General features: G+C 34.0%; 5 protein-coding genes, 2 long non-coding RNA genes and 2 other non-coding genes across 11 annotated transcripts; 8 read left to right on the forward strand and 1 right to left on the reverse strand.

Annotated features, from left to right (window-relative positions):
* The first annotated feature begins 12,315 nt into the window (after positions 1-12,315).
* LOC112727782 (auxin response factor 9) lies at positions 12,316-18,262 on the forward strand. The gene is made up of 14 exons (XM_025777682.3): positions 12,316-13,170; positions 13,261-13,373; positions 13,858-13,953; positions 14,087-14,143; positions 14,243-14,398; positions 14,686-14,770; positions 14,865-14,955; positions 15,052-15,216; positions 15,302-15,421; positions 15,499-15,571; positions 15,656-15,809; positions 16,108-16,706; positions 16,847-17,034; positions 17,237-18,262. Exons 1-14 carry the CDS (start codon positions 13,134-13,136, stop codon positions 17,370-17,372), a joined length of 2,070 nt encoding a protein of 689 aa, XP_025633467.1. The 5' UTR covers positions 12,316-13,133; the 3' UTR covers positions 17,373-18,262.
* A 2,881-nt stretch (positions 18,263-21,143) lies between these two features.
* LOC140177341 (uncharacterized) lies at positions 21,144-22,304 on the forward strand. Its single transcript, XR_011869178.1, has 2 exons — positions 21,144-21,269; positions 21,356-22,304. It is a non-coding gene; the product is annotated as an uncharacterized lncRNA (long non-coding RNA).
* Positions 22,305-28,080: 5,776 nt separating this feature from the next.
* Positions 28,081-32,325, forward strand: LOC112727783 (hsp70 nucleotide exchange factor FES1). Its single transcript, XM_025777683.3, has 6 exons — positions 28,081-28,447; positions 29,711-29,853; positions 29,988-30,038; positions 30,542-30,763; positions 30,856-30,958; positions 31,437-32,325. Exons 1-6 carry the CDS (start codon positions 28,362-28,364, stop codon positions 31,978-31,980), a joined length of 1,149 nt encoding a protein of 382 aa, XP_025633468.1. The 5' UTR covers positions 28,081-28,361; the 3' UTR covers positions 31,981-32,325.
* A 9,932-nt stretch (positions 32,326-42,257) lies between these two features.
* On the forward strand, positions 42,258-69,448 carry LOC112727785 (serine carboxypeptidase-like 2). Of its 2 annotated transcripts, XM_025777687.2 has the most exons (14): positions 42,258-42,621; positions 43,609-43,757; positions 44,131-44,207; positions 44,632-44,751; positions 46,193-46,295; positions 46,735-46,772; positions 47,548-47,646; positions 47,783-47,869; positions 48,084-48,236; positions 48,999-49,070; positions 66,350-66,462; positions 66,584-66,697; positions 69,036-69,081; positions 69,201-69,448. In XM_025777687.2, exons 1-14 carry the CDS (start codon positions 42,467-42,469, stop codon positions 69,282-69,284), a joined length of 1,410 nt encoding a protein of 469 aa, XP_025633472.1. In that variant the 5' UTR covers positions 42,258-42,466; the 3' UTR covers positions 69,285-69,448. The 2 variants fall into 2 exon arrangements, with proteins under 2 accessions (XP_025633472.1, XP_072065629.1); XM_072209528.1 differs by lacking the exons at positions 46,193-46,295; positions 46,735-46,772 and having other exon boundaries at positions 42,267-42,621.
* On the reverse strand, positions 50,430-54,588 carry LOC140177078 (uncharacterized). The gene is made up of 3 exons (XR_011868761.1): positions 54,342-54,588; positions 54,096-54,251; positions 50,430-53,868 (listed from the first exon to the last, which is right to left on the reverse strand). It is a non-coding gene; the product is annotated as an uncharacterized lncRNA (long non-coding RNA).
* A 3,020-nt stretch (positions 69,449-72,468) lies between the features above and the next one.
* On the forward strand, positions 72,469-72,918 carry LOC140176804 (protein MAIN-LIKE 2-like). Its single transcript, XM_072208354.1, has one exon. It carries the CDS (start codon positions 72,469-72,471, stop codon positions 72,916-72,918), a length of 450 nt encoding a protein of 149 aa, XP_072064455.1.
* Positions 72,919-74,672: 1,754 nt separating this feature from the next.
* LOC112730997 (small nucleolar RNA R71) lies at positions 74,673-74,780 on the forward strand. The gene has a single exon (XR_003166793.1). It is a non-coding gene; the product is annotated as a small nucleolar RNA R71 (small nucleolar RNA).
* A 12,680-nt stretch (positions 74,781-87,460) lies between these two features.
* On the forward strand, positions 87,461-99,815 carry LOC112727784 (serine carboxypeptidase-like 2). 2 transcript variants are annotated; one of them, XM_025777685.3, is made up of 14 exons: positions 87,462-87,740; positions 88,934-89,082; positions 94,357-94,433; positions 94,861-94,980; positions 95,480-95,582; positions 96,847-96,884; positions 97,060-97,158; positions 97,340-97,426; positions 97,615-97,767; positions 97,853-97,924; positions 98,707-98,819; positions 98,928-99,041; positions 99,402-99,447; positions 99,567-99,815. In XM_025777685.3, the coding sequence occupies exons 1-14, from the start codon at positions 87,586-87,588 to the stop codon at positions 99,648-99,650; spliced, it is 1,410 nt and encodes a 469-aa protein (XP_025633470.1). In that variant the 5' UTR covers positions 87,462-87,585; the 3' UTR covers positions 99,651-99,815. The 2 variants fall into 2 exon arrangements, with proteins under 2 accessions (XP_072065630.1, XP_025633470.1); XM_072209529.1 differs by lacking the exons at positions 94,357-94,433; positions 94,861-94,980; positions 95,480-95,582; ... (7 more) ...; positions 99,402-99,447; positions 99,567-99,815 and adding an exon at positions 92,004-93,919 and having other exon boundaries at positions 87,461-87,740.
* Positions 99,816-117,072: 17,257 nt separating this feature from the next.
* LOC112731773 (small nucleolar RNA snoR53Y) lies at positions 117,073-117,155 on the forward strand. The gene has a single exon (XR_003167535.1). It is a non-coding gene; the product is annotated as a small nucleolar RNA snoR53Y (small nucleolar RNA).
* The last annotated feature ends 27,024 nt before the right edge of the window (positions 117,156-144,179 follow it).

Below are 144,179 nucleotides of genomic sequence, written 5' to 3' on the forward strand. Positions count from 1 at the left end.
TTGGATCGAGCTTGGTGACTTCGTTTTGGTGTTTGGTGCATTTTAGAAATCAGCCAAGGTATGGTTTCAGTTTTCTTTATGTAATATGTAATATTTCTGGATACTTAGTCTAGTTGACCCTAAGATAGGATTGAATGAGGGTTATGTATGATTAATTATATGTGAATTTATATTTGATGATGAGAAGTATGATATGGAGTATTGGAATGTGTGATATATGAGTTATGATGATAATATGATGAGTATTGATGTTATTTATGTTCATGGTGTTGATTATGGAGATTGAGATTGAATAATGATAATTATGAGGATTTATGATTGGAGGTGATGAATGATGTTTATGATGAGTGAATTGTACAAATTGTTGATGATTGAGATCTTAAGTTGGGAATTATGGATTTGTTTTGATTTATGGTGGAAAGGTTGAGTGAATTATGTGTGGAAGTGATGGAAGTACAATAGAATGGTAAGGTGTAGTGTGTGGTAGTGTTTTATGATGTTTGGGTATGTTTTGGTTTGTTTTGTTTATGGAATTTGGAAATTTGAGAATTTTGACAGATCATAACTTGAGCCTCAATTTTTGAAATTAGTTGAAATTTGACTAAAATTAAAGTTCATTCAAAGATCTTTAAATTGATATAAAGTTTGATGAAAATGGATTTTTGTAGAGGAAGTTATGAATGTTTAAAGGTTGGGGTTTAAAACTGATTTCTGCAACTTTACAAAATTTTCTAAGTCTGGGAGTGCATGCGTACACATACCCCCCATACGCATATATGCCATTCTGTTTGGCACCTATGCGTACGCATACATGTGTATGCGTACGTGAAATGGGCCAAAATGTATGTATGCGTACGCATACATAATGCATGCGTACGCATATACCTTGTTTTGCTGAAAAATGATTTTCTTCATTTTTTAAGGGGTTCTCTAACTTTTCAAACTTCCTCCGAATGCTGTTTAAGAGTACTATCTAGTTATTAGGTTCTAATATTACTAAAGATGAGTTAGTGACTTATTTTAGTAATTTTTTTGTATGATTTTAGAAGACGGAGACTTAGGTTTCTGAAGTTGTGGGTGAACTAGTGAAGTGCTTTATTGGCAATAGCGTTGAGAACTTGTGAGTGGATGATAACTTGTGTTAAGAATTGATGATAGTTATGATGAGCTTGAGGGATATTGAAGGAGAGTGTGCCAGGCACTATATCATTGGAATGTTGAGAATTGATAATTGAAAGTGGATTGAGATGAGAAATGGTGATGACTGGTGGTGATTTGAGGTTGATGGACTTGTTGGATGTGGAAGTGTGCCAGGCACTATATCCTTGGAACGATTTATGATGTACCATATGTTGTTGTTGTTTTCCTTCTCTGCCCAAGAGTGTGCCAGACACTATATCCTTGGAGCATGCAAGTGTGCCATGCACTATATCCTCGGAACGATATAAAAACGTGCCAGGCGCTATATCCTCGGACGTGGCAAAAAGGCGACATCCAAAAGGGTGTGTTGGGTGGCATTTATGGACTGACAAGTGATATCACGAGCCAATAGGACATGCATTCATCTTGTGCATCTTCTATGTGTTTTGTTTGCTTTGCCTAATTGCATCTCTTGCTTAAATGAATAATATGCTTATTTGCTAGTTGTTTTACTTGCTGTACATGTATATTACTTGTGTTTTACTTGCTTGTATTATTTGTGATTGTCTGGTATTGAGGAGGTTAGGTAGGCGGCGGTGATGGGATCGCGTGGAGGGTAGGTTGGTGATGGCTGTTGTATACAGCGGTGTGATTTGATATTAGTTAGAAATCTCGTAGGTTTAGATAACCCTATTTATGGTTTATGATTTAAGTTATTTATTTTTGTTAAGCTTGAAAATCAGCATTGATGTGAAGTTCTAGGATTGCCTTTGGCGTCCCAGAACCTTACATCTTACATATTGGGCACTATTACCATATTGAGAACCTCTGGTTCTCATACCATATGCCGTTGTTATTTTTCAGATGTAGGTCGTAATTCACCTTGGTAAAATTGCGGACATGGTGACAGAGCGGAGTATGGTTTCTTCCTGATTTATTTCTGTTTTATTCTGTTGTAGTGTTTTCTCTCACCTTTTCTGTTTTAGACTTTGTGGACTTAGATGCTTGATTTGAGAAATATGTTGTATAAGCTGTTTTAAACTTCAAAAACTCTTTGTATTTCAAAAACTCTTGTGTATCTTGGAGCTATCTACAAGGTTTATATGTATTATGTCTTGTCCTGTTCGTGCTTACGCATTTAGCTATCGTGTGTGAACGTTTCGCATTTTGCATTTCCATTTTACGCAATTTTGAGCTTTATTCCTTCATCGGGCTTCTAGTTATATATATTTTTGGACATATATTATATATTATAAGCTTTATAATCTGTCGTGGCACTTTGTTATTCTTTGCCTTACGGCTAGAGTTAAGGCTTAGGATAACGGGGTGTTACAGGGTAAGCTTTTAATTTTTTATTTTTTTATTCAGTTTTGTTTTTTAATTTCTTTCAAAATCCTAATTTTAGGTTAATATGTTAGTTTAGATTAGATTAATTTTGTTAGATCATGTTAAGTTTAGGGTTTAGGATATTAATATATTAATTTGTTACATTTGGTTGATTAGGGTTTAATTAGGGTTAAATAGGGTTTATTATTGAAATAATTTAGAGTGATTAACATAATGTTTAGTTAGGGTTTATTTAGGGTTTAGAGTAATTTAGATTAGTTAGAGTACTTAGGCTGCGTTTGTTTTTGTGGACATGACAGAATATTGACACTGAGATAGAGACAATAGAACAGAGACACTAAAAATTATCCTTTATGTATTGTGTTTGGATATAATATACAAGGCACTAATATAATGTCCTGTATTATGTTTTAATAGACATGGATAAGAATAAAATATTATGCGAAATGACTAAAATAGCCATGTGATTCTAAATTTTTTGCATCAAGTATAAACTAATTTAATAGAAAATGAGAGTTCGTGGGAGTATAGGGGATTACAAGAAGAATTGGTATATTAACCAATAAGGTAAAAATGGTACTGCAGTAACAAAATTAAGAATAAACAAAGTAACGTAAGTAGAAGAGTGAATTAAGCTTCCATTGAGTAAACTTGCAGCATGCCATAGAAAAGAGAATGAACAATAAGAAGGAAGAAATTATCAAGCCAACGAAAAAATTCTACAAGAAGAAGAGAGTACCTAGAAAAAGAGAGGAAGAAGAAGAACGCAGAGATAGAGAATTGAAAGGGTAGGAAAAAGAGAGTACCTTTCTGAGAACGACGATGCATAGAAGAAGCTCAAATTAGGGAAGATAAGAAGGGGGTAATAGTGGAATAATAAACAATGTCTATGGACAAAAAAAGAAAAAATTTCATAAAAAAAACTGTGTCCATCTTCTCAAATTCCATGTCCATCATTGTCCTTCATAAAAGAGTGGACACAAAAATAAAAAAAATTGTTCTGGAGACAATGTATCCAGTGTCTATGTCTCTGCTTCCAAATATTTTTTAAACATTCACTGTTCATATTTATGTGTCCTATCTCCAAAAACAAACGCAACCTTATTGTTTAGTTTAATTTGTGCATTAGGTAAATATAGTAGTTTAATATAGGTTAATTAAACTAGTATAGAGTAATTAGAGTTTATTTTTTTTTATCAAGGTCAGATATAGGATATTAATATCAGAATTTTGTTAGTTTTGGTTAAATTTTGATTGGGTTTAAGGTTTAAATTAGTTTAGAGTAATTAGTTTTGGTTAAAAAATTATAATTAAATTTGTTTATTAATTTTTAATTTTTACTAACTTCATTTTTATTTTAGGATTTCTTTAGCTTCATCGTGGGTTGTTCATGCTGCTTATATGCGTGGGTTGTTCGTGCAGTACTGGTATTGGTTCTTTATTTTCTAGGCATGTTAAATTATTTAAGTTTTATATCTGACTTATTTTTTTAGGATAGAGTTTTAGGACAAAAGTAAGAGAAGGTTGTCTAGTGGTGCCTTCTCCAAACCCTTATTTACTGAAAAATTATGGAATAATAAGTGGATGCACACTAGAACGACTAAAATTTCATGTTTGCTTGAATGTTTTTTTAATATATGGTTGCAATTGTTTAAACTTTGAAAACTGAAAATTAGAATTGGTAGGAATGATAATAGGGGAGAATTCTCGTCAAGTGGACCAAAATACATGATCTTTGTTTAGGAAAAAAATGCGCTGGGTGCGATAAGTGAACAATGGTTAGATCAGAAAGAAGTAGAGACCGCACATTTGCATGTATTGGTTAACTATGATCAGATTTCACCATATATGATATAAATTTACTAACTTATTAAAATAAATTGTTATATATTTCAAATATTAGAGTAACTCATTTAGAGAATTAATCAATGTGTGATGCTATTTTAACTTAGGTTATTTTAAGAAATGAATCCCGATTCTTCACTCGATAAGTTTTCACATTGGTTCAAGGAATACGTTCGATCGAATCTGTATGAAACAACGAATGCCAAATTTGTTGTACTTGGTTGGGGCCAAATGAATAAAGGAATGAGCTATCCAATTTATAATGTTAACAATTGTCAATTTCATTCTTTTCAATGGTCAGTGGGTAAAAAATAGATAACATTGGGATTTGGATTTTCAGAGACACAAGTAGCGGTCATTCGGATTAATTCAGTGTATTGCACAGCATAATTTAACTACAATATTTTGTTTAAATGTGAGTGGTTTGATCCAAGTCCGCGACACAGAATACAAAAGCATAAAGATTCTAATATTACTGAAGTGAATATGTCTAAGAAATATAGACATTATGACCTTTTCATTTTATCCCAAAATGCACGATAAGTATATTACTTGCTTTACCCAGAAAAGTGTAAGTCTAGTTGGATGGTTGTAGCCAAGACTAAACTAAGAAGTCGCATCGAGTTTGATGGGATGGAGGACTAACAACCTTATCAAGTTGATGAGGCAACTCCTTTTAAGTTAGCATTGACACTAGCAATCCTATCACCTTTAGGCCACCTCTTATGGATAATGAAATCATTGACCTTAGGGTTGATGATGACATTCATCCACCAGAAGAAGAAGGAAGGGTTGATGGGGACGAAGAAGAGAAATTTAATGATCAGGAAATAACATCTGAAGAGAATGATGAACAAGGAGTTGATGGGAACAAAGAAAAAGAGAAATCCAGATGAGGGTAAAGTTCTGTTGAATTATGTTATGTATATTGTATTTGGATTATGATGATTTCAATTTTTAACTATTTTATTTTATTTGTTTTAGGTAGACATGTCCAGCAAAACTAGTGTTGGGAGTCGTAGTAGGACCAGTAGTGATGTCATCAGGAAGAAGACGACGATGACGATTATGAAGACTCGTAGCGTTTAGTGTTTTCTTTTAATGAAATTACTTTATTAGACTTTTAGCGCATGATCTTTTCAGATTATGCTGTAGTTTTTTTTATTTTAATGTCATATTTAGTTTTTATTCATTTTTATTTAATTTTAATCAGGTTATAATTATGATAATCATAGCTAAAAGTATTAAATAAAATTATTTTTTTATTTTAAAATAAAAATATTACCATAAGATTTTGCATCGGATAATTCTTACAGTTTTTTATTTTTTAAAATTAAATTTTATTAAATAATATTACCATTAGAATTATTGAAAAAAATTTTTGATGGTAATAAAAGTGCGAAAAAAATAAAAAAAGCACTAACGATACCGTCGATTTTTTTTCGACAGTAATAACACACTAAAATGGCCATTTTGCAATGTGTATTGTCAAAATTTTTCTATGGTAATTAATGTCTAAATTTATGAATCCGCCAATAATAATTTACCGGGGATATTTCTATCATTAAATTTATCTGACAATAAATTCGCCGATAATAATATTATTGTCGAATTTTTCTAAAGAATCTGACAATAATTTCGATGATTTTAAACGGTTTTTTAGTGAAATTGAGTCATTTAAGAAGATGATTACGACAACAATAATGATGAAAATAAAGATGAACATACTGATTTTTAAAGAGTAAAGACCCAATCCGACCCTTATCTATTTTTACTGAAGGACAAGGCACCCCTTGTCTAAAAAAAAAAAAAACGGAGACTTCGACCCTCAACCTTTTCATTTGAGGACAATACGATCATTCTATTAAAAAATTTGTTAAATAATAACAAAAATTAGTTTTGTGGGGTGTTTTATTTATAATTTGTGGAGGTTTTAAACTCCCACAAATTACTAATAAGTTTATTTTTGAAAAATTCTTTTACTCGTGGTAGTTAAGTAGAAAAAGACTATTACTAAAAATGATGTTGTAGAAAAAAATGTAATTGCAGTACTAAAAACTTTTAAAGGAAAAAAAATAACACCGAACAAGAAATGAAATAAGATAATATTAAGGTTAATGATATTTGTATTGGTGATGATGATAGTAGAGGAGATAACGATGGTGATAAAGTATGGTTACACAATAGAGAATAGTAAAAGTAGAAGTGATAACGATAAAGATAAAGATGAGAAAAAAAATGATGGAATAGTAGTGATCATAGTTAGTTATATTGTTAAAAAGAATTTTATAAAAAATTTTAAACTCCACAAATTATAAATAAAATTCCCACAAAATAATTTTTATTATTATTTAACAGATTTTTTTAACAGAAAAATTATATTATCTTGAAATAAAAAAATAAAGACTAAAATCTCTTTTTTTTTAAATAAAAAATATCTTGTCTTTTATAAAGATGGACAATTACCGAATTGAACTTAAAATAAGCCTAATCAAACCTTTCTTTGCAAATAGTTCTTTCTCATTGGGCAAAGTAGAAACGCCTTTGAAGGTTGATAATTTATTAATTCCTGTTGTGATAAGAACGAACAACGTGGATGTCCATTCCCATGCAAAACTTACTTTTTTAAAGAAGGAATGACATTAAATGCATGTTGAAATTAAGCTCCCAATATATGTATAAATAGAGGCCTTTGCCTCCGAGAGAAACACAAGCAAATAATAAAATCACTTCTCTCTTTATGTTACAATCAAATACTCTTCTCTTTATATTTCTACTACAGTTCTTTCTCTTCTTTTATTTTATAAGTATTTTAAATTCTATTTTCTATTACTCTTTACATATAATATTATTATATATATATATAAATTATTATTGAGCTAATTATTTTAATACTAGAGTCTTCTATTTATACATCTCTATTATATATATCTTTTATTTCACAACACGTTATCAGCACGAGACTCTGATCAAATTTTGAGGAAGACTCAGGTAACAAATTTTCATTATGTCGAAGCTCTCTCATCTTGAATTCAATGCTCTTGATATATCTGGAAACAATTATTTATCATGGATACTAGATGTTGAAATCCATCTTGATTCAATGGATCTTGGAGATACCATTAAGGCTGAAAATAATGCATCCCAGAAGGATAAAGCTAAAGCCATGATTTTTCTCCGTCATCATCTTGACGAAGGATTGAAAAATGAATATCTTACATTAAAAGATCCTGCAGATCTTTGGAAAGACCTTGAAGAAAGGTATAATCATCAGAAAACGGTGATACTTCCTCAAGCCCGATATGAATGGACGCATTTGCGTTTACAAGATTTTAAATCTATAAATGAATATAATTCTGCAATGTTTCGAATCACCTCATGAATGAAATTGTGTGGGGAAAAAATAACTGATCATGATATGTTGGAGAAAACTTTCTCAACCTTCCATGCCTCGAATGTGCTCCTGCAGCAGCAGTATCGAGAGAAAGGGTTTAAGAAATATTCTGAGTTAATTTCTTGCCTTCTTGTTGCCGAACGCAACAATGAGTTGTTATTGAAAAATCATGAGTGCTTATTATCTTCTCGCAACCTGGCGTTTGCGAGATTACTGGCTCAAATTATTCGATTAAAAGCACAATTTCCAGAAAATCCAATTAAAGCAATTCGTCTTGATAATGCTGGTGAATTTACTTCCCAAGCTTTTGATGCTTATTGTATGGCTAATGGAATAAGTGTTGAACATCCAGTAGCTTATGTTCACACACAAAATGGGTTAGCAGAATCACTTATTAAGCGCCTCCAATTAATTGCTAGACCCTTGCTTATGAGAACAAATCTCCCAACCTCGGTTTGGGGGCATGCTATTTTACATACCGCAGCACTTATTCGTTTGAGGCCAATGAGTTATCATCAATTCTCTCCTATACAATTAGCTTTTGGCCAGCAGCCAAATGTTTCCCATTTAAGAATATTTGGGTGTGCGATATATGTTCCCATTACACCACCTAATCGCACCAAAATGGGACCCAAAAGAAAATTGGGGATATATGTTGGATATGATTCTCCCTCTATAGTGAGGTATCTTGAGATACAAACTGGTGATGTGTTTAAAGCCCGGTTTGCGGATTGTCATTTTGATGAATCAAAATTTCCAACATTAGGGGGAGAGAATAAGCTTCCTGAAAAGGAACTTAATTGGAATGCATCATCGTTGATGCATTTAGATCCTCGATCAGGGCAATGTGAACTAGAAGTTCAAAAGATTATACATTTGCAAAGAATAGCAAATGAATTGCCTGATGCATTTTCCGATACAAAGAGGATAACCAAATCTTACATACCAGCGGAAAATGCCTCAATTCGAATTGACGTCCCAGTAGGACAAGTAGCCACTGAAGCAAATTCACACCAGAAGCGTGACAGGGCGGAAAATGCCCCAATTCGAATTGATGTCCCAGTAGGGCAAATAGCCACGGAATCAAATACACGCCAGAAGCGTAGCAGGCCTGTCGGTTCCAAAGATAAAAATCCTCGAAAGAGAAAAGAGGTAAATACGATTCCTGTTGAAAAAGACATAGTAAAGACACCGGCAGTTGTCCAAAATTCTGATATAACGCTAGAAGACGTTCAGGTACCTGAAAATTGTGAAAATGACGAGATCTCGATAAATTATGTCTTTACAGGAGAGAAATGGGACCGAAATAAGACAATTGTCAATGAAATATTTGCATATAATGTGGCATTAGATATCATGCATGAAAGTAAGGATCTTGAGCCAAGATCAGTTGAAGAATGTCGACAAAGAAATGATTGGCCAAAATGGGAAGCAGCCATGAAGGCTGAATTAGACTCACTTGCAAAACGTGAAGTCTTTGGACCTGTAGTCCGTACACCAGAAGATGTAAAACCTGTTGGATACAAATGGGTATTTGTGAGAAAACGAAATGAGAAAAATGAAGTTGTGCGCTACAAAGCCCAACTTGTGGCACAAGGTTTTTCACAAAGGCCCGGTATAGATTATGAAGAAACGTATTCTCCCGTAGTAGATGCGATAACATTGCGTTATTTGGTCAGTTTATCTGCATATCATAAACTCCATATGCATTTAATGGATGTGGTAACAGCCTATTTATACGGCTCATTAGATCGTGATATCTATATGAAAGTCCCTGAAGGACTAAAGATATCCAAACCATCCAATGAATATTCGCAAGGGTTATACTCAGTCAAATTGTAAAGATCTTTATATGGTCTAAAGCAATCTAGACGAATGTGGTATAATCGTCTTACTGAGTATCTGGCCAAAAACGGATTCAAGAATGATGATATCTGTCCGTGTGTTTTTATAAAGAAATCTGCATCTGGATTCGTTATAATTGCTGTGTACGTTGATGATTTAAATATCATTGGGACTCCTGAAGAGATTCCAACAATTATAAAAATTCTAAAAGAAGAGTTTGAGATGAAAGATCTTGGAAGAACTAAATTTTGTCTCGGCCTGCAGATTGAGCATATAAAAAGTGGGATCTTTATTCATCAAACAACTTACATAGAAAAGATCTTGAAAAGATTTTATATGGATAAGTCACATCCATTAAGTACCCCAATGATCGTAAGATCTTTGGATGTGAAAAAAGATCAATTCCGTCCTAAAGAAGAAAATGAAGATATCCTTGGTCCTGAAGTACCATATCTTAGTGCCATTGGAGCGCTAATGTATCTTGCTAATAATACGCGACCCGATATATCATTTGCTGTGAATTTACTAGCAAGATATAGTTCCTCTCCAACCAGAAGACATTGGAGTGGAATCAAACAAATCTTTCGATATCTTCATGGGACGGTTGATATGGGATTGTTTTATCCCTATGGATCCAAGTCACAACTAGTTGGCTATGCAGATGCCGGATACCTGTCTGATCCACATAAAGGGAGGTCTCAAACAGGATACCTATTCACATATGGTGGTACAGCTATATCATGGAGGTCCACGAAACAGACGATAGCAGCAACCTCCTCTAATCATGCTGAAATACTGGCGATTCATGAAGCTAGTCGCGAGTGTTTTTGGCTGAGGAGTCTGATTCAATATATTCTGTCATCATGTGGACTAATTGATCATAAGATTGCTCCAACTGTCGTGTTTGAAGATAATACAGCATGCATTGCTCAACTTAAGGGTGGATACATCAAAGGTGATAGAACAAAGCATATTTCTCCCAAATTCTTCTTCACTCATGACCTTCAAAATCAAGGGACAATTGATGTCCAACAGATCCGTTCAAGTGACAATCTGGCAGATTTATTCACGAAGTCACTCCCAAAATCCTCCTTTGAAAGATTGGTACATGAGATTGGGATGCGCCGATTTCGAGACATCAACTGATGTCGACAAGAGGGGGAGACTGTACTCTTTTTCCCTTGGTCAGATTTTTTTTTCATTGGGTTTTTCTTGACAAGGTTTTTAATGAGGCAGTCCCCATCACAAAGGATATTGTACTCTTTTTCCTTCACTAAGGTTTTTCCCACAGGGTTTTCCTTTAGTAAGGTTTTAATGAGGCAATAATCCTAAATGGGCATCCAAGGGGGAGTGTTGTGATAAGAACGAACAACGTGGATGCCCATTCCCATGCAAAACTCACTTTTTCAAAGAAGGAATGACATTAAATGCATGTTGAAATTAAGCTCCCAATATGTGTATAAATAGAGGCCTTTGCCTCCGAGAGAAACACAAGCAAATAATAAAATCACTTCTCTCTTTATGTTACAATCAAATACTCTTCTCTTTATATTTCTACTACAATTCTTTCTCTTCTTTTATTTTATAAGTATTTTAAATTCTATTTTCTATTACTCTTTACATATAATATTATTATATATATATAAATTATTATTGAGCTAATTATTTTAATACTAGAGTCTTCTATTTATACATCTCTATTATATATATCTTTTATTTCACAACAATTCCTATGTTTTTTTTTTTCATGTTCCTTTATTTAATTTATGCACTCTTTCTAAATTAAATGTTTATCGTAATATTTTTGGTTTATTGATGATTTTTTATAGTCTTTTTTATCCTCTTTTACAGTATATGAAAATACTTTTTCTTAAAAAAAATTTGGTCCTAAAAATTTATGGTAATTATCTATGTGAATCTAATTTTCGTATATTATCAGTAAAAAGAATTGTACATAAACAACTAATGGTATATTATTAATAAAAGTAATTAATTTTTAAATTTAATATTTAAAAAATTATCTAAATATATAAATCTAATTAAATAACATTATTAAATTAATATATCAAAATTAAATTATATTATTTTAATGTACTTTTGTTCTGTTTATGTCAATTTAATATTATTCCAAAGTTTAATTTATTTATTATTAAATTAATTATTAATATAAAATATATATTAAAATATAAAATATATATTAAAAATAAATTAACTAACATATAATAGATATATAATAATTAATTTGATGACTTATTTTGTAGGTACACATAATAGTTTTGGCTTACCTTTTAAGTTTTAACTTTGGACACATAATAACAAAGGATATCTTAATAATTAATAGAGAGTTACTGGATAATTTTTTTACATATGATTATTTTAATATTAAACATGAGAATATTTGACTTTTCAATAATTTATATTATTACGATAATAATATAAAATATCATTGATATTTTGTAAAAAATATTTTTTAATTATAAAATAAGAAAATATTATTGATATTTTGACAAATAAAAATATTATTTATATATCAAAATCAATCACTAATATATTTTTATACAAATATATATTATTTAATTATTTTTAATTTATATTTATATTTTAACACATATTTCATAACACCTGGCATAATTATTTGATAAAATATCATTGATATTTTATAAAAATCTACAATAGCATATAACACATCATTTGAGTTACTTTTAGAAACTCACTACTAATAACTCAATATAACAAAATTTTCTAGAGTTGCTTTCATGACTCATGAGACGAAAAAATATTACGACAACATAAATACTTTAAATCTTTTTAGTTTTTACTCTTTGTAAAATGTAAAATATATACCTTAAATATTAAATTGCTACTCAGAGTACCAGTAGTACTACTACCTCCTCCTAAAAAAAGTAACAATTGCATTAAAAAAAATTATGGCGTTCGGAAGAAAAAAAATGAAAGACAACTACAACTAAAACAATAACAAGGAGAAATAGAGGTGTATAAATAAACAAAAGAGGTGTGTGATGTGTGGATCCGAGAGGAAGGTGAAGACCGAGGAGAGAGAGAAGAGAGAAGAGAGAGAAAGAGTGTGGTGTGCTTTTGTGTGTGTTGTTGGTCATAATATTCCAACACACGGAGTAACGCCGTTTCCCTTTGGCCGTAAGAAAAAGATTCCAGACACAGACACAAACACACAGACAGCGCGTCGTTGAAGAAGCAACCATAACAACCTCCCAAACCGCTTTTTCCCCCTCTGTAACCGCCGTTCCTTCCTTCTTATTCATACTCTTACGATTGCACACTTTCTGGTCTTTTCAGCTCCAAAAAGTCGTTTCGTTTGCGTGTGGCTCGTGGGAACGGGATCTAACACATTAAAAACTCGTGCTCAACCATTTTATCATTTTGTTCTATATTCTTTTCTTTCCCTCCGTGGAAGGAAGAGAAGGATTCATACTGGTCACAATCTGAAGGAATAAAGAGGCAAAAACAAAAATTCTTCTACCGTTGTGTTTAGCTTTTGGGGAGCTTCTGAGCCTTCTTGTTGACTTGGTGTTGTTGAATTGAAATGATGTTGAATCGCGGGTCAAATGTTTCGGCCGAAGGTGAAGAATCGAATTTTTCTCAAACCTCTCTCTCTCTCTTTCTTTTTTTTTTTTTGTAATTTTTTTTGTAATTTGTTTTGGGGGGAGCAGGGGGTGGAGATGAGCTGTATTCGCAGCTATGGAAGGCATGTGCGGGACCACTGGTGGACGTTCCTCGTGTTGGAGAGAGGGTCTTCTACTTCCCTCAGGGGCACATGGAACAAGTGAGTCACTCGTTATTATTATTATTACTTCTACTTTCAATTATCATTATTATTGTTCTTCTTCTTCTTCTTCTTCTTCTTCTTCTTGTTTTTGTTCCCCCTTGCTTCCTTTCTTACCCTTTACTTTGCAAAATTCCCCCCTTTTTTTTGTAATTATTGTTAGTATTTATTTTTTGTGTGTTCTAGATCCCTTTTGCTTTTCTTAGCTGGAAATTAATACTGTCGGAAAATTAAATTTTTAGGTATGCCTTAGTTTGTTATGGCTTGTTATAATTATTGTTCCTGTTGTTTATTATTATTATTATTTTTTTTTATTTTTCATTTTTTTTAAATTTGTTTCTTGGATTTTGGTTGTGTAGCTAGAGACGAGAACGGAAAACTGTTACCTGGAAATGGAAAATAATCTTTCTTTTGTGCTTGATAATTATTAATATTATTATTATTATTATTTTGTGTTTAATCGTTTCTGTTGTTCTTGGTGTAGTTAGAGGCATCAACGAATCAGGAATTGAATCAGAGGATTCCGTTGTTCAAACTTCCCTCGAAGATCCTTTGTCGCGTCGTGAACATTCATTTACTGGTAATTTTGTCTCTAACACTCACTTTTTTTCTCCTTAATTTGTTGGACTTCATTCGAGTTTAGATATATACATGAAAGATTGAATCTAATGTAAAGGAAATAAACACTTTGGATTTTGACATGTTTTCATCAGGCTGAACAAGAAACTGATGAGGTTTATGCACAGATTACTTTGGTGCCGGAATCTAATGTAAGGATGTTGCTACTACTTTTGGAATTTCAACACTTTTCATGGTCAACCTTAGATTCTTTTTGTGCTTGTTTAGATTCTAACAGAACAAATTTTCAGCAAGCTGATGAGCCTACGAGCCCCGATCCGTCCCCTGCTGAACCAACAAGGCCCACAGTTCACTCGTTCTCCAAAGTTTTAACTGCTTCAGATACCAGCACCCATGGCGGCTTTTCTGTTCTCAGGAAACATGCCACAGAGTGCCTTCCTGCTTTGGTAAGACTACTACTTTCAACTATTGAACTTCTGTTTCAACTTATTTTGCCCGGAAATCACTTTTTTTAAGTTTTTTTTGCTGCTAACAAAGTTTTAGTTTAGTTTTTTTGGTAGGAGCAAAAATAGTAGCTTTTCAGAAAAATCAATTTTCAGTTTTTTCAATCGAATAATAGATGTTAGCTGTAGAACCACTTTTTACAGAAGTTGAAACAAACACATCTACAGTATTAGTGATTTTTGGAATAAATTTTCAGGAATTATATATTTATTTGTTTATTTATAATTAGGACATGTCCCAACCAACACCGACTCAGGAATTGGTTGCGAAGGATCTTCATGGTTATGAATGGCGCTTCAAGCATATATTTCGAGGTAAATGATGTGAGAGGTTTTCATTTTAGTCTTTGTGATTCAACCATGTAATTGCCTAGTGATTTTCCCTTGAACTGTTTTTCGGTTTGATCAGGTCAACCACGCAGACACTTGCTCACAACAGGGTGGAGTACTTTTGTGACTTCCAAAAGATTGGTTGCTGGAGACACCTTTGTATTCTTGAGGTTACAATACTTAAGTTTTTTGTGTATGGTTCAGCAACCTTCTACTGTATCTGTTATTATATAGAGGCCTTAATGAAAATAAGTTGTCTTGGACAGAGGGCAGAATGGGGAATTGCGCGTAGGAGTGCGCCGTCTTGCTCGTCAGCAGAGTAACATGCCATCATCTGTAATTTCCAGTCAGAGCATGCACCTCGGTGTGCTTGCTACTGCCTCTCATGCTGTTGCTACTCAGACACTTTTCGTAGTTTATTATAAGCCACGGTAAAAAATTTTACCATTTCAAGAACTATATAGTTTATAAATATTTAGTAGATGATTGTTGACATGGAATTTTCGGTTTCTTTAGCACGAGCCAGTTCATCATCAGCCTCAACAAGTATTTGGATGCTGTCAACAACAAATTTAGTGTTGGGATGAGGTTTAAGATGAGGTTCGAAGGGGATGATTCTACAGACACTGATAAAAGGTAGCAAAACTGATTTCTGTATCTTGTGTAAGTTTAAACTTTTCTTAGCATAGCTATTCTAATACATGGTTGATCAGATTTTCGGGTACCATTGTTGGATTGGAAGATATATCTCCTCATTGGGAAAATTCTAAATGGCGATCACTCAAGGTATTCTCATTTTTCGGTTGCAGTTGTTCATTTTATTTATGGTGGTTGTGTTTTTTTTTTTGTTCTCATTTTGTCAATCCACAGGTTCAATGGGATGAACCTGCAGCTGTTCCAAGACCTGATAGGGTTTCCCCATGGGAGATGGAACCCTACGTGGCTCCTGCTCTTACATCCTCAGTTCAACCTGCTGTTGTAAAGGCCAAAAGGCCTCGACCACCAAGTGAACATCCCGATCTCGGTGAGGAATTATTTCTAATGAGTGAAATATGAAAATTTATGCAAAATCATGTTGCTGGCGTTGGCAAAATCACCCATTGAAGAACAAAATTTCAAACCATAAACATAAAATATTTGGGTGAATTTTGTCTAGCAAATCAAGCCTTATGGGATATACTAGGAAAATTTTGTTCTTCCATGTATAATTTTGTTAGTGACATGACCTTTTGTGTGGGTATCTTGTGTACTTCACTCTTCTAAGAACTCTGTTTTTATTATTGAGTTGTATTTTGACCCTTTATATTTTGCTTTCAAACCAGACACCCAATCGGCTGCCTCAGTTTTCTGGGATTCAGGTCTTACACAGGCTGATATGACACAGCATAGTGTGATGGCCGAAAGTAAAAGGAGTGATACTACCAGCGTGTGGCATCATAAGCAGATCGATATGAATAGTAAAAGCAACAGCAATCTGATGTCAAGGAATCAGACAGAAGGAAGTTGGCTATCTTCCCCCCATTCTTCTTGTCCTTCGCAATTATTTCAGGACACAATGGATGACAGCAAGAGCGTCTCAGCTTGGCCTGCTCCAAATCCACACTCGTCTAGATTGAACAATGATCATGTGCATGATCAGGTTGACAAGGAAAACAAAGCTGAGACTGCTACGAGTTGTCGACTTTTTGGCATTGACCTTATTGATCATTCCCGGAACTCGTCTGCTGTAGAGAAGGCGGCTGCACAGGCGGTAAACGTTCACAGTTTCACCTCTGAAGGCTGTGTGAGCACAGTTTCCAAAACTGAGGCAGGTCAAAAGTCTGATGCCTCGAAGACTGGTAAGGAGAAGAAACAAGAGCAGCAGCAAGTATCGCCAAAAGAGAGTCAGAGCAAGCAGATATGTAGCAGAAGTCGCACCAAGGTATCGAACTTGAACATTGATTTGTTTGTTCGTTTTGTGTAATAAATTAAGATTTGAGTAAGCTTATTTTGTTTTTGGGTATATCGAACTCGAACTTTTTCTGAAGTAAGCTTTTCTTTGGTTTCCAAAACCTGTGGAAGGTTCAAATGCAGGGTGTCGCAGTAGGTCGTGCCGTGGATCTGACTATGTTGGATGGCTATGAGCATCTTATTGTTGAATTGGAGGAGTTGTTCGACATAAAAGGGCAGCTTCAAGACAGGAATAAGTGGGAAATTGTCTTCACTGATGATGAGGGAGATATGATGCTGGTGGGAGACGATCCATGGCCGTGAGTATTTTCTTAAATAACTAAAGTAGGGAGTGATGCAAGCACGAGAGAATAAGTTATAGGGACAATATTACCGGGAAAAAAATTTAAGGATTTGGAAGTGGGAGAAGAAAAATGCTAAAGTGCATATAGTATCAATAGTGTAACTATTTCTGAAAATTAGCACTTAACCATTTTGATTGTCACCATTATTTTCTTGCAGTGAATTCTGCCACATGGTTAGGAGAATTTTTATCTGTTCCAGTCAAGATGTGAAGAAGATGAGCACAGGAAGCAAACTACCAATCTCTTCAATTGAAGAAGGCACTGTAATAAGTTCAGAAACTGCTGAAACATGAGAAAGGAAAACAAAAAAAACTGACTTTCCTTTTCCTGTCTTCTTTTCCAATATGTGGATCCTTTGTTGCAATTATTGGTTCTTTGTGGGGGCTGGGTGGCAAAGAAGTTGGCCTATTTTGGGCTAGGCCAAAGTTTCATGTTATTATTTAGATATGAAACACTAGGTAATTGTAACTCCACTTTGTAGAGACTGCAGGTTATTTAATTGTGCTAGAGAAGAGACCCCAGAAAAAAGTAGATTTATTACCATAATAAAATTAGTGGGGGAGATGGAAAAAATTTATTAGGTGTGGTAGCATATGTGAATATGAAGTTTAAGTGGGAAAACAAATGTTGGGGAGGGTTGATGTTTAATAAAAACAATTGCCTTCTTTTGTTAAAAGGGGCTAATATTATTTGTGCTGAATTCTGCATTATAATGCATAGTGTGGTAGATTCCCTATTCTGAACTTCTAAATTCTGATCTTGGTGAGTCAAATGGTGTCATCACTGAACTTGAATTATTGCATTGAATTGCTGGAAGTTTTTTATTGCCATTGTTCATGTTCAGAGGGTACTGTGGTCCAATGGTGGCTTTTTATGGTGCCATCACTGCACCACTGAGGCACTGATTTTGCCCCCTGACAAATTGGGTTGTTTCTGGCAGGTGGTGGCACCACACAGGCCCATGATTTATTTTGAGGTCCTATGTCCAGAATATTTGCAGTTAATTTTCAATTGTAAAAAGTAGTGGTAGTAAATCCATATGGTAGAATGCTTTTGGTTACATTACTAATCAAATTGTACCCTATTATTTAATCCCAATGTTTTGTGAATTGAATTGCTTCTCAGTGCCTTGTGCATTGGACTCATTTGAAAAGTAAATCAAGAACTGTGTTATGCGTGCTTATGTTAAATCTTAAATGAGATATTATGTTTATTTAAAGTCTATTTATCTCTAGATGAGAATGTCATTGTATTTCATATTTAATATGAATAATATTTTTTCATTTAAATGCGAGTCTTTGGTGGATAGAAGTATTAAATGAAATTCTTATGTATTACAGAGTTGGTTAAACTCTAAATATATAATAACTATGCTCAATAATTGTTATCAACTCTGGTGTCTAAAGAGTTAAGACAGAGACTCACCTTCAGTTGTGTTTGATGTGACAATGTAAATAGGAGTAAAAGTTTCATCAATTAAATGTGGTACTTGTTTCTATTGATGGATGGTATCAAATGTTCTTTAAAAAGTTGCATACAACTATGCATAGTTAATTTTATATAATTTGATTAATGGATTTTTTTCCCCTCCCATGATATCTTTTGGAACCAAAACCCAAGAATTGTTTGGCCTGTGTCAGAAAAATGAAAGTTCATAATTAGGTTAGGCAGTGCCAAGGGTCAACTTGAATTGAATGCCAAGTATACTGTACCAACTTTAATCTCCAAATAGAACATCACACATGGTATAGCAGACTAGGTTGTTGGGTGAAATATGTATCCAAATTCAACATTTGAAAAGGTTTGATGTGGTCCAATTATTTTTTCTCTTCATAGAAAACTTAAGCCATATGACAGACATGCCATTATAGTAGTTGAATAGGTAGCTCATATGATTTAAATTTAGTCTTTAATGGACTAAATTTTATGATGTAGATGACTCAATTTAGAGTTATTTAGAGACCAAATTGAGTTACATATTTTAAGAACAATTGTTAACTGGTCATTAGGCTGCCACAATGATATTTTATTGTATATATAAGTATTTGAGTAAACACTAAAATTAGTCTCTAAAAAAATTTTAAATTAGACACTTTGGTTCTAGATAAATTTTTATTATTTTAAAAATTCTCTAAACAAATTGCTCTTTATGTAAGAAGGACTACTTTGTCTTATAATGATATTTGTTGAAGATTGAATTACTTTATAATAAAATTTGTTTGAAACTTATTTTTCTAATACACATATTAAATATATCAAAATGTCTTACAAAAATAATCTTCAAAAACTTTTAAAGTAATAAAACTTGGTTAGGAACCAAAATTTTTTATCTAAAACTCTATGCGGGAACCTTTTTTGTGTGGTTCATATGTGAAAGACCAATTTAAGTGTATAGTGTGAGTATTTTGTTTAAGATGACGAAATAAACAATTTGATAGTTATAAAACCGATGGATTTTTTTTAAATAAATAAAATAAATATTTTAATTATAAATATACGTTAATTTGAGAGTATTTACTGATTTTTATTAAGTGATTTATTTCGTTTACAGTGTAAACAAAATAAGTATAGCCATATAGTGTAAACAAGATAAGAAAGGAACACGTGACAATGTATCATATTTACAAACATGTTAGTAAACAAGATATGGTCATACTTATCTCGTTTACATAGTAAAGGAGATAAGGTTGGAGAGCGCCTATAAATGAAATTTGTTCATAGCGCCGCTAACCCTACTCTGCCCCCACATTTCTCTCTTTCTCGCACCGTTTTCTTGATATTTAATTATTTATTAGTTCTCCAGACGTTATGGCACGGAACACTGACATCAACCGCCTGAACGCTAGTTGGCACATTGCGGGAGCTATCGACTTTGAGGTTAGTGCTATCTTTATTGTTTAAATTAATAAGTGTATGCGATTTTGTTTATGAAACTTTTATAGAGTTAATGTTTTAACACGAGTAAACTGGATGATATTGAGGTAACATAAAGTAGATTATTTGGCAAGTTAGTAATATTTGTTAGGTGTATAATTCACTCATCGTGAAAGTTAAATAACTAATTACTTTGATTTGATTAGTCAATTAAATATTTTTGTTAGTTAATTAATTTACTCATAGTGAAAGTTAAATATCCTGTTTATTATGTTGTGATGTTTATCTGAGTTGCATTTTAGATTTGTTAGAATGGATTTGAACATGTTAGAGAAGTTAGTTTGAAATTGAATCTTTATAAAAGTTTTTTAAACAGAGGCCTCGCTTGTTATTACCTAGGTGGGTTAGTCACACACTTGCACCCCCAACGCCATCGTCCCTTACCTGAGGGAGGCTAGGTTTGGCAACACGGTGCAGCTCAAGGACTTTGTGTTTGACAACTCCCTGATCACTGCATTCATGGAGCGCTGGCGTCCGGAGACTCGCACTTTTCACCTGCCATGGGATGAGTGCACCATCACCCTGCAAGAAGTTGCGTACCACCTCGGGTTACGCATAGTCGGGGAGCCAATGGGTGGGTGCCTGCGTGACTTCCAAACTTGGTACCAGCGTCTGACATGGGAGTACGTGGAGGAGCTCCTGGGTGCCAGACCCCACACGGTCCGCAGCAGGGTTCCTAGAGGAAGGAGTCATTTAGTATCAAGATGACATGACTTCGGGATATAGTTCCACACATGTCTCTGAATACCACGGATCCAGCCACCCTTCGATAGTACACTAGGTGTTACATCATGCTGCTGATCGGTGGTTACCTGATGACTGACAAGTCCAACAATCAGGTGCATATCAGATGGTTGCCACTGTTGGCTGACTTCGGAAGGTGTAGCGGTCTGTCGTGGGGGTCCACTGTGCTTGCATAGACGTACCACTCCTTATGCCATGCAGCACATCGTAATACCACAGACATAGCCGGATGCACACCGTTGCTAGTCTCGCGGATATACCACAGGATTCCACTGTGGTGTCTGCCTGAGAGGCAGATTTTGAACTTTTCCCTAGCAGCGAGGTTATTGTTATCGTTTGATATTCTTGTCAATTTCTATTTATTCAATTCAAGTTTTACCTACATAGATCGACACAATTTGATTACTGTGTATGTTAACAGGTTGATCGGGATGACCCATCAGACTAGGGACCACCATGCACAGAGAGTCCTGCATTGGGGTATGGCGTTAGATTGACTGCATTTGGATGAGGTACATTATATTTTACTTACTTGAATATGAAACGTTTGAGTACGATTAAATTGCTTCTGATAAGTCTATTACACTTGGTTATGCAGTTTCGGTGGACGCCGTACGTCGACCCCAGACTACATGACATTACTCCGAACTGGGTGAGGTCCTACAGGGAGTGGGGGACTTGGTTGTCTGTCGTCCCCCTTGTATGCTTCAATTTGTGGAGTTTTACCAAGCCGATCGGGTGAAACATCAATTCGGAAGTGAGCAGCCAGTTCCTGACGACCCGGTTAATGTCAATAGATTTCTGACTACTACTGGACGGGAAGAGGATGTGTGGTGGCCTACTCGCCTTCATGAATGGTACGACTCATTCAGGTCCCGGTTTGAGGAAGGCAACATGAACTCCATTCAACCTACTGCCGACGACAAGCCGATACAGGAGTACTGGGTCTGGTACTAGCAGGCTTGTCGGGTTAGACATCTGTCTAGGGAGGATATGCTTGATGATCCCAAACTTTCGACCTTCCCTGACGATGTCTAGCTCATACCTAGTTAGCCTAAGGATGTCCTCCACCTTCCACAAGATGTCATAGATCATCGTAGTTATGCTAGGGAGATGCGACCAGACACTTAGAGACCTGCCCAGAGGGAGAGGGGTGCGAGGGACCTCGGAGGAGCTGTAGTGCTTCAACGAGAGTGCGTCACATTGGTTACTCCCACACCTCAGTATCCACCATCGCCACCACACTTCCAGACACAGGCGACTAATCAGGCACACCTGTACCTTTCACAGCCTCCTCCGCCACCGTCACATGTAGTGGCCCTTCCACCACCACAGGCTCCTCAAGACCCAAGAGGTCACAGACCACCTTGCCAGACACAGCCTCCCCCTTGTGGCACTGGGCATCACCTTCATTACCCTAGGGACCAGCATCCATGACTGGTAGTACGTGTTGTTAGATTAGTTAGTAGTTTATCTTGTACCATTCCATAGTACAGTGTTTTGTACCAAAATTTTACAATATAGTGATGATGTACTCCTTTATTTTCTGTCTTTGTTTTATGTACCTTGTTTAACAAATTTATTTAGTTACTATCCATGCTTTGATTAGGGTTATGTATGCAAATTATTGTTATACAATATAAAACATGGACAGTTCGATTGCTAAATAAAACAAAATAACAACGATATATAACGTAACCATAAATGAATAACACGCTTCTAATACATATGAAATGCAGCACAAGTTACGCAACTGCTAAGTATCCTCTGTGGGTTGATTCAGACAACCCCTCCGAGTACGACTAGTTTGCTAGCATAGACGACACCATTTCTCTTGGCACTCCACCTTGTCCATATCGCTATGAAACCTCGTAGAAACTCGTCTGCCGATTGCCTTTCTACGCATGGCCAGATTAGGGCGCAAATGTGCCCCGACCACTGGCCAAAGATTATCGACAGGAATTGGGGTAAACACTACCTCGTAAACCTTGAACACAGACTCCTGCAGGTAGACTAGATGAACATATGGCCCTACTCGACGATAGAAGCAGCACAAGTAGGAAGTGCATGACGACAGAGGAAATGAAGTGACTTGAGCAAACCCACAGTCACATGTCTCCGAGCTCAACCGCACACGGAATGAACTCTGGCTGCAACCCTCAAACGACTCTAATTTCTCTACCCAAAAAAATTGAAGCCCTCCTGTCGCAATGTGTAACCCCGCATCTTCTGGATACCCACTCTATTCTTTTCAACCGTAGCCTGTAGCCACTGTGAATATCGATTACCCGCTGTCATTTGAGCCTATGCCTCCCTACCCTTCTAAACGAACAACTACTGCAATTTCTCGTACGTGCATCTAACGATAGCTGGAATGGGTAGGTATCTTGTACCCTTCAGAACTGTGTTGATACACTCGGATAGGTTAGTTATCATGTGCCCAAACCCACATTCACCATCACAATGTTGCAGCCATATTTCCTTATTAAATCTACCGGCCCAGTCAGGCATCTCATGGGATGACGTCCTTAGAGCATCCATACCACTCGTATCCAGCATTAATGAGATATTGCTTGCCATTGGTTGACTTGAACCGAGACATGAAGTTCGCAGTCATGTGCCTGACACAATACGTATGGAGTGCCCTAGGAGGCTTCCAGAGGCTGTCATCAGCTCTATGTGCAACCTTGATTGCTTGGGATCTATCAGATATAATCAGTAACCCTTCTTGCGGTGTCACATGGCATCTCATATTGGTAAGGAAGAAGGACCATGACTCCGTACTCTTAGGCTCAACAATGACGAAGGCCACAAGGAGGATGTTACTGTTACTATCCTGTGCAACTGCAATGAGCAACACTCCACCATATTTGCCATAAAAGTGCATGCTATCTATGGATACGAATGACTTACAATTCTTGAAAGCTTCAATGCAGGGAGGGTATGACCCGAACACTTTGTCGAACTAACAGCAGTCGCGCACCATCAAGTGGCCATCATAGTACGACATTACAATGATGTCACATACCGTGCCAGGGAGACAATTCTATAATGCTTGGAGCAACTGCGGTACCTTATTGTATGACTCCTCCCAATCACCATATATCTGCGCAATTATCTTTTGTATTGCCATCCAAACCTTCCTGTAGGATGACTTAAAGTGATAGCTCTGTCTCACTGTACTCTGAAGAACAGGGATAGTAACTGATGGACTGGACTGTTTGAGTGACAAGATGATTCTGCATATGAGGTTGTTGTCCAACTGTCGATGATCCTGTGACATGGTGGGGGCCAGACACGTGTGTGGTCTGCCGAATTTATGCACTTCCCTAACCATTTCAAAAATAGTCGAATTAAAATATAACCAAAATAACAACAACAAAGAAGACAAGGAACTAAAATACTATAACTCACCAATATCCTATATTCTGTCAGAGAGCGACACTGAGACTCCAAGGACAACCATCCGTAAATTATCGGCAACATATGTGGTACTTTAACAGATCCTACTTGACAACTTCGACACTTCTCTGAATGCTGTAATTCTTCACGCCTTGCAGCACTGCCTCTTTGCTCTTGAATCTGTAACCAACCCAAAACTCCACACCATCGGTGGTGTTGTAATCATCGGCCCCCATACTCGAATACGGAGTTTCTTCGTGTATCACATCCAAATCTAATGTATGGTAGTGGCTGGGTACAGATAATAACTCTTGAATTGGATGCGGAGTAGACAAAAGGTATTGAACTGATCCACCAACAGGAGTTTCTGGTATGAACTCATTATTGTCGTCATCATCGTCATCCACTTTCTTGGCTATCGGCAACGTACTCTTCGTCGGATTCCTCATCCTCAACGTCTATGTCCTGCACGGGACTAGCACAGTGCAACAGTCGTGGTGCCAAAGGAGGGTCATTCGATACAAAGTTCGAGCCGCCAGAACCACCACCACTAACATCACGAACCTCCGCAAAAAGTTTCATCACTTGTTCAACCATAATTCTCCCGTCACGTCAAACATTAGGCGTACATGCTCATCGCCATCGAGCTAGAACAGACGAGACCGAAATACACTATTTTTCTATCGATGCTAGCATCCTATACCCAACTCTACCAACCTCTTTTCTCTCCCCCATTGCTGACGTGCGTCAATATCATACTCTTTAACTCGGACAACAAATTTGCTCTTCGAGTTCAGAACAGTGTAGGACTCTCACACTCAAATATATTCTCACTATCATTATTTTTCATCAGACAGTTGGAAGACACCATCACAACGAAGAAACCATTACCACTAGACAATTTTTTTAGAAGTTTTTTGAAGAAAACGAAAGAAAAGGAAGAATTGAGAGATTTGTGTGGAATACCATCGATTTCCTGATCTTTTTATAATAGGTTGATTTTGTCATATTATATCTCGTTTATTGTGTAAACATTTTACATTACCACGTATCTTGTTTACAGTGTAAACGAGATAAATATGACCATATTTCATTTACACTATGTCCATGCTTATCTCGTTTATAATGTAAAGTAGTCCCCGCGAAGCTTTCGGGAAGAGGGGTAGTCTTGTGCATAAGCATAGCATTTCTGGTCGAACCCGCTCAACCCAACTAAGACGAACCGAACCTGACAAACACATCCTTTTCCTTTTGGGAGGGTACTCCGAGTAGTGGTTACCTCGTAGGACCTCGACCCACCTACTTGGGTCTTGTATGGATATGCAGGAAGGGGAGCTCCTAGGTGTGTGTAGGGGCTGTGTTTGTTCGCGAGAATGGATTCCTCGTCAAGTCAGTTTGGGGGGTGTGGACACACTTGCGTGAATTCGAGTAACGGCTACAAGGGAGAAATCAAAAGGAAACTGTACCCAACTAGGGATGGACGTAAAGTCGTAAGCTACCGAGGGTACGGATAATCGTCCACGTCTTGTTGTGAAAAAAAAGCCGCCCCGCCACAGCGGGCGGGTTGGTTCCTCTGTCGTCGCCGGGGAGCTCTTGGTGAGGAGACCTTAAGCGAAGTTGCTATAACAAATGGGAGGATCAACCCGTTCAGTAGAATTATAAAGAAAGACTGTTGGCAGCAGGCAGAGACATTTCTTTGGCCCCCTTAAAAAAAAAAGGAAATGCGGGCATGGTTAAGCTCGGTAGAGGGTTCGAGATGAGAATAGGTCCTGTCTTTAAGATTCAAATAAGAAAAGGGTTCCAAACCTTTATGCATGCACCTTTGTATAAGTGCTGCATACAAGTTCTGGCCAGGATAAATTGGAAAAAAACCCATTTGAACCGCTCACATCACAGTAGTAGTAGCATAAAGCTGTAAGTCGGGAGGCAGCCATAAATAAAGGCTATTCACATCTCTCTAGATATCTAGAGAGAGAGATCCACTGTGTGAGCAACCCGCATAATAATAACAGGACGTTACGTGTGCTCTACAGGCCGCACTCCATCTTTCTTCCCAACGAGCCCTTTTTGTGATTTGGAAGACGGGCGTTGCGTTCGGTTCGAAGGGCATGGTTTTCAGTATGTCTCCAGATAAGGCCCCCACTAGTCCGGCTAGCTAGTGAGCGATTCTTTCGGGCGAGAAGTGGGCCGGGCCCCTATTCAATACAAAATGCGGGCCCGCAACGCAAGCTGCATTGTTTGCCACCACCCGAGAAGCAAAATGTTCGAGAGTCCAAGCTTAATATACATACATAGATAGTGGTCTAATGACAAAGGCCGGCGATGGAAGCTCGGGGCGGAGCCATATGATGCGGAAGTCTCACGTAAGGTTCCCTGAGAATGGAGTGGCTACCTACTGGAGCTTCGACCAACCACCATCGCTAAATTCCGCTTTGGGGCCACCCCTTACTCTATCATTATTATAGGGGTATGAGGCTCGAGATAAAGAAAGATCAAGGCAGCATATCCGTTTTTCCTTTATACTTTACTTGGATATGTTTTTATGCTATTAGCTATTCTGTTAATTCTTTTCCAAATAGGGACCGCCGATTTATAAATATCATTAACGACAGAATTTAGTGAGCGGCGTCAAATCTTTCTATGGATTGCTTCTTTCGTCGCTTTCGCCATCAAAGTACCTATGGTACCAGTTCATATTTGGTTACCCGAAGCTCATGTAGAGGCGCCTATGGGAGGATCCGTCATCTTGGCAGGAATTCCTTCAAAATTTGGAACCCACAGATTTTTAAGATTTTCAATACCCATGTTTCCCGAAGCAACACTTTGTTCCATTCCTTTCATTTATACTCCAAGCTTGATTGCGAGCAATGAATCTTATAAAAATTTCCTCGGGTCTCTATATATAAATTTATAAAAATGAAAAGCCCGGGTAGAAGCACAAGCAAAAGGAGAGAGGAAAAGTAGAAAAAGGAAGGGGGGGGGGGGAAGGAGACTCGCCTCAATACTTCCCACTGGACGAGAGGTGCACCTAACCCACCTACCCACTCATCAATCACGGTGTTCAGCTGACTTGTACTGATAGACCCTTATAGTATTGGAATTAGGCGCCCATCTTTTTACTGTTGTTAACTAATCTCTTCAATGTTCGATTCTACTCTATGTTTGAACATTTCTGTGAATGCTATTCTGATCTAAGTGGTCCTATTCTGTGTCCCATGCTAGGAAGCATTATTCCTATTCTCATTTCAAATTCAAGAATACGACCGACACGATTGATTGGTTTGTGTGCCTCTCTTATTACTTTTTTGTATTTCCTTGTTCCTCGGATACAATTCGATCCTTCTATAGCCAAATTTCAATTTGTGGAAAGCCTTTGATGGCTTCCTTATGAAAACATCAATTTTTATTTGGGTATAGACGATCTCTCTTTTTTCTTTGTGATATTGACCACATTTCTGATCCCTATTTGTATTTTAGTGGGTTGGTCTGGTATGAGAAATTATGGTAAAGAGTATATTACAGTATCTCTAATTCGTGAATTTCTAATGATCGTCGTGTTCCGTATACTAGATCCTCTACTATTCTATGTTCTTTCCGAAAGCGTGCTAATCCTTATGTTGTGCGGAGTTGAGCTTACAATGTAAATAAGATAAGTCATTTAATAGAAATCAGTAAATACTCTCAAATTAACGTATATTCGTAATTAAAATATTTATTTTATTTATTAAAAATAATCCTAAAACTGATAGATGAAATTAGATATTTTTGAATTTTTTTTGGTATCTAGATGTTTTTGAAGATGCTATGAAAGAAACTGTCTTGACCAAAACATAATTATAATAGTAGAAAAATGGAAAAGAATTGTAGGCCGAAGCCCGAGTCTGAGCCATATAACAAAGGCCCATGGCCTAACAGTCTAATGCCGAAAACTCCAAGTTTGGAATACCAAAAAAAAAAAAAAAAAATCCAAGTTTCTATTCGGTACTTCTTCGTTGTTCACTTGTTCCTCTTTCCACTTTCCACCACTCTCCCGAATCCTTGAGACGCTTCCCGAATCATTCACGCGCTTGCCACACGAATAAGTACCCCCAACCCCTTCGCGTTCCCAAAACCCTCTTCTTCATTCTGTTCGTGAATTTTAAAACCCTATTCGAAGTTTTCCCTCTTTTCTTGTCTTCTACTCTTTCTTCAATCGAGCAACAATGGCAAAAGAAGGACCTAACTGGGATGGATTACTCAAATGGAGCATTGCTAACTCCGATGGAACTCGCCCCACTCGCAATTTAAGGTACTTTCAATCTCTTCTTTTCTCTCTAAGTATGTTCTTCTTGTTGAGTTAGCTCGTTATAGTAAGTTTTTCCCCCTTTGATGCAAAAAGGGAAGTCGATGTTTCAATATTATTAATTTATTTTTGCATTTTTTAATAGTATTGTTAATTTTTGCTTAATGGAGTAAAGTGGGGTTTTATGCTTTTAATCAATATGAAGTTATGAATGGAGAGCCTGAAGACTGAAGTTAAGAATCAATCAATCTATTCTGATTCTTTCATTGAATAATTTAGAAGCTTAGGTTGCCTTTCTTTAGGGTTTTTATTTTCTGTTTTTATTTTCAGTGTTTTCTGTTTTTAGAATTTTGCCAACACAAAAGAGTAAACAGGAGATGAAAACAGAAACAGAAAATGCTGAAAATGAAAACAGAAGATAAAAATGCATCACACCTTTATCTTTTCCCTGGCTTTTTTTTTTTCCTGCAAGGTCACGTTCTTTTATCAATGAAGAGATTGATATTGATATTCAGCTGATTAGGGTGCGAGTTTCTTGATGTTATGAATATGTTTCTGTTGTTGAGAGGTATCAAGGTTTCATGTTTTGTAGCTATGGTTTATACTTTATAACATGCATTGTTGCATAGTTGTATTGAAAATTCTAGTATAAATGAAAGGGATACATTTATCTTTTAGAAGTTGAATATGGATGGGGATGGGCCCAAATATTATGGTTTGCTATGTTGGTTTTGTAATTTTGAAATCAGAGGAATATTAGCATACGGTTGTAGACAAAGTTGTATACTCCTTTGTGAAAATTTAGTTAGTTTTGTATATTTTAAGAGGAAATTGTTGTTCTCTCCCACCCCTACAAAAAAAAAAAAAAAAAAAAGAAGCAACTTCTGCGATGGTTTAAAAGGGGTATATGGGTAATTTCACTCGAGATGATGATTGATCATTGAGATCTTAAATTAGGAATTATGACTTGGTGAGTTTATTTAGTATGGATTATGGAACTATTATGAAATATAGAACTTAAGATTTTGGATTATTACTATGATTCTTCATACATGGTTTATTTTTTCCCCTTCTTCAAAATAAAAATAAAATATATACAATAGGCATGCTATATATATCATAGGATTTCCCTCTACCGTTGTTCAAATGCCAGCCATCCCATGTCCTGGGATCCCAACCTCCCAGTTTAGGTGATGTCCGGGATGTGACAAGATCTGGGATTGGCTAGTATTACCAGGGTCTGATTTTGTTAATTTCTGTACTGTGTAGTGAAGAGGATCGGAGATGGTTTATGGAAGCGATGCAAGCACAGACCATTGATGTTGTAAAACGTATGAAAGAGATTACCCTTGTAATGCAGACTCCAGAGCAAGTCTTGGAATCTCAGGGTGTTACCCCTGCAGACATTGAAGGTATCTGACATGTGAAAGCTACATAAAAAATAAAATAAAATTTACATTTAATATTTTAGTGAGTCATTTTCTTTCTTTTTAAATCTTGTACTGACTTGGGGTTTATCTCTATTTTAACTTTTTTTTTTTGACAGATTTGTTAGATGAGTTGCAAGAGCATGTTGAGTCGATTGATATGGCCAATGGTGAGTCTTTAGGATGCTTATAAACTTGGTCTGTTGTGTTGAATAGGATAATGACACTGCTTAAGTGATTATTAATGTGTGAAGTACTTGACATGTGTCAGCTTACGCTTGATGTTCATATATCATCTTCTATGCATTATTCACTGTATGATGCTGTGTCTCTCTTAAAATTTGGGCAATGAAGGGTCAATGGTAATTGGTAATCCATTATTTGAGTTGTACCGGCTTTGCAAAAATAAATGTTATTCATGGTGTCATGACTCATGTTGTTTTCAGTTGATGTGGTTTTTGCTATGCTTCTGTAGAAAAATATTGTTTGTCCTCTTATTTTTCTATGTGATGGCACTGCCGAAGTACCATTCTTCTGTTGTTAACCTTAACATCATTCCTTTTCTATGATTTTTGGTGCCTGTCTTATCTGCGGCTGAATAATATGGCTCTATGCTTCTGATTGAAAGAAATGTATGTCTCACTTATTTTCCTGGTTTGTACATATTTCCCAGATCTCCATTCAATTGGTGGGTTGGTTCCGCTTCTTGGTTACCTCAAGAACTCCCATCCCAATATTCGTGCAAAGGCTGCTGATGTTGTAACCACAATAGTCCAGAATAATCCTCGTAGTCAGCAACTTGTTATGGAAGCAAATGGCTTTGAACCTCTTATTTCCAATTTCACTTCAGATCCTGATGTGAATGTTAGGACTCAGGCACTTGGAGCAATCTCTTGTATGTAGTATTTTTTCTTTTTAATTTTTTTTCCCCAGTTTTAGCATATTCCTTGTAATCTTCATGACGTGTTTTTGTGGACTACTTGACAGCACTGATTCGGCACAACAAATCTGGCATAGCTGCCTTTCGTCTTGCAAATGGTTATGCAGCCTTAAAAGATGCTCTAACTTCTGAAAATGTGAGGTTTCAAAGGTAATTAAGGTTTTTCCTGATGAGTTTGTTTGTATAGAAATTTGTAATTTACCATATGATATCCATATTATTGGTCTGTAATTACAAAATGGAATAAATCTACACTGAAGTGTGTGAAAGATTTTTGTTTCAACACTTCAGTACTTTAAATTCATACACTTCAATTTTTGGGAGATTTTCATTTTGAGACTCGAGTAAAAAGATTTAATGCATACATTTTAGTCCTTGAAAGATCAAATGCATGCAATTCGTCCTGAAAAGAGGTCTTTTTGTATGAGTATAAAGTGTATGTAATTTAATGTTAATGCTAGTTAAAATAGTTTTAGGGGTTAAGGTGTATCTATTTAATCTTTAAACAAAAACTCTTGGAACTACAGTGTTGATGTGCTCTTCTTTTACTTATTGACTATGCTTTTTTGATGCTCATTACTTGTGATGGAATCTAATACCTAATCTTGGTCAATTTTCAATTTTATAGGAAGGCTCTCAACTTGATCCATTACCTTTTGAATGAGAATACTTCAGATTGCAGCATTGCAAATGAGCTAGGATTTCCACGGATACTGATGCACCTTGCCTCTAGTGAAGATTCAGATGTCCGAGAAGCGGCCCTCCGCGGACTTCTTGAGCTTACTCGTGACAAAAAAGAAGTTAAAAATGAAGCTTCCACAGAAGACGATGAGAAAATGAAGCAACTTCTTCAAGAACGAATAAATGGAATCAGTTTAATGTCAGCTGAAGACCTTGGGGCGGCCAGGGAGGAGAGGCAGCTTGTGGACTCCCTCTGGAGCACTTGCTTCAACGAGCCGTCATCTCTTCGAGAAAAGGGTCTTCTAGTTTTGCCTGGAGAAGATAATGCAGCTGCCCCTCCTGATGTCGCCAGCAAATTTTTCGAGCCACCCCTTCGATCTTCGTCCGCAAACCCCAATTCCAAGAGAGAATCCAAAAGTGAAAAGAAGGAGGCTCCTTTGCTTATAGGGCCAGGGCCGCCTCCTCGGAACAGCGACAATCAAGGTAGTTAGAGTAATAGAAAATGCAAGTTTTTCAGAGGGATACTTGTAAATGAAGCTTTTGTCAACTCATTTTTCATTGTCTTCTACACATTCATAGGCTTAAGATTAAGTAGTGACTTCCCTTTTCTCACCCAGATTCTCCTTTCATGGGGTGTTCTAAGTTGATAAGTTATTATTCTCCCTCAATTTGATTTGTGAGTTGTTGCGCCATCTTGCTGTATGAGTATGACACATTCTGAAATTTTACTCGTCTTTCTCTTGTCGCGGTTTCACCTGATCCGAGGAAAAATACAAGAACCAATGGAATGAAAACTAAACTTTGTTATATACAAATATTTTTACATATTCTGTAAATCCAAAGTATTACATATTGGACCCATATTTTCTTTTTCAGATATTGATTTAGAAATAATTTCAATATATGAACTTGCCTGGATACTATACAAAAAGTTTCTTCTTTACATACTTAGCAAGGTTTATTTGTTTAAATTTTTTGGAGTTATTTTTGTTAATGTAAATTTTTAGATATTATTTTAATAGTTTAATTTATTTTTTTTTTTGTTTTTATTTGTATAATATAATAGATAATGTAATAGATTTTATAAAATGAAATTTGCTTTTCAAATAGTACAGGTAATATTAGAATTTAGATTCTTAATATATGAATTAACATTATTTATAATATAATTTTTATATAATTGAAAACGTTAAGGTAAGAGATTAAGAAATTGATATTAGGTCGACTATAGAGGTGTTAGATTTTTTTACTGAAATGTCTCTATTTTAAAAATTATTTATGAAATTGCTACTGTGGCAACCGGTTTTTATTGTCAGCTATTGATTAGAATTTGAACAGGTTTAAGAAATCGAGTGAAGCGTGGCTATTATTAGGCTATGCTATTTCTTGTTATATATCATGCATTTTAAACATATTATATAATTATATATTATATTTTTTAATTAATATATATAGGTATTTTAAAATATTTACTTGCCAATGAGTAATAGCTCAAATGGCATAGTCTCTCCATACTCAATTAAGAGGTTGTGGGTTCGAGTCTCCTATTTTTGATAAAAAAAAAATTTAAAATATTTACTTAAATATTATTATTTTATTTGATTTTTATTTTTTTATATCCTTTCTTTTTTAAATAAATTAATTAATTTAATTTATAAAATTATTAAAAAATATTAAATAACTATTTTTATTTTATATTTTTAATATTTACTTTAATAATTTTATACAATTAAAAAAATAAATTTTAAAAAATGAATATAAAATAAAAATAAAATAAAATAATATAAAAAGTAATATTTAATTAAATATTATAGAATATATATTAATTAAAAAATATAATATATAATTATGTAATATATTTAATAAAATTTATAAGACCATTTTCAGTGAAAAATATATCTCAATTTTTATTTATGGTCTATTTATTATAAAAAATAATTACACATAAATTTTTATATGATAAATAATAAATAAGAATTTAAAATATCTCTTTTTTTTTTCATTAGAAAGAATTAAGTTTAGTTCTTATTAAGTTATTATAGTCAAACTTAATTAATTAATTAAAATAATTAAAATTAATATAATTATTAATTTTTTATAATATTATTATTAAAATTTGTAAATTAAAAATAATTTTTTATTATAAAAAAATTAATATTTAAAAAAAACTTAATAATTTTATAAACAACAATAATACACAATATATAATTCGAGCTTAAACTAATTTGTAATATTACTTAATATAAAAAATATAAAACTCTATAATTACAACATGCATCGTAAAATTACCATTAAGTAACTATTTATTAATTATTTTTTCACATGCAATTTCATAAAAAGGTCGTCGTTTTTCACTCATTGTAGATGTGTCAGTATTAAGTATTTATATATCAATTTTTTTCCTTTCTTTAGCTATTCTTTTTATTTCTCTTTCTTTTACATTTATCTCCATTTTTTTAACAGACCTTTAAATTTATAATTTTTGTTCCTTCATTGTTGTTTGAATTTGTAACTCCTTTTCTTTAATTGGCATAATCTTTTCTCTATGTACCCTCTTCTCTTTTCTTTTTTCTGTCCATTAATTCCTTTTTTCTAACCTTTTTAATATCTTTCATGAGAGAGAATTTTTTAACGATGAATGTTTTTTTTTCGCTAAGGTCTTCTGACATTTGTACTTTTTCTTTATCCTTTTTTTTTGTTCTTCTTTAGACTAGAATGTATTAGAGTCTGAGTGGATGGATTAGAAGAGCTACCAACACTAAATGAATCATGTGTTGATGCACCGAATTGAGTTAAAAATAGTAAGAATATTGGAGTAATATTTTCGATAAAAGTTAAATATGGATGAAAATGGATAATGTGGTCTTTATGAATTTTGATTATTTGGTTGAAAAATAGAAAATTGATTATTATAAAGAATTTGAAAATTGAAATTAGAAATATTTTGAGTTCGGACTTTAAAATATATTTGGTAGCGTCAAGTTTTGATTTTGAATTTGAGAGTCTAAAGTAAAGGTTAAGATTGTTGAGTATTTGAATTTTGAAAAAAAAATTGTAAGTAATTGAAATGAGTTGAATTAGTTTAAATTATTTTTTTGAATAAAAAAATACTATTAAAATTTTAGTTTTATAAATTTAAAAAAATTAGAATAAATTATGAGAATATGAGTATATATAAATAATATATATAGAGTAATAAAATATAATTTATTAATAATAACAATAATATATTAACGATCGTATATTTTTATTAATATATATGTAACATATATGTAATGGTCATTGTTACGAATTTGACCTTCAGATTTCTCACTTGCGATAGCCTTCGAACCCGGATTTTCGGGTTCGAACCGCTTCTTTCTTCTAGAAGGCCCAAAATTGGCTTACTAGATTGTCTAACTAACATTCAAATTCGAATATCCCCTTTATATTGACTAAATAAGATAAGATAAGATAAATTACCTTCACCTATACAAAGGGGAGCCCCAGGCCCCCTCAGGTACGTCACTCACTCATTTCACACATCTTATACCTCTCAAATCTATTTTGACTTGGGCGTCAGAATGTCTTTGCAGGTACCACCCCCGTCGCTCCAAGAAGACGATCCAACAGCCGTTTCAACTCGTAAGCCTCTGATCCATCTCACAACACGAACCAGAGGCCTCCAGTACATTGGCGTCGTCTGTAAGGACTGCTAACTCGTGGCGGCATGACGGAGAACCTCGAGGAGCAACCCTCAAACTCACTCACTTGATTTCTTGCTTGTAACTGAGAGAAAAAGGAATAATGTTTCTTCAACTTGTAATCACCTTCTTAGTGATAACACTCTTTATATACCTTCGCCCTACTCCAACGGCAAAATTCCAAACCTTCCGAGCCCACAAAGTCCCGTCTCCCTTTAGTGGGACACCTCCACCTCTTGGACCCTCTCATCTACCACTTCCTCATCCATCTCTCCAAGTGCCATGGCCCCATCTTGTCCTCTACTTTGGCTCCATGCCCACCATGGTCACCTACGACAACTCTGTCGCCATGGTCCCCTTCGAATCTTACTGAAAGTTCATAAGGAAGCTCATCATGAACGACCTCCTCAACGCCACCTCTATGGCCAAGCTCAAACCCTTCAGGAGCCAAGAGATCAAGAAAGTTCTCAAGGTTTTTGCATAGATGCGGGAGACTGCCAAATCGTGGCAGCATGATGGAGAACCTCGAGGAGAAATCCTCCAGCCACCACCACAACTCAAACCTACGAAGCCCAACTCTTGAACTCCAAGATAACACTCCTCCCACCCAGCACCCACGGGAGGATAATAAGCGCAGTGTATCGCCAACCAACCCCGACCTAGTAACAACCAAGAGAGGACAACCGTCCTCCCACTGAAGCCCAGTCACCCGACGGCCTAGGAAAGAAGGCGGTCCAGATAATCCAAGAGCTGTACCTCAAGGTGCAAAACCTCGAAGGTCGAGTTACACCCAAAGAACAGTACCACCCGGAGCACACAAACCAAGCGACTTCTAGGATTTGATCTTACCGTGATACCAGGAACACCTAATGGCCTTCAAGGCTAGGATGAATCTAAAAGGAGCTACCGATACGGCTCGGTGCAGGGCCTTCCTGGTAACCTTAGCCGACCCCGCAATAAAATGGTTCAATGCCCTCCCGAACGGCTCCATAGCTAGCTTCCATAATATCTCCAGAAAGTTCATGGCCCAGTTCACCACCAAAATCACCAAAGCTAAACCCCCCATTAGCTTGTTCAAAATCACCAGAGACAAGACGAATCGACGAGGAAATACCTCGATAGGTTCAATGATGAGTGCCTAACGGTCGACAGACTCACGGATTCCGTCGCCAGTCTTTCTCTGACCAACGGCCTCATATACGAGGACTTCCGAAAATATCTCACCACCAAGGTAAGCCAAGTCGTGGCCTATGCACAAAAATTCAAAAAGTAGCAAGGGAATACAAAAACGACGAAGAGGTGAGTCAAGTCGTGGCCGCTAATAAATGGCAACACGGTACCTCGTAATAACCCGCCACCAAGAGAGACCCAGAAAGAATACCACAAACCCTTAAACACCAACCGACCACTCAGGATGGAAAAGTTCTCAAACTACACCCCCTTACTCGCTTCCATTATGGAGATCTACCACCAAATAGCGAAACGAGGCATCCTGCCAAAAGGATGACAACTGAAGGAATGGACAAGCGACAACAAGAGCCTGTACTGCGACTACCACCAAGGATACGGGTACAAAACCGAAGACTCCTTTGACCTAAAAGACGCCCTTGAACAAGCCATCCGAGACGGCAAACTCTCCGAGTTCGCCAAAATCATCCGAGAACCCAAAAGAATGGAAAAAGAAAGATCACCAGAACACGAAGGGCGCAACCTCAGGACATCACGACAACCATCCCAGGAAAAGCATGGAGGCCGACCCCTCCATAATCGTGAATGTCATCATTGGGAAGGACGCACCGGAAAAGTCAAAATAAGCACTGAAGAAAGATCTCAAAATCCTAGCCGTAAGAAACCAAGTACCAACCCCTCGGGTGCCAGAGGCGATCACAATCTCCCCTGACGATTGCCAACATGGCACCTCAGTGGAAAATGCCTCATTCGTCATCTCGGTGAAAGTCGGAACCGACATCGTGAAAAGAATACTAGTCGACACTGGAGTAGATTCCAACATCCTATTCAGAGGAGCCTTCGACAAGTTGGGACTCCGAAACCAAAATCTGCAAATCCACCGCAACGGAGCAACCGGACTCGGGGATAACTTTCTCAAACTGGACGGTTCCATAGTATTATCACTAACCATCGGAACCGGAAGCCAGAGAAAAACTATCCTTTCCGAGTTCATGGTCCTCAGAGACTCCACTACCTACAATATCATCCTCGAAAAGAAAACAATCAACGACCTATCCGCCGTTATCTTTACCAAATTCCTCATCATGAAGTTCCAAGCCGATAACGGCACCATCGAAACGATAGACGGGGACCGAAAAGCCGCAGTAGAGTGCGACAACACCAGCTTGGCCCTCCGCAAAAGATCTCGAGACGCAACGGGCATCTTCCTTGCCGACCTCGATGCACGCCAAGACCCGCGCAGAACCGTGGGAGGAAATGATGAAGAAGCAGAGCAGGCCCTTGCAGACGAAGTCAGGAGCATAGCACTCCTACATGAGCTAGCCCTAAAACAGAGAATAAGCCTAAGGTACAATCGCAGCACGATACGACGAGACTTCGGACCAGGAGACCTCGTCTTATGATGAAACGACATCGGTCCCTCCACTCCCGGAGAAGTGAAACTCACGCCCAACTGGGAGGGTCCCTACCGAATCAAGACAGTAATCGAAAAAGGAGCCTACAGGCTCAAAAGACTTGATGGGACCGAGCTCTTGAGATCCTTGAATGCCACCAACTTACGGCGCTACTATACGTAGAAACATCCTTCCGAAGCAACAAGATCGAGGTCATTTAAGACTATCTCTTTACCCTTTATTTTTTGCTTTTTTCGTTTTTATTTATTGCTTAAGTTGTCTAATCAAAACGGATATCCAAATAAGTAAACGACCACCCAGGAATCGATCAACCCGAAGCCAACAAAACGGATATCCAGATAACAGAACGAATATCTGAATAGCAGAACGGATATTCAAATAACAGAACGGATATCCAAAGAACAGAACAGAAATCCGAATAACAAAATGGATATCCAAATAACAAAACAGATATCCGAATAAGTAAACGGCTACCCCAGGATCGATCACCCCAAGGCCACACAAAACGGATATCCAAAAAACGGTGGCTCGGGGATCGATCACCCCGAGGTCAACAAAACATATATCAAAATAAGTAAATGGCTACCCGAGAATCGATCACCCTGAGGCCAACAAAACGAATATATAAAAAACAAAGTGGATATCTAAATAAGTTAAACGAATACCCCTAGAAATCGATCACTTCCGAGGCTAGTAGAATGGGTATCCAAATAAGCTAGATATGCAAAGTATTAAAATCAGCCTACCAAGAGGCCTAAAATAAGTTCATAATAACAGTCCAAAAATGCCACATAAAACAAGCATGAGCTGATGATCTTCCAACTCGCGGAAAGCCGAACTCACCAACATTCCGCCAATCGGCACAAGATGACATCACTTCCTTTTCAGGCCCTTCACGGCATCCCGATAATAGAAAACCAAACTCATCAACAAAAGTGGCGTTAAGGTCTAAGCTAATGACTTTCCAACTCACGGAAAGCAGAATCCACCAACATTCCGCCAATTAGCCAGGATGACGTCACGTCCTTTCCAGGCCCCTTACAGTCTCTAAAACTACAAAGAACCGAACTCCCCAACAACTCAACATTGAGACCAAGCAAACATGCTCTCATGCTCTGGGGACAACTGTTACGGATCCGACCTTCGGATCCCCCACCCGGGATAGCCTATGAACCCGGATTTCTGGGTTCGGACCGCTTCCTTCTTTTAGATGGCCCAAAATTGGCCTACTAGATCGTCTAACCAACATTCAAATTTGAATATCTCCCTTATCTTGGCCAAACAAGATAAGATAAGATAAACTACCTCCACCTATATAAAGGGGAGCCCCAGGCCCCCTCAGGTACCTCATTCACTTTATACCTCTCAGATCCATTCTGACTTGAGCGTCGGAGTGTCTTTGCAGGTACCACCCCCCATTGCTCCAGTCAAATAATCCGGCATCCGCTTCGACCTTTTCAATCCATCTCTCAACCCATACCGAAGCCCTCCAGTACAATCATATATTATTAATTTATTAACATATATGTAATATGTATTTTTATTTTTTTATTAACTTATCATATTACAAAATTTTATTTGATGTTCAAAGTTTCTCTTTATAGGGATTCCCTTCCTCGATCCAAGAGAAAGGACTCTCTTGGTCTTCCACTCTAACACACAAAATTTTACCAAAATTTTTATGTCAGAATATAGTAATCTCTTTAACGGATACATTGGAATTGCTCTAATATACAGATACATTGGACTTGCTCTAATATATCACAAGAAATAGTTAAACCTAGTGATAGTTAAACTGCTCCTCATCTTTCAAGCCAACTATTAAGACTTAAGAGTGATGGAAGGTTAAAAGAAAATGGTAAAAGTGTAGAGAAGGGTTGGACTAAGAGAAATTCAGAGTTTTACAAAAGAAAAAATAATTATTTGTGTTTATTAATTTTATGAACACTGATAAAAATATTCCTTAAAGAGAAAACTAATATTATACGCTTAAAATATGAATTTTATGTGACAAAAATATACAAATTTTAAATTTTTGTTGATTTTTTAATAAAATTTTTGAATTACCTTCGATCTTTATCCTTAACCTCAACTCCACTCCTATCCATTCTTTCTTAGATCTCAAATTTTCACAATCTTCCATTGACATTATATTAATTACCTTCTCTCTTCTTTTTTACTTTATCGCTGTCACTACTACTACCACCATGATAGCATCAACGTCAACTACTTCAACCCTTCTACCTAGCTATCAGCCCCACCTTTCTCTTTGTTCACTGTCACAACTATAATTACATTATCCTTTAAGAATAACAATCAATCAAATAACAAAAATATTTAGATTTTTATTTTTTTAAATCAAGAAAAGGTGGCGTCATTGACGACGTTGGCATTAATAGAGGAGAGACCGATGCCAATTGGGCTGCAAAGGACAAGGATAAAAATTAAGTCACAAAAATTGGAGGTGACGGGCCATCGCCACTGCCACCTCTCTCCCCCTCCTCCTTTGGCGCGTTTTTTCTCCCTCTCTGCTCTCCCTCCCAAACATACATTCCATGGTTGTTTCTCTTTTACACACACTTCATGATTTTTTTTTTTTGCACACACATACACATATTCTATGGTTATTTCTCTTTTACATATACACACAACTTTCATGGTTTTAGTTTGTTTTTCTTTGTCTCGTTTTAATTTGTTTTTTCGTCTTTCTCATCTCTATTGTTATATGTTGTTAATGAAGGTATGTAGACGGTGACAATGGTGAAGTGACATAATGGATAATGAAGTACAATGCTAGAGTTGATATAGATTGCATGGTGTGGTGGAAAGAAAATAGAGTTTCGGTGGAGGAGTAAGATGATATTTGAGTGTTGAGTAGAATTGGAAAAGGAACATTTTATATGTTAGCTTGCAGGAACTCGAGTTGAGGAAGCCAAAATCGTTAGAAGAGAAGAGAACGATGTGTCTAGTAAGATTGGAAAATGTGACGGACCAAGATAAGAGTATTAGGATAAAGGACAGAATAATAGATAAGAGAAAAGATGATTAAAGTGGCGATAACGAAGAGATGTAAAAATTTAAAATATTGTGAATTTTATTAAAAAATCAACAAAATTTTTATGAGTATAACATTAATTTTTTTATAGATACTTTCGTCAGTGTTTACAAAATTCATGGATATAAATGATTGTTTTTTTTTTAAATTAATTTTAGAAGTCTGATATAAATGATAAAATAATGATAGCTGAAAAAAGTAGTGATCATTGAATTAAACTCAGCCTTAAAAATAAATAGAATACTATTTTTTTCTATAAATGACATATACTTTTAAAGTTTTCATGTATTAATTTTAAGAAATATATGGATAATACTATACATTTACATTCAAATAAGCATTTATTCGGCATATTAGATACTAATTTAAATTTAAAGAGCAAGAACATAAAATAGATGGAACATAGAAGTGAGGATTACAATTAAATTTAATGATAGTATTAGTAGACTAAGGCTCATTTTGAAGAGATATTATTTTTGAAAAGTATAAAATTCTTATTTTATCTTTGGTAAATTAAAAATATATATATTTGTCTTAATTTTGAAAATTAAGAATATTTTTGAGAAAATATATAAAAATGTTGTTAATTTATATTTTTTAAAATTAAAATATTTAATATAGCTTTATATATACTTATTGAAAAAATATTTTTGTTTTTATTTATCAAATGTATTTGTTATAATTTTTGAAAGATCATTTTTAAAAGACTAAAGTGATTTAGTAAAGTTTTTATTTTTTAAAAATAATTTATAAAAATTAGCTTTTAAAAGATAATTTTTTAAAATTTGTAATATCTATATTTAGTAAATTAAATTAAAAATAATTTTTAATAAACATAAGTAATAATAAATATATTTGATAAATAATTTTTAAAATTTAAAAATATTATAATAGACATTAATATAAAAATTAGATTTAGACGTTAATTAATACATGAAATTATATTAGATATTTTAATTTTAATAAACATAAATTATCTTTAAAAAATTTCGCTTTTAAAAATTTTAAAAGCAATTCTATTTTTTAAAAGATATAAACACACATATATAATTTTTTTGATTTATTAAACACAATTAAAAAATTTGTACCTTTTTTAAAATACAATCACCTCTTTTTCAGAAAGAGCTTAATTCACAAGAGTTATATTACCGAAGACTAAAGTTTGATTTGGTAAAGTTTTTCGAAAAGATACACATATTTTTTAAAAGTACAAATTTCTCATTTTATATTTGGTAAATAAAAATAATTATATACATTTTTTATAGTATTTTTAAATTTTAAAAACTATTTTATCAAATATAATTGTTATTATTTGTGTTTATTAAAAATTATTTTTAATTTAATTTATTAAATATAAATACTATATTTAAAAAAAAAATATTTTTTAAAAACTCTTTTATAACAGCACTGCACAGGTCCCAGGTGTAAGCGTGTCACCATACGTTTCTTCGTCTAGTCTCTAGTGTGCTGTTTGACAGTGACAAATGTGGCATCATCCATCACTTCAACACACTCACCCTAATTATCTATTAATCATAATATTTTTCTCAAACATGAATCAGAATCACCCTTGTTATAGTTTTTCTTTTTTTCTTTTTCAATATATACATTTTTGCAGCTTCTCCAGGGACGAACCATGGTGGTTCATTCTTCTCCCCTCTCTTTTCAAGTACTGTTTCTTGTTCTCACGATTTTGCTGCAGATAGAATCTCATCAGATTGAAGATGTTGCTGCAAAAGTTGAACACCTTCCTGGTTTTGATGGCCCACTCCCCTTTCACCTTGAAACTGGGTACGATCAGCATATATGTTCACGGTTCACCACTTTTGTGTATTTTTGATATCCACCATTGACTCTTATTCTTTTGTTTATTATTTTTTATGAAAAATAACTAGAAATTCTAATTCATTCTTTTAAGAATTTAACTTTATACATTCAATTAACTAACGTTATGAAAAAATAATTTTTTTTTATATTGATTATGTAAATGATCGTATAAAAAAAATGTGATTAGATAATTATGTAAATGAGTTGACATTATTAATATATTAAAATTAAATTCTTCTTTTAATTAAAATATTTTATTTTTATGTGTTAAAAATATATATTTTGAAATTTTTACTCATTTAAATATTGATAGAATTTTTTTTAAATCAAGGAACTCAACACAATATGATAGAGAAAAAAGAACATCAAAATATAAATAAAAAAAATTAATGATTAAATTAGTTCTTAAAAAATAAGTTTTTTTAAATTTGTGTTTGAATTATTTTATCAACCAAATTGGTTCTTTAAATATTACAAAATAATCACATTTGTCATTCCATCACTCTATTAATAATTTCTATCAATGATTGGTGATGTAAAATGTTAACTAATAGCATACATGACATCTAGTATGTCCAATTAGACGCCGATAAAATATGTTTATGAAAATTTATCTATAATTACTACATTATATTAGAATTAGGATTTATGTAATTGAAAAAATAGACTAAATCGATAAATTTTTATAAACATATTTTGTTAGTGTCTAATTAGACATGTCAAGTATTATGTATGTTGTTTCACATTATCAACAATTAGCAAAAATTGTTAACAAAGTGAGAGAAAAACAAAATGTGGTGAATTTATAATCTTTGGATGAATAATTTGATTGATAAAATTTTTCATAAATGAATTTTAAAAAAATCCCATTTTTCAATAACTAATTTAATTATTAACACTAATTTAATACAAATTCAACTTTCAATACGAGGTTTATGTCTTTTACTACAGGTACGTGGGATTGGGGGACACAGATGATGACTTGCAAGTATTTTACTATTTTATTAAGTCAGAAAATGATCCTAAAAATGATCCTCTTATGCTATGGCTGACTGGTGGTCCTGGTTGTTCTTCATTTTCTGGCCTTGCCTACCAAATTGGTAATACCACTCTTCATTCTAATATCTTTTCTTAAACTTTACACATTTATGCATGTCTTCTTTAATCTCTATTTAGCCGAAATTTATCTGTAACGGTTTTATACTCAACACAAAATGTGCTAATTCAAACAAGATATTCACTGTCCATATACTTAAAGCTAAGCAAAAATCTAGTGTGGATGATGCTGCATTTGAGATATGTGTCACTTGATCAAATTCAATCATATAAATATATAATAATAGTCCATTTACCGATGTTTGGTTAGTGCAAATAGTTTAGGTACTAATTTCTCATAAACAAAGTTTTGGGTTTTAGATCTTGTGAATGGAAAAATAGTTTTGTGATTTCATTGTTTTACCCTGTTTGCTACAGGTCCGATAAAATTTAAAATTGAGGAATACAATGGGAGCTTACCTAATTTGGTCTTGAGGCCACAGTCATGGACAAAGGTACTGCAATTTATCCTCAAGAGTTATTGCATTTGTTTCTTGAACTATATCCAAATTTTGCAATGGTAATTTCTGTTCATTATTTAAGCATGTTGTTGTAAAATCTATGTATTAATTAATGTTGGTAGTAGATATAATATTTAGACAACTCCTAAAAGTTGTCTCTTTTATTTGGTAACTAATTCAAATAGTTTATAACTTTAGTTTGAAAGGTTTAACCAACCAAAGAAGATTTATAACATTTTCGAGAGAATTCGTCTATAGACTTCACAGTTCACACCCCAGTTGCTCACAAACAAAGTTGTCCAACAAATAGTACAACCCCAAATAGTTGTTCACATCCTTTTTTATGTGATTTTTTCTTTTACAAAAGAAAATGTTATTGGAAAGTGTTATTTTGCTAATCATTTCAATGTTTTTTCAGGTCTCTAGCATTATTTTTGCTGATTTGCCAATTGGAACAGGCTTCTCTTATGCCAAGAATGTCACCGCACATCGCAGTCATTCGAAATTAATTAACCATACCCATCAATTTATTAGGAAGGTAAAGTCTCTTTGCTTGTGTTCATGTCTCTGCTAGCCACTAGAAATTTTATAAAAAGGAGCCAAATTAAATACAAAATAAATTAAAATATAATAAAATAAAAAATCAATAAAATATAATTTATAATATATAAGTCAATATTAATAATTATATTATATAAAAATTAACATTTAACTACAAACTTTAGAATTTTTATATTTTTAAATTTGTTCTGTGATATTTCATATAACTAAAATTATAAATTTATCATCTGAAATAAATTTTGAAGCATTCTCTTCTTCAACATATACAATCATATAATCTGCTAAAAATTCATCTTTTATCTTATTTTAAAGTCTTGTTTTAATAATTTTTATTGTTTAAAAAATCTATTTAATTGTTTCTATTGTCATAGAAAGAATCAAAATAAAAAATTTTTTTATAGTTGTTACTTTTTTACATTAATATAAATCTATATTTTTTAATAACTTTTTAATTATTTATATATTTATACGTTTTTATTTTTTTAACCTATTTGTTAATTGCTACTAATATATTATAATATACATTATAATTTATACCTATTAAGTTACTAATATGTAAATTTTCTTAGTGTAATATACTAAAATATATTTAATCTATAATAATAATAATAATAATAATAATAATAATAATAATAATAATAATAATAATAATAATAATAATAATAATAATAATAAACTAATAGTATTATTTTTTTTAAAAAAAATGGGGGACTATGACCACTTTAGGCCCCGTAAATCCGCCGTTGCTGCTACCATATTTCTTGCTAATTAACATCTTAATGTTTCTTTTTTTCTTTTTGAGTAAAGTATTATTTTTATGGGATAAGTTTTATTTGTATTTCTAATGTTTAAATTGTTCTATTTGTATAAGTAATTCAATATTATCCTGCTATCAATTATACTAATAGATCAGATTGTATTTTTCAATTATTCTCACTTGGATGTATTCATTCTCAATTAAGTCTCACTTGGATGTGTTCAATTTTAATATTGTACCCAAAATTTGTGTCCATATTTAATTATATCCCTAAAACAGTGAATTATATAAATATTGCAAGGATTAGTTTCAATTTTAATGAATTATTATCTGGAGTGGATAATTAGTTCTGACCTAAATATTTTTGTATTCTAATTTTAACAAGAGATTTTTAAAGCTCCAACTAAAGTTCATAATGTGTAATTGACGGCAGGATAGCATTAAATCACTTTTACAAACGTTAGCGATACAAATAGGATGATTTAAACATTAAGAACACAAATATGACTTATCCTAAACGTTGAAAATAAAAACGATACTTTACTCATTCTTTTTTTGATTGTTCATAATGTAGTGTACTTTGAGCTTTATTTGGGAGAATCTTTATTATTAAGTTGTCATTACTTATGATGCTGCCCTTCTTAAATCTTAATGGTTGTAGTGGCTTCTGGAACACCCGGAATTTCTTTCAAATAAATTTTACATGGGAGCTGATTCATACTCCGGTATTGCTGCACCGGGTGTTGTTCAAGAAATTTTAAATGGTATAAATTTTTTATTGGCTCAAGTAATTACTATAAGAAATGGCTAATATCTTAATAATTTATTATAATCATCATGCTGAAAATGTTTCTTAATCATTTTAATTATCACTAATATTACTAATTATCGGTTGTTTTTCTTTTCCAAGTCATGATTGGTGTGTTTTTCTTTTGGACATTATAAACTGGTTTGCACTTCACACCCCTCAAGTTTTGCAAAACATGAGTCCTTTTACCTTATCTTTCATATAGGATAGCTTCATTGGTTCTATATAATTATTACCAAAATAATATAATAATTCATAATAATCTTCTCTTAGAAGGTTTTATGAAATATCTTTTAGATAAGCTTAATTTTTTTTACCATTCATACACATATAAAGCTTTATTAACTCACATGATTTTGATTAAACAACTGTTATTCAATTTCCTTGATTAACAGGAAATGATCAAGGTCTTCAACCCTGGATAAATCTCCAGGTTTGTCATCAGTTTGTTTGACCATTTTTTTATTAATGTTTTTTGTTATTGATAAATTAATATAAAAAGATTGCCTAACATATAATCAAAATCTTTCGCCTTTTTACCTTAGTCTTTTAACATGGATCGAACATCCTCCAATTTTAAGCATTACAAACTCACCCGCACCATATTCACACATACGGTACGAGCCTGGTATACTTGTTGCAAGGCATATATAATGACCACTAGACTAATTCCTTGTGTCCGGTTAAGTGAGTTCTTAATGATAATCCTGATGCAAGTGGTTCAATTGAGTCCAAAAAAGGAAAAAAAAATCCATTTTGAATGCGGTGTGTTTGACAATAGTTCTATTGGATTTGGTTAGTGTCCTTGAAACACAGACACATAAACAAATACACAAAGATACATAAATATAAAGATACACAAATTTTATAATGTGTTTGGTAATAATGTACAAGACACGCATGTATAAATCAAATGTTAATTTTATCCTCTGCATCTTATGTATTGATAATTTCAAAAATAATTAGGGATGAAAAAGTCAAATTTTGTGTCATATGCATAGTGTCTCCTGTCTCAACTTTAAGGAGGAACACTAAATATATGTATTTTGTGTGTATATATGTATTACCGTATCTATCTAAATCCTTGTCTCACCAAACAAACGCTGGACGTATACTGGCATGTCTAACAATTAGTGTCCATGTCTCAACAAATAAACACAACCTTATATAAACTATGAAGACTAATTAATTGGCTTAATTTTTCACAGGGTTATCTATTAGGAAACCCGATTACCACTGGAAAAGAGTCAAATGATCAGATGCAATATGCTCATGGAATGGCACTTATTTCCGATGAACTCTATTTGGTAATATAGTTTAATTATTAAGTATTCAATTTCATTATTTATTCAATGTTGATATACTTATTTTTGTAATGTCCATTTAACAAAAATGTTCCAAGGAAACTCCAATGATCTCTAATTTTCTGTAATCTATGGACAGTCTTTGCAGAGAAATTGTAAAGGGGAGTATATTGATATAGATGCCAAAAATGAATTGTGTTTAAGAGACATGCAATACTATCAAGAGGCAAGTATTAATAATTATCCAAACTTTTATTATTTTATTCACTTTTTCCCTTTTTTGTTTTAAAATAATTGTCGTTTTTACTTTCTATGTCAAAATACATTGATTTTCCAATGATATAAAAAAATGAAAACGAAAAATTAATTTAAAAGTTAAAACAAAGGAATACAACACGATTTTTGTTAAAATTGATAAACATTTTTTTTCTTATGTTCAGTGCCTTTCGGGGATTGATCCATCGTACATTTTGGATAGCGATTGCAAGGTTGATTTTCCTATGGATGATCAAGGGACACATGGGAGACTTTTGATTCAGAAGTTGGAGGGTCCTCTTAGTTCATATCTAACTGTGCCAACAGTGACCTGCCAAGTACTTTTGTCAATCATGTATATAGCTAATTATTTTGAAAAATTTTTAAGTATATCGGTGTTTTATATTAAATTTTAACCATCGATTTTAGTTATATATATTATATATATTTTTTATAGTTAAGATGAATGGTTAAAAATTATGACATCGGTATACTTGAAAATTTTTTTTTATACTGGTGTAGATTTAAAAAATCCAAGGCATGGGTTTTTTTATATTGTTTAACTTTTTTAGCAAAAAAATAACAAACTGGTTGGTCCGATTTATAATTTTAAAAATTAAAATTTTTTTAACATTAAAATCGGATCCAATTTTTGTTTTCAAAAATAAAAAATTAAAATTGAACTACAAATCGGACTGTTGGATTCGATTAATATCAATTTTAAAAAAATTTTATATGAAAAAAAATTTAAATTTTCAATAACAATATACTACACATATTTATTTATTTATTTTTTTTTTGGTTTACCCAAACGGTATCCCCCAACCTGACTTGGTTGGTCGAGTGGTCAGCTCACTCGTCCGCTTAAGCAAGTGTCGGGAGTTCGAACCCCGCCTTGTGCATGCAGCAACCTATTGGCCAGCGGCAGACCCTTAAATGGAGCTCAGATCCGCGACGGATTAGTCCTTAACATATTTATTTTTTTGATTGTCTATGATATCCATCAACCTAACAGGCCAAATCCATATAAAAAAATTCATCCACACACGTTTTGAGTCCATTTTGATTTCAATCTGATTTTTCTGTGTTTTCTTTCGTAGGCTTATTGTTCTTTCCTTACCACCCAATGGGCCAACTCCCAGAGTGTTCGCAAGGCATTGCATGTGAGAGAGGTATGTCATGTGTAGTGTTTGATCCAATAATAAATCTGCAATAACTTCCTTTGATATTATTGGATCAAACACTACTAAGGTAACTTCATTTCACAATTAACTAGTATAAAACCGTAGTGTACATAATTTATTTTATTGTATTTTTTATAGTCTATTTTTAAAAAGATTAATATATATCATTGATTGTTGAAAAAAACTGTTAACGAAGTAATAGAAAGACAAAAATAATAAATTCATAATTTCTAAAAAATTAATTTAATTGATAAAATTTTTTAAAAATAAATTTGAAAAATAATTTAAAGTTCAATATTTTTCACATCGAATTAGTAGATTTTAATAATAATAAATTAAGAATGACATATTAATATAGAGACGAAGTAGCTTAGATATTGCAAAGATGAAATTAGACATTTTTAAATACTTTTCGATAAACTACGTTATTTGTTTTAGTAGAATTATTTAAATTGTCATGAGAAATGATAATTTTAAGTCCATGTTTGTTGATGACTCTTGAGCCTGCCACATAATGTTGGCAATAAATAAAAATCGGTTACTTAAAAAGTAAGTCTACATGATTCAAAAATTGTATTTGATTTTTATTAATTGTCATATTATAAGAGAACATCAAATTGAGATAAATAAGATAAATTGAGATATTATAAATTTTTTATCTAATTCCTTATATAATTACTGAAAGTATTTGTATAAAATCTTTATCGAAGACATCTGTTATTACTTTGAAAAGTTAATTATTAAACTGTCAATTTTTTTTTTCAAATGTCAGTTTAATTTTACAATGATTCATTGACCTTTTCTATCAACTTTGGAGTGAAAGTAGATTTTTTTTTTTTTTTTTTAACTTTTATAATCGTACGAAATCAGACTCATGCAAAATCGCAAGTAAGATTGTTAATAATTGAACTTATTTGATAAAATTAACTATTTTATATAGTAAAGATAATTTTATAGATTACATAGTAGGCAAGCCATAGAAATGTATATTGCTAGCATAATACTTTTCTTTTTATTCATCTTCAACAGTAATCATTTCTTCCCGTGTAATATCTTCATTCTTTAACATGCTTCTTGTAATGGTTTTTAAAGAATGTTAGGGACTAACAATTTTTGTAATTTATAGTCATCAAGTAGTCATTAATAATGTTTTTAATGGTGTGAGATTACTCACTTTTCTTTGGCTGATTATATGCTGGCCAAAATTTAATAAAGTTGTTAGTCTTCTAGACTTTTCCATAGTTTTTACATTGCTTTATTATCACAATCTTCCATCCAAAATCTGAAACAGAAATATTAAATACTTAAACTGAAACTCAAATTATAGGGAAAAAAAAACTAATGATTATTATAATCATCATTTTTCACGGCAAATGATATGACAAAACAATAGATTATATAAACCTCAATCATTCACCTATCTACCATTCATATGTCGAGACACCAAATATAATATCAAAAATAATAATAATTATCTCTTTAAATATTATTTTCCTTAATTATTAAATTAAGAATTAACCTGTTCTTCAAATGTGAGCATTATGCTATATAATATATATAAAGAACTACTCTTACCCTTATCAGTTATCAAGGTAAATGTTAGCATCAAATACCATTTATACCGCAGAAAAAAAAAATATAATTTCAAACTCATCAATTCTGGTTAACATTAGCAAAGGAAATGTCTTAATTAGACAAAAAAAGTATTGTAGACTTACTCCTCTATATTCTTCTAAAGCAAAAGTGTTATACTCCTTAGAAAGAGAAGTCATTTGTTTAAGTCCAATTCCAAAGTCATGAAATGGATGTGCAGGTTTCAGTGTTGTTGTTATTGAATAATTCAAAATATAAATTCAAAGTTTCGGTTCTCCAAAAATTACACAAAAACAGAAACTCATTGCAAAATTATAAATTATAATTCAAGAACTCAAGGAGATTCATTGTGTGTGGGGTGCAAGAGGGCACATTAATTTATGTGGTTTGCATAGAATGAATTTTACATAACATGTCTTCTCATAACGAGTAGAATAACTATTTTCAACTTTATAAAAACCAGACTCAATACGACTGGATATTAATTTGTGGAATGAGCACACTCAAAGAGTCCATAATTCACTGAGCTCTACATACCTCTATAGACTATAGTAATCCATAAATAATATTTTCACTTAAAGTGAAAGCAACAACGGTACCAAGTATTATCTCACTAAGATTATTATATAAATAAAAATAAATCTAGAGAAAAGCAAGCTTATTATCTTCATGCTACTCTTCTTCATTATGGGTGAATTCATTAATTTCTTGTTTTGTAATAATAAAAGTTACGGTTCTCAAGGGACGTACCTCTTTTCCCCAAAGCTAATACTATCTTCATGCTACTCTTTTTCATCACCATGCATATCATCCTTACCACTTCTAAACTTTGCACGTAAATATTTTCTTTGTCTAATCACCGATGAAAAATCACACATCATTAATTAGCACAACTCGTGAATAAAATGCATTTTAAAAACTTGCAAAAACAATAGAGTGCGCTAAGCAATAATTTTAACTTCTAATGTTAAATGAATATATATATTTGTACTTTATCATGTGTTCAATTTGACGTCTCATTGTAAGGACAAATGGAGAACTCCTGCAATAGAGTAAGATAGGCTAGAAGAAAGGGGCATCAAATATGGAAAAGAAAATCATCACAAATACTATGCAAAAAACCTTGGTGAAAGAATGCCTGCAGCCATATTCACATATCAAATCATCAATATCATCTATCAAAACAGATTCACCCAAACTATCTACATAGAAATAGTTATAGTTTAGCTAGACAATCTGCAAATTATATTATTTGTTGAACAAGTATAACACAATATTTCAATGAAACCAAGTGCTTTCAAGAAAACTAAACTAAAAGATCAACTGATTCCACCAAAGTCATATAGTGATTCTCATATATGATGCCATTCTAGCAGTGACACATATTCTCGATTCAAAAACATGTTTTCAATAGATTTCCCTTATTTACTGCTCTATAATAATGGATAATTGCATAATTAAACTACATATCACAAATTAGTAGTCACAATAATAAAATGGAGTCATGATTTGAGTAACTTATTTTTGGTAAAATAGAGTTTTGAAGCTCAAACAATATCATAGTGGAAAAATAATGGGAGAAAGTAAACAATAAACTTAAGAAATTTCAGCAACATATTATCTAGTTTAAGTCATGACTAATTTTGTGGTGTACACAAAGCCTTTTCATCAAATATAATACACTAAAATTTATAAAAGATACAAACAAAAAAGAAAGGACCAACCTCTCTTACTTCATTCATCAAAGCAATAAAAACTAAACAAAAGTAGATTGTTTGAGTATGTAAATTTGTCATGAGAATAACAATAGCTATATGGCCAACGGCAACATAAAAGTTGTTAACCCTACTCTTTTAATTTGGTCAAAGTGATTAAAATATCTAACATAGGAAATAAGAATAAATTGATAATGTGACATAAGTGATGGTGGATTTAATATGTCAAGAATAAGAATATGCTTTAAAAAAGATTATTTGAATTTTTAATTGCAACAGCAAACAAAATATACATTTAATCAAATAATTAGATGCTTTCTAAAAAATATAACAAAATATAATAAAATATTATAGAATTTGATGGAAAGAACAATTTAAAAAAAATAACAAAATATTATAAAATGAGCAATTTTCAAAAGCTTTTTCTACTTAAAATGTGAGTACATGAAATACATTTATTTTAGTCCTTTTGAAACAATCTCCATCATGTAGTGTAATGAAAATGAAAAGAACAACTTCATCTTCAATTATTACACATAATTATTGTAACTAACTAAAAATTATGTAATAACAACATAGATTATCTACCTTACTCCAAATGAGTACACTTTTTAAGTATTTGCAACTAAAAATTACAGCTAATTATGAATATAAAGTTTGGTCAATATATAGTATATGAAGAAGAAATCACTTAATAAACTTAATAATAATGTTTAGTTACTTTGCCATCAGCTTCAATTTTATAATATCTATTAAAAAATGAAAGCAAAACTATTGTGAAATAATTTCCTTTCAAAAATTCATTGTAATTTTATTCAGATAAACATTTTAAAAATTAGCAAGAGAAAACAACGTACCGCCTATGAAAATCCATTTTATATCCTACACCTGATCATTTTAAATGTCTCTTTTATTTGCCAAATTCATTATTTTCACATATTATTTATCTTGCAATGATCTAACAAATTCGTATGAAAGAGTACAAATATCATACTATAATATTTAAAATAGATTTCTTTTATTTTACTTTTTTAGTAACTCATAATTTAAAGTAGATTATTTATGAAGTACTATTTATAAAAGAAAAAAAAAATGAAAATTGACCTGTTCATCATTGATCTTGAACTCCCTAGCCTTCAGAAACTTGAGAAGAACCATATTCCTGCCTTCATCTCCTTTGCTTAGCAGAAGAGGTATCCCACAAAGAGACACATCTTTCTCTACTCCAACACTTTTCTTCTCTGATTCTATTTTTTTTCCTCTTGTTCCTTCACTGGTTCCACACCCTCCTTATCAGCACCTTCTTTTTTAACTTCTTTTTCGTTATTATTACCTTCAGTTGCTTCATTGATCTTCTTTGGCTCTTCTATTTTTTAATCAAACAGGTTGTGTCCCAAGATAGCTTCTTAAAGCTTAGCCTTTAGATAGATAGCATGTGAAGACTTCAAAAATTTCAATCACTTTACTGATAGTTCTTCCTGAAAGCATGTATAATGTGATTAAAGAGTTGAAAACAGTAAAAATAAAAAAAGTAAGCACCAACTTCTCTGAGAATCAATGAAACAATGAAAGGGCCATCAAAGATTGCTTATCTCAAATTAGAAAAATGAAAATTTTTTAAATTTTTTCACAGTGTTAAAGCTAAATAATAATTTTCAAAAGAACCCAAAGGATAAAAGAGATTGATGTGGTTGAGGAAGCTAACCCATTCTACACAACGTAGGAGGGTCCTTCTGCAAATCTTTGAGCTCCTTCAAGATGCGCTCCGACGCCGTATTTGAACATTACATATATTAAAGTAATAGATCAAGAATCATTCAAGCTCTAAAATTGAATCTGAGATCCATTCTGAGTTCATTAACTGTGCTAAAGAAACACTTTCTCAGTTTCATTGAATTTGCATAAACACAACGATTTGTGTAAATATTCTAACTCTTAAAACATAAATTACCTCAGCAACACCGACAATGACAGCCATCCATGATGAGTAACTGTGCGAATGGATGGAGCTTCAGTTTTCGCGAACAGATAAGAAGTCTCTACTGACGGTTCCACTGTTCGCATCGTGAGCAAAGTTTTTGTGTTTGCTCCGGTAATAGTACAGAGCTTCGGTACTGGCAGTTGGAGAGACGGATGGAGAGAGATCTGATGAGGGAGGAGTGTTTTTGAATTTTTAAATACAGTGGTCGGTAACAAATGTTCAGATTTGGGTTTTGTCATTCAATTTATATGTACACAACACAGTTTAAATTTGACATCTAAACAACCGTTATTTACTTTGATGCCCTTATCCTTTCACTACGCCACATGTCGATTATAAAGCCTTCTTCAAACAGGTTGTGTCCAGGGATAGCTTCTTAAAGCTTAGCCTTTAGATAGATAGCATGTGGAGACTCCAAATATTCCAATCACTTTACTGATAGTTCTTTCTGAGAGCATGTATAATGTGATTAAAGAGATGAAAACTGTAAAAATGAAAAAGTAAGCACCAACTTCTCCGAGAATCACTGAAACAATGAAAGGGCCATCAAAAATTACTTATCTCAGATTAGAAAAATGAAATTTTTTAAATTTTCCAACAGTGTTAAAGCTAAATAATAATTTTTAAGATAACCGAAATGATAAAAAAGATGGATGTGGTTGAGGTAGCTAACCCATTCAATACAACGTAGGAGGGTCCTTCTGCAAATCTTTGAGCTCCTTCAAGATGCGCTCCGACGCCATATTTGAACATTACATGCATTAAAGTAATAGATCAAGAATCATTCAAGCTCTAAAACTGAATCTGAGGTCCATCCTGAGTTTATTAACTGTGCTAAAGAAATACTTTCTCAGTTTCATTGATTTTGCATAAACACAACGATTTGTGTAACTATTCTAACTCTTAAAAAATAAATTACCTCTACAATACCGCCAACGACAGCCATCCATGATGAGTAACTGTGCGAACGAATGGAACTTTGGTTTTCGCAAACAGATGAAAAGCCTCTACCGATGGTTCCTCTGTCTGCATCGCAAGCAAAGTTTCTGTGTTTGCTCCATTGATTGTGCAGAGCTTCGGTATTGGCAGATGGAGTGACGGATCGAGAGAGATCAGATGAGGGAGGAGTGTTTTTGAATTTTGAAATACAGTGGTCGCTAACAAATGTTTAGATTAGGGTTTTGTCATTAAATTTATATGTACACAACACAGTTTAAATTTGACATCTAAACAAATATTATTTACTTTGATGCCCTTATCCTTTCATTGCACCACATGTCGATTATAAGTCTTCTTCAAATAGGTTGTGTCCCAAGATAGCTTCTTCAAGCTTAGCCTTTAGATAGATAGCATGTGGGGACTCTAAAAATTCCAATCACTTTACTGATAGTTCTTCCTGAAATCATGTATAATGTGATTAAAGAGATGAAAATAGTAAAAATGAAAAAGTAAGCACCAACTTCTCTCAGAATCAATGAAACATTGAAAGGGCCATCAAAGATTGCTTATCTCAAATTGGAAAAATGAAATTTTTTTGAATTTTTCCACGGTGATAAAGCTAAATAATAATTTTCAAAATAACCCAAAGGATAAAAAAGATGGATGTGGTTGAGGAAGCTAACCCATTCTACACAATGTAGGAGGGTCCTTCTGAAAATATTTGAGCTCTTTCAAGATGCGCTCCGACGTCGTATCTGAACATTACATACATTAAAGTAATAGATCAAGAATCATTCAAGCTCTAAAACTGAATCTGAGATCAATTCTGAGTTCATTAACTGTACTAAAGAAACACTTTCTCAGTTTCATTGATTTTGCATAAACACAACGATTTTTGTAACTATTCTAATTCTTCAAAAATAAATTACCTCTGCAACACTGCCAACGACAAGCATCCATGATGAGTAACTGTGCGAACGGATGGAGCTTCGGTTTTCGTGAACAGATGAAAAGTCTCTACTAACGGTTCCTATGTTTGCATCGCGAGCAAAGTTTTTTTGTTTGCTCCGGTGATAGTGCAGAGCTTCGGTACTGGCAGATGGAGAGACGAGTGGAGAGAGATCTGATGAGGGAGGAGTGTTTTTGAATTTTAAAATACAATGGCCGCTAACAAATGTTCAAATTAGGGTTTTGTCATTTAATTTATATGTACACAACACAGTTTAAATTTGACACCTAAACAACTATTATTTACTTTGATGCCCTTATCCTTTCATTGTGCCACATGTCGATTATAAAGGCCTCTTCAAACAGGTTGTGTCCAGAGATAGCTTCTTCAAGCTTAGCCTTTAGATAGATAGCATGTGGAGACTCCAAAAATTCCAATCACTTTATTGATGGGGTTGAGGAAGCTAACCCATTCTACACAACGTAGGAGGGTCCTTCTGCAAATCTTTGAACTCCTTCAAGATGCGTTCCGATGCCGTATCCAAATATTACATACATTAAAGTAATAGATCAAGAATCATTCAAGCTCTAAAACTTAATCTGAGATCCATCTGAGTTCATTAACTGTGCTAAAGAAACACTTTCTCGGTTTCATTGATTTTGCATAAACACAGTTTGTGTAACTATTATAACTCTTAAAAAATAAATTACCTCTGCAACATCGCCAACGACAGCCGTCCATGATGAGTAACTGTGCGAACGGATGGAGCTTCAGTTTTCGCGAACAGATAAAAAGTCTCTACCGACGGTTCCTATGTTTGCATTGCGAGCAAAGTTTCTGTGTTTTCTCCGGTGATAGTGCAGAGCTTCGATACTGGCAGATGGATAGACAGAAGGAGAGAGATCTGATGATGGAGGAATATTTTTTAATTTTAAAATACAGTGGCCGCTAACAAAAGTTCAGATTTGGGTTTTGTCATTCAATTTATATCTACACAACACAGTTTAAATTTGACATCTAAACAAGTGTTGTTTACTTTGATGCCCTTAACCTGTCACTGCGCCACATGTCGATTATAAAGGCTTCTTCAAACAGGTTGTGTCCCAAGATAGCTTCTTCAAGCTTATCCTTTAGATAGATAGCATGTGTGGACTCCAAAAATTCCAATCACTTTACTGATAGTTCTTCCTGAAAGCATGTATAATATGATTAAAGAGATGAAAACAATAAAAATGAAAAAGTAAGCACCAACTTCTCTGAGAATCAATGAAACAATGATAGGGCCATCAAAGATTGCTTATCTCAAATTAGAAGAATGAAAACTTTTTAAATTTTTCCACAGTGTTAAAGCTTAATAATAATATTCAAAATAACCCAAAGGATAAAAAAGAAGGATGTGGTTGAGGAAGCTAACCCATTCTACACAATGTTGGAGAGTCCTTTTACAAATCTTTGAGCTTCATCAAAATGCGCTCTGACGCTGTATCTGAACAATACATATATTAAAGTAATAGATCAAGAGTCATTCAAGCTCCAAAACTTAATTTGAGATCCATTCTGAGTTCATTAACTGTGCTAAAGAAACACTTTCTCAGTTTCATTGATTTTGCATAAACACAACGATTTGTGTAACTATTCTAACTCTTAATAAATAAATTACCTCTGCAACACCGCCAACGACAGCCATCCATGATGAGTAACTATGCGAACGGATAGAGCTACGTTTTTTGCAAACAGATGAAAAGTCTCTACGGAGCTTTCCTCAGTTTGGATCGCGAGCAAAGTTTCTGTATTTTCTCCGGTGATAGTGCAGAGCTTTGGTACTGGCAGATAAGGAGACGGATGGAGAGAGATCTGATGAGGGAGGAGTGTTTTTGAATTTTGAAATACAGTGGCCGCTAACAAATGTTCATATTAGGGTTTTGTCATTCAATTTATATGTACACAACACAGTTTAAATTTGACATCTAAATAAGTGTTATTATCTTTGATGCCCTTATCCTTTCACTGCGCCAGATGTCGATTATAAAGGCTTCTTCAAACAGGTTGTGTCCCAAGATAGCTTCTTCAAGCTTATCCTTTAGATAGATAGCATGTGGGGACTCCAAAAATTTCAATCACTTTACTGATAGTCCTTCCTGAAAGCATGTATAATGTGATTAAAGAGATGAAAATAGTAAAAATGAAAAAGTAAGCACAAACTTCTCTGAGAATCAATGAAACAATGATAGGGCCATCAAAGATTGCTTATCTCAAATTAGAAGAATGAAAATTTTTTAAATTTTCCCACAGTGTTAAAGCTAAATAATAATTTTCAAAATAACCCAAATGATAAAAAAGATGGATGTGATTGAGGAAGCTAACCCATTCTACACAACGGCGGAGGGTCCTTCTGCAAATCTTTGAGCTCCTTCAAGATGCGCTCCGACGCCGTATCTGAACATTACATACATTAAAGTAATAGATCAAGAGTCATTCAAGCTCTAAAACTGAATCTGAGATCCATTCTGAGTTCATTAATTGTGCTAAAGAAACACTTTCTCAGTTTCATTGATTTTGTATAAACACAACGATTTGTGTAACTATTCTAACTCTTAAAAAATAAAGTACCTCTGAAACACCGCCAACGACAACCATCCATGATGAGTAACTGTGCGAATTTGCAAACAAATAAAAAGTCTCTACTGACGGTTCCTCAGTTTGCATCGTGAGCAAAGTTTCTGTATTTGCTTCGGGGATAGTGCAGAGCTTCGGTACTAGGAGATGGAGAGAGATCTGATGAGGGAGGAGTGTTTTTGAATTTTGAAATACAGTGGCCGCTAAATATTGTATAGATTAGGGTTTTTACAGTCAATTTATATGTACACAAAATAGTTCAAATTTGACATCTAAACAACTGTTATTTACTTTGATGCCCTTATCCTTTCACTGCGCCACATGTCGATTACAAAAGGCTTCTTCAAACAGGTTGTGTTTCAAGATAGCTTCTTCAAGCTTAGCCTTTAGATAGATAGCATGTGGGGAATCCAAAAATTCCAATTACTTTACTTACAGTTCTTCCTGAAAGCATGTATAATGTGATTAAAGAGATGAAAACAGTAAAACACCAACTTCTCTGAGAATCAATGAAACAATGATAGGGTCATCAAAGATTGCTTATCTCAAATTAGAAAAATGAAAATTTTTTAAATTTTCACACAGTGTTAAAGCTAAATAATAATTTTTAAAATAACCCAAAGGATAAAAAAGATGGATGTGATTGAGGAAGCTAACCCATTCTACACAACGTAGGAGGGTCCTTCTGCAAATCTCTGAGCTCCTTCAAGATGCGCTCCGACACCGTATCTGAACATTACACACATTAAAGTAATGGATCAAGAGTCATTCAAGATATAAAACTGAATCTGAGATCCATTCTGAGTTCAATAACTGTGATAAAGAAACACTTTCTCAGTTTCATTGATTTTGCATAAACACAATAATTTGTGTAACCATTCTAACTCTTAAAAAATAAATTACCTCTGCAACACCGCCAATGACAGCCATTCATGATGAGTAACTGTGCGAACGGATGGAGCTTTGGTTTTCGCGAACAGATGAAAAATGGCTATCGACAGTTCCTCCGTTTGCATCGCGAGCAAAGTTTCTGTGTTTGCTCCGGTGATAGTGCAGAGCTTCGGTACTGGCATATGGAGAGATAAATGGAGAAAGATCTGATGAGGGAGGAGTGTTTTTGAATTTTGAAATACAGTGGCCGCTAAATATTGTATAGATTAGGGTTTTTTCAGTCAATTTATATGTACACAACACATTTCAAATTTGACAACTAAACAACTGTTATTTACTTTGATGCCCTTATCCTTTCACTGCGCCACATGTCGATTATAAAGGCTTCTTCAAACAGGTTGTGTTTCAAGATAGCTTCTTCAAGATTAGCCTTTAGATAGATAGCATGTGGGGACTCCAAAAATTCCAATCACTTTACTGATAGTTCTTCCTGAAAGCATGTATAACGTGATTAATGAGATGAAAACAATAAAAATGAAAAAGTAAGCACCAGCTTCTCTGAGAGTCAGTGAAACAATGAAATGGCCATAAAATATTGCTTATCTCATATTAGAAAAATGAAAATTTTTTAAATTTTTCCACAGTGTTAAAGCTAAATAATAATTTTCAAAATAACCCAAAGGATAAAAAAGATGGATGTGATTGAGGAAGCTAACCCATTCTACACAACGTAGGAGGGACCTTCTGCAAATCTTTGAGCTCCTTCAAGATGGGCTCCGACGCCATATCTGAATATTACATACATTAAAGTAATAGATCAAGAATCATTCAAGCTCTAAAACTAAATCTGAGATCCATTCTGAGTTCATTAACTTTGCTAAAGAAACACTTTCTCAGTTTCATTGATTTTGCATAAACACAACGATTTGTGTAACTATTCTAACTCTTAAAAAATAAATTACCTCTGCAACACTGCCAACGACAGCCATCCATAACGAGTAGCTGTGCGAAGGGATGGAGCTTCGATTTTTGCGAATAGATGAAAAGTCTCTACCGACGGTTCCTCTGTTTGCATCGCGAGCAAAGTTTCTGTGTTTGCTCTGGTGATAATGCAGAGCTTTGGTACTGGCAGATGGAGAGACTGATGGAGAGATATCTGACGAGGGAGGAGTGTTTTTGAATTTTGAAATACAGTGGCCGCAAACAAATGTTCAGATTAGGGTTTTGTCATTCAATTTATATGTACACAACACAGTTTAAATTTGACATCTAAACAAATGTTATTTACTTTGATGTCCTTATCCTTTCACTGCGCCACATGTCGATTATAAAGGCTTTTTCAAACAGGTTGTGTCCTAAGATAGCTTCTTCAAACTTAGCCTTTAGATAGATAGCATGTGGGGACTCCAAAAATTCTAATCACTTTACTGATAGTTCTTCCTAAAAGCATGTATAATGTGATTAAAGAGATGAAAACAATAAAAATGAAAAAGTAAGCACCAACTTCTCTAAGAATCAATGAAACAATGATAGGGCCATCAAAGATTGCTTATCTCAGATTAGAAAAATGAAAATTTTTAAAATTTTTCCACAGTGTTAAAGCCAATTAATAATTTTCAAAATAACCCAAAAGATAAAAAAGATGGATGTGGTTGAGGAAGCTAACCCATTCTACACAACGTAGGAGGGTCCTTCTGCAAATCTTTGAGCTCCTTCAAGATGCGCTCTGACGCCGTATCTGAACATTACATACGTTAAAATAATAGATCAAGAATCATTTAAGCTCTAAAACTGAATCTGAGATCCATTCTGAGTTCATTAACTATGCTAAAGAAACACTTTCTCAGTTTCATTGATTTTGCATAAACACAACAATTTGTGTAACTATTCTAACTCTTAAAAAATAAATTACCTCTGCAACACCGCCAACGACAGCCATCCATGATGAGTAACTGTGCGAACTGAGGGAGCTTCGGTTTTCACGAACAGATGAAGAATCTCTATCGACGGTTCTTCTGTTTGCATCGCGAACAAAGTTTCTGTGTTTGCTCCGGTGATAGTGCAGAGATTTGGTACTAGTAGATGGAGAGACAGATGGAGAGAGATCCATTGAGGGAGAAGTGTTTTTGAATTTTGAAATACAGTGGCCGCTAACAAATGTTCAGATTAGGGTTTTATCATTCAATTTATATGTACACAACACAGTTTAAATTTGACATGTAAACAACTGTTATTTACTTTGATGCCCTTATCCTTTCACTGCGCCACATGTCGATTATAAAGGCTTCTTCAAACAGGTTGTGTTTCAAGATAGGTTCTTCAAGCTTAGCCTTTAGATAGATAGCATGTGGGGACTCCAAAAATTTTAATCATTTTACTGATAGTTCTTCCTAAAAGCATGTATAATGTGATTAAAGAGATGAAAACAGTAAAAATGAAAAAGTAAGCACCAACTTTTCTGAAAATCAATGAAACAATGAAAGGGCCATCAAAGATTGCTTATCTCAAATTTGGAAAATGAAAATTTTTTAGATTTTCCCACAGTGTTAAAGCTAAATAATAATTTTCAAAATAATCCGAAGGATAAAAATGATGGATGTGATTGAGGAAGCTAACCCATTCTACACAACATAGGAGGGTCCTTCTGCAAATCTTTGAGCTCCTTCAAGATGCTCTCCGACGCCGTATCTGAACATTACATACATTAAAGTAATAGATCAAGAGTCATTCAAGATATAAAACTGAATCTGAGATCCATTCTGAGTTCATTAACTGTGATAAAGAAACACTTTCTCAGTTTAATTGATTTTGCATAAACACAACGATTTGTGTAACCATTCTAACTCTTAAAAAATAAATTACCTCTGCAACACCGCCAATGACAGCCATTCATGATGAGTAACTGTGCGAACGGATGGAGCTTCGATTTTCGCGAACAGATGAAAAATGGCTATCGACAGTTCCTCCGTTTGCATCGCGAGCAAAGTTTCTGTGTTTGCTCCGGTGATAGTGCAGAGCTTCGGTACTAGCAGATGGAGAGAGATTTGATGAGGTAGGAGTGTTTTTGAATTTTGAAATACAGTGGTCGTTAAATATTGTATAGATTAGGGTTTTTTTCAGAAAATTTATATGTACACAACACAGTTCAAATTTGACATCTAAACAACTGTTATTTACTTTGATGCCCTTATCCTTTCACTGCGCCACATGTCGATTATAAAGGCTTCTTCAAACAGGTTGTGTCTTAAGATAGCTTCTTCAAGCTTAGCCTTTAGATAGATAGCATGTGGGAACTCCAAAAATTCCAATCACTTTACTGATAGTTCTTCCGGAAAGCATGTATAACGTGATTAATGAGATGAAAACAATAAAAATGAAAAAGTAAGCACCAACTTCTCTGAGAATCAGTGAAACAATGAAATGGCAATCAAAGATTGCTTATCTCAGATTAGAAAAATGAAAATTTTTAAAATTTTCCCACAGTGTATGTTAAAGCTAAATAATAATTTTTAAAATAACCCAAAGGATAAAAAAGATGGATGTGGTTGAGGAAGCTAATCCATTCTACAGAACGTAGGAGGGTCCTTCTGCAAATCTTTGAGCTCCTTCAAGATGGGCTCCGACGCCGTATCTGAATATTACATACATTAAAGTAATAGATCAAGAATCATTCAAGCTCTAAAACTGAATCTGAGATCCATTCTGAGTCCATTAACTTTGCTAAAGAAACACTTTCTGAGTTTCATTGATTTTGCATAAACACAACGATTTGTGTAACTATTCTAACTCTTAAAAAATAAATTACCTCTGCAACACTGCCAACGACAGCCATCCATGATGAGTAGCTATATGCGAACGGATGGAGCTTTGGTTTGTGCGAACAGGTGAAAAGTCTCTACCGACGGTTCCTCTGTTTGCATCGCGAGCAAAGTTTCTGTGTTTACTCTAGTGATACTGCAGAGCTTCGGTACTAGCAGATGGAGAGACGGATGGAGAGATATCTGACGAGGGAGGAGTGTTTTTGAATTTTGAAATACAGTGGCCGCTAACAAATGTTCAGATTAGGGTTTTGTCATTCAATTTATATGTACACAACACAGTTTAAATTTGACATCTAAACAAATGTTATTTACTTTGATGTCCTTATCCTTTCACTGCCCCACATGTCGATTATAAAGGCTTTTTCAAATAGGTTGTGTCCTAGGATAGCTTCTTCAAACTTTGCCTTTAGATAGATAGCATGTGGGGACTCCAAAAATTCTAATCACTTTATTGATAGTTCTTCCTGAAAGCATGTATAATGTGATTAAAGAGATGAAAACAATAAAAATGAAAAAGTAAGCACCAACTTCTCTGAGAATCAGAAAAACAATGAAAGGGCCATCAAAGATTGCTTATCTCAGATTAGAAAAATAAAATTTTTTTTAAATTTTTCCACAGTGTTAAAGCTAAATAATAATTTTCACAATAACTGAAAAGATAAAAATGATGGATGTGGTTGAGGAAGCTAACCCATTCTACACAACATAGGAGGGTCCTTCTGCAAATCCTTAAGCTCCTTCAAGATGTGCTCTGACGCCGTATCTGAACATTACATACGTTAAAAATAATAGATCAAGAATCATTTAAGCTCTAAAACTGAATCTGAGATCCATTATGAGTTTATTAACTATGCTAAAGAAACACTTTCTCAGTTTCATTGATTTTGCATAAACACAACAATTTGTGTAACTATTCTAACTCTTAAAAAATAAATTACCTCTGCAACACCGCCAACGACAACCATCCATGATGAGTAACTGTGCGAACTGATGGAGCTTCGATTTTCGCGAACAAATGAAGAATCTCTATCGACGGTTCTTTTGTTTGCATCGCGAGCAAAGTTTCTGTGTTTGCTCCGGTGATAGTGCATAGATTTGGTACTGGCAGATGGAGAGACTGATGGAGAGAGATCCAATGAGGGAGGAGTATTTTTGAATTTTGAAATACAGTGGCCACTAACAAATGTTCAGATTAGGATTTTGTCATTCAATTTATATGTACACAACACAGTTTAAATTTGACATCTAAACAACTGTTATTTACTTTTATGCCCTTATCCTTTCACTGCGCCACATGTCGATTATAAAGGCTTCTTCAAACAGGTTGTGTCCCAAGATAGGTTCTTCAAGCTTAGCCTTTAGATAGATAGCATGTGGGGACTCCAAAAATTTTAATCATTTTACTGATAGTTCTTCCTGAAAGCATGTATAATGTGATTAAAGAGATGAAAACAGTAAAAATGAAAATGTAAGCACCAACTTCTCTGAGAATCAATGAAACAATGAAAGGGCCATCAAAGATTGCTTATCTCAAATTTGGAAAATGAAAAATTTTTTAAATTTTCCCACAGTGTTAAAGCTAAATAATAATTTTCAAAATAACCCAAAGGATAAAAAGGATGGATGTTGTTGAGGAAGCTAACCTAATCTACACAACGTAGGAGGGTCCTTCTGCAAATCTTTGAGCTCCTTCAAGATGAGCTCTGACGCCATATTTGAACATTACATACATTAAAGTAATAGATCAAGAATCATTCAAGCTCTAAAACTGAATCTGAGATCCATTCTGAGTCCATTAACTGTGCTAAAGAAACACTTTCTCAGTTTTATTGATTTTGCATAAATACAACGATTTGTATAACTATTCTAACTCTTAAAAAATAAATTACCTCTACAACACTGCCAACGACAGCTATCCATGATGAGTAACCGTGCGAACGGATGGAGCTTCGGTTTTCGCGAACAAATGAAAAGTTTCTACCAACGGTTCCTCTGTTTGCATCGCGAGCAAAGTTTTTGTGTTTGCTCCGGTGATAGTACAGAGCTTTGGTACTGGATGATGGAGAGACAGATGGAGAGAGATTTGATGAGGGAGGAGTGTTTTTGAATTTTGAAATACAGTGGACGCTAACAATTGTTCATATTAGGGTTTTGTCATTCAATTTATATGTACACAACACAGTTCAAATTTGACATCTAAACAACTGTTATTTACTTTGATGCCCTTATCCTTTCACTACGCCACATGTCAATTATAAAGGCTGGACACTTGTCGAACAATGAATCATGTACTGCTCTTCTATTATATATAGTGAGATAGTTCAATCCAGCTGCTGAGTATATCTGTTAGTATTTTTTGACAATCAACACATTTTTTTAAAAGAAATGTTAGGAGGTCAATATTTTTTGTCAATATTATTGGTCAATATTTTAGATCAATATTTTGTTTTTATACTATTTGAATTTTGGATTTAGAATTTACTATATATATACTTTTGTTGGCTAAATAATGTTGGCCAAAACTAATACATTTTGTTAATTATTTAGCATTGTTCTTTTCTTTAACATTATTCAATCTAGCTTTCTTTACATTAGTATTTCTTAACAACAAACACGTATTTTCTTGGTTTTTATAATTAAAAATTAACCTAAATATATAATTAATTCATAATAACCTAGATCACCAAAGAAGCCTAAGCACTAAGCATTTAATGGATATATCATGCACATGAATTTACCAAAGCTAAATGAATGCTTCACAGGAAATAGGAAAATGGAAACGGTGTTACACTACTGATTTTGACTTCGACATCACTAGCAGCTTCGAATTTCATGTAAATCTCAGTGCAAAAGGCTACCGTTCCTTGATATTCAGGTAAGGTTTCTAGACGCTTCGAGTTTGAAATAACAATTTGAGTATCTTTCTTTTGGCTTTAATTTCTTGGGATATTGGCAACCAAGCTGATTTCATGGGGAAATAATTATTGTTTTGACAGCGGCGATCACGACTTAGTTGTTCCTTTCTTATCGACTCAAGCATGGATAAGAGCTCTAAACTACTCCATTTTCGATGATTGGAGGCCATGGCTTGTAAATGGCCAAGTTGCAGGGTATGCATGAACCTTTTAGCCTTTATATTATATAAGAGAAGAAAGTAACAAATAAACTTTTGAATATTTATATTTCAAATAAATTAATCCTGAAAATAAAAAAAATACCAATAAAGTCTTTTATAATAGCAAATGTAGACAAGTTAATTTAAATTAAGACTTTCTATTTTAGTTATAGAGGTTAATTTAAAAGTAATGTGTCCACATCTACTATTATAGAGGATTTTATCGGTATTTTTTTTTTTCAAAGACTAATATATTTAAAGTATAAATCTTTAGAAACTTATTTGTTACTTTACTCTTTATAATATGATATATATTGAAGCTAGTTTTATAGTGCCTATGTTTGTGGTTACTATGGTAGTAACCATTCTATGTAAATTATGAGTTAATAATCATTTTAATTAAAGCCTATGACTATAACGATGTGAAGTTTACTGTGAGGGTATAATGAGTTATTTTACCTATGATGATCAGTGATATATGCAATATAGGTTTATAAAAAGTACTAGATGCACATAAAAAAATTAGTTACCAAAGTCGTTATATATTTATGTATAAATATATGTATTATTTAACTTATTTTTAATGTATATTTTATATTTAAATAAATATTTTAAATTAATAACTGATTTTATGGCTAACTTTTGGTGTACATGTAGCATGACTGATATATATATTTACTAGTATTTTTACCCGTAATAATATTACGGGATATATATTTTTTAAAATTACGGTTCACTTTATTCTAACAGTATAGATTATGTATGGCACAAAAAATTTATAAAATCAAACTACTTTTATAAAAAAAAGTCGTAGATTGACAAAAGTCTCTGGCTAAGAAGATCAAGGTATCTATAGATAAAAAATTAAATAATAAGATTTTTAGTTATTATTTTTATATGAAAAAGTCTAATTTTTTTATTAATAATTAATCTTAACATTCGTTATCTAAAATTTGAAACAATTTAACGTGTATACTTTTACATTTAATTAGGTGTTAAGTCTGTTGCACAAATAGAAATAATTAATTTTTATACTTGTTATTTAAAAATAATATTTTTTTCTTTATATATATAAAAAAATAATTAGATATTAGCATAAAAAATTAAACTGATAGTTATAAAATTAACTCAAAACTTTTTTTTTTTGAAATAATTGAATCTTGATTCTAACTTTTAATTATAACATTAGTATTCTCTCTAAATTATATATAATAAATATTTGAAAGAAAAGAAATGAAAATATAGATTAAAAAGATAAGCGGTGAAATTTTAAAACTAAATAAAAAACTAAAAAATATGTATATAATAATAATAATATTTTTTATTTGAATTATATTATTTTGTTAATTTTATTTTTTGTAGAATAGAAAGGTAGAAAAAATAGAGAATGAGAGAAAAGAGAGAGAACGATAAAGATGAAGAATGAGAGTGAGAGTTTGTTAATTTTGGAAGAAAAAATTTTATTTTAATTGTAATAAAAAAATATCAGATGACATATTTTGATTTGTCAAATTACTAATATAAAATATAAATTATATATAGAGTAAAAATGGTAGAAAGAAATAGAAAAATAGAGAGAGATAGATGAGAGAATTTAGAAAGAGAGTTTATTAATTTTGAAAAAAAATATTTTCGCTCAATTTTAATAAGAGATTGTCATGTGACACATTTGATTATTAAATTAGATAGTAATATATGATACATAATATAGGTATATTTCAATTTCAGTTTTAATATTTTAATTTTAATTTTAATGCAATTAAAGAATGTCAGGTTGTACATTTTGATTGTCAAATTAGTAATTAGTCATTGATATTAATAATGATATATAAAATAGATAAAATGGTTGAAGGAATGAGAGAGATAGAGAAAAGAAGATGGAGGAGTGGAGAACTCTTTAATTTTGGAGGGAAAGATTTGATTTCAATTGTAATGAGGGAGTGACATGTGGCACATTTTGGTTGTAAAATTAGTATGGAGGAGGGAAGAATTCTTTAATTTTGGAGGGAAAGATTTAATTTCAATTACAATGAGGTAGTGACATGTGACATATTTTAGTTGTAAAATTAATAAGGAAGAGAGGAAAATTCTTTAATTTTGGAAGAAAAGATTTGATTTCAATTATAATAAAAAAGTGACATATGGCACATTTTAGTTGTAAAATAAAAAATATATAATAGAATAGATTCTTCCAACAGTATATTAGTACCTTGTATCTTATTTTTGCGTATTTGCTTTGTATAATCGTCGAAAGGAATTGTTTACATAACATTATTATTTCTTAAAACACTCCAAGACATTGAGCATGTATAAATAATTTGTCTCTTGAGCAGGTTTACAAGGACTTACTCAAATCAAATGACGTTTGCAACTGTGAAGGTAAAGAAAAAAACATTAATTCTTTAATTTAGATAAAAAAAAAGTCCTTTTTTTTTCTTGTGGTGTCTCTCTATTTTGGAAATTTTTCCATTTCTTTTTTTCTTCATATGTAATAATAGGGTGGAGGGCATACAGCTGCTGAGTACAAACCAGATGAATGTTTAGCCATGTTCTCTAGGTGGCTCTCTAATGCCCCTTTATGACTTTAATAACTAAAATGTTACAAAACTAGTTACACATGAGATGATGCTCATTCATCTATGATTACTTGTAAAAAATCAAATAATATAATGTGTAACTATTCTGTGTACTAAGTGTTCAACTATATTCTATACTAATAGAGAAATTTTATCCCTATTGTGGAGAATTATTGTCTCCCGAATCCTGAGGAACAAAATAATTGCTACCTTATTAGAAGAATTTCAACAGATGGGATTATAGGATTGCTAATATGAAACTGAGCTGCAGAATTATGCAGCAAAGAAGATTGAAAGAAACAGAGAAAACTAAGATGATTTTGTATTGGTAAGAGTTGTAATTCACACTAGTATTTGAGTATATCTCAATCTATCTAGTATCTATTACTAAAAAGTCAAAACATAAGGGTATTATAGTTATCTAGAGATCACAGACTAACAAATTACTTGTTCCTTAAGTCACCAGTCTGTTAAATCAGTGACAACCATATTAACTTATTTGACCCTCATTATGAAAGCAACTCAGATTCTTGGGTTGCAAGAAACAAGAATGAAAGAAAAACCGCAAGAAGTTTATCAAGGAAAACTAGAGAATCTATCTGTCTATATCTATTCTTATTATATAAAAGTTGATACCTAAGTTTTTTTATATCATATTTAAATCATTTTTTTTTAACAATGCTATGTCAACAATTTTGCTTATTTGACAAAACTTGAAAATCAACTAATCATCTTTTTGTAAAAAATTAAAAAAAAATTCTTATTTATTATTATTCAATTAAAACATAAAATACTAATTAAATGCAATAAATATACATTAAAAGTATAATAATAATAATAATAATAATAATAACTATAAAAAAATTTTAGTTACAAATATTGAAATTCTACAATTTATACATGTTAATACTCTTACTACTACATTATTTGATCTATTTATGCATATTACATACGAGTAATGCTAGGTAGCCAAAGAATAATTACAATATAGAAATATCACGTAAAAATTTTCATTCTCTTGATAAGTAAGTGACATATACCTTCTCATCACTTATTCTTCTTATCACCTACCATTTTGCTGCATGCTTGAAGTCATTAATGTTCTTTCCAAAATCAATTTCAGTTTCTCCCAAATCAAATCCCTAATATCTCTCAATCACATTATTATCCATTAAAATGCAATAATTCTCTCCAAAAATTATAGAAGTTAAATTAAAAATTTTTAACAACTTTTACTATACAACTTATATTTTACATATAGTCTATTAAAAAATAAAATATAAAATATAAAATATAAATAAAAATTAAAAAATAAATTTTTAAAAATAATTATTAACTCATCATATTAAAATCAATAAATAAGCATACATATGAATATTAAATAAAAATATTAAAATAATTAAAATCATGACCTCTTAATGTACATATGAGATAATTTGAAGAATACAATAAGACGTATAGTTTAAAATTTGATAATATTAATTATAAAATTTAATAATTATGGACATCATAGGTATGAAATTAAGAATATTATGAGTACAAAATTATGGATATTATTAATATGAAATTATAGATGTTATGGATAAATTTATCAATTCAATAAATTAATTTAAGAATTTGACATTTTTTTAAATTCAATTATGATAAAATTTAAAAATATCTGTTTTAACTTTATAGTTACTTATATAATAACTAAAAAATAATAAGTGTATGGATGTAATATCTAATAAATATGAATTTAATTTTTAGATGTTAGTTGTATGTAATTATGGATGTTATTTATATGAACGTATGAATGTTATGTGTATGAACTTAGCTAGTACAATATAATTATAAATACACATAAAAACACAAAAAAATTAAATCAGTTTATTACCATACCTCATCAAAGCTACTGTAATTTTTCATATTCTCAAAAATTGGTTAACTGACAACAACCTCGACGGATAAGTCCGTCTGTTCAAATTCTTCAGCACCTTCTACCATATGTACCATATTAAGGTTGAATTCAAATGACATACTATTTGCAATGATAAAGAAGCCTTCTTGTAAAATTCCTTAGCCTATTCTAATTGTGCTTGCAATGGTATTAGAGTTGTGAATTTTGAATAAAAATAATTGAATTAACGAAAACAAAATCATATTAGGGTAGCTTTCAGATTTTGTATCTCCATTAAATGATGATAAATGACTTAACAAAAATAAAAAATCAATTACAATTAATTCATTTAATACAAATTATCGTTACCATTCTTTATAATTATTATTAGTCTTTATTGTATTCTTAAATATAAAAATCAAATTATAAAAGGTAATTCGATTTACACACGGTTTAGGCAGCCCAAAGTAATTCGAATGGCACTCATTCGAATTACAAAGCCTTCCCTATAAATAGAGTTCGAATTGAGCTAATTCGAACTGCAATCCCAAACCCCTGTCCTACCAAATTCCAGAGAAAACTCTTTTCCTACGAATCCAATAAAGTGTTCAACATGATATTATGCTGATGGGAGATAACTCGGACCGACTTTATTGTTTGAATGGAGTTGCCCATATAACTAGTGTCATTAATGAAGAGGTTGGTGCGCACTTTTTCTTTTAAAATAGAATTTAATGTGTTGCTTTTTTTTTTTTTTGCTTTTTGTTTGTTATAATGGTAGTCATTATTTACCGTTGTTAAGTTAGATAGAGTGGTTATATTAGTGGCTTATTAGTGCGTAAACGTTCGACGGATCAATTTCTAATTTGGATAGTGATTACAAATTATAAATAGAAAAGTATAAGTAGTAAAGATAACAGAGGGTGAAACTTATTTAGAGTAAATTTTTTTTTTGTTAACAAGAATAGTAATCATTGAAGTAAATTTTTTATGTTAATGTTATACTAGTTTTAAGAAAATATTTTTTTATTAGGCCTAGTTTGATGTATATATGATGTTATTTTTCATCATAATGCGTAACATTATTTGGTAGAGACAAGTTGTATTATTTGGATTAAGATATGCATTAGTGAATGATGTTGTATAAATATGTTCCGAGTTGAGAGACAATCTGATACGTTCTTTATACAGCCCCACCGATATATCACGAGCATACGATGGCAGCAGGGTATGCGCCTGGATGAGAGGATCGTTCCGTACTTGCAGATGGCCGGTTTATACCATCTTACGAGGCTGAACGAGAGCTGATTTATGTTAGATGAGCCCCTGGTTAGTGCATTTGTGAAGCGATGGCGTCCGGAAACGCACACGTTTCATATGCCGTTCGAGGAGTGCACGATTACATCACAGGACGTGGCATACCTGTTAGGGCTGTCGATCAATGGACATTATGTTAGTGGTTTCCTGACAGATTTTCAGACGTACATCGAGGGTAGTCGCCCAGCTTGGGCATGGTTCGAGGAGCTACTGGGTGTATTGCCTCCTGCGAACTGCATCCAGAAGTTCGCAGTGAACTGCAGCTGGTTCCACGAGACATTCGGAGAGCTTTCTGATGGAGCCGATGAGCCCACTATTAGGAGGTATGCCTGGGCCTATATCATGATGTTGTTGGGGACTCAACTATTTGGTGATAAGTCTGGTACTCGCACAGGAATGCCTCAATACACGGTGCCCATCCACTCGCACATAAGAATTAGATAAACATTGGGTTGCCTCCCAACAAGCGCTTCTTTAATGTCAATAGCTTGACAGTGGGCTCTCATGGAGCCTCACAGATGTGCAGAGCTTTGTTGAGACTCTCCAACACCAAACTTAGAGTTTGGATATGGGAGTTCAACACCAAACATAGAGTTTGGTTGTGGCCTCCCAACACCAAACTTAGAGTTTGACTGTGGGGGCTCTGGTTGACTCTGCTTTGAGAGAAGCTTTTCATGCTTCCACTCCATAGTTGCAGAGGGAGATCCTTGGGTTTTGAATACAAGGGAGTTCTCATTCCATTGAAGGACTATTTCACCTCTGTCAACATCAATCACAGCTCTTGTTGTGGCCAGGAAAGGTCTTCCTAGGATGATGGATTCATCCTCTTCCTTTCCAGTATCCAGGACTATGAAATCAGCAGGGATGTAAAGGCCCTCAACTTTTACCAATACATCTTCTACGTGTCCATAAGCCTGTCTTCTTGAGCTGTCTGCCATCTCTAGTGAGATTTTAGCAGCTTGCACCCCATAGATTCCCAGTTTCTCTATTACAGAGAGGGGCATGAGGTTTATTCCTGAACCAAGGTCACACAGAGCCTTAAAGATCATGGTGCCTATGGTACAGGGTATTATGAACTTTCCAGGATCCTGTCTCTTCTGAGGTAATGTCAGTTGATCCAGATCACTTAGTTCATTGATGAACAAGGGAGGTTCAACTTCCCAAGCATCAATGCCAAACAATTTGGCATTCAGCTTCATGATTGCACCAAGAAACTTGGCAGTTTGCTCTTCAGTGACATCCTCATTCTCTTCAGAAGAGGAATACTCATCAGAGCTCATGAAGGGCATAAGGAGGTTCAATGGAATCTCTATGGTCTCTAGATGAGCCTCAGAGTCCTTTGGTTCCTCAGAGGGAAGCTCCTTATTGGTCACTGGACGTCCCAGGAGGTCTTCCTCCTTGGGATTCACGTCCTCTCCTCTCCTCACAGGTTCGGCCAGGGCACTTATGTCAATGGCCTTGCACTCTCCTTTTGGGTTCTCTTCTGTATTGCTTGGGAGAGTACTAGGAGGGATATCAGTGATCCTTTTACTCAGCTGGCCCACTTGTGCTTCCAAATTTCTAATGGAAGATCTGGTTTCATTCATGAAACTTACAGTGGCCTTAGATAGATCAGAGACTAGATTTGCTAAATTAGAAGCATTTTGTTCAGAGTTCTCTGTCTGTTGCTGAGTTGATGATGGAAAAGGTTTGCTATTGCTAAACCTGTTTCTTCCACCATTATTAAAGCCTTGTTGGGGCTTTTGATCCTTCCATGAGAAATTTGGATGATTTCTCCATGTTGAGTTATAGGTGTTTCCATAAGGTTCACCTAAGTAATTTACCTCTGCTATTGCAGGGTTCTCAGGATCATAGGCTTCTTCTTCAGAAGATGCCTCTTGAGTACTGTTGGATGCAGCTTGCATTCCATGCAGACTCTGAGAGATCATATTGACTTGCTGAGTCAATATTTTATTCTGAGCCAATATGGCATTCAGAGTATCAACCTCAAGAACTCCCTTCTTCATAGGCGTCCTATTACTCACAGGATTCCTTTCAGAAGTGTATATGAACTGGTTATTAGCAACCATGTCAATGAGTTCTTGAGCTTCTGCAGGCGTTTTCTTTAGGTGAATGGATCCACCTGCAGAAGTGTCCAGTGACATCTTTGATAGCTCAGATAAACCATCATAGAATATATCCAGGATGGTCCATTCTGAAAGCATGTCAGAAGGACACTTTTTGGTCAACTGTTTGTATCTTTCCCAAGCTTCATAGAGGGATTCACCTTCTTTCTGTCTGAAGGTTTGAACATCAGCTCTAAGCTTGCTCAGCTTTTGAGGAGGAAAGTACTTGGCTAAGAAAGCCGTGACCAGCTTATCCCAAGAGTTCAGGCTGTCTTTAGGTTGAGAATCCAACCATAATCTAGCTCTGTCTCTTATAGCAAAAGGGAAAAGCATGAGCCTGTAGACTTCAGGATTTATTCCATTAGTCTTAACAGTATCACATATCTGCAAGAATTCAGTCAAGAACTGAAAAGGATCTTCAGATGGAAGTCCATGAAACTTGCAGTTCTGCTGCATCAGAGAAACTAATTGAGGTTTCAGCTCAAAGTTGTTTGCTCCAATGGCAGGAATGGAGATGCTTCTTCCATGTAAATTGGAATTAGGTGCAGTAAAGTCACCAAGCATCTTCCTTACATTATTATTATTTTCGGCTGCCATCTCCTCTGCCTGTTTGAAAATTTCTGAAAGGTTATCTCTGGATTGTTGTATTTTAGCTTCTCTTAATTTTCTCTTCAGAGTCCTTTCAGGTTCTGGATCTGCTTCCACAAGAATGTTCTTATCCTTGCTCCTGCTCATATACAAGGAAGAATGGACAGAAAAATAATAATAATAATAGAGATCCTTTATACCACAGTATAGGGATCCCTTTGTAAGTAGAAGAAGAGGGGGAGATAAAGGATGTGATGTAAAGGAAGAAACACAACTGTGAGGATTGGAATGTGAGATGAGATGTTAGGACATGAATGAATAAATAGAATGAGATGGGGGAGGAATAATTTTCGAAAATTATTTTGAAAAAGAGTTAGTGATTTTTGAAAATAGTTTTTGAAAAATATTTAGTAATTTTCGAAAATTAAGTTTTTTTTTAAATTAAAATAATTAATAAATTAAAAAGAATTTTTGAAAAAGGGGAGAGATATTTTCGAAAAATGAGAGAGAGAGAGTTAGTTAGGTAGTTTTGAAAAAGTTAAGAAACAAACAAAAAGTTAGTTAGTTGGTTGAAACAAATTTTGAAAAGATAAGAAGTTAGGAAGTTAGAAAAGATATTTTTGAAAAAGATAAGATAAGAAGATATTTTTGAAAAGATATGATAGGAATTAGTTTTTGAAAAAGATTTGATTTTTAAAATCACAATTAATGACTTGATTCATAAGAAATCACAAGATATGATTCTAGAACTTAAAGTTTGAATCTTTCTTAACAAGCAAGTAACAAACTTCAAATTTTTGAATCAAAACATTAATTATTTATGTTATTTTAGAAAATTATGATATAAGATAAGAAAAAGATTTTTGAAAAATATTTTTGGAATTTTCGAAAATAACTAATAATTTTGAAAAAGATTTGATTTTTGAAAAAGAGATTGAAAAAGATAAGATTTTCAAATTGAAAATTTGATTTGACTCATAAGAACAACTAGATTTTAAAATTTTTTTTTTTTTGAAAAAGTCCATCCAAATTTTCGAATTTGATGAGAGAAAAAGGGAAAGATATTTTTTTGATTTTTGAATTTTTATGATGCAAGAGAAAAACACTAAAATGATGCAATGCATGAAATTTTTGAATTAAAATATGTGATGCATGCATGAATGCTATGAATGTCAAGATGAACACCAAGAACACTTTGAATGTCATGATGAACATCAAGAACATATTTTTGAAAAATTTTTAATGCAAGGAAAACATGCAAGACACCAAACTTAGAATTCTTTAATGCTTAGACACTAAGAATTCAAGAATGCATATGATAAACATGAAAGGACACAAAACAAAAAATCATCAAGATCAAACAAGAAGACTTACCAAGAACAACTTGAAGATCATGAAGAACACTATGAATGCATGATATTTTCGAAAAATGCAAGATGCATATGCAAGTGACACCAAACTTATAATATGACTCAAGACTCAAACAAGAAACACAAAATATTTTTTATTTTTATGATTTTCTAATTTTTTTTTGGATTTTTTTTTTCGAAAATTATTGTGAGAAGTAAGAATAAGGATTTCAAAGTTTTTAATATGAATTCCAGGAATCTTGCCATGTTAGTCTTAAAGCTCCAATCAAAGGGTCAGGCATGGCTTAATAGCCAGCCAAGCTTTAATAAAAATATGAGTGTAATTCAGACATGACAAGCCTAACATACCCTATCCAAAAGGATTGGGCATGACTCCACTGAAGTGATTAGCCAATCCCAAAGCAGTTTGGGTATGGCTTTACAGCCAGATAGGCTTTAGCATGCTTCATGAAACACTAGAATTCATTCTTAAAAATTTTGAAGCCATAGAATAATTTATTTTTGAAAACATTATTTTTAGTAAAAATTTTTTTTTTTCGAAAACAAAGGAAAATATTTTTGAAAGATTTTTGAAAACAAAACAAAAAGAAAATTACCTAATCTGAGCAACAGGATGAACCGTCAGTTGTCCACACACGAACAATCCCCGGCAACGGCGCCAAAAACTTGGTGCACGAAATTGTGACAGACTGTAAAACTAGATCAGAGTATCTGGCCTAAGAAGCCATTACCAGAGATCACAATTTCGTGCACCACTCGTCCAAAAAAGTCGGTGAAAATAGGCTTGCAAATCGTCCACCTACCCACCCACTCGCACAGGACTCGTCTTCAACACTGCAACACTACCAGGTATCGTCATCTGCACACCTAGGACCCATCGCAACAACTCATTGTATGACTCATCCCAATCTCCGTAAATCTGAGCCACGACCTTCTGCTTAGCCAACCAAACCCTCTTATAAGTCGGCCTAAATCCGAAATGTGCCTCTGTCGCACTCAGCAGTACCTTGATATAGACGGCTGCATCAACTCTAACCATTGGCAGTATGAAGGCCGAGATCACATGATAATCAAGACTCCTGTGATCGCTTGAGATCGACATGGATAGACAAGTATGAGGTCCATTGTACAGTTTTACCTTCCAAATACCTCTGTGCTAGCAGAGACTGATCCTAATCAACCATGTGCACCCGTTGCCTAATTCCATACACTTCCCGAGGTACTTGCGATAATCGGACTCTACCACTTTGTACTGTATCCTGCGTCGAATGCTATATGTCTTCACGTTTAACACGACCTCCTCTTTGTCCTGAAACTGTTGACCAACCTAAAACTCTGATAGACCTCCGGTACTTTGAGTATCTCTGGCACCAAATCCAATAGGTTCTCCAGGAAGCCCCTTCTGTATCATGGCATCCAAGTCCAAAGATGAAAAGTGCGGGGGTACTGCTGAGTCCCTGAGCTGGACGCTCCGCCAGCCCCAAGTGGATTACTCGCTGCTATGTCATCACCGCTATTCGGCAATGATGTCTGGCTCCACATCATCAGCGTCATCATCATTCGACAATGCATTGTCTATACCATCCGGTGTCCCACACTATGATAAGTCTGTCGCCCTATCAATAATACCAACTTCTCCGTCACTATTGCGGTTGAGATCAACTGCGAACGGGGAGGCAACCACCATTTCCTGAAGTGCAATCATAGGCACGGATGAAGATGCACCAACAGGCCTCGAACTAGAACAGGCTGCCGTTGCTGGAGTTTGGGCATTCCGGTTCGAACCACTTGAGCTAGAAACCACATCTACAAGATTTGCCAACAGCTTAGGTGTCCTGACCTCGGGAAACTGCCGATGACAATGGAACAGAACCTCCAAATCCTCGTCACTCCGATCCCTATGACAAATGAATCGTATTTCACATCATCTCGCAGAACTGAAATCGGAATGTGATAGAATAACTTCTCAACCCATTTCACGCCTTGCAACCCTAGTTTCTGTATTATAGAATTCAGGAAGTAAGCGAAACTCGTTGTAGGTTTCAGAAAAATACTGGGGGAATTCTTATCAGTAAACTTAATACCAGAACATGTTATTTCTTAATCGACCCTCTATAGTGCACCAACACTAAAAAACTCTCTTCACTAGCCATTGTGTTTCACTCTAATAGGAGGAATTCACGTTACACCATATTTATACACGTCGGGGCTTGATAATTCGAAGCAGTCAATTTCGAATTATATACATATAATTCAAAACAGACCCATTCAAATTACTAGGGACGTCCTTGCATGCATAATTCGAATCACCCTGATTCAAACTACCTTAAGACTACATGCATGCATAATTCGAATTGGCCAAATTCGAATTACCAGCATCACTACTAATTCGATTTGGACTAATTCGAATTAGTGTTGGTTTGTCTAATTCGAATGGGACTCATTCGAATTACATAAGAATGTGTCTTTGGGAGATTCAAATAACGTTTTTCAATTTGGTAGAATTGTATAATTTGGGCCTCCATTTGATTTTTTTTTTGTGACTCCTCTATTTGGTTTAATTGTGCATTTTGTCCTTTTCTTTACATATTATTTTATTTTTGATGAATCACTTAAATATTAACTGATATGGTGTTTAACAAACTTTTAGAGGTGTATGTGTACAAACAATGTGCCAAGGGCAAATTGTAGGAAAAATATAGTCCATAAAACATGTTATCGACAAAACAATCCTTAAAAAATTTGAAAATATAACAAAAATAACTAATAAATATTATATTTTTTATAAGTAACAAAAAAACTTTCGTATTTACCAAACGACTTATTTATTTGATTTGAACTGTGTCAATATTTGAATAAATATTTATAAAATACATAAAAAAAATAAAAACTAAATTTGATCTCTAGATTTTATTTTTTATTTTTTAAAAAATTTGGTCATTCACAATAAAAAATAAAAAAATAAGTTGACATAAAAAATTACCAAATTTTAAGAATGAAAAGGTTTTATTTTTTTGGTGATGCTTGCAAAAAATTGTATCAAAATCTTATTTCTAAATTTTTTTAAAAAAATATATATTTAATATCTAATTCTTTTTATCATAATTTTAAATTTTTTAAGCACTTATTTATCGTTAGCATCTTTTAGATTTTTTTTTTTGGTTAACCATGTGAGTTTTTTTAGTACTATTTTAACAATTTATTCTTTTTATTTGTAAAAGTATAATCCGTCGAGAATGTATTATCAATCCATCGGAAGCATATTTTATGGATAACTATTTTTGCATTTGTAAAAAATACAATGTACAGAGAGTAGCATATCAAACATTGTTCTGTCGAATATTATGTGGAGAAAGAAAAAAAATTAACTGCTCCGAACAATTATTCTAAAAGATAACGAGACTTTTAATAAAAAAAAAATTTTATTCTGGCCCTTAAACTTTATTTCATTGAGATTAATTAGTCCTTCTGATAATATAATATTTTTAAGTAATTATTTAAATTAGTCCTTAAGAATTTTAAAAATAAATATTTTAGTTCTTAAAAAAAATTAATACACAATTTAATTTTTAAGGTTTTATTCCGACAGAAAAATCAGTTTACAGTTTATTTTCCGGCAAAGTAATTACCCAGATCAGTCCCTAAGAATTTTAAAAACGAACACTTTAGTCTCAAAAAAAATTAATACACAGATCAATTTTCAATGTTTTTCTCTCTTAGACATAACAGTCTTCAATCCAAAAAAATAAAATAAAATAATAATAATAATAATAATAATATTATTATTATTATTATTATTATTATTATTATTATTATTATTATTAATTGCATAATAATATTGTACCATAATTTTTTATATTTTTTGAACAAAAGTAATAATAAATTTATTCATTAGATTATTATGTATGCATTTTATAATATTTATTGTCACTAAATAATAATAATAATAATAATAATAATAATAATAATAATAATAATAATAATAATAATAAATAAATAAATAAATAAATAAATAAATAAATAAATAAAATTATTAGAGATTATTCTACAAAAAATTTAAAGTTAAAATTATTTGATATTTTTGTATTTAATATAATCAAAAGATGTCCTATTTTAAAAATTATGTTTGTATTAAAAGAAAATATTTTAATTTAAATTTCAAAGCATTATTATTCACCTTACTTGTTTCTAATAAAAAAGAATGTATTAATATTATTATCATTATTATTATAATTGCATAATATTATTATTATTATTTTTTATATTTTTTGGACAAAAGTAATAATAAATTTATTCGTTAGATATATATATATATATATATATATATATTATAAATACATACATAAAAATCTAATGAATAAATTTATTATTATTTTTGTCTAAAAAATATAAAAAATTATGGTACAATATTATTATGTAATTGATAATAATAATAATAATAATAATAATTTTATTTTATTTTTTTCAGACAGAGGACTGCTAGAGCATCTCTAATGGTGAGTTTCTCTTTGTCTCTTTTCTGACATATAGGAACTCTAACCATTGGAGGAGAGAAGGAGTGAGTTCTCGCACAAGGATCAAAGTAAGGGAGTCCCTCTAAGCAGGGACTCAAATTAACCAATAATAACTTGCCATTTGGTAAGTTATTATAAAAAAATAATAATATAAAATCTGAAATAATTAAATAATTAAATAATAATTAAATTAGTAATAATTATAATAAAAATTATATTAAATAATTATATTTTTATTTAATTAATAATTTATATTAATTATTTAAATAATAATTAATTAGATTAAATAATTAAGTTTTTATTTAATTAATAATTTATATTAATTATTTATATTATAATTAATATTGAATATTATTTATATTATTATATTAAATTATAATTAATTAAATTTACTTACATTAAAAAATAAATTTAATTTTTATACCTTATAAAATAATTTTTAGTTGAGTTGGTTATTTTTATTTTTAAAATTTAAAATGCTAATGATATTATTAAAATTAGCAGTTGTAAACACAAAACTATAAATTAGTATAATCTCGAATTATATATTGTGTATTATTATTATATATGAATTTATTTAATATTAATATTTTTTAATAATGAATTATTTTTAAATTTATAAATTTAAATAATATTATTAAAAAAAATTAATTATATTAATTTTAAGTATTTTAATTAATTAATTAAGTGGGACCACAATAGGGACTAAAGTTAGTTCCTCCTAACGGAGAAGAGAGAGATGCTTTGAGTTCCTATTTATTGTTTATGACGCAAAAGCTGATGTGGAGTTACTTTTTATGACAGGTGAGCCATAAACAGGAACTGGGATGAGTTCCCTACTGGAGATGGTCTTATGTCTAATGAAGAAAAATATTGGAAATTGATCTGTGTATTAACTTTTTTTGGGAGCTAAAATGTCCGTTTTTAAAATTCTTGAGGACTAATCTGGGTAATTACTCTGCTGAAAAATAAATTGGGGACTGATTTGTCTGTAAGACCTTGGGAATTGATTTGTGTATTAATTTTTCTTGGAAACTAAAATGTCCGCTTTTAAAACTCTTGAAAACTGATTTGGGTAATTACTCAATATTTTTTTATTAACAAAACATACTTCTGTAACACGTTAAACTATTTATTTATTCCAATTATTCGTTAACTGTTAATTAGGATTAACAAATTTTTTTTATTGGAGACTCGTTATCTTTTGGGAGTAATTGTCTGGGACTGTTTAAGATTTTATTTATTTTTTTATTATCTTTATTTATATACATTGACTAAATTTATTATGTAACATTTAAGAAATATTAGTATTTTTAATTTTTTTACTTATAAAATTAAACGGATGATATATTTTTTAAATCTTTTTAATTTTGTTTAGAAAAATTGTTAAGATATTATATTGAGTATATACCCATTTTGGTCCTCAAAGAATTTCAGACTAGACACTTTAGTCCCCAACTAAAATTAATTATCGATTGGTCCCTAACAATTAACTCCGTCAGTCACTTAGGTCCTTTACTCCATTAATTCTAACGGAGGACAAAATAGTCCATGACAACTCTAACAGGGGACAAAATGGTCTCTGATCTCCTCTGTTCGAAAACGACACTGTTCTCTCCCAATTTTCATCATATCTCATATAACACTAACAGTCTAACACTGTAACTTCAAACTACACAATGCACACTATAAATTTAATGTTCACAAAAAAAAAAAATCTCAACTTGTTCTCAACCAATTCATACTCAGGAAACTAATGCCTATGTCTCTCAACTAGTTGTCGTCTTCGATGGATCCCATGAATATAGATAGCAAGTCTGATTTGTTAAGACTCATCGTCGTCGTTGCCATCTCCCTCCTCCTCTGCCCTAACATCTCCATGACCACATTGTCCACCACTCCGATCGCTTCCTTCAACTTCTTCTCCGAATCAATGTTCAGTAATCGCTTCAGTTTCCATATGAGCAGCAACGGTGACATTGCTCGTTGTAATAGCTTGGATGCGAGGTCGAAGCTGTCTACCAACTTGGACTCCGGGAAAGAAGGAATGAAACACTCAGTGTCTATTTCAAATGAGAATTTTCATATGATGTCAAAGGAGAATCTTCTCATGATGTCATAATATCCAATAATCTATATTGCTTGTCGGAGAGTGGAGAAAGGCGTGCCCTTGGAGTAGTTGTAGAACTTGGTCTTGAGGATGTCGTGGACGTTGTCGGCGTTGGAGATGATGTTATCAAAGACGTGGAAGTGGATGCTTTAGGTGGGTGAAGTGCAGAGGAGGTGGATGTACCAGTCACAAAGATTTAGGAAGTGTGTGGTCCATGACATGTTAAGGTAGGTGCGACACATGTGACAATTACACCATGCCTTAATCTTGAAGCTAAAGAGGAGGAAGAAAAAGATGGAAAAGAAGATTGTGGAGGTGAAGAAGGAGAATATGAATGTTAGGGTTATGCGAGATATGATAAAAATTGGGGAAGAACAGTGTCGTTTTCGAATAAAGGGGTCAGGGATCATTTTGTCCCTTGTTAGAGTTGTCAGGGATCATTTTGTCCCATGTTAGAGTTTTCAGGGACCATTTTGTCTTCCGTTAGAGTTGACGGAGCCAAGGACCTAAGTGACTGACGAAATTAATTGTTAGAGACCAATCGAGTAATTAATTTTTATTGGGGACTAAAATGTCTGGTTTAAAATTCTTTGAGGACCAAAATGGGTATATACTCTATTATATTATTATGATTATGTTAAATTTTAGCTATACTTAATTTAAATTAACTATCCTAGTTCATATAAACTCATTTTTATTTGAAAAAGTGCATATTTTATTTTATAATAAATAATAAAAATTTAACACAATATTTTATCTAAAATAGATATAACAAATGAGAATATTTATGTTAACTATTTACTTATATATAATATAAAGGATTTAAATTTTAATATTTTAGAATAATTAGCAATAAATGGGTAAAACTGATAATAATAATTAATAACATTGTTATTAATATGTATATTTTTTATTCAATTTTTATAAATAAAAAATTTAAAATTACTAATATTTTTAAATTTTTATCGAATAAGTTTAGCTAATATATATAAAAACTGTAATAAAAATAGAAAAAAAATTATAAACAGTTTCTGATGATTATTCTAAAAGATAAAAAGATCCCAACAAAAAAATTTTATCAATTTTAATTGCATTTAACAGATAGAATAACTGATTAATATATTACGTAGATATGTTTTATTAACTCAAAAAAGAGATTATTACTATATATCTGGCCCAAATAGAACAAAAAACACCTGCAATTAATATTAACTATTTCACTAAATTCTTTGACAAAAAGAGCATCTCAATTCTCAACAAAAAAAAACACGGGCAGTGCTACAGTGATGAAATGAAGAATTTTCATTACATGTTGAAACAAGGTGGAGTGCATGGATATTGGACGCGTGTAAAGATGTTTCCCAAGACAAAACAAATCTGACGGAAGCAGAGGAACAACAGGCTTTAACTTGTCAAAGTGATTAATAAGTTAGGTAGTAGATTATGTTAATTAATGTAGTTAAATGTTTGGGCCAATTTGATTTGAAGCCCAAAAATTTTTTTTGAAGCTGTGTTATTCGTTGAAGCTGTGTTATTCGTTGAACACCGAGTAAAATTGCGTATGTCAGTCGCCCAACCCAGTTCTCGTCACCCACAGAAAAACGTCTATAAATAATTAATATTTTCGGTCAAGATAAAATCGGACGCTATTTACTAATTTTCTTCTTTAACCGTAGATATTTTCCAATATTAGCATCTTATACAATATTTTTTTTTTCTTCGCATTGTAAAATTAATTATTATAATTCTTGGTCATTGTTTATTATTCTAATTTGTTATAATATGTATTATTGTTTCTAATGAAATTGATAAATTAAGTCAAAAATTAACCCTAAATAATAATAAAAACCTAATTAGTAAAAACCTGGAATCCAAAACAGTAAACAATTTAGGATTATTGATAGTATTCATAGAAACTGCAAAAATATATTATTTTATATATTACTTTTAATTTAATAAATAAATATTAATTTTTATTAAAAAAATTATAACAAACTAAAATATATTTTTATAAAAAATATCATATAAAATAAATACTAAAAGAAGTATTAAAAATGATTAAATATACTTAAAAATAATATTATAATTTTTTAGTAATTTACTAATTATCTATCTAAAAGTGATTTTAACCAATATTATCCAAACAATTTCATTTTATCAAAATTAATTTTAATATAGAATTGCCAAACATAGATTATGTTGGCACAAAATCACTTATCTTCGAAATCAGTTTTACAAAATCACTTTCTTTCAAATTTCAGTTTAACCAACTCTAATCCAAACACACACTTTGTCGTTCGGTTTATTCGTTAGAAGATTCGACAAGTTTGACTAAGTTATCGTTTAATAGTTCTTAACTGTTAATTTCACATAAACACAACTTCTTTAAACTGTTCCTGTGTAATAAATATATTATCACTACTTAGAATTTTGATCAGAGTCACTATCATTTCCATAATTTTAGCGGGTCCATAAGTGTTTATGATTATATAGTTTCGAGTAGGGCAATGCTACGGCGGTGATGAAGTTATTCTTCATCAGCTGCTGAAGCGATGTCGATGAGCTATCTGGCTGAGGCGTGTGACGTTGTTGTATATGATTTTAGGTTAAGAGTTAGGAATATTGTAAATGATTTAGGATTTCAGAACTAGAATTCAGGATTTACAATTTATAGATTATCGTATATATCGAGTTTAGACTTTATTAGATTATGATTTATCATTTATGGTGTTAGGGTTTCGATTTTAGGTTAAAAGGTTAAGGATTTTATATTTAAACTTAAGAGTTTAATGAAACTGATTGAATGTTTAGGATTTAGGATTCAAGATTTAGAGAAATTACTGTTAAGAGAGAGTTTAGAATTTATACTTTAGGATTTAAGTTTGATAGTGAGATTCAGAGTTTAGTGTTTAAGGTCAAAATTTAAAAATTGACAAGATTTAAGATTGTAAATAGTTAAAAAAATATGACATTGATTTAAAGAAATAATTCTTTCAATTAAAATGTACGTAGGTTCATTAAACTGATACATCTAATGATTATCATATATCTTACAGATATTTTTTAAATAGCTAGAATTCTTATTATAACTATAAAAAATACTTTCTAATTCGCTTATAAAAGAAGGATCATTAAAAATCTTCAAAAATTAATTTTGAATATTAAAATATATGGATTTACAATTTTTTTAGCTATTGTTGTCCTAACTATAAGAATTTTATTAGATACAAAATTTCTAATATTTTTAACACCGACTAATAAATAATCAACATTTTATATTATATTATATATATATATATATATATATATAATGTGAATAAATTATTTTTATTACTAAATTTAATTATTATTTTTTTTAGGTTTCTCATAAATTATTAGATTAATTTAGTTGAACTTATTTACTAATTAAAATTATTCAACTTTCAAAATAAAAAAAAGAAAACTTTTTCCATATGTTAATTTTAATTCGAAATAATTTTTAGTTTAATTTTGCTTCACACATTTCATTTTTGAATTATATAATTCTCTTTCTATAAATAAAACCAAATATCATTTTATTAAAAAAGTGTTTCCATATATATGTTCATTTATTTTGTTTTCGGTTTTTTTACTCATCACGTGTCCTAAAAAATCCTCTTCATGCACAAAAATTTTAACATATCAGATATACCATACAAACAAAAAAATATTACAATATTCATTTCTTACTCTATAACCCAACAAAAAGCCCAATCAAAACAAAAATTTCACCAACAAAATGCCAAAAAGCTTAATAACTAACACACCTTCATTAACCAATAATTAAACTCTCCTAATTACCTCACTCTAGACAAAACTCCTGCCTAGTCAGTCACCGCTAGCAGACACTGTCTGCGCGTGTAGTCACGCAAACCCATGTGTCACACAATGGGCTACACCACGCAGTTTCCTTTCCTGAGGAAAAAAAATCACTTCTTCATGCTAGCATTGGCCAAAAAACACCGCATGTGAATGCAGGCCTCTCTGCAAGTTTCAGACATGTGGATGTTTTTCTCTACCTATATAATAGACGGATTAAGATTCTTTAAATTAAAAAAATTAATACGGTGATAAAATAAAAAAAATTAACTATTTTTAAATTAAAATAATAAAATACACCTTTTATGAGAATTATAAATTCTCACTTTATTACTTTTTTTTAACTTTTTTTTTTTTTTTACTTTAAAGAATCTAAACTCATGATTGATCTTGAAAAAAGTGAAGTCCTTCCGTGCGGTTGACACTTGACAGAGACACCTTCAATTGTTCAACAAACTCCCGTACCCATTTCATTAATTAATATTTTTTTCTAAAACGTGAATTCACACATTCTTGATTCTGCAACAACTACCAGCAGCAGAAGTTGACTTTCTTTTACATCATTGAAGCTTCTCCAGTGTTGAACAATGGTGGCTCCTTCTTCTCTGCGCACTTTTGAAGTACTGCTTCTTGTTCTCACAATTTTGCTGCAGATAGCATTTCATCAGATTGAAGCTGCTTCTGCAAAAGTTGAATACCTTCCTGGTTTTGATGGCCCACTCCCCTTTTATCTTGAAACTGGGTACGCTCAGCATATATGTTCACCATTTCAGTTCTAGATTCTTCTTTTCTTTCTTTTTTTTTGTTTGAGTTATTTTAGTTTATGGGTAATAATTGATCAAAGTGGTAATTAGATTTTAGAGAAAATGATAAATAGGTTTTTGACTTTTGATCCGTAGACATTTAAGTTCTTGAAGATTTAAAAATATCTTTCACTTTTTCAAAATCTAGATATATCGATTCCTCATGTCATTCTGTTCAGATTCAACGAAAAAAATCAAATTACAGATATAAATGTACACATGAGAGAGTTTTTAAAATTAGACAAATTAAACTCAGAAATCAATATATACACTCAAATTTTAAAAAAGTTAAAATCATAAATATATTTTTAAATTCTAAAAAATTTAAATGTTTACGAACAAAAATAATCAGAGATCAATTTATTATTTTCTCTATATTTTATTCAGGTGCGTGGTACTAATTTGGCTAGTTTTGTAGTAGTATCATTCGGATGCTGCTCTAGAGAAGATTTTTGAGCTATTTATGTTTTTTTTTTTTCGAAACAAGTTTTCTACTACTTAGAATTTAGTAAAGAGTTTAATTTTAATACACTTATAAAACATTTTACACGATTGTGTAATTACATTCATTCTTTTAAATTAATATTAATTAATTTTTTTATCATTCATTAACATTAGCTAATTTTTAGTATTAAACTTACTTTTAAATTTTTACCGGAAAATTTAGACTTTAGATTTAAAGTTTAACCTATAATTTATGATTCAAAATTTAAAATTTAGCAGCAAAAAGAAAAAGAGAAATGCTAAAATATTTTGTCAGCAGTTAGTCATTAATATTTAAAAATATGAACTAAAAGTACGTTATTGAATTATTAAACTAAAAAAATTAGATTGATGACTAAAAATAATAAATTCTACCAGTTCTCTAACATTTCTTAAAGAAAAATCATAAATATAAAGATAAAAAAGTAATTTAAAAATTCCAAATGACAAATAAAAAGTGACTATTTATGATGACTAAAGTTTAACATGTCTGAATAAACCATTTGATATAACAGGAGTACAGGACACAGGTTATGTGCTCATATTTTAGCGATTAATCTTTCAATGAAGATATTTTAACGTGCGTAACCACCCATATAACTTAATACAGATTCAACTTTCAATACGAGGTTTATGTCTTTTACTACAGGTACGTGGGATTGGGGGAGACAGATGATGACTTGCAAGTATTTTACTATTTTATTAAGTCAGAAAATGATCCTAAAAATGATCCTCTTATGCTATGGCTAACTGGTGGTCCTGGTTGTTCTTCATTTTCTGGCCTTGCCTACCAAATTGGTAATATATATCAACTCTTCCTTCATATTTTTCTTTCCTTAAATATTACACGTATATGCATGTATTCTTTATTTATCCAAAATCTCTGTTTACCCATGACCAAAAAAAAAAAAAAATCTCTGTTTACCAATAAGACCTTTGCTTCCATCTGTCTCCTGAGAAGTGAGAACATTAAACCATTTGTTAGAGTTATAACTATTAATGTTATTTTTTTCTATTAGCTTATGTTAGAGAATCATTAGCATCAATTAGGATCAATTAGTATCGTCTATATTTATGTAGTATATCTGTATATTAATTATAGGATTCTATGCCTTTATTACTCTGATTCATTTAGCAGCTATAAATACCTCTTGTATATTGTACTTTCCAATACAACTCAATAATACACTTTTCATATTATTCTCTCAGTCTCTTGTTTCTAACATGGTATCAAGAGCTTAGGCCTTTTTTTTCCGATGAATATTAGTTCATAGCCCCTTTGTTTTTCCTTGTCGGCAGTGTTCTTTGGCCTCCTTTTTCGTTCTCTTTTTGACGTTTTGGTTCGTCACCCTCATAACCATCTTGTTCGTCTTGTCGCCGTGATTCCAACGCAACCAGAACCGTCGCCATCCGCCTCCGGACGCGCCCCCACGCGCCGCCGAAAGTCGCTGCCACAACCAGTTTGATCTTCCCTCCCGCTGCCACTCGTGCCTCTTTGATCGCAATTTTCGAGCTGTTTCCGACGCTTTGGTTCGTCACCTCCAGCATCATTGTGTTCTTCTCTTCGTCAGCTTCCCAACGCCGCCGAGATCGCCGCCAAAGACCACCGCACGCGCCCCCACGCGCCGTCAGAACATCGCTGTCCACCACCATCTTTTCTCATCCAGAAGCTTCAGTAGCCGTTGGATCTCGTTCAGATCGGACGGCCCAGGCGCGTCCACGTGTCACCCGGTAAGCTGGTTGGCAACCCTGACCCGCGACGACCCGACCCGACCCGACCCTCGACCCGCGTGCCACCTGTGCGCCAGCGTGTCCCCTTCCGCCTATCCGGTGCTGCCACGTGTCGTCGCTCGCTGACGTGGCGCTGACGCATCGCTGACGTGGCGCTGACGTGGCAGACAAGTGGGACCCTTCCTAAGGTTTTTTGGTGAGCTCTTTCCGATTTTGCCATCCGTTTTCTCATTTTCTTCTCCGAAATTGCAGTTTTTTTCTCCTCTCCTTGTTCTCTATGACTCCTTTTATGGAAAAATCAGATGTTTTTGCTACCACAGACAGAAAGGGGGCCTTCTGTCGCAACTGTAACCGTTTCGGGCACCCGTTCTCTAGCTGTCCCTCTGTTGAATGTCGCACATGCCACCAGAAAGGGCATATTAGCTACCATTGTTCACGGTTGTTCTGCCGTTATTGCAAGCTCTCGGGACATTTGCTTACTACCTGTCCTACTCGTCCACCACGTCCTGCGCCTGCTTCTGCTGTTGCTGCTACTACTGAACCTACCACTGTCTCTCTATCTGATATTGCATCTCTTCTACAGCGTCTTCTCTCTGTTTCTGGTAATACCCCTGCTGCTTTATCGAGCCCTCCAGGTACTTCTAAATGGTACTTTGACTCGGGTTGCTTTAATCACATGTCTCCGTTGCGTAATATTTTCTCGTCCATGTCTGCAACTACAAATGGACCTTCTGTCAATACTGCAAATGGCTCCCTCTTGCATGCAACACACAAGGGTTCTATATCTCAGTCATCTCTTAATCTTCCTGATACTTACTACATTCCCAAATTAAACTTCAATCTTATTTCTGTTGGTCAACTTGTTGATCTGGGTTTTGACGTCACCTTTTCTGTTTCTGGTTGCCGTGTACAGGATCCTCGGACGGGACAGATTATCGGGACTGGACGTAAGGTCGGAAGGTTGTTTGAACTAGAAAGTCTTCATATTCCTCCTGTACCAAATCTCTGTGCTGCTTCTTCTCCCTCTACCCTTCACTTATGGCATCAACGTCTTGCCCACACCTCCTTAGGAAAACTGCGTCCTCTTGTATCTCAGGGTGTTTTAGGTCAGGTTCCGAATGAATCTTTTGACTGCATTTCTTGCCAAACTGCCAAACAACCTGCTTTATCTTTTCACAATAATTCATCTCTTGCTTGCTCTCCTTTTGATCTCATTCACTCTGATGTTTGGGGCCCCGCTCCCACTGCCTCTATGGGCGGAGCTCGATACTTTGTTGTTTTCATTGATGATTATTCCCGTTTTACTTGGGTTTATTTGATGACTAATCGCCATGAGTTACCTCAGATCTATATCAACTTTGCTACTATGATTAAAACTCAGTTTTCCAAAGCCATTAAGGTTTTTCGACGTGATAATGCTATGGAATACCGTGATTCCAAACTCTTAGCCTTTCTTGCAGAACAGGGTACTCTGTCTGAATTTTCTTGTCCTGGTACGTCTCAACAAAATGGTAGAGCTGAACGCAAACACCGTCACATTCTTGACTCCGTCCGTGCAATGCTCCTTTCCTCTTCGTGTCCTGAGCGTACTTGGGGTGAAGCTGTTCTTACTGCTGCTCATGTTATCAATAGACTCCCTTCTTCTGTTCTTGGTAATGTTACTCCCTTTGAGCGTCTTTTTCATACCCCCCCAGATTACAGTTCTCTTCGAGTTTTCGGTTGTGTATGTTTTGTTCTTCTTCAGCCTCATGAACATAGTAAACTTGAACCTCGGGCTCGTATGTGTTGTTTTCTTGGTTATGGCACTGAACACAAGGGTTATCGTTGTTGGGATCCTCTTTCTAAACGTATTCGTATATCTCGTCATGTTGTCTTTTGGGAGCACCACATGTTTTCTCGGTTCTCATCCTTTGAGTCGATTCCTACTACTCAGTCACCTTTGTTTACTAACCCCAATGTTGATCTTTTTCCTAGTGATGATTCTACAGGTTCTATCTCGAGTGACCCTCCACAGCCTCCTGTTCCTCCGCCTTCTCCATCTCCCGATGTTTCCAGACCGGACGATGATCCTGCTCCTACCGTCATGCCTCCTCCTCCTGCTCGTTCTTCTAGGGTAAGGAATCCACCTCCTCATCTTCTTGATTACCATTGCTTTTCTACTATTCTTCATCAACATGAACCTAAGACATTCAGAGAAGCCTCCTCAAACCCAAATTGGCAACAAGCAATGCAAGAAGAATTACAGGCACTTGAAAAAGCACACACTTGGGATCTGGTTGATCCTCCTTCTGATCAGGAAGTTGTGGGCAGTAGATGGGTATACAAGATCAAGACTCGCTCTGATGGCTCTATTGACCGTTATAAGGCCCGCTTGGTTGCTCAAGGTTGTACGCAGGAGTATGGTATTGATTATGAAGAGACTTTTGCCCCTGTCGCTCGCCTTACGTCTGTTCGAGCTCTTCTTGCCATTGCCGCAGTTAAAAAATGGTCTCTCAGTCAGATGGATGTGAAGAATGCATTTCTTAATGGGGATTTGAAAGAGACAGTCTATATGAAACCACCTCCGGGATATTCTTGTCCTTCTGATAAGGTTTGTCTCCTTCGCAAGGCACTTTATGGACTTAAGCAAGCTCCTCGTGAATGGTTTGACAAGTTCAGCACTACCATATGCAGTCTTGGTTTTACTTCTAGCCCTCATGAGAATGCGCTCTTCATTCGTAAAAGCGAACGTGGAGTTGTTCTTCTACTTTTGTATGTTGATGACATGATAATCACTGGGGATGATGTTGATGGTATCTCTGCTCTCAAGGCCTCACTTCACCGTACCTTTGAGATGAAAGATCTTGGTTCTCTCAGGTATTTTCTTGGTCTTGAGGTCATCTCCACCGATGATGGCATCTATCTCTCTCAGGCTAAGTATGCTTCAGATCTTCTTGCTCGCGCTGGGATTACAGATAGTCGCACTGAGTCTACTCCTCTTGAGCCTAATGTTCGATTTACCTCTATGGATGGCACTGTTTTGGATAATCCGACACTTTATCGCCAGTTAGTTGGAGGTCTCGTCTACTTGACTGTCACCCGACCAGACATTGCCTATCCGGTTCATATCCTCAGCCAGTTCTTGTCAGCTCCTCGTACTACTCACTATGCGGCAGTTCTTCGCATTCTTCGGTATGTCAAAGGCACTCTATTTCATGGCCTTCATTTTTCTGCCCATTCCTCTTTGACCCTTCAGGCATACTCTGATGCTGATTGGGCTGGTGATCCCACTGATCGTCGTTCTACTACTGGTTACTGTTTGTTTCTTGGCGACGCTCTCATCTCTTGGCGTGCTAAGAAGCAAACATTCACTGCTCGCTCAAGCACAGAAGCTGAGTACCGTGCCCTCGCTGACACCACTGCTGAGGTTATCTCGGTTCGTTGGCTTCTCGAAGATCTGGGTGCTCCTCAGTCGTCTCCTACTGATGTTTTTTGTGATAACCGCAGTGCTATTCAGATTGCCCATAATGATGTGTTTCATGAACGCACCAAACACATTGAGATTGATTGTCACTTTGTTCGACAACGTATCCTTATTGATGCTGTTCGTCTCATTGCCGTTGGAACACTGGATCAGACTGCTGATATCTTCACGAAAGCTCATCACCCGACTCGCTTTCGGACTTTGTTATCCAAACTCAAGTTGGTATCCTTAGCTCCCATTTGAGTTTGAGGGGGGATGTTAGAGAATCATTAGCATCAATTAGGATCAATTAGTATCGTCTATATTTATGTAGTATATCTGTATATTAATTATAGGATTCTATGCCTTTATTACTCTGATTCATTTAGCAGCTATAAATACCTCTTGTATATTGTACTTTCCAATACAACTCAATAATACACTTTTCATATTATTCTCTCAGTCTCTTGTTTCTAACAGCTTAAACTTTTAGGATAACTAGTTTCATATCTGAAAAATCAAGAATTCGATTTTTGGTACACTTCAAAGGTAAAAAAAAAAAATAGTATAAGATAAATAAAAAAAATAAAGCCTTTACAAAGTTGCTCAAAAGTTTGTTTGTACTTTTCAACCAAATTGTATTAAGTTGAAACATATTTTTTAAATTATTTGATTTTCTTTTCTTCTTTCTTAGTGTACATGTTGCTGCATTTGAAATCTAAGTCACTCAATAAAAAAAATACACAAATATCATTAGTTTAATTCGCACAATAATTTTGTGATTTTAGTATTTTGCTGTGTTTAGTTTAGTTTTTTCTGTTCTCACTAACAATTTTCCTACTGAAATTGTTCCTACCAACATCTATAAAATTACTTTGGCCATCAACTGCAAATTATAGGTCCAATAAAGTTTAAAATTGAAGAATACAATGGGAGCTTACCTAATTTGGTTTTGAGGCCACAGTCATGGACAAAGGTAATGCATTCCATCCTCAAGAAATTTGTATTTTGTTTCTTGAACTCTATTCAAATTTAGTAATGGTAATTACTATTCGTTTAAGGAATGTACAGCTAATTAACTAACATTGAAATCATAATAATAGGTTTAAAAATGCTATTTTTGACAACTACTACTAAAAGGGAAACTTTTAATTGATAACTAATAGAAATTTTAACTTTAGTTTAAAATGTATATAATAAATTTTTGAAAAAAAAAACTACAACTTTTCGAGGGTGTGTAGAAATTAGAAACACACCTTTATTGTTCACTATCAATTAAGTGCTAACATATATAGCTAAATAGTTATGCAACAATCCTTTTTACATGATTCTGTTTTATATCTTGTTTTTAGAAAGTTTTATATTGCTAATCATTTTAATGGTGTTTTTCTTAATTTTTTCAGGTATCTAATATTATTTTTGTAGATTTGCCATTTGGAACAGGCTTCTCATATGCAAAAGATGTCATTTCCCATCGAAGTGATTGGAAACTTATTCACCACACCCATCAATTTATTAGGAAGGTAAAGTTACTAAGACCCACTTTGGATAAACAATTTAATTAAGCTATTTTTGAAAAAATAATTTAAATAATAAATATTTATATTAAAAGTAATTTATAAATAAGTTATTTTGTATTTATTTTTTTAATTTTAAAAGTATTTATTTTAAAATAAATGTATAAAATGTTTTTTTATTATCAGAGAAGTTATTTTTTTTAACTTCTCTAAAAACACTTAAATAACTTTTTAGAAAGTTACAATTTTAAAAATTGTACCAGACATTAATACTACTACTTTTTATAAGTGAAAAGCTCAAAAATGTAACTTTTGAAGCTTCCATCGTATTTCATGCTAATTATATCTTTTTTTTTTATTTCTTTCTATCTTTCGTTTGTTTATAATATAGTTTATTTTACTTTGAGGTATTCAACCTATTCACAATAGCTCAAAACATGTTATCTACCTTCTTCTATGTATGATTTATTATTAATCTGTCACACTTATGCCTTAATGATTGCAGTGGTTTATTGAACATCCGGAATTTCTTTCAAATAAATTTTATATGGGAGCTGATTCTTACTCTGGAATTCCTGCTCCAGCTATTGTTCAGGAAATTTCAAATGGTAATAAGTTTTTTTTTTTCGATGATAAAATCTGATTCATACTTCATACTAATCACTTTGCAAACTTTGAGTCCTTTTAAATAGGTCGGTTGTATCATTGTTTTTCCTTTTTTATTAATTTTATGGATATGATTTGCATAAAAAATTTGAAAATTAACTTAACCTTGTAAGTTGGCTAATGAGGTTAGAAATGTCTCACTTAAACTCTTTAAAGACCTTACCCTTGATAGATGTTGGACTTGTAATAAGAATGAATCTTTTCAGTTTTTGTCTTAATTAATGTTGTCAAATGTGATCTTCTATCTTATAACATCTTTTGTGAAAAAAATTGAGAGGATCCATGGGACTAATTCGGTAGTTGCTAAAGGAATTTTGATAATTCTTTTAACACAATAAAGGTGTCATCCTTTTTTTTTAAACAAAAAGCTCAACACAACAAGGTGAAAACACAACAAGGTGGAGTATAAAAAAAAGTACTAGACAGATAAAATAAACTAATTTCTAATCATTTTTGGCAATGTCATCAACAACCCAAAAGTTTAAATATAACTCCACTCTTTGTAATTCCTAATTGACCTGTTGACTACTTTCGCAACACTTGTTTCTTGATTCTTGAAAATTTTGTATTTCTTTCTAACCAAGTGCTCCAAATGATAACAATAAAACCAAACTCACCAATATTCTATCAATTAGACTGCACGATTGATTCTTGAATCAGGTAAACTTACGGTCATTCGGTTCTATATCCACCAGTTCCATATCCTGTATCCATGTTTTAAAGTCTTCCGCTGTTGCTGTAACGCCTTTACTTTCTTCCAAGTGCACAATCTCATTGAAGCCACCCATGTAGCAAAGAGGAACTTGACATATTTTCGATAGAAAACTCAACTCTTTCCACACAACAAGTTTCTCCTATGCGCACCATACACCAAGCAAACCGCACAATGAAAATCATTGTTTGTCAATTCCCTTTCTATACACAACTATCTTTCCCATTTGTAACAATTACTTAACCTAAACATCATATCATCCCACATTATAATAAACCTCCGAAAGTACCTTCTGATCCCACAAAATACTCTAAAACTGATTTTTCCTCCATTAACCAATTCTCATAATGATTGATTTGGATCATAATTAATATTTTATTTATCATTAGAAGCTGAAAAGTTTAATTGTTCTAGCCATAACTAACATATATAAAGCTTTGATTCACAGATGATTATGATTAAACTAGCTATTACTAAATTTCCTTGATTAACAGGAAATGATAAAGGTCTCCATCCCTGGATAAATCTACAGGTTTGTTAAATTTCTTTGATTCTGTTACCAACACATTAGTACATAAAAAAGAAAAAAAATGTTTTCATTATTAAAAGACTGCAATGCAAAATAATCATAATAATAATTTACCTTCTGTAAAGTGTGGTTTTTAACTATGAACTATGAAGCCTAAATTGGTCTTAATTTTTCACAGGGATATCTATTAGGAAACCCAGTTACCACAAAGAAAGAGTCAAATGATCAGATACCATATGTTCATGGAATGGGACTTATTTCCGATGAACTCTATTTGGTAATATTGTTTCGTGTTTAAGTATTCAGTTTCAGTGACAATTAAATTTCCGTTGAATTATTTCAATAGCATTATATTTTTAATGACTCATATAGCAATCTATGTAATGTGCATTTAAGAAAAAATCGAAAAATGTTACAAGGAAATCCCAATGATCCTTATTTTCTGTAATTCATAACAGTCACTGCAGAGAAATTGCAAAGGAGAGTATATGGATATAGATTCAGAAAATGAATTGTGTTTAAGAGACATGAAGTATTTTCAAAAGGTAAGTAATAATTAATAATCATCCAAATCTTTTTATGATGTTCCCAATCGTCCCTTTCACTACTTTGATATATTGAAAAATTTAATGTATTACAGAAGTGAAAGCGACAAATACTTTTAAACGAAGGTAGTATGATTCTTGTAAATCTCAATGGAATTTTTTTTTGTTGACCATATTGGTATCTCCAGTGTCTTTCGAGAATTAATATGTTCGACATTTTGGATATCTATTGCGAAGATGATTCTCTTAAGAACAATGAAGCGATGCAAAGGAGATTTTTGACTGAAATGCCTGAGGCCTCTCTTAGTTCTTATCTAACAGTGCCAGCAATGAGCTGCCAAGTAATTTAGCAAATCTTGTAAATAGGTTCTCACACATTTTGAATACAACCTGTTTTGAATTTGATTTCCTGCATTTTCTTTGTAGATTTATGGTTTCTTCCTCGGCACTCAATGGGCGAATGATGCAAGTGTTCGCAAGGCACTGCATGTTAGAGGGGTATGATATGATAAATCCACATTAACACTGTCTCATATTATTGGATCAAGAGCGAAATCTACCACGGTTATCTGTGTAAATTAACACTATATTGTTGGTTAAGAGCTTCTATTTTTTTTATTTGAATGAATTTTTTGCATAGACTTTCTTTTTTATTTTTTATTTGCTGTATGCTAAAATTCATTTTTTTTATCACCAATGATTGAACTCAAGACCTTTAGGTTATAGAAGATAATACCATGTCATGAAACTACTTCTTCCAAGAGCTTAAGCTGATAAGAGGAGACACATGAACGATTATATTTCTAATAAGCCCTTTACACAAGAGCTTCTATTTTGAAGGATTTGCGTACATTTTTTGTATAGGCTTTCTTTTCACTTTTTATTTACCTTATACTGAAATTCTTTTATTTTTGAAATCATCTTTGAATTACAGAAGTTCTGATGTCATGTCATGAAACTATTTTTCAAAAATTTTAAGTTGATAAGGCGAGGCATATAACTGGTGATATCTCTAACAGAATTTCAATTAGTTTGTTAGCTATTTGTTAGTTATTTTTAATTTGTTAGTTAAGTGACAGCAGGCATAGTTTGTTAGCTAGAGTTAAATTAATTACCATGGTTAGTTGGACTTTGTTAGCTGTAGTTATATGTCGTTAAATGATATTTAGCATTTGTAACTTGCGGTTTTCATTATCAAAAGCTTATCTTTGGATTCTTCAACTTCGCTTGTTTCTTCTCTGCTCGAACACCGAATTCTGCATCTGCTCAATGCTCTGCAGGAAATAGGGAAATGGGAACGGTGTTACACTACTGATTTTGACCATGAAATCACTAGTAGCTTCGAATTTCATGTAAATCTCAGCGCAAAAGGCTATCGATCTTTGATATACAGGTAAGTTTTCTTGTACCTTTGAGTTTTATGTAAATATCAATGTTCACATGTAAATATCACTATAAAATATTTTTGTATACGGCCATTGATATGATGTTTTCTTGACAGTGGCGATCATGATGTAGAGGTTCCTTTCTCGTCGACTCAAGCGTGGATAAGGGCTCTAAACTACTCCATTGTAGATGATTGGAGGCCATGGCTTTTGAATGGTCAAGTTGCAGGGTAAGCAAGAATCTTTTTTAGCCTTTATAATATAGTAGAGTAGATATGTCTAATTTACAATTCGGTGATACTACATAACCAAGTTATTTTAGTAATCAAGTTCAATCAAGTGGCTCCAATAGTTTATTGATACAATAAAAATCAATTGAAGAAAAAAGAGGAGATGCATAAGAAAAAGGATTTGGTTAAACTTGGTTACAAAATGATTTGTTCATCCAAGTATTTCTCTTTACCGGTATATCTATTCTTTAGTTTATGATAATGACTTATTTATTTTTGATATTTTCTATTCAATGAACACCCTAAGGCGTGTAATGTTTATGCAAGCAAATCTTGTTGAATGATTTGTCTTTTGAACAGATTCACAAGAACTTACGCAAATCAAATGACATTTGCAACAGTGAAAGTAAGAAAATGTTAAATTTTTTAATTACAAGTCTTATTTTATTTTCTTTCTTTTTTTTTCAATGAAAATTTTAAAGCATGACGAAAAATTTTGAGTCTCTTTTCAATACTTAATTGCAGGGTGCAGGGCATACAGCTCCTGAGTACAAGCCTGATGAAGGTTTTGCCATGTTCTCTAGGTGGCTCTCTAATGTCCCTTTGTAGTTGCTCATTCATCTATCGTTTGTTTTTAATTATTAATTATGTAATGTGTAAATATTTGCAACAAAAACTTACTTTCAAAATTTAAAATAATTTTTATATGTTGTCATTAAACTATTGTATTACATGGGATACAGTGCCAGGAATAAAAAGTGAATATTAAGCCCATTAATATGACCAAGATGAGGACACCTTAGTGGATGACAATTGACAAACTATATTTAAATGGACAGAATAAAAGAAAAAAAAGTTGAAGGAAAAAAAATAGTGAAATTATTAATTTTTTTTTATAGTTAAAAGAAAGAATTTAATTTTGATATTTTGTCTGTATAAAGTAATTTTATACATACATTTAATTACGTAATGTCATATTGATAAAAATATTCATTTTTTTATTGATTTTATAAATGGTTATTCAAAAAGATTAATATAATTATTGATCTTGTAAATAATTATTTAAAAGGATAAATATAACTACAGGACTATGTAAAACTTTTTATATTATTAATATATCAAAATTAAACTCTTAAATAAATTAAAAAAAAAGATTAATTAGGCATTTGGCTCATATAAGAGAAAATTCAGTGTTAGAGACACAAAAAAAATCTAAAAAAATTAAAAGTTGAAGTGGTCAAAAGAGATATAAGTAACACATGCAATTCATACAGCTTATTTAGGATAATCTTATTTGATACATGACAAAATATTTATAATAAATTTAATCCGTCTTACTCTCTTACATTATCGGATTGTTACAAAACTCCTAACGGTTTATTAACAACTATTAATACATTAATGTATGAATATTACTAGTATTTTCAGTATTTTCTTTTTTATTGAGTATTGTGTGACATTAGTAGATCACAACTGTATAATAAAATATGAAGAGATAAAGAATTTTTTAATAAAATTGTGTTACAAATATAGATCTAAACCTACAATTAAACCTCAATCAACGTTTAATTTGTTTATCACTCAAGCAAACCCAATAAAATTAACCGAAGTATTTAAACTTCGGATCGTCTCTCAAAGAAATTGTAGGGAAGTGTAGTTTATTATTGGCTATGAGGTATATTTTGGGGTTTTTGTAATAAGAAACAAAAAGAAAAATGGCAAGAAAATAAACTAATAACTAAGAAAGCTCTTAGTAAGGAAAGAGAATTAGAAGTCATATCCTCATTATCGTCGTCAATTGTGATGGTAAATGTAAATTGCCTTCACTTAGTTAACCTCTAACCAATGAAGGAAAGTCAAGTACATACAATCAACTTGAGTTCACAAGTCCTAGTCAACTTATAGTGAGATACTAGATTTAGTAAAGTTCAAACTAACCGGCAATCTTTAATTACCAATCAACAAGAGACTTTGACAATTCAAGAGTCTCCAAATCATCAACCCAAGCCAAGAACACAAAAATCTATTTTAAAATCTGACCAAACATTTCATCAAATACTTGGAAGACACAAAATAAAAATATGAAAAACTAACAAGAAATAGTAAAACTCAAGACTAACAATTGCAAGAAAATAATAACGCAAATTACAGAAAGCATTAATAACATGAAAATATAAATTGCATTAATAAAGATCAAGAGTAGCAAGAGTGCATAACATAAAGGCAACAAAGTGAAGAAAATAACAAGTAGAATTAAAAGACAAAGGTGCAGGAACAATAGGTTGCAAGAAAATGTAAATGAAAACAAGAATTAAATCTAAATCTAAGAAGAGATTGAAAGAAGAAACCCTAAAACCTAGAGAGAGGAGAGAGCCTCTCTCTCTAGAATTCTAAATCTAAAACCTAAAGTGTGTAAAAGTGAATGAATGATTCGAATGATGCCTTCTAGCTTCACTCTGCAGCCTCTTGTCTTCATTTTCGAGCCTGAAACTGGGTCAAAAGCAGCTCAGAAATGGCCCCCAACGTATTCTCTTTATTGAGGCACGTGACAATCACCACGCGTACGCGTTGTTTGAACTCTGCACTGGCGTCATTTGGACTATGGCTTGGTCACGCGTACGCGTCAGTCATGTGTACACGTCGGGACCAGCTTCTCAAAACATCAATTTCTTGTGTTCCTTCCACTTTTGCATGCTTCCTTTCCATCTTTTAAGCCATTCCTGCCCTATAAACTCTGAAAATACTTAACACACATATCACGGCATCGAATGGTAATAAGAGAGGATTAAAAATTAGCGATTTTAAGCCCTAAGAAGCATGTTTTCAATCATAGCACAAAATTAGGAAGGAAACTTAAAAACATGCAATTTACATGAATAAGTGGGAGAATAATTGACAAAATCCACTTAATTCAATCCAAAATATACCATAAAATAGTGGTTTATCAAGCTAGTATAATTTTTATTTTTTATTTTTTCTTTCTTTTTGGCTATATATAGCTGTACTTCTTGTCTCTATAAAGGTGTGATTTCTACTAATACAATAGACACATTTCTCTCTTCTTTAACTTGCTTTTCACTAAGAAATTTGCAGCTCAGAACAAATTTTATCATGGTGCGGTGAGCGTGGAAGAGCTGCAAATATTGTTAAGCAAGAATTGTGAACTTTACCCCTTCCTTCTGCAACATCCATGGCAAATCGGGAAGCTGGAGTGGATAATCCAGAAAATTTGTAACTGCAAACATTTTCAGTGAGTGATTTACAAAATCTCACAAGATTGATGAATCAACTTGCTAGCCTTCAAACGCAAGTAGGGAGATCAACATTGAACCCGATTCAAGACTAGACAAGTCCCTTCTACCTTCATCCAAATGAAAGCCCAGGTTTATCACTAACTCAAACTCCTCTTACAACTCGAAATTATCACTCATGGGCGAGATCGGTTTGGCTATCCATCAAATCGAAGAACAAGTTGGGATTCATTGATGGAAGCATTATGAAACCTGAAAAAACTGACTCAACCTATGAAGCTTGGGACAGATGCAACACCTTTGTACTATCGTGGTTGCATTCTTCCCTAAGTACAAAGATTCATTAGAGTGTTCTTTGGTGTAACGTGGCCTCAGAACTCTGGAATGATCTCAAGCACATATTCTATGAAGGTGATTTGTTTCGGATAGCTGATCTTCAAGAAGAGATATTTGCGATGAAGCAGGAAGATCTATCCATCACCGCATATTTCACTAAACTTAAGGAAATTTGGGAAGAACTTGATATGTTCAAACCAATTCCATCCTATGCCTATGGAGCATCATACTCATGTGGACCGAAGATCATCAGAGAATATAGAGACCAAGAACATGCTGTTAGAATTTTTAGAGGGTTAAATGAGCAGTACACAACAGTAAAATTATAGATTATGTTAATGGTGCCACTGCCCAGTGTGAATTCCATCTATTCTTTACTTTTACAACAAGAAAGACAATTAAGTAACTCAGATCAAAGTTAAGAAAGGATGCTAGTTAATGCTGTCAATATTGGAGGAATTGGTAATGAAAACAACAGAGGATTTGGTATGACCTTGAATGCAAATTTTGGTATCACAAATCGAGGTGGTAGAGGCGGATGTGGCGAGGCCGAGGCCGAGTTAGTAGTGGAAGAGGAATGATGAGAATTTGTTCTCATTGCGGGAAGGCTGGACACACTATAGAGACCTGCTACCATAAGCATGGATTTCCTCCTCATTTGCAAAAGAAATTTGGAGTAGCAAATGTGAACAATATGATTGTTGCTGAGAAAACATGTGAAGATGGCAACGTACCTGATGTGCGTTCAACTCAAGAGGAGAATAGTAAAAGTCTAGACAACTTGTTTTCCGAAGATAAAAAACAAGCATTGATTTCTCTATTCCAACAATATAAAGGTGATCCTGCTCATAGTTCTCTTCAAACACAAGCCATAAACACATTGATAGCTCCTTCAACAGGTATACACTATATTTTATCAGTTTCTCACATTTCTTTGCACACACATAACTGGATAATTGACACTGATACCACTGCACATGTTACTTTTTCTCTTGATACTTTTCACTCTCATCACACAATAGATCATGTGTTAATCAAATGTTCAAATGAAACTGAGACCACAGCAATAATTAGTGAAACTATAATTTTAATCCGTGATTTTTACCTTACAAATGTGTTATATGTGCCCTCTTTCAATTTTAATCTCATATCTTTAACAATGCACACTGTGAGATACAGGATAACCTTTCCTTGAAGATGATTGGTCATGCTAGACAAAGAGGTGGCTTGTATATCTTCAATACAAATGCAACTTATGTCAACTTAGAAGCAAAGAATAGAGAACTTGTAAACACTAGCAATTCAATTAGTGTCGCTACTACCACAGAGACTATAAATCATGAAACTTGGCATTGTAGATTAGGACATGTCTCAATTGATAGGTTACAAGAAATGAAAAAGAGTTATCCTTTTATTGTATGTCCATTAAAAGATGAACCTTGTGAACCATGTTATTATGCAAAACAAAGAAGATTGTCTTTTCATTTGAGTCAAACAAAATCTGTCAATTTATTTGATTTAGTACACATGGATATTCGGAGACCTATTTCTACTCCATCTTTTGCTGGTCATAAATATTTTTAACAATAGTAGAAGATAAAAGCAGGTTCACTTGGCTATTTTTTATGAAAAATAAAAGTAAAACTTCTTTTTTTATTCAACAATTTGTGCAACTAATTGAAACCCAATTTTAAACAAAAATAAAAAATATCAAAACTGATAATGGAGCTGAATTCATCATGAATTCATTTTATAAAAAACAGGAAATAATTCATCAGACTTCAAGTGTTGAGACACCTCAACAAAATGGAGTTGTAGAACGAAAACATCAAGATATTTTAAATATTGTTAGAGCACTCATTTTTAAGGCTCATCTTCCTAAAATTTTTTGGAGACATGCTGCATCTCATGCTATACATATTCTCAACAAAGTACCTAGTTCATCTATTAATAATAAAAGTCCTTATCAGATTCTTTTTAGTAAAATACCAAACATTCAACATTTCAAAATCTTTGGATGTCTTGCATTTGCTTCAACTTTATTTGCAAATAGAAAGAAATTGGATAAAAGAGGAAGAAAATGCATTTTTCTTGACTTTAAAACAGGAACAAAAGGATATTTTTTGATGGACATTAATAATAAATAATTTTTCATATCTAGAAATATAATTTTTTATGAAAATTTCTTTCCATATAAGAATAATCAAGTTTTTCATCAATTTGAATAGGTTTCCAATTCTAATCAAGATACTAAACCTACATTACATAATCATGATCCTATAGATGTCTTTGATAGCAGCACATTATCTTCCCATACCTTAGATTTACATCCCATTCAAGATACATTGCCAAATTCTCCTTCCAACACAATTGATGTTCAACCACAGCCAACCTTACCCATGTCTTTGAGTTTACCAGTAGCACCAGCATCATGTACTACACCATCATATGATGAAAATCCATATAATTCCTAGCCCACTGATATTAATCCACCTCCTTCACTAAGAAGATCTCTTAGAGAAAGACACAAGCCAAGATACCTTGATGATTATGAATGTATACAAATCACTGTCTCTGATAGCATGATCCAATAATCAATCACAAAAAGGTATCCTCTTTCCAATTACTTGAGTTACAATTCTCTGTCACAATCACACAAAACACTTTTCATTACAATTTTCACAAATCCGGAGCCAAAGAACTATGAGCAGGCTATTCTGAGTGATTGTTGGCAGAAAGCAATCAAAGTTGAGCTTGAAGCATTGGAGGAAAGCAAGACCTGGAAACTTACTACTCTACCGAAAGGGAAGCATGCAATCGGATGTAAATGGGTTTTTAAAACCAAGTATAACTCTAATGGGACTATAGAGAGACACAAAGCAAGGCTTGTGGCCAAGGGCTTCACTCAAATACAAGGGTATGACTATTTTGATACCTTTAGTCTTGTAATCAAAATGACTACCCTTCATGTACTCTTAGCAATTGTAGCTAGTAAGAACTAGTTTATTCATCAATTAGATGTGACCACTGCTTTTCTTCATGGTGATCTACTTGAAGAAGTCTATATGAAGTTGTCCCCTGGTTTAAATGCATAGCCAGGAATGGTTTGCAAGCTGGAACGATCTTTATATGGCCTTAAGCAAGCAAGTCGCCAGTGGAACTCTAAGTTATGCTCTGTCTTGATTGCTTCATGTTACTCACAATCAAAGGCAGATCATTCTCTTTTCACCAAATCTTCTCCAACAGGTTTCACTTCTATTCTTGTTTATGTGGATGATTTGGTTCTAGTGGGGGATGACATAGAAGAGATCCAACATGTGAAGATAAAATTTGACACTTTGTTCAAAATCAAAGATTTAGGCGAACTAAATTTTTCTTGGGCATGGAAGTTGCAAGGAGCAAAAGGAGAATAGCTTTATATCAAAAGAAGTATACTCTTGATCTCCTAAAAGAGTATGGATTATTAGATTCAAAACCAGCCATCACACCTATGAATTATTTAATTCATCTCTCAAAGTCATCAGGAACATTGTTGAATGATGCTAAGCCATATAGAAGACTCATTGGAAGGTTGATATACCTCACTAATACCAAGCCTGACATAAGCTTTGCTGTTAGCAAATTAAGTCAATTTCTAGATTGTTCCAAAGATGAGCACTTTAAAGCAACCTTACATGTGTTGAAGTACTTGAAAGGAGCTCCTGGAAAAGGATTACTTTTTGAGTCTGTTTGTGACTTTTCCCTCCGTGATTTTTCAGATTCTGATTGGGGTACATGTCCGGATATCCGAAGATCAGTGTCCGGATATTGCTTCTTTCTTGGAAGATCTTTGGTGTCCTGGAAAAGTAAAAAAAATAGAAAATAGTTGCTCGATCATCTTCGGAGGCAGAGTATCGAGTAATGGCTCTTGCAACTTGTAAAGGAATTTGGTTGATGTACATCTTGAATGACTTCAAAATCAAGTTACCAAGTCCTATGACATTATTTTGTGACAACCAATCTGCTAGATATATTGTAGCTAACCCAGTGTTTCATGAAAGGACAAAACACATTGAGATTGATTGTCACAAAGTTAGAGAAAAAGTTCAAGACGGTTCTTTAAAGCTCATGCCAATTCCATCAAGAAAAAAACTTGCTGATGTCCTTACAAAGGCACTTCCACTAGGTCCTTTTGAAGAGATATGTAGTAAGCTTTGGAATGTATAATTTGTACACTCGCAGGTTAAGGGAAGCTATTAATGTATGAATATTACTAGTACTCCCAGTACTCTTTTTTTTATTGGGTATTGTGTGACATTAGTAGATCACAGCTGTATAATAGAAAATGAAGAGGTAGCTAGTATAATTTTTATTTTTTCTTTTTTCTTTCTTTTTGGCTATATATAGCTATACTTCTTGTCTCTGTAAAGGTGTGATTTTCCACTAATGTAATAGACATATTTCTCTATTCTTTAACTTGCTTTTCACTAAGAAATCTGCAGCTTAGAACAGATTTCATCAACAACCTCTTATTTTTCTTGGTTCCAATTACACATGGCTTCTTTGGAGTATGAAGTCAATGAAAATGCATACTCCTTTGCCATGTGCATGATGATGTGCTTTTGCCACAAAGCATAATTCCCAAATTACACTCTTGTAATCTTGTTTTGGTAGGTTTCGGTCAATTTCAAATATGGTATTCAGAAAATAGATTCATTTGCCCCATCAATATAGTTACGCCTCGGAGATGATGCCAATCTGTAGCAAAGTTTTGATTTCCCAACAGATATTCTGTCATTGATGCATTGACGGATCTAACGTTTTGATAGTAGAAATAATATATATGTAATATGATAATAAAATAATTTTCATAATCAGTTTCTCAGTAATTAATTTAGTAATGGAGTAAAAAATGGTGATATTTAACTATATTGGACTATTGGTGTATGGTGTGTTATCTATATATGTGAATTTTCATGTTCGGTGACATGCAAAATGTAAGTCACGTTTTACATGAAACAAAAAAAAAAAGAGAAAAAAGGAAACTACAAAACGCAAGCTGCGTTTGGCATGGGGGACAACTACATATCAAAACGTGTCCCATGTCCCCTGCATACAAACAAGTCTAGCTGGTTGACCATCTTAGAACTACCCAAACGCAGGTTGCGATTGGCATGGTGCATGACTGCATGTCCGACACATGTTGGAGGAGAAAGGTAAAGGGGTTTTTATAACGCAAAACGCAAGTGGCCGGGGAGGTAGTGAGCTTGTTTCACTTGGTGAGGGTTTGTGGCTTTTGACTTCTAAGAAGGTTTTTTTTAGCGTTTTGGGTTGTAAGCCTACAAGGGAGGGATTTGGTTGCAAGGGAGAGAGGAAGAAGAACATTTTAGTTTCAGTGAATGAAGAGTGAAATTTATAGAAAACAGGTTTAATTACTCTGCTGGTCCTATAGTTTTGTAAAATTTTCAATTAGGTCCCTATACTTTTTTTTAATTGAGTCCTTGCATCAAATTTTTTTTAATTGGGTCCCTACACTTTTTTTTTCTTTTATTTAGGTCCCTGTACTAATTCCTTTTTTTTAGTTGGGTCCCTATAAAATTAAGCCAATTACTACTAAGAGGAACTATTGAAAAAAAAAATTTGGTGTAGGGACCCAATTAAAAAGAAAAGAAGTATAGGGACCTAATTGAAAATTTCACGAAACTATAGAGACCACCAGAGTAGTTAAACCTAGAAAAAAATGGTTCATAATTTTACATTACTTTAAGAACATATTATTGAATATCTGGATCATTTTTAATGGGTAAGTTTTTTTTTTAATTTTTATGATGAATATATTTATTTATGGGGTAAGTATGATTTTGGTCCCTAACGTTGAGGGCCAGAATCGAAACCGTCCCTCATCTAATTTTCGACTTAGAATCGTCCTTAACGTTTTTTTTTTTGTATTAAAATCGTCCTTTTAATTTTTTTTGGACAAAAATACCCTCACCACTACCAACACAATTACCTCCTCCACCACCACCACCATCAACACCAACACCACCACCAGCACCACCACCACCACCAACACCACCACCAACGCCGTCGCCGTCCCCCTCCACCCTTTCCCCTTCCCCCTCCCCCTCCTCGCCTCCCCTTCCCCCACCCCCACCCCCACGCGTCCCCTCCCCCTCCCCGTCTCCCCTTCCCCCCAACCCCACCACCACCGTCCCCTCCCCCTCTCCGTCTCCCCTTCCCCTCACCCCACGCGTCCCCTCCCCCTCCCCTTCCCCCTTCCCCCCACCCCCACGCGTCCCCTCCCCTCCCCGTCTCCCCTTCCCCCCCACCCCCAAACAGAAACAGAAACAGAGAAACAGAGAAATAAAAATTCAAGTACAAAGCCAAATCAACAGAGAAACACAAAGTCAAATCAGAAATTTAAAGCACAAAGAAGAGATCTGGTTCAAAGAAATTCAAATCAACAGAGGAGCATGCATGAACGGCGGTGGTGAGCTCTGGTTCGAGGATGGTGAGCTCTGGTTCAGTGAGCTCAGGAGAGAGGCAGCGGCTGCAGCGACGGGACGGCGAGACTGCGAGACTGCGGCGGCGGGACGGCGGCTTCCCTTCCCCCTTCATCGTCATCATCATCAGAGTTCTGGAGGAGGTGGCGGCGACGACGACGGAGGCTCCCCGGCGCCGTCCCCCTCCCCCCTTCCCCCTCCCTCCTCCCTCCCCTCCCCTCCCCTCCCCCTTCGTATACCCTTTTCTTTCCCCACCCCCCAACGCGTTTTCTTCCCCTCCCCCCAACACTGCGTTTTCGTTTTTTTTTATTTTATAATTTTTATTATTAAAATAGGAATAGGGGTAGTTTAGGAATAAAACAAAAAATTTTATTAAAAAGGACGATTTTAATACGAAAAAAAACGTTAAGGACGATTTTATATCGAAAATTAGATGAAGGACGGTTTCGATTCTGGCCCTCACGTTAGAGATCAAAACCATACTTACTCCTTTATTTATTTGCATTTTAGTTAATTATTATTATTATTATTGTTGTTGTTGTTGTTGTTGTTGTTGTTATTGTTATGTATGAGTAATTATTATTATGATCAGTATGTTATTAATTTTTTATAATATTGCATGTTGATGATGATAATAATAATAATTTATTATTATTAATATAAAAAATATTTTAAGTAGTATAAAAATATTTTTTATAAAACTGTTTAAATAACAATAATAATTTATTATTATTAATTATTATCATTATTTTGTTCTTCTTATTATTTTTTAATATATTATTAACTGTTATTATTAATATATTAATGTTAATAACAGATTATCATTTTTAATAATAAAAAAATAGTATGACTGTTAATATTTTTGTTATGATCATAAATAGTATTATGATTAAGAATAATGAAATTATTATTATTGTTGTTGTTTTTTTGTTGTTAGTGTTTTCGTAGGACTATGAGTAATTATCATTATGATTAATATATTATTAATTTTTTATAATACTGTTTGTGATAACAATAATAATTTATTATTATTAATATATTAATAAAAATATTTTAAGTATTATTATTATTATTATTATTATTATTATTATTGTTTTGTTTATGGTTGATTAATTATTATTATTATTATTATTATTATTATTATTAATTTTGTATAATACTGTTTATTATGACAATAATAATTTATTATTATTAACATGTTAATAATAATATTTATTATTCCGAAGAGTTCTTTAATAATGATATATTATTATTATTATTATTATTATTATTATTATTATTATTATTATTATTATTGTTGTGATAGTTATTGTTGTGGCTAATTATTAATATTTTTTATTAATGTTATTGTTAAGAACAAGGTTCTGAAAATCGAATCGGTAATTGAACCGTTCTAGCTACTGGTTTATTGGTTTACAGGTTTAACCGGTTCAACCGTAGTTGAATCAAAAAAATTGTTTTATAATAAAATAATAAATGAAATATAAATACACACTAAAACTATATGATCTTATCAATTTACAAACTCAAAAGTTTTTTTAAAACACTCTTAAAATATATGTTTCCAAGCACTTTTGTCATCATCATCTTCAGCTTTACACTTATCACTCAATTAAAAAATCCACAACCCTAATCCTTTATGATTTCTTTTGGAAAAATAATATCTCATTCAAGAAGGAAACCATAGCTATAAGTAATTGAGAATATTTGTGAGACTCAGCACCAAGAACATAGAACAATTATACATATAGAGAAGTACCAACAATCCAATTCTCAATTTCCTGAATCACCCTAAACTCTGAAATCAATAAGTCTATCAACAAAAATTCAAAAATAGCATACTCATAAATTTAAAAACAACAGCAGCAGGGTTTAGAATAAATATTTAATCACTAACAATACAGAACCTTGTATATTATTAGTTGATATAATGCAGGGTGCTTTTCTGGATTTTTATTCTCCCCTCAGAAAATGACAGTTTTTCATACGAAATTGCCCCTAACAATACATAACCTTGTGTAGAATTTCTGCACAAATATTACAAACAGGATTATATATTATCACTGGCAATATCCAAAAGGTTAACCAAAGGAGAATATACCTTGGAAAGCTTATTTTTTGGTGGTGGACCGAGATAAAATCCTTCTTTTATACTATCAATAAACAAAAGTCAACATGACAACAAAAGAAAACATACAAATGTAGGTAGTTATGAAGGAATAGAAACCCATTCATACCTTGTAAATAAGAATGACAATTTAAAGGAGCCATTTCTAATCACTGGGGCATCAGGTTGAGAGAAAAAGGATAGCTAAATGATTTCCTAAAAACAGAGACAAGAAAAAAAAAATAAATCTATCAACAATTAATCATGCTTCACCCTTCAAGCAATCAGCTTCAACAATTAATCATGCTTTAAGCAATAAAAAACAAGGTTTAGAACAAACAATTAATCACTATTGATGTGAAGAACATTTCAAACAGTGTCTGAAAAATATTCTAATAACCGGCAATCAACTTCAACAATTATTCACGCTTCAAGGCTCAAGCAATCAACAACAAAATTTAGAACCAACAAGTAATCACTTTTGATGTTAAGAACATTACAAACAGTTTCTGAAAAATATTCTAATAACTAGCAATCAGCTTCAACAATTATTATTACAATCAACAGAGTGTAATCTTAGGGTTAGAAGCTAGAAACCTAGAAAAATGCAGAGCTGGCGGGGACAGTGGCGCGACGGAAATTGTCAAACAAAGATGACACCGGCGGGAGGACACTGCGCGACGGAAACTGGCACTGGCGGTGGTTGCGATTTTTGAAGGCTGACTTCACGACGGTTCGTGGCTGCGCGAACGGAGCTGGCTAACGTTGGCTCAACGGATGTTGCGACGGCGGCGGTGGTTGGACGGAAGTGGCGTTGGCTCAACGGAGAGTGAGAATGGAGGCTGGAAACATGAGAGGTGAGAGTGGAGGCTCGAGAGAGGAGAGGGGTGAGGTCTGTGTGCCTCTGTAAGACTGTGACTACTGAATAGGGTTTCCTTTGGCCCTCAGTATGCAAAACGCGGCGTTTGGGGCAAATTTAAAAAACTGGCCGGGTCACGGTTCGGTTCGACCAGTTTGACCGGCCAATTTTGTCATATGTTCGAATTGTATTTGCTAACGGTTTTCAATTTGACCGGTCTGACCGGCCGGTTCGAACTGGTTTTCTGAACATTGGTTAAGACTAATTATTGTTATTAAGTAATATTAATAATAATTATTTTTTTTGTAGGCGATCAGGATTTTGCACCGTTGGATTGTTTGCCAGATCTCTGTCTTCATTTTTGTCATCCACTTCGTAGTTAGCTTCGAACTCCTCTTTATTGTCGTTGTTATCTTATTCATAATCTATATCTTCGAGCTCATTAACATTGACCTCCTCGTCAATCGCGCCCAGCCCCGTATGCTGTTCAAACTCAACGTACAGCTCTATCACTACAAGAAATAGCGTATTTTTCGACGCAAAAAATCGACGGTTATCTCTGCCGTCGATCATTTTCGACGGCTTGCTGTCGATATTTTAAAAAAAAGAAATTTAAAAATAAAATAATAAAATCGACAGCCTAGTCGTCGATTTTTTTATGCTGTGTTAAACCTTTCTTACCTATCGTACAAACTAAGTGTTGAAAATACCTTTATTTTAAAATCGACGGAGATGTCGTCTATTTTTATATTTAAAATATCGACAACCTTTTTGCCGATAAATTTGAACGGTTTAGATTGCTTTCCAAAACTAAATAAATGGTGTGGATTTAATGTATAAAATAGACGCCGACGACGTTGCTTTTTTTTTTTCAAATTAAAATCGACAATGATACCGTCCATTTTTATTGATAAAAACAACAACCCCGCATCCACTTCCTGCCTCCAAATTCAGAAACACAATTTTATCCTTTTTACAAATGAATTTTAAACCTTAATCCAATTGAATCGTTTAATTAGAATCTTTATGCAATCTGCCTCAAATTAGAACCCACCGTCCTAATCAGTGACAACAATATAATGGCATTGATAGTAAAGTTTTAATAAGTTCAATGTTCAAGTTCTAAGTGTTGTCTTGTTTCTCTGTCCTTTCTGTGCTTGGTTTTGATGGAGTTTTTTTTTCCTTTTTGGGTCAAAGGGAGCAACAATTACTCAATTAGTCTCTCCCTCTCTAGCGATCCCGCAGCCGAGTTGAACAAAGCCTCCCCCTGTCGCTCCGCTGCTGCCACACCGCCGTCGCTCCTTCTCTCTGTTGCCGCCGTCGCTCCTCCTACTTTGGTCCTTCTCCGCTCTCTCTCAATCAAGCTCACAAGAACCAGGTATTGTTTTCTGATTGATACTGAACTCTTTCCAAAGCCAACTTCAGTTTCTGGTTGTTGCGAAATCGATAATTTAGGTTAGCTCAAGAGAGACCATAGCTTTTGCATCTCCTGAATTATTGAGTCCTTTACAATTGAGCCTGAAGTAAGGAGAATCAAATCTCATTCGTCACACAAAATCTAGGACGAAGATCAAGTATAGCTCTTCTCTAATCCTACTTTCTAGTTTCAATAGGATTCTTTTTTTTTTTTTTTATAGATCCTAGTTTCAATAGGACTGATTCTTATTATTTGAACACATTAATTTGAATCACCTAATTAATAATATTATGGATAAATTATATTCCCTAAATTATTTCTAAATTATTACACTCATCTCTTCTCTAATTGTCTAATTTATACTAACCATCCCTAACTTATGATTTTTATTTTTGAAGTGATTTTGAATTTTTGATATACTTGCTGCTTTGGTACAAGGAACAAGAAAATGGGAGTTCAAAAGGTAAGTGAATTGCAGTTCCAATTAAGGATCCAGCTTCTAGATTGAAGAAAATTTAAATACTTTTTACTGTTGTATCTTGGTTCTTGAGTATAGTTCTTTTCTTTTTTTTTTTTTGTCTTGCTGTGCAGTGAATAAAGCAGTGCTAGTTGTTCCAATAGTCAGTTCAGTAGTTGTTCTGGTGGTTAGAATTGTTATTGGGATTTATATATGGAAACACAGATACATTCAAAAGAAAAGAAGAGGTAAGTGACTTATTAGTACCTTACTCTACTTACTTAGGAGACAATTATGTTTAAGAATGTTTACTCATCTCGATCATCATTCTGGCTTCAAGGTTCATATGATGCACATTTTGCATTTTGATAGGCTTGTATAGATATATAAATATATAATATAATATAAAGTCTCTATGTATACTTAAATTTGTGTCTCTCCATGTTCTATTTCTCTACAGCCTGCTCTGCTGTAATTCTGAAATTTTGGTAATTAAAGCCATTTTCAACAAACACATTATTCTGTTTTCCTCGTTCATCTCTCTATCCTCTTCTCTTACACTCTTGATTTCTGTTTTCACTACACTCTAGAGACCATTACAGAAAAGTGCAAACTTGATTTTGTACTCTTTAATAGTTTAGATGTGCAAGTTTTGAATTACAAGTTATTAGTTGATTGTCGAATAAAAATATTACTTATTAGACAACATAATTAATAAAAAAATTTAAAAAGGAAAAAGAAAAACTAAAAGTGTTCCTTTCACTTCCTTCACGTGATCGCATGCCGTATATACTTGGCAAGTACCAGTATGCATATATTATATTATATATTTATATATAATATAAATACAATGGTTTCAACTTTCACGTGAGTATTACCTAAATTGCAGTTGTAACCAATGTATGTTCTTCGAAAAATAGAGTTAAATTATGTGTTCTTATTTTTAACTGTTGGATACATAAGTAATCCTTGATAGTTTGACTTATCAAAATTGATACCGTTCATGCTTCTGTTATTTCCCCTGTAATTTCTAAATTTAGTATTCTAAGTTTGTAATGTTGTTATTATTTTAATTTTGTTTTAGGGTGTTGAACTTGAGCTGATGAAACTTGAGGGAGCAGTGCAAGCTATCCAACAACAACAACAATAACAACAAAGCCTTGTCCCACTAAGTAGGGTCGGCTACATAAATCAAACGACGCCATTGTGTTCTGTCATGTATCATGTCTACAGAGAGACCGTTTACATGTAGATCTCGTTTGACCACCTCATGGATGGTCTTCTTAGGTCTTCCTCTGCCTTTCGCCCTTTGTCCATCTTCCATCTCATCCACACTTCTGACTGGATGTTCTATCGGTCTTCTTCTCACATGTCCAAACCACCTGAGACGCGATTCAACCATCTTTTCCACAATGGGTGCTACTCCAACTCTCTCCCTTATATCTTCATTTCTTATTTTATCCAATCGCGTATGACCACTCATCCATCTCAACATCTTCATCTCTGCCACACTCAGCTTATGTTCGTGCTCCCCTTTAGTCGCCCAACACTCCGTACCATACAGCATAGCTGGTCTTATAGCGGTGCGATAGAATTTACCTTTAAGTTTTAAAGGCACTTTTTTGTCGCATATAAAACCAGATGCACTCCGCCATTTTGACCAACCTGCTTGGATCCTATGATTTACATCCTGTTCAATCTCTCCATTATCCTGTATGATGCACCCAAGATACTTAAAACTTTTAACTTTTCGTAGGATGTTTTCTCCAATCTTCACCTCTATATTGGGGTTTTCCCTTCTCAGACTGAACTTACATTTCATATATTCCGTCTTGCTACGGCTTATGCGCAGACATACACTTCTAGAGCTTCTCTCCATTACTCTAACTTCTTATTTAGGTCTTTCCTTGACTCTCCCATAAGGACGATATCATCGGCAAAAAGCATGCACCATGGCACAGTCTCTTGGATGTGCTCTGTGAGTACTTCCAAGACTAATGTGAAAAGGTATGGACTTAAGGATGATCCCTTGTGTAATCCTATACCAATAGGGAATTCCTCTGTCACACCACCTTGAGTCTTCACATTAGTTGTAGCCCCATCATACATGTCTTTAATTGCTTGAATATATGCGATCTTTACTCTCCTCTTTTCTAAAACCTTCCATAAGACCTCCCTTGGTACCCTATCATACGCTTTTTCCAAATCAATAAACACCATATGTAGATCCCTTTTATTACTATGATACCTCTTCATCATCCTTCTTAATAGATATATCGCTTCAGTGGTAGATCTGCCTGGCATAAATCCAAATTGGTTCTCTGTTACTTGTGTCTCTTTTCTCAACCTCCGTTCTATCACCCTTTCCCATAACTTCATAGTATGACTCATAAGCTTAATCCCTCTATAGTTTTCGCAACTTTGTATATCCCCCTTATTCTTGTAGATAGGTACCAAGGTGCTCTTTCTCCACTCATCAGTGCAAGCTATCCATGAGTATCTAATTTATTTGAAGGATAAGTAAGTCTCTTCCTCTTAAATCTTAATAGTGAATGATAGCCTCTATGTTAGGTTAGAGTTTGATTTAACCAGTTAATTTCGGCATGCATTATTCTAGGTGGGGGCATGAGGTAGGAAAACTATGTCTCCTCTATAATATTAATACCTTTGAAACTAAGTTGATCAATGGTATATTTAAGTAAGCATATTGCTCATAGAAACTAACATTGTAATGCGGAAATGCAATTTTGACAATAGCACTCTATAACTCACCAAATTCATGAACCACTTTGAGGTATCTAATATTTCAAAGACCAAATTGACGTATGTATGAGCATGGCGTTTCAATGACCATTTTGGACAGTAATTCTTACAATTTATTATTAGTAGACTTTTGACCTTTTTAGAAATTTGAATTTCGTGGTGGCTATTATTTTTGTTGATATGATTACTATGAAATTTTGACAATATTTAAAATGTCTAGCTAAAATTGAAGTCACCCTTTCTTCCCATTTCGCAACAGTTTATATATCAATGTTTACATAAATAATAGATCAACAAAGTAGCTCTGTTCTTGTAACTAAGCTATCAATGAGAATTTTGTTCTTGTAAAGGAGAAATAGGTTCCCTTTGATGCCCTTTTTCAATACCATGCTAATGCTGATATCAGATGATTAAGACATCAATTTATTTTACTGAGGGAGCCAGTCCTTTACACTATTTCGCTATGTTTCTTTCTCGTTTCCAATTTAGTAGTCATGCAGTTGGGAAATAACTAGTTTCAGAACCAAATATTATGTGCTATATTAGTGTATTTTGTTCTTTCTTTCTAGTTTCATTATTTATGTGTTTCTTGTAAAAGGTTTGAGAAAGTGGAAGAACTTGTACTGGTACCTATACTTTTTGTACCTCATATAAATTGTTCATGGCATCTAATGCTTTTCTATAAATTTTTGTTTTACCTTTTAATACAGTATTGAGAAGCAGCCCCCACATCAAAAAACTTGAAAAGCTGGAATAAATATGGTTGGTAGAGACAAAGATCGCGGCCGAGGCCGAGGCCGAGGCCAAAAGGGGAGGCCTAGGCTTTCTACCGGTCACCCCCTTGACTTGCATGCGGATCCATACACTCTTGTTAGGTCATCATCAGGCAGGACTGCTCAGATACACATCATGCCTACTTCGTGTGTGCCAAGATCATGCACTCAACAAGCCAATGAACCTTCCAACACTGCCTCACATGGTGTGCAGAGTGATCCAACTATTGTAGCTCCCAGTCGAGCAGGATCTTGTGGGGAAAGACAAACCACATCTAATGGTACCGAAGATACTCAGGGTCAAGGAACTTCTGCTGCTACTGGTCACTCTAGCACAAGTGTTCCCAAGCTTAGATATGATGGTGCCAAATGGTTTGTTATTTGATTTAAATTTTATGAATAGCGTGTCTCATTTTTACTAAGTAATATGTCTATCATTTTTTTGGTTTTTGATATAGTTGGCACCCACCTAAGCCTGGCTTGAAGCGTATTTCTCTGGTTTTTAAGGAAAACTACAACAAGTCTTGGCTGAGTTTTGATGAGGCAGATGATGATACTCGAAAAATATGGTGGACAGAGTGGAGGGTAAATTTTAATTACTATATTACAGTAATTAACTCAATAAAATTATATGGCTGAGTTCTTAAGGACCTGCATGTTTTCACTACACGTGCTAATCTCATTAATTAATTACTAAAGTATATGTCATAATCTGTTTAATTTAGACGTGATGCAGGGCTAATTTGTTGTTGATACATGCTAATCTCATTAATTAATTACTGCTGTTTAATTTGTTGTTGTTTAGAATTTCAATGCCATATTATATACTATACCATCTAATATATATATATATATATATACTTGCTGGCTGCTTTAGTTAACATGTATGAGAGATTTATTTATAATTATTTATTTAGTCCTCACCATCATTCTTAACCAAATCATTGCACCTAAAAATTAGCTAACATAGTTGATGTAATTGGTCAAAGAAAAGAGAGGTGGACTACACGAGGATTCAATTTAAGCCACCTGGGTGTTGGGTTCCACTTCCATGTTTTTTTCCCCCAAAAATAATGTCATTTATATTATGCAATCTATTGAACAACATTTTAATAAAATTTCAGTAAGATAGACTCACTTTATTTGAATGTCAAATAATAACATCTCAAATACTATTATATATAAGAATTGGAATCTCTTGGTTACTTGACTTGCAAGATTTTTCAGTAATTCAGACTACTACTATCTAATATTTTTAGATAAATTAAGATTAGAAAAGATATGGTGGACATAGTAGAGGATAAATATGTATCATAGTATGTTATATAATAACAAGATGTTATTTCTTTTTTTAAAATAGAAATGCTTTGACATTCTTGACACGGAAGAGGATGATATCTATCAAGCTTGGAGGCTTAGGGCTACCAAGCGCTTGCGAGGTATGCTCCATGCCATTCGCAAAAAAGGTGCCCGTCCATATTGGATCCCACCAGAAGTTCTTGGTGAATTGATGAGACGTTGGGATACTAATGACTATATACAATTACAAGCGAGAAATACAGCTGCCAAGAAATCGACTCGAGGTACCTCCCTTCACACTGCAGGAGGCACCACCTTTCCCGAAGCGAGGTTACACTTGGTAAGTTGTTTATAGAACCCTCTTTTTTACTTTATACTATCAGTTGCCATCATAATTTATACTATCAAAATTTACCTATTCATTGAGCTATATATGCTGCTATGCTGTTTCAAAACATGTTAACACATTCAAGTCCTGCTCTCTTAACAATTTAGGCTTTAGAAGTGTCTGGTAAATAGTCATGATGAGATTCTGTGACTAAACCTGCGCTAGTCTCCATGTTTCTCTGCTTCAAATTGCATGAGTATCTGTCTCTTGTGGCTACTTGCCATCATCAGAACATGTCACATGAAGGTTTATTATATATAAGAAAAGAAATTGGGAGTAAAATCTGCTTCCATCCCTTCTAATCCTAGTTTTATGTCAGTTGTCACTGCTTTGCTTGATAGAGCACAAAACGCTGCCAAACATGCATATGGTGGCTGAGTCTATAATCATATTCTACCCAAGCCTACCTGCAAAAGGGGTTTTGCCAAATTAAAAGTACCGGTAGTGCTGCTGTTTAATTTTCACTATTGCAGGTTTTGATCTGCGTCTGCTTTTCTCTTGTGTCGTCCACTTTGGCTTTGGCTTTGGCTTGTAAAGCCTATCCTGCTAGGAGAGGGCAACTATAGCTTTTTAATACTATAGCTTCATTTTTCATGGGACAATGCGCTGACTCATCCATTCTTTACCATTGAATGAGGTCTAAGTGGGTCCCATAATGGAAGATATCCCATAATGAATGAGTTCACCAAAGGTTTCTCTACTAATTAAGACAAACATGATAACAAGGATTAAGATGATAATTGTTGAAAATGGTCGATGAAACTTTGCTTCTATGTTGGTAGCCAGATGGTCCAAAATCTTAAGGCTTGGGAATGGTTCTTATTAATCTCTCTAACTGGTTTAATATCACCTCTAACATGTCACTTGTTGCATCCTTTAATAATTTAGAAATGTTACTATCTTAAATGTCAGCTTGTTCTCAAATGTAACTTTTCTCTTTATACTTTGTAAGCCTCGGCCACCCGTTTTTATTCTTATATGTCAAATCAGCACTTATTGCTTTTTGAATACTTATTGATATATATGTCATATATGCCAATACTTGCTACATTTAAGTCTGTTCCAATTATTAGGGGGATGTTGTTTCTATTGGTATTTCCAAGCCTTGTCCAAATTGTGCTTGAAATGTGTCTTAGTTCAGTACATCATCAATTGTACACACATATTTGTTGATAATTTGGTTACATTATGTAGAATCATTCACTTGGAAGACCATCACGTATGGATGAGTTTTTTGAGCACACTCATACTCGCAAAGAGGATAGGACTCAATGGGTTGATGAACACTCCTGAAAGACAAAGGTAACTTGTTTTCATTGTAATGTTGGACTTATTTTTTTTCACATATCCCCTTAATTTTTGCATTATTGATACTTATAGTAGTTTATCAATTATTTCTCCTCATTGTAGGATATATTTCAAGAGCGCATGTTTCAAGCTGAGCAAGAACGGCAGGTTGCTATAGAGGCTGGTGTAACTGATCCACCGCCTGTCTCTGAGGAAAGCATATGGATTGAGACAGTGGGTGGAAAGCGAAGAGGTAGGGTATATGGCATGGGTGAGGTAAGAGATTCTTCCATGGTGCGACCTCGAGTTGATGGGCCAACCACGACCAGCAGCACTGATGTTTTGGATCTTAGAGAACAAATCGTAATACTCAATAGGGAAGTTGAACAACATGCCGCTAAATATAGAGAGCTTGAAGACCGCTACCAAAGGGAGAAAAGAGAGTGGCAACAGACTGTTGAATCCTTGCATGAGGATCTCAACACCAGTAACTCACAGATGGATCATTTTAGTCATCAATTGAGCAGCTTGACTGAGTATGTGAGGGCCATGGGTCCTAGTAGTTCTAGATCACGTGTTCCCCCGCCTCCTCCTTTTACTTTTCCAAGCTCTCAGAAAAGCACAGCTCCAGCCCTAGCCCCAGGTAGAAACTCCCACCTATTCTGCAGCGACCAGGACAACCATAGAGTTTTCAAAGGGAGGATGATTCTGACGATTTTGATGACTCAGATGATTATTTAGACGAGTATGAGTAGGTTATTTAATTACATTACTTTGAATATTTTGTATTATTAGTAGATTGCAATTTAAATGAATATAAGTCTAAGTTTAGTTATTTATCTTGTCTTGAGTCTTTATGTTAGATGATTATTTATTATTTTGAAAAGTTTGTAAATTCACTATCTAATATTTAGTACAAATTTTATTTTTATATTTAAAAGTTTATTTGTCTTGTTATCTAATACTCTGTATAAATTTTATTTCTAAATTTAAAAGTTTATTTGTATTAATTGTTTTCTATTTTTCAAATAGAAAAAATAATTAAAACATATGACTATTAAAATCGATGGTAAAGCTGTCGCTTTTTAAAAGTAAATAGACAAAAAAAAAAACAAAATATGGACGAAGGGTTCGTTGACATCTAAATAATTAAATCGACGGCAGTTCTGTCAATTTTATTGAACCAAATATCGACGGCAAAGTTGTCGATTTTATTTATCAAATTATGAACAAAAATATTGTCGATTTTATTTAATAATATCGACGACCGCGTTGTCGATTTTAGTAACAATGTAAAATTCCCAAACTCATATTATAGGCAAAAGTACCGTCGATTTTATTAAATTATTATCGACGGCCAGACGACTCGTCGATTTAATTAGAATTTTGAAAAATCGACAAGTTTAATAGCGACCACCTTCACCGTCCATTTTGCCGTCGAATTTTAATATTATCGACGGCTTAGCCGTCGATTTTAACGATGTTTCTTATAGTGTATTATCGGCACGTGAAATCGGATTTGTTGATAAATATATAACATTTGCTGCATACATACGTCGTCAGTGATGGGCATTATTTGAAACTGTATCAACCTACCAAATACTTGTACAAGATTCCTGAATAAAATATTGCTCACCCTTTTCAAAATGTGACTTTGTATGTTTTCACAAAGACCACTTTGTAACTCTACAAAACTCATGGTGCATGGAATAACAAATGAAAACGGACATTCACAAACAAAAGTCACTCTTTCGTGTGTGTTTTGTATAATCTCATCGTTATAATACACTTGCAAATTTGCAATACCTTCCATAACCTCAACTTCACCTAACCCGACTTTTTTTATAACTAATTGCCAAAAAAAAACTCACAAGTTTGAAATATATAAAAGAAAGAGGAATGGGAATAGAAGTGAGGTACAAGTCCGGATGAACTAAGTTTCGCATTTATAGGCAAGACTCTCGATTAAAATATTTTTTCTGTACAAAATGCAAGCTTTCGATAACAATTTTCTGCATATTTAAAACGCAACCTGCGTTTTAGTATTTAAAAAAATAAAAAAATCCCAATCCAAAACGCAACATGCATTTGGCTTATTTGAGAAATAGAGAAAAAAAAAGAAAAATCTGACACACCTAAAACGCAACCTATGTTTCATTTGTTTCATAAACAAAAAAAAGTGAAAAAGCAAAACATAGAGTGCGATTTTGACTGATACCATAGCAGTGCAAATATTTTTTACACGTCCATTTAGTTGAGTTACACCATAATTATTTTCATATGAAAAAAATGAGCCTAAGTTTGTATAATAGGGTTAATTGGTTAAATTTAATAACATAATAGAATAAATAAATAAATATTATTATTATATACTTGTTCATATCTTAGTCCATAACTTAACCAAACCCAAAATGAATGAAATTTAATTAACACTCTACAAATATCAATGTTCGGATCTACATTACTACCTACCCGACCTCACAGAGGTCAGATACGATGACTGTAATACCCGGTCTAAGCGAAATTAATTAAATAATAAGTTAAATAGGAGCGAATATGGTTGAAAGATTTAGCAATTGGAATTTGATGATTTAAATATGATATTTGGATTCAGTGAATTTTTCCGAGTCGGAAAACATAGTTTTCTGCGTAAAAGCGCGCAATGGAATTTTGACCGGCAATACCGGCTGAGACCTGTCTGGTACTGCAACTGAGAAAATTGATTATGAGTAAATAGGATTAAGAAATGAGGAATTATAATTAGGGGAGGTAGAAATATTTGAAGTGCGATTTAGAGCGCTAATCTTAAAGGTTTTGGTCCAAAATTGGGCCAACGGACAAAAATAAGTGAACCGGGTCTAAGTGGGCTCAAGACCCAACATATATAAACATTAGTTATGAGCATTTCAGCTCATCTTGCCCTAAAGAAGGGGTGTTGGGCGCTGAAATTGGGAAGAGAGAAGAGAAGAGAGAAAACCTAACTCTCTTTGATCTTCAAACCACCATAACTTGAGCTACGGAGCTCCGATTGACGAGCCGTTTGCGGCTACGCGTCGCTCTTCTCATCCTCTACAATTCTATCTAAGTTTTGTGGTGAGTATTCTATTCATCTCTGCCCAGTTTTCGAAATTCTCTACTGTTACACGTTTTTGGGTAGTTAGTGTTGAAATCTTGTGATTTTGGGTGTTTAGGGATACTCCAACATGGATTCTAAGTGGGTTCTATCCCTACTTCATATGGACTGAGGTAAGATATGCTCAAACCCTTGTGATTTGTCATTTTTATGAGCCCTAGGTTGATGTATGTATGTGATATTGGTTATGTTAGTGTATTTGGTGATGTTGGTGCACAATTGGGAGATTGGTATTGCTTGAGGAGCTTTGGTGAGGCTTGGGGCTAAGGTTGGTGAAGACTTCCAAAGAAGAGGCTCAATTGGTTTGGCTACAAGAGGTACGGTTTAAGTTTCATTTAAGTACCGTGTGTTGTGATGAGAATTCCTAGGCTAGATGCCCCTAGGATTAAGTTTGGATTGTGTAAATGGTTGGTGCTAATATGCATAGTTGGTATGTAATGTGAATTAATGATTGGGTTGAGAATTGTGTAGCCTTGTATGTTTGGTGTATTGAGAATTTGATGTACTGGGTAATGAGTATTGGTTTGTGGTTTATGCATTTAAATTGTGAAATTGGGCCGGAGGCCGGAAGAAGGTAAGAAAGGTAAGTGTTGTGTGCATTGTATGATGACACAAGTGATTGAATGAATTTCCGATAATGAATATATGAATGATTGAGTTGGTTATTGAATAATAAGGTTTGAGGAGTTGAAGTGTGGAATTTGGTGAATTGGGTGAAATTATATAGATGAGGTATGTTTGGTTTTGGTTGAGACATATTATGTGATCATACATGTGATTATGACTATTGATGCCTTGATGGTATGATGATGCATTAGATATATGTATGTTGTGATATATGCTTGAGGAATGATTAAGATTGATTTGTGGGTGAAACCACGTGATAGTGAGTATGATATTGATTATGTATAATGATGGTTGATTGGAAATAGTGTTGTTGAAATTTGGCATGAGGAAGAGTATATGATATGTAAATGTGTTTGAGTTTGAGAAAGTGTCAATGTGTGAGTTGAGGAGGCTTGATGTTGATTTTGGTATATTTTGATTGATTTCAAAGAAAGGGTTGAAATTGGCATGTTTTGGTTGATTTTGCAAATAGTTGAGAATTGCTTGTTTTGAAAATGGCACCTTGTGGTTTTGTATGAAAATATGGTTTTTGGGCATATTTTGACGGGACATAACTTGGACTACGGATCTCTGTTTTGTGCCAAATTTGTTTAGAAATGAAATTGGATCCGGGATGTCCATGCCGTTCGAAGAACGGGTGAAAAATGATTTAAAATGAGGGAGTTGTGACCGTCGGAAGATTGGGGGTTGAATCTGTAAATTCTGCAGCTTTTAACTTAGAAAATTTTAGCAGAACGACCCTCCGCGCGTAGGCGCACTTGGCGCGTACGCGCCGTTCTTCCAGAAAGCACCATCCACGCGTGCGCGTGGTGTGCGCAGGCGCGTCGATGTGCTGCACCAAATGCCCAGCTATTTTTCCAGAGAGTTGTGCCAGGGTTGTGCCAGTTTTGTGCCTGGGCGTAAGAGCACCCACGCGTACGCGTGGCTGACGCTTGCGCGCCATTTGGATATTTTTCAACCCGCGCGTTCGCGCGTATGACGCTTGCGTGTCGATGAGTTTTTGGCCATCCGCGCGTGCGCGTGGAGTGCGCGTACGCGTGGCCCTGCTTTCATGCCAAAGTTGATTTTTGAGTTTTAAAAGCCAAATCTCATACTTCTAAGCCTCCGATCTCACCCCTTATGTATTAAATCATTATGATATGCCTAGCAATGAGAAAGGAGCTAGGGGATGTGGTAACTTGCGAGTGAAGTAAGGGAAAAGGGTAAGATCAATGATGATCAAATATGATTATATGAGATATGGAGGATGGCGGTGGAAGTACCGTGTATGCCATGAGCCGAAGGGCTATATTTATTGATAAATGGTTAGTTCTTGATTGGACCATGAGCCGGATGGCTGAGTTATTGCCGGATACGGCGGAGCCATGTTGATAAATTGGCTAGTTCTGGATTGAACTGTGAGCCGGATGGCTGAGTTATTGCCGAGTTACGGCAAAGCCATTATGGATTATGGCTGAGTATAAAGGCATATGATAAATGAATAATGATGGAAAATGTTGAATGTAAGCATGTTTGTGTTTTCTCTCTGGTTGTAAGGGCGACAGGGCACAGATACCCTCTAATGGCGACAGGGCGCAAATACCCTCTATTGGCGACAGGGCGCAAATACCCTCTATTGGCGACAGGGCGCAGATACCCTCTAATGGCGATAGGGCGCAGATACCCTCTAATGGTGACAGGGCACATATTCCCTCTAATGATATTAATACGCAACAGAGAGACTGTGTCCGGGTTAGCTACCGGACATGTCGGGTTGGCTTGATAACCGACATATGATATCATCAGCCATAGGGCAGGCATTCATCATTTGCATATGTTTGAATTGTTTGGGTTTGCCATTTGTTTTGGATTTCTACATCATATATGCCATGTTACCTGACTATATGCTACTTGTTCTACTTGTACCATATTTGTGTATTACTTGCCTGTATTGCTTGTGTTTGTACAACTGAGAGGCCCCTCATGCTGGTGTCGGTGGGTGTGAGGGCTGTTCTTGATGGGATGAATTGATGATGCGATTGCATGATAATGATGATTATTGAATGAGATAACTGGAGCTCCCTGGGTAGACGCGGTGATGTGGTTTCACTAGCTCCAGGCGAGTGTATGATGTATTGATATAGAATTGCTGAGGCAGAACAACTGGTGATGGTTTTGCTTATAATTCTGAGTCTGATTCGTGGAAGAGTCAGCGAGTTGGGAAACATGTGAAACATGAATTAAATTTAGCACTCCCTTATGACAGTTGCCTATTCATGGATTAGTGAGAATCTAGGCTGGATATTTGGTGAAGAAGTTTAGGATGCTTAGTGAGTTTTTATTGCAGTACATTGTATTTATTTGGCACTTTTACCGTATTGGGAACCCATGGGCCCGGGGTTCTCATTCCGTATATATCTCTTGTTTTTCAGATACAGGTCCAAGTGCTCAGAAGTGAGTTGTGGGTCGTCTGAGAGACGGCGAAGGTCTTTATTTCCTCTACCTTATGTTTTGATTAGAATCTCTCCACCTTTGTTTTGGAAAGGTTATATTGTGTATTAAACTCTTTGAATTTGCCTATAGAGGTTCTCATGTTTTCTTCGGGAGAGATTAGGACATACTGTTGTCAACTATTTTCATACTGTACCCTAGCCGGCCTAAACTTTGCGGGTCGCGACTAGTAGCTATTTACTTATATTATATATATATATCTGTTATCTATCTCTTAATCTCCTTTATGCCTTGTCCGTATATCGCGTTTGGCTTAGCAGTTTAACTTTTCGTTGTCGAAACGTGAGTGATACGTCTTCGCGATTTTATTTCTACTCTTTTCAGGCTTCTCGATTAATACTCCTTTCGAAAATTACCTATATCTATATATTAAAAATTCACCTGAGAGTCGAGCATAAGAATGCGAATATTAGGGTGTTACAATGACATGGGATTAGCCCCACTTATTTCAATAAGTAAGTAATTCCTACAACATCTCCTATTGATCTAAAATGGAGATCTCAAGAAACCCTCTAATAAAAGGAAACAATTATCCACCATCAAAGGTGGAACCACTTTATAAAGTAGTTATTGACTCACCACCTACAACTATAAATATCATGATACCCCCAAGTATTCTTCGAACTCTAATCTACGAAAAAACTGCCTAAAACCCTTGCTAACTTAAGCATCGGAGTCCCTTGTAGGTACCACCCCCTCCTTCACCAATACGTCGGAAGGTAGCTCCTAAGCTTCAAAAAACATTAGACACAACCCCAAAAGGAACTTGGATCTCATGTTCAGGCCCAAATTATTGTTTTAGGTAACCCTCAGAATATTAGCGCCGCTACCGGAGACCTGGTGATAAACACCGTACGATGGCAGACACTCTAGATGACGGATGCACAACTTTTGATTCAGAGGCCTATGAAGAAGAACAACCCAACGACGATCGTGCACTTGTCATACCTTCCCGACCTAACAAGGGAAAATATGTTGCTAGAGATATATATCCTACAAATCAAGGAGGACGAAAAATAAGCTTATAAGTTCATTAATTGGGAGGATTAGGTGAAATAGATCCTACAAAGCTCATAGGATTGGTTCACAGACATCAAGGTCGGCTAGAGCAGCTTGAGAATGAATTAGAAGGACAATGTGAGTCAGAACGAGCCCTGGGAAGGGAGGTATGAGGACGAAGAGAACTGGAAGAAAAACTCGAGAAGCTGGAATCCGACCTTAAGGGTAGGGGATCCTGAGCTGATCGAGAAGAAACACCTCTAGGAGGCGAAGATCTATTCAAAGAAGAAATCATATGAGCTGAAATTCCCAGAAACTTTAATAGCCCAGATATGGACCTCTATGATGGAACAACTGATCCGAGACACCATATAAGCAATTCAAGAATCACATGTACTTGGTTAGCGCGTTAGATGCAACTCATTGCAAGGCTTTTTTGACTATGTTAACCAAGGCGGCAATGAAGTGGTTCGACAGCCTACAACCAAGGTCGGTCACTTGCTTTAACGACTTGGCAATGAATTTGCTTACCCGATTCTCCATCCAAAAAGATAAGACTAAGCATGTTTCAAGCCTTATGGGGGTAAAATAAGAGGTTGGGGAATCTCTGCAAGCCTATAAAAGGTTAGGGCACAAAAGTAAAAATCAAATCAAAGGTTAAATCAGAACAACGTTTTCATCTTTGTGCTTCATTGTAGCTTGTTGAAGTTGTCTTCCTCCTGCATGCATCATTCGGGTAAGATGAAAAAATGGAGGTTGTATATCATTACTACAAATCAAAGGTCAAAAATAAAACTTGAAACCAAAGAACGGATGAATAATTCAGATCCATGAAGCTAAAAGAAAAAAGAAGAAAGAGAAGCAGCTAGATAAAGATGTATGCCAACTCTAATCACTATTGTTGTCCCATCTCTTCTCTGCATTACTGCTCTGATTTTAGGGAAGAAGAACAAGTCAAAGATGTTCAACCAAGTTCAAGTTTTGAAAGCTCTACTCTTCTTTTAAAAGGATAAATGGCTACAAATTGAAGCAAAGAGAGTGAGCACACTGTTTGGGTCTTCATAGCTTTCAAGCCATCCCTTGTTCTCCTTCATGGCTTTACAATGAATATTCTATTCTTCAGTTTTTATCTTTCTTTGTTTCTTATCAATGACAAAAGGCATTATGTGAGATATCAGTAAAAGCCATTGAGAGGAAAGGCAAAGAGTATTTTTGGAAAAAAGCCATAAAATTATTTTAAACTCTTTTGTTTGTATTTTTGTTTTGTGTTCATGATCTTGAGGGGATTCCCTTGCTAAGTTGGGTGAGCACTTAGTAGTTGAAAGTATAAGGAGTGAACCTAACTAAATCAAGCTTGGGTAGAAGCTTAGTTTGTCCCAGATATGATTAGGTAGAATCCTAGAGAATTGGTGATGGTAATCTTTATAAAAGATAGTAAAAATTCTATCACAATTGTGGTAGAGATTAGATGTAGGTCACATTGCACATGGTGGTTGAACCAAGATATATGGTTGTACCATTTTCTCTTCTCTGTTCTATTTCTAGTTTTATTTGGTAAGAGATAAAATAAAATTATTTCCTGCATAATCAATCCAGCAAAAGTCACAGCATCTCAGTATACTCAAAAGTAACGTGTTTGCTCTGTTCTTGTTTAATTATTAAGAGACAAAACAAAATTGTCTCATGTATAATCAATATTGCAAACTCAACAACAACACTGAGATTATCCAAGATTAAAGTTAAAGTGAAAAAGTTAAAAAGAGGCCATAGATTCAACCTTCTTTCTCTAGGCCATAGAGAACCTTCAAGCCCTTATTTACCCTTTCTTTTTCCTCATGTAATGAAAGGTTTCAAAAACAGCTAACCCATTGTCAGTGATCAATTTTCTCAGCACAAAAGCGCTTTGGTATTCTCCCAATATATCCAGTAGGATGATCTTTAATTTGTTTGCAATTGTCTTAGTTACAATCTTGAATAGTACTTTGCAAAGAGATATGGGTCTGAATTTCCTAGTATGGTTTGGATCTTTGAACTTTGAAATTAGGCATATGAAAGTTTTATTGTGTTTGGTTGGATCCCCACTGTTGTTAAGGATATTTAGGGCCCACTCTATTGTCTTGTCCCCACTGTATTCCATGTACTATGGTAAAATAAGGCTAGCATTCCATCTAGCCATGGTGTCTTTGTTTCGTGTATCTGGTTAAGAATTGTCTTCACTTCCTCCTTAGTAAAATTTACTGTGATTGTATCCATTCTCTCATTATTAGCCTCTTCATTCTCAGTGCCTTCCGATCTCAATAAATCCTCAAAAAGGTTTAATACATCTTCAATCTTCTCTTCTTCTTTGTGGATCACATCGGCGTTGTTCATAATCTTTGAAATATTATTTCTTTTCTTTCTTTACATCACTTCTTTTGATAAAAAAAACTTTGTATTATGATCTTCCGCTCTAAGCTAGTTAATTCTCGATCTTTAGACCAACCAAATCTTCTCTTACTTCAAAATCTCGTCCAATTCTACTTGAATTTTCCTAGTTTTTATCATAATTTCTTCGATTTGAAAGGAGAAATGTAGGTTGTCTAATTTTTTCTGCTTATCTTGGACAATTTTGGGTATGTTGCCAACTTCAATTTTATCCCATTCTCTAAAAACTTTACTGCAGTTTTCAATGCTTCCTTTAATCCCCTGGTTTCTATAGCCACATCATTTTCACAATGTCCTTGCACTTTTCATTTCTAAGCCATGCTTCTTCAAATTTGAATACGTGTTTCCTCCTCTTCCTTGAGTTTTTGAGTCCGTCTGTATCCAGAAAAATGAGATAGTGATTTGACCTATATCTTTGGAGGTGTTAAATAACCACATCTGAGAAGGATTCTCTCCAATTAATGTTTGCCATTGTCCTATCGAGTCTCTCTTAAATATTTGCATCCCTAGTTTGGTTATTTGACCAAGTAAATTTATGCCCCACAAAATCCAAATCCAGCAACTTGTTTTGTTGTATAGACTCTCTATGTAAAACTCTGATGAAACAAACATTAAACAAATAATAATTTAAATAGGGGCTAATGAGGGTGAAAAAAATTAGAATTATAATTTGGAAATTTAAATGTGATATTTGGATTTGGAGGATTTTTCTGAGTGGAAAAATGTACTTTTCTATGGAAAAATGAGTAAAGACGCGTATTGAAAAATTAACCAGCAGTACCGGCTTAGAATGTCCGATACTGTAAGTGAGAAAATAAATTATAAACTAGAGAAATTAAGGAAGTAGAACTGATGATTTGGAAAAGTAATAATCATTAAAATACGAATTAAAATACTAATCTTAAAGGTTTTGGCTCAAAATTGAGCCAGCGGGCCAAATCAAGTGAATCGGGCCTAAGTCCACATATAAGTACCCACACTTAAGCCACAACTCAGCATTTCCTTACCCCATTTTGATGAGCAACGTGAATGAGAAGAGAGAAAGGAGGAACACCAAAAACCCTAACTCCCCACCAACTTCAATCCACCATAACTCTCTCTGGAGCTCCGATTGATGAGCCGTTTGTGGCCATGTGTCACTCTTCTTATCCTCTTTGATTCTATTTAGGTATTGTGGTGAGTATCTTAAAGTTCCCTGCCCAGTTTTTTTTCCTTTTAATTTTTATTTTGGTTTGGGTTTTTAGAAAATCTTGTAATTTTGGTTGTTTAGGAGTGATTTAGTATGAGCTATTGATGAGTTTCATCAACAAATTCTATGGGTTAAGATAAGAAATCCGCAAATCCTTGTGATTTATCATATCTCATGAGACTCTAGATTAATGTATATGTGAAATTAGTTATATTAGTGTTGTTGGGTGAATTTGGCACACTTTAAGGGCTTAAATCTGCTTGTGGAACATTTGAGGTGAGACTTGGAATGGAGAATTCAAGTGTTGGGTGTGAACCATCATCATTAAATGTACAGTTTAAGTTTTATTTAAGTACCGTATGGTGTAATGAGAATTCCTAGGATAGATTCCCAAGGAATAAGCTTGAATGGTTTGATTGAATGTATTAGTATGTATAGTGAATGTATGAATGAAATTGATATTAGATAATGATTATTCATATATGAATTTGTATTGAATTGATAAATGTTGGGCTAGAGACAGTGAAATTGGGCCGGAGGTCATGAAGGTAAGCCCAGTAAGTTGTTGAATGGTTATGATTGTGGTTGAATTGTGAAATTGATGGTTTTAGGTTGAAATTGAGATTTGAGTTGTGAATTTGAATGGTTTAGGGTTGGAACGTGTGAATTGCATAGGGTTGAGTATAGATGATGGTGAATGAGTGATTTAGATTGGTTAGAGGTCATAATGTTGAGTTGAGATTGATGAAGCTTGTGAATCTTTGGAAATTTGGTAAACTCAATTTTTTGGTAAAAACCGATTTTTGACCAACTTCGGCGGATTGTAACACGGTCCTCAGAATCAGAAAATTTGTAAAACTAGATTTTTATAAAAATTTATTTATCAATCTTTCCAACGGTAAGAATGGTTAAAAAGAGAATTTTGTGAAAAAATATATGAAGGTTTGATAAAATTCCTTGAAGATGTAAAATTCCTTATAAGGGTCCTCCTTGAAGATGTAAAATTCCTTCTTGTCTTGACTTGCCTATTTTTATATAATTAAATGTCTATATGATATGTGTTGTACTTGAATTTAATTGTGTATTATTTTTTTCTGTTTTGCTTGTGCTTGAACACCTGAGAGGTCCCTCATGTTGGTGTCGATTGAGACTGAGAGATAGTTCTATTCTAAATTGGAAGTTGAAAAGTTTGAAAGGTTGGAAAAGATGAGAAATTAAATTAGACTTAGTATCCCCTAGAACAGTTACCTAATTCATGGATTAGTAAGAACCTAGGGTAAATAATTGATTAAAGGAAGCTTAAGATGCTTAGTGAGTTCCTATTATAGTGCATTGTATTTATTTGGCATTTTTACCATACTGGTAACCCATGGGTCGAGAGTTTTTATTCCGTATATATCTCTTGTTTTTTAGATGCAGGTTTAGGTGCTCAGCAGTGAGCTGTGATTCACGGTTTTTTTTCTAAAATAAAATAAAAAATTTTATTATTTCCTCAAACACGATTTTTGGACTTTAATTCCCTGAATACGATTTTTTTTTTGCATTTGGGTAAGTTCGCCGGATCCCCGGCGAACTCTATAAAAAATAGCAAGTTCGCCTTATTCCCAGCGAACTCTATAATTTTTATAGAGTTCGCCTTACCCTCCCCCGAACTCCCCTTAAAGTTTTCAAAACGTACGTTTTTTAATCCATATCATCGTCCCTAAAAGAGTATATAGATCTACAAAAAGTATATATGAGTACACAAAAATACACCGAAAACAAGCATAGCTTCTTCAAGAATTTTTTTTAATTATAAATTAAGAAAAACAAGCCATATTTAACAATGGCAACCATTATTATCATCTCCAAAGATACACAGGTACACTAGAATAAGCCATATTTAACAAGAATTTTTTAATTAATAATAAAAAAACTATTTCCATAAAATAAAATACGACTTATTCCTATGTACTATTGTGTATACTCTTGTGTATTTTACTTTTTTGGAAAATAGTTTTTTTGGGAAATAAGTCGTATAGACCATCCAAAAAATAAGTCGTATTTTATTTTTGGAAAATAGTTTTTTTTTTAATTTTTAATTAAAAAAATTCTTGTTAAATATGGCTTATTCCACTGTACTCGTGTATTTTTGGAGATGATAATAATGGTTGCTATTGTTAAATATGGCTTGTTTTTCTTAATTTATAATTAAAAAAAATCTTGAAGAAGCCATACTTGTTGTCTGTGTATTTTTGTGTACTCCTATATACTGTTTGTAGATCTAGATACTCTTTTAGAGACGATGATATGGATTAAAAAACATGTGTTTTGAAAACTTTAAGGGAAGTTCGGGGAAGGGTAAGGCGAACTCTATAAAAATTATAAAGTTCGCCGGGTAAGGCGTACTTGCTATTTTTTATAGAGTTCGCCGGGGTCCGGCGAACTTGCCCAAATGCAAAAAAAAAAAATCGTATTTAGGGAATTAAAGTCCAAAAATCGTGTTTGAGGAAATAATAAAATTTTTTATTTTATTTCAGAAAAAAAACCGTGATTCACTTGAGAGATGGCAAAGATCATTGCACCCTATTTATATTTGTTTAGAATCTCTCCGTATTTATTTTGAAAAACTTATATGTATTTATTTATTTATTTCTTTTGAAATTTTCTTATAGAGGTCATGATGTATATTTTGGAAAATATAGGAAAATACTGTTGTCAAACTGATTTTATTGCTTATCGCTTTCTGAACGCACTTTACCTTTCGTTTTCATCAATACGTGAGTGTTCACGATTCACGATTTTATTTTACTCATTTTCAGTCTTCTTGTTTAATAATTCCATTCAAATATATATATATATATATATATATATATATATATATATATATATATATATATATATATATATATATATTGTACCATCTTATTATCATTGACTTATGATTCGAGTATAAGAATTTGAATATTAGGGTGTTAGATTAATAGTATCAGAGTAGTTCATCATCGTGAGCCTAAGAGATGGACTGCTTATGCTTTAATGTATACTTTGAGTCTGTGCATGTGCTATTTAGGATATCTAAGTGATATGTTTAGCGTGAAGTTTATGAGTATACTTTTGGGAATTTGAAGCACTTGACTTGAGATTTTTGAGACTAATCACCTTGATATCGCTTGTTCGGTGTGGACAGGACTTGAATGACGACTCGTAGGTGTGGTCAAACCTGTGCGCAGGGAGAAAATGAGGAAGGCACACCGGGAAATAACCAAGTTATGCTCTTGGCTGCTATGACTACCCTTGTGAACGCGATACACGCAAATAATGCAGCTACGAACCAAGCTATAGAGAAGATGAACGAGAATGGTAACGGATTTGGAGGAAACCAAGCTGGAGAAGGTCTGATGACCTTGGCTACTTTTCTAAAGGTCAATCCCCCAATCTTCAAAAGCTCAAATGACCTGGCGGAGGCCGATAATTGGTTTCAAGAAATAGAAAGGGCCCTGCAAGCACAGCACCTAAGGGTTAGCTGATTGAATTTGCTGCTTACCAGCTGGCTGGAAAAGCGCAACACTAGTGGCAAGGGGCTCACCATTTGTTGCAGCTGACGGAGGAAAATTGTCGGTAAAGATTTTCACAAAAAAATATCGCGTTGCAAGTATAGTTCTAAACCAACAAATTATCCTCGATCAACGTTTAATTTGTTTGTCACTTAAGCAAACCCAGTAAAAATAACCGAAGTATTTAAACCTCGAGTCGTCTCTCAAGAAATTGCAGGAAAGTGTATTTAATATTAGTTATGGGAAAGTATATTTTTAGGATTTTGTAATAAGAAACGAGAAAGTAAAATGGTAAGAAAATAAACTAATAACTAAGAAAGCTCTTAGCAAGCAAAGGGAATTAAAAGTCCTATCCTCATTATCATCGTCAATTGTGATGGTAAATGTAAATTGCCTTGACTTAGTTAACCGCTAACCAATGAAGGAAAGTCAAGTGCATACAATCAACTTGAGTTCACAAGTCCTAGTTAACTCATAGTGAGAGACTAGATTTAGTGAAGTTCAAGCTAACCGACAATCTTCAATTACCAATCAACAAGTGACTTTGACAATTCAAGAGTTTCCAAATCATCAACCCAAGCTAAGAACACAAAAATCTAATTTAAAATCCAACTAAGCATTTTATCAAACACTTGGAAGGCACAAAACAAAAGCATGAAAAAGTAACAAGAAATAGTAAAATCTAAGATTAACAAATGCAAGTAATCAATAACTAACAATTAAAGAGAGAAGCAATAAATATGAAATACCTCAAATTGCATTAAAAGGGAATTGAATCTAACAAGAAGAGTTCATGAACTAAATTGAAAAAATAAAAAAATCAACAAGAGAAGATAAACTAAGATACTAGAACAATAAAAGGTAGAAGAAAACTTAATTAAAGCAAGATAGAATTCTGAAGCTAAGAAAAAATAAGACTAAAATTCCTAAAACCTAGATCTAAAACCTAAAGTGTGAATAAATGAAAAGTGTGAATAAATGAAAAGTGAATGATATGAATGATGCCTCCCAGCTCCACTCTACAACCTCTTGTCTTTATTTTCGGGCCTGAAACTGGGTCAAAAAAAGCCCAGAAATTGCCCCCAGCGAATTCGCTTTAGTGCAGCACGTGACACTCGTCACGCGTACGTGTAAAACCCGGTCAAACCGTAATTAATTAAATAATAAATTAAATAGGAACAGACATGGTTAGAAAATTTAGAAATCGGAATTTGATAATTTAAATATGATATTTGGACTCAGTGAATTTTTCTGAGTCGGAAAACATAGTTTTCTGCGTAAAAATGTGCACTGAAAATTTGACCGGCAATACCGGCTGAGATCTATCCAGTACTACAGCTGAATAAATTAATTATAAGTGAATAAAGTTAGGAAATGAGAAATTATAATTTGGGTAGCTAGAAATATTTAAAATACGATTTAAAACTCTAATCTTAAAGGTTTTGGCCCAAAATTGGGCCAACAAACTAAAACAAGTGAACCGAGCCTAAGTGGGCCCAAGACCCAACATATATAAACATTAGTTATGAGCATTTTAGCTCATTTACCCTAGGGAATGAGAGAGGGGGTGTATAGAGAGAAGAGAGAAAGAAAACCTAGCTTTCCAAACTTCAAATCACCATAACTTTCTCTCGAGAACTCCGATTGACGAGCCGTTTCTGGCCACGCGTCACTCTTCTCATCCTCTACAATTCTATCTAAGTTTTTTAGTGAGTATTTCATTGTCCTCAGCCCATTTTTCCTTTTCCCCCTTAAATTTGGGTTTGGTTATGGGTGTTGAGTAATTTTATGATTTTGGTTATTTAGGAGTGCTCTAGTATGAGCCATGGGTGATATTCATCACAAACTTCAGTGGGTTAAGGTAAGAAACCCTCCAACCCTTCTGATTTATCATTTTCATGAATCTTAGGTTTAGGGATGGCAAAATTCCCCGAGACGCGGGGATCCTTGTGAGGACTGCCCCGAATGGGGATCCGATTGTGGGGAATTTTCTCCGCGGGGGTGGGGATGGGGGACAAAATTCCCCCGAAACAGGTGCGGGGACCCAAGCGGGGATTCCCGCCCCGTCCCCGCTATTCCTCGAAATTTATGAATTCCTTGAATTATCCTTAATAGTTTATTTCTCATATATGTTTTTTAGTCATTTCTCATACACACACACACACACACACACATATATATATATATATATATATATATATATATATATATATAGAAACCCAAAACTCCTAATATTTATTTGCATAACCCTTCTTCAATTCAGAGATCCCTAAGGCTGTTCATACCCCATCCAACCTCTCTGCGGCCACCCCCTCGTCACCCTTCTCACCGCATCGTCACACCTCACCGTGCCATCACCCTTACCGCGTCGTAATTTCTATTTGCGGCGTTCCTTTTCGTAACTCTACCATCGTGTCCATTCTTTTCTCTGTTGTCGCGTCTCCCACCTCGTCCACTGCTTTTTCCTTTGGCTCGTCGTTGCGTCCCTCCATTGCGTTATTTCGAAAGAAGTCACCATCGTGTCATTTAGACTTTTTGTATAAAATCTTGCAGTTTTTGTATAAGATAGATACTTGCAGCTCTATTTATATGGAAATTAATAATTAGTTAGAACTATTATGTAAATGGAAAATGGGGATGGGGAGCAATATTCCCCCACGGTGGGGAATGACGGCGGGGATGGGGAGCAAATCTGAGGGCGGGGATGGGGAGTAGGGAGACATCCCCTGCCCCCGCCCTGCCCTATTGACATCCCTAATTAGGTTGATTGTAAGTGTTAAATTGGTTATGTTAGAGTATTGGTTGATTTCGGTACACAATTGGGAGGTTGATTTTGCTTGTGGAGCTTTGGTGAGGCTTGGAGCTAAGGTTGGTGGAGACTTCCAAAGAAGAGGCTCAATTAGTTTGGCTCTAAGAGGTATGGTTTAAGTTTCATTTAAGTACCGTATGGTGTGATGAGATTTTCTAGGCTAGATGTCTCTAGGATTAGGTTTGGATTGTGTAAATGGTTGGTACTAATATGTATATTTGATATGTAACGTGAATTAATGTTTGGGTTGAGAATTGTGTAAATTTGTATGTTTGGTGTGTTGAGAATTTGATGAATTGGATAATGAATATTAGTTTGTGGAATATTCATTTAAATTGTGAATTTGGGCCGGAAGCCGTGAATCTTGGGCCAGAGGACGAAAAGAGTTAAGGAAGGTAAGTGATGTGTGTATTGTGTGATGTCATATGAAATTGAATGGAATGGTGATTGTTGTTATTTGGTTACAATGGATTGTATAGATTATGTGGTTATTGATTTTGAGGGAGGAATTGATGTCTTTGTTGATAATGCATGTGGGTTGTATATAATGATATGGATTTATATGTATTGGGGGTTGATGAAATTGGTATTGTTGGAACTTGAGATGTGGAATGAAATATATGATATGGTATTTTGTTTGAAATTGAGTTATTTGATTGAGATTGGTCAAAATAGTGGATTGGTGGATTGTGAATTTAATGAGAATGTTGAAAATATAGTTGAGGAGGCTTGAGGTTAATTTTGGTAAGTTTTGGTTGGTTTTGAAAAGGTTTGAAATTGGTTTGTGTTGAAAAATTAGTTTTTGTTGGTTTTTATGAAAGTTGTGTTTTGGTCTACTTTGACGGAGCATAACTTAGTCTCTAGATCCCCGATTTGTATCAAACTTGTTAAGAAATAAAATTGGATCCGAGACATTTATGCCGTTTGAAGAACGGGTGGGAAATGATTTGAAACAAAAAAGTTATGCCCGTCGGAAGTTTGGGGTTTGAAAATGTAATTCTGCAGCTTTTTAAACTTAGTAAAATTTTTGGTAAAACATACTCCGACGCGCACGCATGGCCAATGCGCACGCGACACCCTACCTCTCTACCTCCCACGCATGCGCATGGGCGACGCTTACGCGTCACCCACTTTTCTTCGCTTCCCTCGCGTGCGCGCGGGCAACGCGTACGTGTGACCATGTTTTCAGCAAGAATTGATTTTTGAGTTTTTAAAGCCGAATTTTAGACTTCTAAGCCTCTATTTTCATCCTTTAAGTCCTAAATCTTTATAGTATGCCTAGTAATGAAAAGAGGCTAGGAAATGTGATAACTTGTTGATGAAGAAAGGCTTGGAGTAATGAATTGTGATTGAGGAAGTGCAGAAATGATGGTCTGAAAATGAATGTGACGTGTGACCCCGGGTAGTACGCAGTGGCGTTGTCCACTTGCTTTGGGTATGAGATGCGGAAGGAGAATTATGATTAATGAGTTTAATGATGGAGTTTTGAATGAATGTATGTCTGTGATACCTGGGTAGTAGCAAGGGTCGTGGTTCGTCCTGCTTGCTCCGGGTCATTGTTTGAGAATTGGTAATAATGAAGAGTAATTATGAATGAATGTGGAAAATGAATAATGATGGAAAATGTTGAATGTGAGTACGCTTGTGTTTTCTCTCTAGTTGTAAGGGTGACAGGGCACTGATACCCTCTAATGATGACAGGGCACAAATACCCTCTAATGGTGACAGGGCACAGATACCCTCTAATGGAAATAAGGCGCAATAGAGAGACTGTTCCTGGTTAGCTACTGGACACGTCGGGTTGGCTTGATAACCGACATATGATATCATCAGCCATAGGACAGGCATTCATCATTTGCATATGCTTGAATTGTTTGGGTTTGCCTATTTGTTTTGAATTGCTATATCATATATGCTATGTTACTTGATTATGTGCTACTTGTTCTACTTGTACCTTATTGTGTATTACTTGCCTGTATTACTTGTGTTTGTACAACTGAGAGGTCCCTTATGCTGGTGTCAGTTGACGCTGAGGGCTGTTCTTGTTGAAATAGAATGATGATATGATTAATTTAAAATGATGATTATTGAATGAGATAATTTGAGCTCCCTGGGTAGACGCAGTGAAGTGATTTCACTTGCTCCAGGTGAGGATATAAAGTATTGATATAGAATTGCTGAGACAGAATAACTGGTGATGGGTTTGGCTTATGATTTTGATTCTGATTTGTTGGTGAGTTAAAAAGTTGGAAAGTATGAGGAATATGAATCAGATTTAGCATTTCCTTATGACAGTTGCCTATTTATGGATTAGCGAGAACATATGATGAATATTTGGTGAAAGGAAGTTTAGTATGCTTAGTGAGTTTTTATTACAATGCATTGTATTTATTTGGCACTTTTACCGTACTGGGAACCCATGGGTCGGGGGTTCTCATTCCGTATATATCTCTTGTTTTTCAGATACAGGTCCAGGTGCTCAGAAGTGAGCTGTAGTTCATCTGAGAGATGGCGAAGATCTTTATACTCTCTACTTTATATTTTGCTTTGAATCTCTCCACCTTTATTTTGAAAAGCCTATATTATGTATTGAACTCTTTTGAACTTGCCTATAGAGGCCCTTATGTATCATTTGGGAGAGGTTAGGAGTTATTGATGTCAACTAGTTAATCCTGTACCCTAGCCGGCCTAAACTTCGCGGGTCGCGTCTAGTGGCTATCTACTTATGTCTACTTGTGCTATATATATATATATACCTTCTGTCATTTTCTTAGTCTCCTTTATGACTTTATCCTTATACCACTTTTGACTTCACGCTTTATCTTTTAGTTGTCAACACATGAGTGCTACGAATTCACGATTTTATTTTTACTCCTTTTCAGGCTTCTCGATTAATACTCCTTTCAATTATACTTATAAACTATGTATTAAAAATCCCCCTTGAGAGTCGTACCACCTTATTATCATTGACTTATGACTCGAGCATAAGGATTTGAATATTAGGGTGTTACAGAGCGGTTCGTCCTCATGAGCCTAAGGGATGGAACTGCTTATGCTTCGATGCATTCTCTGAGTCTGTGCTTGTGCTAGTTAGGGTATCCAACTGATACATCTAGCATGAAGTTCATCAGTGTACCTTTGGTAATTTGAAGCACTTGACTTGAGATATTGAGTCTGATCACCTTGATATCGATTGTTTGGTGTGTATAGGAACCAGATGGCGCCTCGTGGACACGGTCGAGGTCGTGAGAGAGGTCGAACTAGTACTAGGGACCGGAAACCAACCCGAATAACCCGGTAAACTTTATTGTAGCGTTGGAGAACATGGCTGCTGCTATGCAGGCCACTGCGGAGGCTCTTGGGCAACAGATAAACAATAATGGCAATGGCGGAAGTGGTGCTCAGGGCCCGACGACACTGGCAACCTTCTTATAGGTTAATCCACCTATGTTCAAGGGAACCACCAATTCGAATGAAGCTGATACCTGGTTTCAGGCTATGGAGCGAGCACTGCAAGCACAGTTGGTACCTGAAGAGCAGTGTGTTGAATTTGCTACCTATCTGCTCACTGGGGAAGCATCGCATTGGTGGCAGCGAGCCTGACATCTCCTGTAGCATGATGATGATCCTATTTCCTGGAATGCCTTCCAAGTGAAATTTTATAAGAAGTACTTTTCAAATTCTGTAAGGACGGCAAAGGAACTTGAGTTACTGTAGCTGAAGGTGCTATGTCCGTGTCGGAATATACAAATAAGTTTGAGGAACTGTGCCAGTTTTCCCATATCTATCAAGGTGCTCCTGGAGACTTCGAGGATTGGAAGTGTATTAAGTACGAGGGAGGACCTTGCAGTGACACTCTGAGCTCCGTTGGACCGATGGAGATTAGGGTCTTTTTCGAAATTGTGAACAAGAGCCGTGTCGCTGAAGAATGTGTGAGGAAGGCTGCCGAGGCAGAGAATGACCGTCGAGAGTCCCACCGCAGGGAGCACAACCAAGGATACGCAATAAGGGGTCAAGAGTTTAAGAGAAGAGGATACCCACGACATTTTTCCCAAGGACAAAATAACTTTGCGACGAATGAGGATTCCAAAGGAAACGGTAAGGGTAAACAGATAGCGGCTGCTTTAGATGTTTTGAGCTGTCAGAGATGTGGAGGTCATCACCCAAATAGGCCGTGTCGTTATGGTTCGGGGTTGTGTTACAATTGCGGGAAGACAGGACATTTGGTCAGAGATTGCCCACACAGGAGAGACCGGGGTACTGCCGGATCCGATCCTCATATCTGAGGTAATAAGAAAACTGATAACTTAATTCTCTACCACTTTAGACAATACTGAAGACTGGTATTCACTCATAACACATGGTTGAATGAAAAATCATGATCTATTCTAGACGACCCTAAGTTATCTTAATAGAAGGTTTAGCTAGCATAAACGATTAGGTAGGTCTTTAATAAAAAGCAATCAGAGTGACGCAGCGGAAGCAGTAACACAGGATAGTTACATATAGGAGGTGTAAAGTTGACTAGAATGTCTTAAGCTTGAAATGCTCGAAGGGTCTAGTGGGTTAATGTGAGTAATGATTCTCAGGTACTTGAATTGATTGTGGCTGTAAACTTTGACTGATTTCGGAGCGGATATGAAAATGATTGTTGGTGTGTAATTAGATTTAGGTGATAAGTGAGTACCAATCATCGTGTTTGAGAGATAAGCATTACGATTTGATCATGATGACCTTGGATTTAGATTGAAATGTATAATGATTGGATTCAAAGACGAATTTTGTAAACATTAAATTGAAATGCTGATGTTGTACTGAGATTGGATTTAGGGAGACCGTAAAGGGTGGTGAACCCAAATTTATAGGGGAGGTTCTGCCGGAATTCTGAAAGAACCTGAAGAGTTTAGAAACCTTAAGTTATGATATCAATCGGTAGTTTTAACTTAGAAAGTTTTATGAAGGGTGAGATGAACATAACATTTGGTTAGTTATTGAGAGAAACATATAAGAAGCTAAGAGTATAACGGATAAATATAGCTTTAGCTGGAATCGGGAATAGGGTGTTAGAATTGATGTTAAGGAATGGTAAAAGAATGGTAAGAGGTCGGTTGAATATGAGAGAACTTATACGAAGATTTGATAGCGAATTTTCGAGGGCGAAAATTTCTGTTAGGTGGGTAGAATGTAAAACCCTGTCAAACCGTAATTAATTAAATAATAAATTAAATAGGAGCGAACATGGTTAGAAAATTTAGCAATCGGAATTCGATAATTTAAATATGATATTTGGACTTAGTGGATTTTTCTGAGTCAGAAAACATAGTTTTCTGCATAAAAATGTGCACTGGAAATTTGACCAGCAATACCGGCTGAGATCTATCCGGTACTGTAGCTGAATAAATTAATTATAAGTGAATAAAGTTAGAAAATGAGAAATTATAAATTAGGTAGTTAGAAATATTTAAAATACGATTTAAAACTCTAATTTTAAAGGTTTTGGCCCAAAATTTTTGCCAATGGACTAAAACAAGTGAACCGAGCCCAAGTGGGCCCAAGACCCAACATATATAAATATTAGTTATGAGAATTTTAGCTCATTTACCCTAGGGAATGAGAGAGGGGGCGGATAGAGAGAAGAGAGAAAGAAAACCTACCTTTCCAAACTTCAAATCACCATAACTTTCTCTCGAGATAGAACTCCGATTGACGAGCCGTTTGCGGCCACGCGTCACTCTTCTCATCCTCTACAATTTTATCTAAGTTTTGTAGTGAGTATTCCACTGTCCTCAGCCCAGTTTTAGTTTTTCCCCTTAAATTCGAGTTTGGTTATGGGTGTTGAGTAATTTATGATTTTGGTTATGTAGGAGTGCTCTAGTATGAGCCATGGGTAATATTCATCACAAACTTCAATGGGTTAAGGTAAGAAACCCTCCAACCCTTCTGATTTATCATTTTCATGAATCCTAGGTTGATTGTAAGTGTGAAATTGGTTATATTAAGTATTGGTTGATTTTGGTACACAATTGGGAGGTTGGTTTTGTTTGTGGAGCTTTGGTGAGGCTTGGAGCTAAGGTTGGTGGAGACTTCCAAAGAAGAGGCTCAATTAGTTTGGCTCCAAGAGGTACGGTTTAAGTTTCATTTAAGTACCGTGTGGTGTGATGAGAATTCCTAGGCTAGATGTCCCTAGGATTAGGTTTGGATCGTGTAAATGGTTGGTACTAATATGTATAGTTGATATATAATGTGAATTAATATTTGGGTTGAGAATTGTGTAAATTTGTATGTTTGGTGTGTTGAAAATTTGATGAATTAGATAATGAATATTAGTTTGTGGAATATGCATTTAAATTTTGAATTTGGGCCGGAGGCAGTGAATCTTGGGCCGGAGGACGGAAAGAGTTAAGGAAGGTAAGTGATGTGTGTATTGTGTGATGTCATATGAAATTGAATGGAATGGTGATTATTGTTATTTGGTTACAATGGATTGTATGGATTATGTGGTTATTGGTTTT

This window comes from Arachis hypogaea, chromosome 12 (assembly GCF_003086295.3).
Source record: "Arachis hypogaea cultivar Tifrunner chromosome 12, arahy.Tifrunner.gnm2.J5K5, whole genome shotgun sequence".
Taxonomy (NCBI): domain Eukaryota; kingdom Viridiplantae; phylum Streptophyta; class Magnoliopsida; order Fabales; family Fabaceae; genus Arachis; species Arachis hypogaea.

Excerpts from the sequence above, each read along its gene's own strand:
- LOC112727782 (XM_025777682.3), top strand. The coding sequence starts at position 13,134 with ATGATGTTGAATCGCGGGTCAAATGTTTCGGCCGAAG. Across the intron at positions 13,171-13,260 it reads GTCAAATGTTTCGGCCGAAG|GGGGTGGAGATGAGCTGTAT; the intron begins GTGAAGAATCGA and ends TGGGGGGAGCAG. Across the intron at positions 17,035-17,236 it reads GTGGGAGACGATCCATGGCC|TGAATTCTGCCACATGGTTA; the intron begins GTGAGTATTTTC and ends ATTTTCTTGCAG.
- LOC112727785 (XM_025777687.2), top strand. The coding sequence starts at position 42,467 with ATGGTGGTTCATTCTTCTCCCCTCTCTTTTCAAGTACTGTTTCTTGTT. Across the intron at positions 46,773-47,547 it reads AACCCTGGATAAATCTCCAG|GGTTATCTATTAGGAAACCC; the intron begins GTTTGTCATCAG and ends AATTTTTCACAG. Across the intron at positions 49,071-66,349 it reads AGGCATTGCATGTGAGAGAG|GAAATAGGAAAATGGAAACG; the intron begins GTATGTCATGTG and ends AATGCTTCACAG.
- LOC140176804 (XM_072208354.1), top strand. The coding sequence starts at position 72,469 with ATGTTAGATGAGCCCCTGGTTAGTGCATTTGTGAAGCGATGGCGTCCG.
- LOC112727784 (XM_072209529.1), top strand. The coding sequence starts at position 87,586 with ATGGTGGCTCCTTCTTCTCTGCGCACTTTTGAAGTACTGCTTCTTGTT. Across the intron at positions 87,741-88,933 it reads CCCTTTTATCTTGAAACTGG|GTACGTGGGATTGGGGGAGA; the intron begins GTACGCTCAGCA and ends CTTTTACTACAG. Across the intron at positions 89,083-92,003 it reads TGGCCTTGCCTACCAAATTG|GTTCTATCTCGAGTGACCCT; the intron begins GTAATATATATC and ends ATGATTCTACAG.
- LOC112727783 (XM_025777683.3), top strand. The coding sequence starts at position 28,362 with ATGGCAAAAGAAGGACCTAACTGGGATGGATTACTCAAATGGAGCATT. Across the intron at positions 29,854-29,987 it reads TACCCCTGCAGACATTGAAG|ATTTGTTAGATGAGTTGCAA; the intron begins GTATCTGACATG and ends TTTTTTTGACAG. Across the intron at positions 30,764-30,855 it reads GGCACTTGGAGCAATCTCTT|CACTGATTCGGCACAACAAA; the intron begins GTATGTAGTATT and ends ACTACTTGACAG.